The sequence below is a fragment of the Schistocerca piceifrons genome, chromosome 7 (genome assembly GCF_021461385.2).
Source record: "Schistocerca piceifrons isolate TAMUIC-IGC-003096 chromosome 7, iqSchPice1.1, whole genome shotgun sequence".
Taxonomy (NCBI): domain Eukaryota; kingdom Metazoa; phylum Arthropoda; class Insecta; order Orthoptera; family Acrididae; genus Schistocerca; species Schistocerca piceifrons.
Window position 1 is genome coordinate 142,232,669 of NC_060144.1, and position 144,179 is coordinate 142,376,847.

A 144,179-nucleotide genomic window follows, 5' to 3' on the forward strand; every position below is an offset into this window, starting at 1 on the left:
GTAAGATGGTCATTGTATCTCCAGCAATTTGACCTTGACGTTAGATATATTCAAGGGAAAGACAATCTGGCAGCTGATGGTTTATCTAGAAGTGCGGAGCTCTGTGATGACGCGGGAATTACAGCTACAGACCTAAGTGAAGTACGAATGTTTGCACTGCACGAAGTGAAGGAAGAAAGTGCATTAAAGAGAGTGATTAAGAACTTGAGACGTGAGCAGAATGCAGATGACCAGCTGAAATTAGTGAAGAGCTATTTAGGAAATGCGAACTATCCTAAGGTTTCGCAATACTATTGTCTGCATAAAGGCATCCTGTTTGGGAGGAAAAAGGTAGGTGTTTCTGAGTGGAAGCTGTGCTTTCCCTCACAACATGTAGACTTACTAATCGACTATGTACACCTGAGGTATGGGCACTACGGTGCAAAGAAGTGCATTGCAAAATTAAAAGAGAAGGTTGTGTTTGACAACATGTACCGCCGTGTTGCCAAGCGTCTAGCATCTTGTGTAGTGTGCCAGAAAGTCCGTGCTGCTAACACCAGAATACAAGGCGATATGCATTCAGTAGAGCCAACTGAAACCCTAGAATTACTGGCTTGTGATTTGTTTGGCCCTCTTCCTGTTTCGAGAGGTGGTTGCACCCATGTTTTTGTTGTTGTGGATGGATTTAGTAAATATGTTAAGCTATACTCAATTAAGAGAGCAAATGCAAAAACGTTGGTAGAAAAGTTGGAAAAACATTTCTTCGTGAACGTTGGCGTTCCGAAGAATTTGCTGTCAGACAATTTACTTCTGACAGATTTAAGGAATGTCTAGATAAGGCCGGAGTGAAACATCTGAAAATATCTGCGTATTTCCCCCAAGGAAATATGAGTGAATGTATTATGAGAGAATTGAATAGGCTTTGCAGGACTTATTGTGCTCGGAAACACTCAAGTTGGGCAGAGCACATTAAGTATTTCGAGAATGTAATTAACAACTTAAGACATGATGCAACTGGTTTTGCGCCTTGGGAATTGATGTTAGGCCAAGGACCGCACAATGTGATTCCAGATATGGTAGAATTCCCTATTCTAACGCAAATATCCACAGACGAGAAGAAGTTCAAGGCTAGGGCAAATATAAGAAAAAGAGCATTGGAAAGGAAGAAGCGTTATGACGCAAAAGCTGTACCCACTAGTTTTGAAATAGGTCAGTTAGTCCCTGTCAAAACCAAGGAAAAATCAAAGAAAATAAATGCAGAAACAAAGAAGTTCATGTTCATATACCAAGGACCTTTCAGGATCATAGGAAAACCACATGCCAATGCATACAGGTTAGAGTACCCTATGAGTAAAAAGCTATTAGGTGTCAGGAATGTGATCGACCTAAAGAAGTTCATAGGTAGTGAATGAATTCTGTAGGGAGGAGGTTGTTCCGTAACCTCTACACAGTGTGGCAGCTGTGCAGTCCCAGCTGTGTGAGATCTTCTTTCCTTTTCAGGTCTTACTCATTCTTCATCTTTCCTGTCTACAAAAATTTCGACCCCTTCTTTCCAATACGAAAACTTTCTGAAACCAATGATTTCTGTAGGAAGAAGGTTGTTCTGTAACCTCTACACAGTGTGGCAGCTGTGCCGTCCCAGCTGTGTGTGATCTTCTTTCCATTTCAGATCTCACTCATTTTTCATCTTTCCTATCCACCAAAGTTTCCACTCCTTCTTTGCAATACAAAAATGTTCCGTCAGGGCTATCACGCCATCAGTTCTATAACCATTCAATCCACCGATTAGTGAAGTAAATACCTAATGTGACAAACATAACAGTGACGTAAACAACAGAGAAGTATTGAAACGTCCCCTTTGAACAATTATACAAGACTGTGCTTAACCTGACACACAATATTTTTAGCGCAACGCAATCTGACTTTCAAAATTCCCTACTAAAGAATGGCCCTGACAAACATTAAACTATACCTTTCACAAATCACTTACCTCACAAAAATCTTCGCTACTCAAGCTACTGCAGTACAGCGAGCGCCACTACTGCCAGCTAAATAGAAGATTCAAACTACTGAAGGCACTAACTACTGATAGGGATAGTTAGCAAATGAAAGATATTAATAGAGAGCAAACAATGTATTTACCTTAATATCATCACAAGTCATAATATATATATCAGTTCATGACAAATTAGAAACCTCCGCCATCTCTTTCCCCACATCCACCACTGCTGGCGGCTCACCTCCAACTGCGCAACGCTACGCGCTGTTCACAGCCAGCTGCCTAACACTACAATGGCGAGTATTACAACAATGCAAAGCAGACACAGACTGCCCACAGCACAGCCAGTGATTGTCATACAGAGGTGGCGTTACCAATAAAAAAAACCTAAACAGCCTACTTACATAGCCCCCATGCTCCCCACAAAAATTTTTACAAATGGTGTTGGGCACTGGCCAATACAGATTTGACAAAAATTTTTCACAATTACAGTAACAAAGATATAAAATGCACACACTTATTAATATTATGTTGGTCAAAAGATCAAAATTTCTCACAGTCCATAAAGACAGTCCACATTGTTCATCACAGTAAAAATGCAGAGTTTTTCTCAAAGTCCAAGCAGTAAAAGAAAATGCACACAGAAGTAGTGGATTTCCATGCAGTCTTGAAGAAGTAGTGTTGGCCTTCCAGCGGAAAGACAGTGCTGACTCTTGACATGCTGACAGGTAATGGGCCACAATGGAGCAAACCCACTTCAGAGTCAGTCGAAGTTTGGAAGAATATTGGTAGGTAGGTCATCACAGAGCAGACCCACTGTAGTCCTGGTAGAGATTGTGGTATTGGTGGGCCACCAGAGGTGCAGACCCACTGCAGTCCTTGTAGAAATGGCCAGCAGCCATCTGTTGCGATTGTGCAGGTGCACATTCACCATCGAAGAGTCTTGCGGAGAATATAGCAAGTCCATAAACCACCACTTGTGCACTCACAAAGTTTCTGGAATTGTCCTTAGATCCAGCAATGCTGTTATCCAGTCCCTTGCTGAATTATTAACACACTTGCAAACACTAACAGTCCCTACTTCTCACATATTGTCCATATACTATGACCAACAGAAACGTGTGCAGTGAAATGTAACTTACAAGTTAATAATGTCATGAACTGGTGACAATTACAATTTTATAACATAAGAATACAATTACAAAGGTACAAAATACATCATTAAAAACATAATAATACAGATAACATTTGTAGTACAGGCTTTACAAAAGAATAGAAATAAACATATACATCAGTGTTACAAAAATAGTGACATAAGTACATACATAAAATAATGAGAATAGTTTTCGAAACATTAATTTCACACATGAACATTGAAACAGAATAGAATTGTAAACAACTTTACAAAGAAAATAACATATTATTAATGCAACTTATATTTGAGGATAACAGTATTCCTCCTCATAGTGAATATAGCTTAGTATTAGAAGAGAAAAAAATTCTATGAAACAGTACACAGAGACAGGATGAAAACAAATACTCAAGGGTACACAAACACATAGTGGGATAACACCAATAGGAAAGGACAGGGTTCGTTTTCAGTGTAACATTTGGTACTGCAGTCCAACCCAAAACTTCATATATCTTTCCTCTTATTTCATCCTTTGTTTCCACAAAAAAAATTCTAACTAAGCATGCTTTCTGTGTTTATATGTTCACACATTTTGTACCTCATTTTTATTTTCCATTATCTTACCTCATCATTTATTTCCAAGAAAATCCTACCTAAACCTGTTTTCTCAATGCATTTCTTCCAATTCATCGCAACTCATTCTCTTAGAGGCTACCCCCTCTTAAGCTAACTTAAATCTACTGAGCTCAGATGCTAAACTAAGGGACGAGGCAATGCAGCATCACATAACAAATTATCACAAACAGCAATGACAAAAAAATGCCAATTTGCAAAGCAAGCAGCAGCAAATCTAAATTAACAGATAAAATGCAAAATTACAACTAATATGAGCCAATGTGCAGCAACAATAAAAATAAATCAATAGTAAAACTAGCTTAACAGAGTAATACAAAGTGAAATTTAGTAGCACTACGCCTGGCAAACAGCAGTAACTTGTACCTAAACATGACATAGCTCAAGCAGAAAAAATATTACACAAAACAACAATGCAGATAAGGGAAATGTATATTCACATCTTAATGTCTAAGTAATTAAAGTGGTGCACCACAAGAAGTTATTCTACCAAAAAGTTACCAATTACTTGAAAAGAAAATTATGAATGCAGTTACTAGTTCCTTCTTATTGTTCTTTCCTTTCCAAGTGCTCCTTTTTTAAAGAATGTGGATCATAAAATAATTATTTAATAGATCTGTTGACAGAAAGTGTTCACATTAGCAAATGCATTTTATTTTATAAAAGCAATGCTGCAACACAGCTGGAAAACAGATGTCAAATGAAATAAGCAACTATGAAAAGCAAAGCATAAAAATATCATTCAATAGTCATGTGGCATTTCGTAAGTTAGTAGAAATTCTCTCAACTCTCATAGAAAGACGCTTGTCATAATCAGGTGTGCAGATGTAAAAATATTTCTTGTCATTTTATTAGGCATTTCAGTAAATATCGTAAATTAAGAGCTAGTGTAATCATATGTTTTCAAGTTCGACCGTGTCGTTTTTGCGATGCTTTCTCTAAAGGAATGATAATGGCCAGGATAATGGCCTTCCCTTTCTTTTTTGTGCTACCTGTGCCGCTGAAAAGGGCTCGCAATAATGGCTTTTTCTCCAGGCGTCTGACACAGCTGGGTGCCCGCGACGCATTACGTGCAGGTGGTCACTTAACTTTCGTACGGAAATATTTACGACAGGAGATTCTGCTACCGTGGTAGTCTCATATAAAAATATTTCACAGGTCAAGAATTAGCGTTGCAAATCTGTAGAAACAAAACCCTATAAATATAACAGTGTCCAAAAAAATTTTCAGTGGCATTGTAATACATTCATGCATATACACACACATTTCATAACTCTTAAAGTACGATTCTTGGTTTCCAACAACCTTTTCATAAATCAGAGTCCCTAACCCCTACTCCTTATTCCTTACCTTATTACACATATACATATTCATATTCATCAACACGTCTTCAATATTTCATCATAATAGCTACATAGCATAATCAGATTCCTCATATAGCATCAGCTTATTTATCATAAACATACCTCAACAGCATAGTACACATCGTCGTCGTAATAATAACATCATAACACTTCAGTCAAATCTTAAAATCGTCGTAACTTCCTCCAATAATTTCAAAACGTAAAAAAAATTCTCTGCTCATTTCAATAGTGTCATCTACCTCAAACGTACTTTAAAATCATGCTCCCTTACCAAATACATCTTTCAAAGCTCTCATAGTATCACAATGATTCCGAAAAAATATGAACAGTTTACAAAGTACAGACAAAATACAGTTTCATAAGTGTGAAGTTATCCAACTGTATAATTGCGTAAACATGTGTCACTGATGTAGTAAAATAAATGTTTGTCTCTCTCAGTTAAATAATCAGATAGCTGTGTAATTTGTGTGTTAGAGAAATAAGGTACCGATGTGTAAAGTTGTATAAGCAAATACCATATTAGCTAGGGTTCCTTGTGGTTGCCACACACATGGTACACAAAGTAAGCGTGTACCCCCCTGAGGATTAATGTAATTATACCCTCAGGTGTTACAGATTACAGCAATGCAATGAAATGTATCACGGAAAACTTTCTTTGTAATTCAAAAATCTTTAAAATTAAATGTTTTAAGTATAAAATTGATCACTGAAATGCGTGTCCTGTAGCGCTAAATGTGCATCTTGTTGTAAGATAATCTCTGTGGAAGTGTCGTAGTTATTTTCCTCCGAAAGCTAAGTTCTGCAGAAACCAATGTACTTACCTCATGATAAACAAAAGTGAAATGCTTTGCGTATAGATATCATACTTATTACGCTTATTGCCGTGATGAAGAAAGTACTGTGCTGTAACGTATTGTTGTGCTACAGAAAAGGCTGTCTCCTTGTAGCTATACCATAAAAGTTACTACTAAAACATGTTTTTCTTTCCAGAAGAATTCAGAAAACTGTGCAGATATAAAACAGATACACCGCAAAAGTAACATTGTAAATTGTCACTCATTAGTAGCATCGTGATAAAAATCGTGTAGCTGTCACATAAACTAACCTCTGTGTCATCTGGTATCTCTCAGAAAGCACTTTAAATACAGAATGTATTTTCAGGTAACCAAAATGGTGCATTAAAATCTCATTAGCAGTACTGGTAAATGTTCTAAGTATGTGAGCCTTATAGTCATTACGTAATCGTACAACTAACAAGCAAGAATGTACACACACAATAACACTGTGACGTCTGTTCACTATAACAATGCATTCGTCATTTCTGTTTAAATAAGTTCTCTTGGTTCTGGATTGGATATTTAACTTCAAACATTGTTGAATGTTAACAGATTCTAAGTCTGACAAAGCATATTAGTAATGTGAAGCGAAAAATTTTATGACAAAGACTAAGTTAAAAAGCAGATTATCTTTCAATAAACGGTTTTACATGTGAAATGTGGTGTAAACCTTTACTCTTCCTAGTACGCAGAGTTTCAACTTCAACGCAATTATCATGTGGTATACGTCGGATTCTGTAAGGTCCATTGTAAACTAGAAAGAATTTGTGACTCAAGTGTTTCTTCTTATGTGACAATGAATGAGCTTTAATGAGAACTTTCTGACCAATATACAACTTCTTTGCATTTGCTTTACCGTGTAGTTTTCTCCTTTTGTCTGCTGCAGATTTTATATTTTTAAGAGCCAAATCAATTATGTCTTTGTGTCGAAGTTTACGTGTATTCGGGAAAGGTACAAGCTCTCTGATTCTGTTCGGTGGTTCTTCATTCTTCAGTACAAGAGTAGGTGGTAAAGCAGTGGAGTCGTGAGGCATTTCATTCAGCACGTTTTGAAATAAGTGTAAATATCTGTCCCAATGCTGATGCTTTCTGTGACAATAAAGTCTACAAAGCTTATTGATTTCTTTCATAATCCGTTCGGAGGGGTTACAATGTGGTGAGTACAATGAAATAAAAACAGGTTTGATTTTATGGTTGCGAAGCATACGTGACCAAACAGCAGATCTGAATTGCGGTCCGTTATCTGAAATGACTTTACTAACGTGTCCAACTTCACGTAAGAAATTTTTAACAAAGGCGTTGGATACAGACCGTCCAGTGGCTTTACGTAACGGTGTGAAAGAAACAAATTTTGAAGTAAGTTCAACAGCGACTAGAACGTACGAAAATCCATTAGATGTTCTGACAAGCGGTCCCAAGAGATCAACACCCGCAAATTCTTTTAATTTAGAAGGAATAATAGGAAACAACGGAGCACGATGTGAGACAGTGGATGGTTTCGCCTTTTGACAAAGTTTACAAATAGACAAGACTCTTCGAATTCGCTTTTCCATATTGTTAAAATAACAAGTCGTTCGAAGAATATGATAACATTTTCGTGGGCCAAAATGTGCGTAGCTGAAATGAATGTACCAAATGAGCTTATTAACAAAATCGTCAGGAATGCAAAGTACCCATAGCTTGTCATCAACAGTGCAGCGTTTGAAGAGTATGTTGTTTCTAACCAGGTAATAATGCCGAATCTGTGTGTGTGTCTTTTCATGCCATTTGCTCTTGATGTCTTTCCAAATCGGATCTTTATCTTGTTCATGAGCAATGTCCTTTAAAGATGTGGTGATGAAGTTTTCAAAGGCGACTTTCTGAATGTAAAGAATACTGAAATTTTTCTCGAGGTTGCCTTCTGTGTTACTTTTCTCAAGCCCAGCCGGTGCGCGTGACAGTGCGTCCGCAACAATGTTCTCCTTACCGGGAATGTAGATTATTGTGAAGCGGAATTCTTGCAGAAACAATGCCCAACGTTTTAACCTATCATGATTTAATTTTGAAGACATAAGAAATTGTAATGCACGATGATCACTGTATACTTTTACGTGCTTACCAGAAAGAAAGAAACGGAATTTGTTAAATGCCCAAACGATAGCTAAAGCTTCTAATTCAGTAATGGAATAATTTTTTTCAGATTTTGTTAGCACTCGGCTAGCAAAAGCAATGGTTTTCTGAATGGTAGTGTCATTTTCTGTGGCTTCTTGAAATAAATGGGCACCAAGACCGACTTTAGAAGAATCCGTGCTAAGGCAGAAATCTTGTGACAGATCTGGATGAGCTAAGATTGGCGCGTGAAGTAACGCTTCTTTCAAAGAATTGAATTCCAACTGTGCTTGTTCGTCCCAGTTCCAAATAGTATTTTTTCCAGTGAGAGAACAAAGTTTTGGTGTAACAAGAATTTGCATATTCAGAAAACGACGGTAAAAATTTACGAGACCTAGCAAACTGCGGACTTGTCTTTTTGTGGATGGAACTGGAATGGCTCTGATTGCTTCTAACTTTTCAGGATCCGGCTGAATCCCTTCAGAAGAAATAATATGTCCCAAAAACTTCACCTTTGTCCTACCGAATTCAGACTTTTCCAAGTTAACTGTAATTCCAGATTCTGCAAAAATACGTAACAAACTGTTGAGGATGCGATTATGTTGTTCCCATGAAGCTTCTGCTATCAGAATATCGTCCACATATAAGGTGATGTGACGTTTTAAGAACTCAGGTAATATGGAATTTAACCCACGAATGAATGCTGCCGAAGAAATGTTCAAACCAAAAGGAAGTTTCCGAAACTGATAACAAACGCCGAAACAAAGGAAAGCTGTGTATTTTCTACATTCTGGATGAAGTTCGATCTGATAAAAGCTGGATCTGAGATCAATGGAAGACAACACTTTTACACCATTAAAATTTTGAAGAAGTTCTTCCATCGTCTGCGGCCTGTCTGTTTCAGGAATAATGATCGTATTGATTTGTCTCGAATCTAAGACAAGCCTGATCGATCCATTTTTCTTCTCAACAACATGTAATGGATTGTTGTATGAGCTTACTGCAGGCTCAATAATGCCCTCGTCGAGCATAGATTGTATTTCTGTTCTAACACCGTCCCTATAATGTGCTGGAATTACATATGGTCTAACACAAAATTTAGTATGCTCAAGAACACGAAATTGGTATTGAAATCCCTTGATTGTTCCTGTTTTATGAGTAAAAACTGTGGAATGTGCTTGTAAAATCTCAAAAAGGTCCTGCCTATCAGTGTCATTACAATTCTCAATTGTTTGAATTTTATTCTGAATTAACTCATTAATTTCAAATATGCCGTCGATGTCATCCCTGTCAGTACTTGCAGAGTGATTGTTAGTGTCTAGTTCCGTAGAAAATTCCGAACTGTTGTCTAACAGAACGTAAAGCCGATTAATTTCCTCATCATGGTTTGAGAGCCAATCTTCAAATTTCAAAGCTATTGACTTACCTTCTTTTTCTAAAGTTATTTCAGCATCGTGAAAGTTTAAGATTGCTTTGAATTCATTCAAAAAGTCTACTCCCAGTATAATTTCCGTCGACAATAATGGAACAATAAGGAAGTTCGTAGAGAAGCTGTGGCTTTGACAAAAGAATTCTAGGTTGGTTTGTTGGCGTACATCTACACTTTTTCCAAAGATTGCACCTTGTAATTTAATCTTACGTAACGGAAGTGTGGGGCAATCGTTCGATTTGTTGCATTTGCTAAAGGCTGTTTCACTGATTACTGAAATGGGACTGCCAGAGTCAAGTACTGCCGTAAATTTTACGTCATTTACTGTAATGCAAATCACAGGATATGCAACGCTGTTATGTTTTATGTCGTGTTCCTGGAGTAAGATGTCCCTAATGTCTTCCATTTTTACGTAATTACTAGCTACGGCAGCTGCGTCGTCAGTTTCATAAGTATGTTTTGTGGCTGCCAGCGGTGTGAGTCATTGCCTATTGTCTCTTTGTTGGCGCGCGTCGTTATTGGGATTTGGAGACCTAACTTCTACAAATTCACCGTGACGAGAGGGCCCTGCTCTGTTTGAATCCCGCCAGTTCTGATGCAATTCAGGTCTGTCGTTACGATCATATCGTCTGTCGTCATGTCGGTAGATTCCATAGTTTCTTTCTTGTCGGTCACATGGTGGGGAATTTCTCCCTGAATCGTAACTGCGCGCTGGTCCGTTGCGTCTAAAGTTATTCTGTCTCCCTTGATAGTATTTATTTTGGTTCCCGTATTGTCTGTTTATCTTATTGTCTCTGTGATAGTCATTACCACGGAGAGGTGATCTTTCCCTGTAGTTATTACTACTCTGCCAACGGTTGTCATACGGTTGGTGTCTGTTTTGGTCACGATTTGTGTTGTGAGAATAGCCTTGTCGTGTAAAGTTATTACTTCTTTCATCGCGGAATTGCGACGGATGTGACCTGTAATTGCTGTGTTCCTGGTTTCGCGTTCCGCGATTGTCAGTGTCAATTTCTAATTCTTGTAAGAGTCCCTGAAATGCTTCAATGTCGTCTTTGCAACGTCCTGCCAAAATAATATGTCGTAAATGTTCAGGCAGTTTGATTAAGCAAATGCGGATGAGTTCTGAGGGGCTGTATGGGTTTGAAAGATACTGATTCTTATGCAACATGTCTTCAAAATATTTCATAAGACTGGAAAATTCAGATTGTTCGAAACGTTTCATCATTATGATGCTATGTTTTACACGGTCTTGTGTGGCTTGAGACCAATATGCTGAGAGGAAGGCATGGTAAAACTCTCCTTCACTGTGGCAATCGTGAATTACCGATCGCATTCTTACAGCTGGTTCATTCTCCAAGTAGCCACACATAAATTCCAATCTGTGTTCCAACGACCAGTTGGGAGGAAAACAATGAGAGAATTGATGGAGCCATGCTTGTGGATGAATGTCGTTGCCAGAATTCTTAAATGTTTTGAATTTACGTGTAGTAATGAACAGCTTATAATCAAAATCATCGTGTCGGCGAGTAGCATATCGGTCATTGTTACGTCGTGTCGGCAGTTCCATCTCAAAATTCGGTGTACCTTGCCAATTTCTTTCATAATTACCGAAATGCCCTGTGTTATTATTTTGCGGCTTTTCCGTATTTCTATGTCCCTCTTCCCGTATTGGGGCGCGAGTGTCCTCTGAAATACGTAATTCTTGTACTACTTGTGCCAACTGATCTTGCACTTCCCGGATTTCTCTTTTGTACTGTGTATTGATTTGATTTTGATTTTGTTTGAGTTTTCTAATTTGTTCATACTCTTCTGTGTCAGTGAAGGCTACAGGTGTTGTGTCATTCAGATCATCATCTACCTTTGTAGATAAGTTATTTAGCTGATCCGAAAGTTCAACTACTTTCTCTGATAATGAACTAATTTCCTCCATGTGTCTTTCTACTGTGTCCTTTAAGTTTTCCTGAGTTTTTGCAAGTTGCGTAACCGAATCGGTAGATGCAACTGAGTCAATTTTAGCTTGCAAGGTGTTGTGATTTTCATGAAAAATAGTTTGCAGTTCTTTTATGGCTGCTTCGTGATTCTGTAATGCATTTTCATGACGCGAAAAAATAGGTTGAAAATGCTCACAAATTTGAGTTTTTACGTCATTACAGACTTTTTGACATTTCGATTCAATGTTATGTAACTCACTAGTTAAATCTTCACGTGTTTGTTCAAGTGTGGTGTCTAACTTTTTGAGATTTTGTTCCATTGTGTCTAACTTTTCAAGCTTTTGCTGTGTTTGTCTCTGATTTTGTTCCATTTGTTGCATTAATTGCAATAATAATGTATTAGTGTCTGGAATTTGTTTCTCTACGCTTTTCGGCAGTGCATTTGCACCGACAACATTCACATTTTGACAAGCAGAAAATGTGTCTTGACTTATTTGAGAAAACGGTGATGACCCAAAACCTGAATCTACAGTATTTGCGAAATTGTGTCCTGTCATTTCGGATTCCTGAGGCGAGCTGTTGCCGACCGATCGATCGATAATGCTTCCCTCTTCACTAATTGTTTCACTGTCCACGCCATTGTTTGCCGCCCGCTCCATTTCCCTATGCACAATTACCAAATTACTACTTTGAACATCAGTTAATTCATTACTCGGTGGCGCTAACACACTGCTCTCATTTTCACTGTCATTTCTCAGTTTACTTTGGAGCCTAGTATTACGTTTTTCACACGCCATTATTGTCACAGTATTTCACACAACAACACAGAAAAACACAATTTGAAGAGCAAAAATAAGAGAACACATTAACATAACACTGAAAATAATATCTAGTTAATTACAGCTGCGAAATACTTGGTGCAAATCTATATACATGCCACAACTGTTTTACTGTACAACAATGAAAGGCTACAACTACAAAGGAGATTCTCTCTACAATTACGCGCTAGCAATAAACAAAAGCTACACTAAATACACAAACTACAAGAAAAATCAGAAGATTCCAGTGAGGTATCCTAGGCTAAGGGTCGACATATGAAACGTCCCCTTTGAACAATTATACAAGACTGTGCTTAACCTGACACACAATATTTTTAGCGCAACGCAATCTGACTTTCAAAATTCCCTACTAAAGAATGGCCCTGACAAACATTAAACTATACCTTTCACAAATCACTTACCTCACAAAAATCTTCGCTACTCAAGCTACTGCAGTACAGCGAGCGCCACTACTGCCAGCTAAATAGAAGATTCAAACTACTGAAGGCACTAACTACTGATAGGGATAGTTAGCAAATGAAAGATATTAATAGAGAGCAAACAATGTATTTACCTTAATATCATCACAAGTCATAATATATATATCAGTTCATGACAAATTAGAAACCTCCGCCATCTCTTTCCCCACATCCACCACTGCTGGCGGCTCACCTCCAACTGCGCAACGCTACGCGCTGTTCACAGCCAGCTGCCTAACACTACAATGGCGAGTATTACAACAATGCAAAGCAGACACAGACTGCCCACAGCACAGCCAGTGATTGTCATACAGAGGTGGCGTTACCAATAAAAAAAACCTAAACAGCCTACTTACAGTATGATGTAATTAAGATACAAAGGTATTTGAGTAACAAGTATGTATAGAACCCTGGTAATATTATAAGTACAAAGTTGTTGTTTTATTGGAAATGGTCCCACAATAATATTTTAAAAAGATGTACAAATTCGCGTTCAAGCAGGATCTGAAGTGGCAGTGAAACCTATTGTATGCTGTAGAGCTAACTAATTAATAGTAAAAGAGATTGCTTAGTGTTATGAAAAATATGCAGACAAGTTGCAAGAATAAACTCACCTTGTGTAGCAAGAAATGGCAGTGTAATAGAACTGAACAGTTTTTGTGGTTGAGACGTGAAGGACACGTCCCTGAAGTATTTATAAGGTTGGAGCTGGCCTTTATTTTGGTGTAGTGTGTGACAGGACACACCTACACGTATTGAGGTTATGAGTTGGAGGCGTGAATGCGACCATAGGTACCCTTATGTTAGATGAGACAGAGCAGCTCATGGTGTCCTATAGGTTTAAGGAATTTAGCATTACGCTCGTCCATAATTACTTAATACACTTTAGTGGTAGGTCGAGAGGGACTACCTGAGGTTTCAGCGTCCGATCGAGTGGAAGTGGATTGGTTCAAAAGGGTCAAATGGCTCTGAGCACTAAGGGATTCAACTGCTGTGGTCATAAGTCCCCTAGAACTTAGAACTACTTAAACCTAACTAACCTAAGGACATCACACACATCCATGCCCGAGGCAGGATTCGAACTTGCGACCGTAGCAGTCGTGCAGTTCCAGACTGTAGCGCCTTTAACCGCTCGGCCACTCCGGCCGGCAAATGGATTGCCACGTGAGCAAACTGATCACCTGCAATACACTATAGATATGAAATAAATGTGCTATCCTGTGCCTTAAATGTTAATGGAGTGAGTATTACTTAAGTTCATACACTAGCAAAGTAAATAAGTAACGTAATAATAGACGTGAAACATTATTTATAGCTCAGCATAAATACACTTCGATGAAGTAAGTACATAATTGCAGATGTGGAACTGATACAGCAGCAGAGGACCAATAAGTGGCTTTAGTAGTCAACTAAACGTAGTGTGTTTTGAACACTCAGAACTGTACTATTACCACAAGTTACTCACATGTACAAAGAAGCTGAGAATACAACTACTAATCATATATACTCATACTATCTCTAAGAATAAGGTAATCGAAGATGAGTCAGCTAAGTAAATAAAATACAGATTTGTCAGGAATGTACCGAGCATTGGTTCAGTGTTCCGGCCCAGAAATAATAAATTGAAATTAAATAGGATTTATGATTGTATGCCTTGAGCATAAATTTTCTCTAGTACGTGACTAACGACGTTTTGAGCCATTTCTTTATCGATTTTGACAGTTAAGTAACCGCGAGAGTAAAATTGAAAAAGTTCTGTTAACTTTGTTCCAGTAACATATTGGAAGATAAAATGTATATATCCCAATTTCATTGTGACACACCCTTAGATATTAAGTGAACAGAGTCTGAGGCACTCTTTTTGTTTCTTCTACAGGACAAACCAGATAATGGCAGCCTGGTAGCTGCGTGAAAGCGTGGAGTGACTTGCACACAAATCACAGTGACCCCTCCCCTTTCCCCATGTAATTTAGAGTGAACGTGAAGGACGCACACCATAGCAACTTCCCCTCCTCTACCCTCGTGAATGGAAGTGTAGAACGCCAGCCAAAGCGGCTACAGCCACGTGTGTAAAAAAGATTTGTGAAATTTTCTTTCAGGTTTAGAAAAGACTGCTAAGATATAATCATCTGTTTATGTATCTTGAATAACTGTGTTATTTTCTTTGAATTTGTGTGTGTAAAAATGTATTTAATGGATTTAAGATTTTCATGATTTTTCATATTTTTAATTGTTTGTTTGTCTAAGGCAATATGTATGCCAAAGTGTTTCATTGGTTTTTCTTAAATTTTGAGGGATAATATTGCTTAAGAGGCAGTGAACATGCCAACAGTTTAAATAATTAAAGTAGGTAATCAGTTTTCTTTTAATATTTTTATATGTTTACAATTCAATTTTAATTTTTCATAGGGAGTTAAGCTGTACTCTTGCTTACCTTTTTCTAATTAAATTTTTTTTCTCGTTCATTAACATTCAAAAACAAAAATTTTAAGTAGAGGGTGATGTAGGGACCAGCCTACTCACGCCGTAGTAAATTCACATCAGTCTTTCCATTGTTTACCAGCCTAGTCCGCTGTAACTAGCTCTGACGTCACAAATGTTGCGCAATACCTTAAAAATCAAGTAAATAACCTAAAACGTTTCTAGCATGTCAGGAGTAATACTAAATTAATATGTGTTGAATATCAGTTCGATAACTTTAACCATTTTCGAAATTTGGACATTTTTCAGTAAAAATCATTGGCGCAACAGAAAAGAGCTAGAGACTTAAAAATTTATATTTAGATTCCTTTTTCATAATAATTTAATAGAAACAGTACTTTGGATCTCACAAATTAAAATTTTTGTGGAAATTCATGATTCTCTGGTTTTTGTCTTACAAATTAAGGAAGCAAGATAGATTAAGTAGGCTAATAAATAAGGCTAGGATATTTAAATTTAAGTAGAATGGAGATTCGCTATAATCATAAAGATGTGAGAAGTTTCATTTGGTAAAACTATAGTGATAGCGTATCTCCAAAGGGCAAGTTCAGAGCTCGTCTACTGCGTGAAGTGTAATTAAATTAATTCTGTCGCCCAAAATATTTAACTTAGCTACGTCAAACTTTTATTATGATTACTTACCTGTGTGCTGAATGCACATTTAATTTGAGAGCTTCATCGGCCATCAGCAAAAGAAGCTATGATTTATTCAATAACTTAATGTGGTGCATTACTAGCCCTGCGGCTAGTCGGGAGAGCCGATTTGATCAGGCGTTCCCTTAGCCGTCCGCACTGCGGCTTTATATATAAGAATGCTGCGCGAGGAAAAGGCCCCAGTTCTCTCCAGACGCTGAATAGCACACCATCTGTGTCAGGAGTCGCGTTGCGTCGGTATCATTGCTATAAACAGCCTCGGATGCCGTAATTAGTTACTCGGGATACGCGTAACCATGAAATCATTTTCGAGTGAAGTGTTAATTCTGGGATGACTTTAATGATCTATCTTCAGTTTGCGTATGTCGTATTTTCACGTGCCGCCGCGGGACAGACATTCTACCATTATTTAGCGTGGTGTTTGATGAAGATTATCATCAAATTATGGCGAGGATTCACTTAAACATTTAATTTGGACAGTTATAGTTGCATCAGCACATTACACTCTGAACTGTTCTGTTAGTCAGATTGTATGGATTCTTTTTTTTTATCTGTGACTTTCAGAATATAGAGAACGTTTTATCCACGATCGTTTTTGATTATGAATCCCAGACAATCTCCTAACTCCTCAGAGCTATAAGCTGTAGGTATAAGTGTATTTCTCAGATGAAGTGGGCACTAGGAGTTCTAATTACAGGCTTCACGTTTTGCTAATCACTTTCTGGTTGCCAAAATTGTAGTTAGAGAGCCAGTGTTGAGAACGGCAAAAGTCAGCATAAATAATACAAAACATTTTAAATAATAACATAATTTTCACCAGCCGCCCCACATATGGTGCATCGGCTGGGAACACTGCAATAATTTCTACATTCTACAATTCTATATTACATAACAAATAATTTCCACCAGCCGCCCCATAAGAGGGTGGATCTTGCGGTCGAGCTGCAAGGCTTCCCTATGTGCCATGAGTCAGTCGGTGGCTAGCGGCATCTTATGAACTGAAGGAGGAGAGATGAAGCGACTTCCTCTGATGTGGAAGTAAGACGGCTTATTATTCACGTTATACTCTTGTTACCTCGCTACTAAGAAAATCCAATGGTAAGAGGAGGATTCCCTGAGGTTGTTGCACAGAAAGAGCCATGGATACTTTCGCCACCGTTTCTGGATAGCACAAGAAGTCGACGCTGCTACCACCTTCATCTCAGTTTATCAGCTGATACTGTGTAGTTGAATGGAACAGTTACATGGTTTCTTTTCCAATAATAATTTTGTGGTCTGTAAACTTTGTGCTGAGTCACCGTATTTGGGCCTTAGTCATTTACTTGACCGGATCCTGTTCCAAATGCTACGATGAATCGAGCATCCTGTTTTACTGAACTGAAAAGCAATTTTTCCCCTAACGTAAGTTAACAGACTTTGTAGAGTTGTAAAGCACATAATTATTTAGTAACTGTATGTTTTGAAATAATCCACGTAGTTTTTATGAAAGGACCAATAAAACATTGAGTTTTATGATTCTTTATTTGAAATAATAGAGATTACAGCTGTAAATGTAATGTAGTTAACAGTGTTTCCTATTTTGTGTTGTAACTAATGTTTTCAGTCATGATCAGCATTCATTGATCAATTACTTTCGGTGTCCCCATGCTAGTTCTTGAGCAAAATGTCATACTACAATAACAGCCATAAAAAGTAAGCACCTAGATACAATTATTCAAACTATAGTTGATCCAGGTGTCACATATTCCATTTGCCCTAAATAATACTCGTACAAGGTAGTTAATACTCCTTGATAATGCAAATAATAATCTGTATAAAAGATACAGTTACTTCATAAATATTTCAATAGTAGCACTTACCTGTAATTAAACCGACAAAAGAACCTCTCACCATGTAATTAGTGCTCCACCATTAGTAATCATTTACGTCTGATTCTCATCAACTTCATACTGTAATGTCCAGATAGTAAGTGTTACAGAGAGCCACTTGTTGCCTAAACATACTAATTCTTCTCCTGAGTAGTTCAGGTCAATTCACTGACCTGTGTCTTATCATCAAAACAGATGTTTGGCATCAAGTAAAGTCTACTTATATGGCTAACTTTCTTTATGAATCATGCTAGTACTGAGTACAACTTTGGCTATCTAGGCTGGCGACCGTTTCTTTTTATGTAATCACAGTAGGCTTCATTCCAAATTTTGTTTTGCTATTGTTCTCCTTTCAATAACAATCTTTCCAGAATCTAAAAACAGCCCCATTACCTTCCCATCACATCCAGTCACGGTCGCAAAAATCCTTTTGCAGCAGTAACATTATCGTCATACACTGAAGAGCCAAAGAAACTCGTACAGTCTGCCCAAAATTGTGTAGGGCCCCCCGGGAGAATGCAGAAGTGCCCAACACGAAGTGACATGGTCTCGACCAATGCAAGACATCCCAGATACACTCAATAATGTTCATGTCTTGGATGTTCGGTGGTCAGCGGAAGTGTTTAAACTCAGAAGAGTGTTCCTGGAGCCACTCTGTAGCAATTCTGGACATGTGTGGTGTCGCATTGTCCTGATAGAATTGCCCAGTTCTGTCGGAATACAGAAGGGAGATGAATGGATGAAGGTGATCAGACAGGATTATTACATACGTGCCGGTCGCTGTGGTCGAGCGGTTCTAGGCGCTTCAGTCCGGACCCACGCAGCTGCTAAGGTCGCTAGTTTCAATCCTGCCTCGGGCATGGATGTGTGTGATGTCCTTAGGTTAGTTAGGTTTAAGTAGTTCTAAGTCTATGGCACTGATAACGTCAGATGTTAAGTCTCATAGTGCTTACAGCGATTTGAACCATTTGACTACATACGTGTCACCCGTCAGAGGCGTATCTAGACATATCAGGGGTCACATATCACTCCAAATACACGCGTTTCGCATCATAACAGAGGATCCACCAGCTTGAACAGTACCCTGCTGACATGCAGGGACTATGGAGCCAAACGTTGTCTCCATACTCGTACACGTCTATCCGCTCAATACCATTTGTAGCGAGACTCGTCCAATCAGCCAACACGTTTCCAGTCATCAATAGTCAAATGTTGGTGTTGACGGGCCCAGGCGAGGAGTAAAGTTTCGTGTCGTGCAGTCATCAAGGGAACATGAGTGGGCCTTCGGCTCTGAAAGCCGGTATCGACGTTGTTACCTCATTATGGCACTTGTTGATGGCCCAGCACTGAAATCTGCAGCAACTAGCGGAAGGGTTGCACTTCTGTCACGTTGAACGATTCTCTCCAGTCGTTGTTGGTCCCGTTGTTTTTATGGCCGCATCGTTGTCGGAGATTTGATGTTTTACCGGATTCCTAATAATCGCGATACACTAGTGAAATGGTCGTACGGGAAAATTCCCACTTCATCCCTACCTCGGAGATGCTGTGTCCCACCGCTCTTGCTCCAAATATAACACCACGTTCAAACTCACTTAAATCTTGATAACCTGCCATTGTATCAGTAGTAACCGACCTAACATCTGCGCCAGACACTTGTTGTCTTATGTTGGCGTTGCCGACCAGAGCGCCGTATTCTGCCTGTTTAAATATCTCTGTATTTGAATACGCAGGCCTCTACCAGTTTCTTTGGCGGTTTAGTGTATTATGTAATAATGTTACATGTATGAAACACGTTAGTATGAGTAAAACAGTTCAGTAAGTTTTTACCATTATCTTCACGTCAGTCTTAATAAGCACTAAATTTCTTTCTCATTTCATTTTAGACTGCAGTTAATCTGTTACAGTGAAACCTGATTTTCAGTTCGTTGTCGCTGTTTCGAGTATCTTGATTCAGTTACATTTAAGTTTCAGTGGCAAGTACTTTTAAGTTCCTTCAACTCAAACAGTATATCTTTTAAATAATTGTCACTCGGAAGTAATTCTGATAGGAAATTGATAGTTGATGACCTTGATAAATCATTAACACCAAATGCTAATAAACAGATTGCCATGATTGATTATAATTTTCGAAGTAAAAGACTCTGGGAAGTCTTGTACAAAACTGCATTGTTAAGTGAGACAGTCTTACTTTGCCATGCATTGAAGATGGTGCTGTTTAATGCATTCTGTGTCAACGATAATTAGCAACAGCCTCTTCCTTCAGTAATCAGCCACACTTCATTCTTCTTCCATTACTACGTTTGCCAACTGTTCTTGATTAAACCATGTAATATGACCCAGATATACGCTCGCTCATTAAACATTTACAGTCCATGATACACTTTGCGTACCGCACCGACAATGAATTTAATAACGCACGCCAGCACAGTCACTTTCCGTTCACGCTCGACCACTGTTCACGTGCAACCCTATCTGCCCCTCTGAGCAGACCAGCGTTCAACGCTATTAGGGACATATTCTTAATATTGTCTTTTTCTTACACATTTTGCAAGGTCCTTGACTTTGCAGCGTTTCTACAACATGTATTTATAATATTTCTTTTCAATATCTTGTCACAAATATACCTTACATCTATTCAATTAACGATCATTACTTAGCAAATAATAAGATATACGCATTTATATTCAGAAAATAAGTTCTAAATTATTAAGGGAAAGCAGAAAGGTGGAAGGAGTATATACATGGTCTATACAAGGGCGATGTTCTTGAGGACATTATAGAAATGGAAGATAATATAGATGAAGATGAAATAGGAGATATGATACTGCGTGAAGAGTTTGACACAGAACTGAAAGACCTAAGTCGAAACAAGGCCCTGGGAGTAGACAATATTCGATTAGAACTTCCGACAGCCTTGAGAGAGCCAGGCATAACAAAACTCTACCATCTGGTGAGCAAGATGTATGAGACAGGCGAAATACCTTCAGACTTCAAGAAGAATATAATAATTCCTATCCCAAAGAAAGCAGGTGTTGACAGATGTGAAAATTACCGAAATATCAGTTTAATAAGCCGCAGCTGCAAAACGCTAACACGAATTCTCTACAGACGAATGGAAAAACTGGTAGAAGCCGACCTAGGGGAAGATCAGTTTGGATTCCGTATAAATGTTGGAACACGTGAAGCAATACTGACCATACGACTTATCTTAGAAGAAAGATTAACGAAAGGCAAACCTACGTTTCTCGCGTTTGTAGACTTAGAGAAAGCTTTTGACAATGTTGACAGGAATACTCTCTTTCAAATTCTGAAAGTGGCAGGGGTAAAATACAAGGAGCGAAAGGTTATTTACAATTTGTGCAGAAACCAGATGGCTGTTATAAGAGTCGAGGGGCATGAAAGGGAAGCAGTGGTTGGGAAAGGAGTGAGACAGTGTTGTAACCTATCCAATGTTATTCGATCTGTATATTGAGCAAGCAGTAATGGAAACCAAAGAAAAATTTGGAGTAGGTATTAAAATCCATGGAAAAGAAATAAAAACTTTAAGGTTTGCCGATAACATTGTAATTCTGTCAGAGACCGCATAGGACTAGCAAGAGAAGTTGAATGGAATGGACTGTGTCTTGAAAGGAGAATATAAGATGAACAACTGCAAGAGCAAAACGAGGATAATGGAATTTATTCTAATTAAATCAGCTGATGCTGAGGGAATCAGTTAAGAAATGAGACACTTAAAGTAGTGGATGGGTTTAGCTGTTTGGAGAACAAAGACACTGATGATGGTCAAAGTAGAGACGATATAAAATGTAGACTGGCAGTGGTAAGGAAAGCGTTTCTGAAGAACAGAAACTTGTTAACATCGAGTATAGATTTAAGTGTCAGGAAGTCTTTTCTGAAAGTATTTGTATGGACTGTAGCCATGTACGGAAGTGAAACGTGGATGATACATAGTTTAGACAAGAAGACAATAAAAGCTTTCAAAATGTGGTGCTACAAAAAAATGCTGAAGATTATATGGGTAGATCACATAACTAATGAGGAAGTATTGAATAGAATTGGAGAGAAGAGAAATTTGTGGCGCATCTTGACTAGGAGAAGGGATCGGTTGGTAAGGAATATTCTGAGGCATCAAGGAATCACGAATTTAGTATTGGAGGGTAGCGTGGAGGGTAAAAATCGTAGAGGGAGACCAAGAGACGAATACACTAAACAGATTCAGAAGGATGTAGGTCACAGTAGGTACTGGGAGATGAAGAAGCTTGCACAGGATAGGGTAGCATGGAGAGCTGCATCAAACCAGTCTCAGGACTGAAGACCACAACAACATTCAGAAAATTAATATAAAGATTGCAAAATAAATAAAGAGACAATTACAAGTTACTTTGCTCTAGTTTTATTAGGCCGGCAATGATATTCTCAACAGTCTTCAAATTAATTGGTTTCGTACTTTGATACAACTGGATGTCATGAGCATATATATGGTATTTATAGTAGAACGAAACTAATGACACATCATCAACATGCAATGAAAAGAGTATAGGACCTAATACCAGACTCTGAGGGACGCCTGATACTGCCTGTCTCCATTGTGACATCATCGTGTGTAACTTGACGCACTGCTAGCGAAACGTTAGGTATGAGCGCAATCATTGCAATGCGTTTGGAGAGAAACTTAGATTGCAAAATTTGGCAAATAAAATGTTTAAGTCAACAGTGTCAAGGGATTTGCTACAGTCTAAGAAACATGATAATCGTCTCTTGTCTATCCATGGCAAGTTACAGGTTGTCAAAATTTATTAAACCAGATATTTACCGAAACCTGATTGGTATTCTTCTAGTACGTTGTTTAAGTACTTCCTTATGTGGTTGTGAACTATATAATCTAGGACCCTGAACAGTTCAGCGAGAAGAATCCAAATAGAGAGGTAATCAGAGAATGCTGTGTCAATGTCCGCTTTAGGTAATGGCTTAACAAGTCCTTGTTTCGAGGGCTCCATAAAATACGTGTAGTTAAGGAGTGGTAGAAGATACCTGATATAGCAAGCAGTACTAAGATATTTTTCTGCGATGCCATTGTATCCAGTTGATGCTGGTTTCAAATGCATGATGAATAGTTGGTGGTATTGCCATTAACATGCTTAAGACACAATTTTTCGGGGTTACTGTCGCTTATCCTAATGAAGTAATCAATACCTGTATTTTCGTATGTAGTACAATTGTGGTTACAGGCAATGTGATTTACCGGTCCAGCAACAGCTTTTACTTTGCCAGTCCCAAGATCAAACAGGTTTCTCCATATGACACCTGGTCTGCGTGCGTTGTTAGCTAATGTATGAGTATGCGTCAGTTTAGCGTTCTTCACGGTTTGAATAATCCTATTCCACTGCAGCTTGTAAACTATCTTATTTTCATGTGTGAGGCTTCATTTGTATGCCCGATGTGGAGTGTATCTGAGGTTGTTGATTTGTCTTAGTTCTTCATTTGGCCAACGTGTATGTTGTCTTGTAATTTTTGGGTCCTTAGGGGAGCATTTTTGCCATATAGTTGAGTGACTTTATTAATAAAACAATGCGGATTTTTGTTTAAGTCCTGGAAAGGATGGAAGTCGTTTCCCTAATTGTTTCTTGCGTTTCAACTGCAAGTTCAGATACGCTGAGGCGTTTAAAGTCCCTATATGTAGTCAGTCGCGTTTTCTTTCTCGAACATTCTAGAGAGTACGTCACCAAAATTAAGTCGTCGGCAGATATGTCATGTGCAGATGTTTGAGAGGTACGAATGATTGATGATTTCGTTTCATGCATATCTGAGAGAGCGTGTTAGGTAGGCACAAGCTGAAGTAGCCTGCTCTCATGTAGTATATTGTGACAATTAGCTGAGTTACTGGCGTTGCCTGGGTTTGTGTTTTATTCCAGTCTTGTATCAGTCCATTTCCTACTCCCCTCCCTCCCCGTCCATCTCCTCCTTCACAATCTGTCCATCCATCTCCTCAGTTTCTCTGTCCACCTCCTCCAGCTTCCCCTCCCAGTGTCTGTCCACTGATAATGGTTTGCTGGGAATTTTCAGGTCACGTTCCCTTTTGCAGATTTTTGACCTCAACTCAAATAATTTCGTAGCTGCAATAGCTACGACAAATTTCTACAATTCCCAAGATATATCATCGCCTGTTCCTGATTTACTGACACTTAGATCAGTCAACGCTCTGTCAGGCTGTTTCCATTACTGAATTTTTTTCACTTCAACTACTTCCTCGTCTTTCATTGGAAATCTGGATAGTTCCCCTCAGTCAAACAGAAATTCTATGTGCTTATGCCAATCTCTACTCATTCATTTGCATTTAATACGTGTTCACTAGCTATGCGTCGTAAGATACCATCTGTACAATCTACATCTCTAAACTTACATTTAATTTTTCTGTACAACGTGTCCAATTCCTTTCAATAATATCTTAATCATTATCTTCACATTCTGATTTCGTTCATTCTGATACCCTGTTTTCAAAATTGACATACTTCCAAACGTAAATTTCCTTCCTTTTAAATTTTATATAATATTCATAGGTCCAAGATTTCTTAAAATTATAATGTTTCCATTTCGATATCAGAACTTGATTGCCATCTTCAGAAGTGATTATTTGGCTAACGGGTTCATCAAGATGTATAACAATTCTAGTTAGGCATTCTGAACAGCGTGAAGTCTTATAACAATCTCAACGAATTATACGTCATATGGTCACATACTGAAAGAAAATCTCTTATTTCGCTTTGTTCGTTCCATTTAAGAAGAATTTAAGAAGTCGTCGATTCGTTTCTAATCAAGGAAGAGGTGCATAGGTGCACTACTGTTTAACCGAAAAACTTTTTTCAGAAGACATCGGATAGACAAGTGCTTTCGCTGTGCTAAAAAATATAGCCAATGTCAAATTTTTATTGTTTTTATAATAAATTAGAAAAATGTTCTTTTCGTCTTAATCTCGTAAGAAACAGAAAACAGCGAGCGCATAATTATATACTCTATTGCATTAGCTATTTCATTTATGTATCGGTTAATTTACTTTTATTCCAACGAACACCTACGTCTGTGACACATGGCTGATCGAAATATCTCTACGTTTCCGGAACTGTTAAGGAAACTTCTCGCCCGTGTTGACTAGAATTTCAAAGTGCGTTCAGCACAAAAATTCGTCTAAACCTCGTAAAAAACAGAAAAAAGCGAGCCCACAATTATATACTCTATTGCATTACTATTTCATTTATGTATCGGTTCATTTACTTTTATTCCAACGAACTTCTGCGTCTGTGACACATGGCTGTGCGAAATATCTCTACGTTTCCAGAACTGTTAAGGAAACTTCTTGGCCGTGTTGACTAGAATTTCAAAGTGCGTTCACCACAATGAGTGGACGACCATTAGTAAAAGACTCACACTTGATTCATACCTTTCACATACTCTACAAACTTAAGTTTCTAGTGCAGGCGAGAGGCAAAGTGACTATTAACGAGGACTGCTCATTTTCCGGGCTGTCCTTCCATGTAATATTCAAGACGCAGCATCTACAGAGTTTAAGAATCCACTCGTTGACACTCGTAGATTTTCAACAGGAAATTACATGTAGTGGATCAAATACGGATGTGACAAACTGTTTAACGGATGAAGACCAGTATTTGCAGTACGTGGACAGTTACTTCAACCGTTAATTTTTTTCAGTTGCGATTATATCGTATCAATAACCTCTCAAAACTGGGAATGTTTTTAAACTAAATAATATTTAAAAGTATCTCGATGCTAGATTTGACTCCACAACTAAATATTTGATCAGAAGAGCATTCCCAACTTGGGAACATTTTAATGAATTACAATATGCTTCAGTTGTCAGTAACCAGTCTTTTTATTGTACGGTCTGTCTGAGAACTATAAAGCTCCATCATCAGGTGCCACCCACTGTGAACAAGGGGAGGAGAAACTAGCTTACAAGAACTAAGGGACTGACTTGGAAAAACAAGGTAAGGCTATGAAAAATCATATTATGCGTTTGAAAATAGGGTCTGGCCCGTCAGACAAGCGGAATCAAAGCATGCCAGACGACGCTTGGAACTGAAACAAAGGCGGTAACGTAGGGAGAGGAATTCAAGTTGTCTGGCTTGGGTCTGAGGCCCCGTCTCTGACTGGCCTCACCGTCACATACTTATGATAGTTTTTATTTTTTTTTAAATTATGTGGGTAATTCGTGTTTTCAAGGCTTTATCTTGTTTTTTGAAAGTCATCTGCTTAGTTCTCGTAAGCTAGTTCCTCCTCCCCTTGTTCGCTGTTTGTAGCATCTGACGATGGATCTTTAGGTTTTCGACAAGAGAAGGGTATTTTAGGCTCCAGAAAGTAAATGATTATTTTACATATTCACTAAGCTGCCGTTATACCGATTGGTTATAGAAACTTTCCTATTTTCAGTTGTATTAAGCAGAAAACAGTAATCTTCCATCATATATATATATATATATATATATATATATATATATATATATATATATATATATATATGTTAAAACATTCAGCCACACTTTTACGTCTGTAATTGAAGGCTAATGTCAGGAACCACTGTGGGGACTACGATACGACTTGTACAAACAGATAAAGTGGTTCACGAGGAATGTTCGTGTATATACATTATTATCTCTACGCCGGAAAAGCCATATGACTGTAGATAGTGCTAGCTGTACGAAGTCGGGGCGGGTCGATAGTTTTGAATTATATCTGAGCAATTTTAATAGATACTTTTCACATTTAATATAAAGGGTGGTCCATTGACCGTGACCGGGCCCAATATCTCACATAATAAACATCCAACCAAAAAACCACAAAGGACGAAACTTGTCTAGCTTCAAGGAGGAAACCAGATGGCGCTATGGTTAGCCCGCTAGATCGTGCTGCCATAGGTCAATCGGATATCAACTGCGTTTTTTTTAAGTAGGAACCCCCATTTTTATTACATATTCGTGTAGTACGCAAAGAAATATGAATGTTTTAGTTGGACCACTTTTTTCGCTTTGTGATAGATGGCGCTGTAATGGTCACAAACGTGTAAGTTCGTGGTATTACGTAACAATCCTCCAGTGTGGACGGTATTTGATTCGTGGTACATTATCCGAGTATATATATATATATATATATATATATATATATATATATATATATATATATATATATATATATTCGTAAAAACGAGAGAATGTCACTTTGGTGGAATCTAATAAATTGTCAGCAAGAAATTATGAGAAAACAATGATACAAATAGTAAATATATTTAAAATGACTATCTGAAAGTAAACAGCATGACAGCATGTTGTTTCTGTTGACGTGAGAATCTAGAATGTCTGTGGTCCAGAACTATTGTGGCTCTAAGGAGATGAGGGTTTCATGGATTTTAATATAAAACGCCAATGGTTTTCTATCTCCTAATACGCTATAGTAAATGCTTTTGTGTATGTGACATTTAATTATGTACAGATTTTGGTTAAAACTTACATTATTTAAAAGGATTCCGACAGTTGAACTTTATAGTGATCTTTCTGTGTTGTTTCATTTGATGTACAGGGATATGATGATAGTCTGTGGACCGAAACTGGCTTTTTAATAAACATACTTTATCATTAGTGGCCGTAATTTTGACGACATTCAGATATCTACGAGCTGTGGGGCACCACTTTCTGAAAACATAGTCATGCGTATATTGAAACCTCTCGTAAAATCGGCTTTATGGGGTGAGAATGTGTTTCTTATCAGCACACTTACACATTCTAGATTGGAAGATGTCCAAGTCCAAGAAATCAGCTGGGAATGTTAATAACGCATGTGCTGGTATTTATCGCGAGTCGGAAATGGTTGCTTTGCCAGTAACAAAAAGTTCTAGCTCAATACCTTTGGATAAAATGTGTGAGAATTCATATAATCGTTACTGTATGGCTTCTGATGCAGGCAGACGTTTTAGTAATGGAGTTCACGGCCTTGCAGGATACGTTGGTCACTTATACCACTCATGGCGGAGCTACAAAAGTCGCGAAATGCTAGAACATTAATTCCCTGATTTCTTCCCGACACGTTCTGATACGTCTGGGATCTCTTATATATTGTTTATCAAGTAGTTGACTACAGATATTTGTTGCTGTCTCTCTAGATAACTCTCGACGTATGTAATGTATCCAGTCGCGGCATGCTGTCTTCTTGTCCTAAGATCTTCTTCAGCCATCGAAAGAATCATGCTCTTCGTCTTGTTGCTAACAGTGTAATATCTCAAACTGATGAACGTGCAGAATGAGTTCAGTCTGCACACGGGACCACCCGACGTCATTACCAAAGGTATCACTTTCTTAACGCATTTGTAGGGACTCTGTTCATCCTAAGTATCAAAAGGAGGTAAACATATGTAGTCCTCCGCCTTAGTCTAGTGTCATTCAAGTCTCCTTTACGCGGAACGTATATCACGCCAGGTGAGCACAGTCGTATACGTTTAATACGGTACGTTTGAGTTGCAGTCGCGCTGTTGCCACATCGCCTTACTGGCGCATTTAACCTGCAGCAGCACTGCACTGTTCTCCGCTGGGATCCGCGACGGACGAATATTAAGCACCATTAGCGTATACTAAATGTGCAACGACTAAACGTCAATATCCGTGCACATGTGAATGTAAGAATTACAGACAGCTTGCCAACAGTGTAATTTTAAATTCACTTTAATACAGTTTATAAGGTCCAACGTGTGAGCGTACAAGCTGTGGCGGGACGCTAGACAGGGAGTTTTCTGCCGCAGAGCACGTGGCTGGCGGTTGCTACATAGCCGTGACGAGCGGCTAGCGATTACGTCGCCTTGGAAAAACCCGAGCCGAAGCTTGAGGCCCTGTCTGCACTCTTGGAAAAATTTATTTGCCACAGAAAAGTTGATAAAAACAAAACTAAGAGTGACACGGATGTGTCACAGAAAAATGGACAAAAATTTGTAAAGCTAAATTATCTAGACGCGCCACAAAAATATATAATACTTTAAGAGTTACTGGTGTCTTAAAAATTGGAATTTTATGAGAGTTCAAAAGATAATATTTCGGCAATGTTCTGACCAATTAATATGAACAAAGCGTTTACGGAAGCAGCTAGTAGAGTAATCATAGCCGGTTTAACAGAATATGTACCGGTTTTCAATGAGAGGTCGCTGCAGGGGATTCGACTGAGAGAAACAGTGTTTCTGGTAATAAATAAATTTAAAGAGACGAAACTAGTAGCAGCATTCTAAAGTTTAAACAGTTAGATGAGTAATTAAGTATGTATTTTTTATTTATGTTTAGTATCAAGAACAATATTTGTGAAAAAACGGTGGCAGCTAAAAAAAAATTGAGCTTTAGATTGATATTTCCTGGAAAACTTCCATATTTTTCAATGCATCAGTGTTTAAGTTTACAATATGCGTATTTTTTTTGTCAAACATTGTTTTTGAGTTTGGCAGTTGTTTCGACGGTGCCTAGGGCGGGTATCTTTGAGAGAATTGGTTTTGAGCGACACTAAGAGCCGGACGTGCTGCGCATCTGGGGGTAGTAGTGGGTTGGTAGCCCGTCTGGGGACAAGTATGTACGTAGCGACGCTCGAAAACGATCAAGCTCAGCGCAATATAGTATTTAGGACAGCAGACAACAGTGAATTTTGTGAAGTACGAACAGACTCTCGATTGCCGTGATCGCGACATATAAATTTTATATTGAAGTGTTGTCGCATCAGTTATTAATGGCCGCCCTTACGTTAAAGCCCCTCAGACTGCATTTTATTTATTTAGTCAGTATACTGAAGACTATTCGTGGAAAAATAGAAATAAGCTACTTGTTCAAATTGTAAATCAACGTAAGTGACTCAATATTTTTAAATTTCACCACTATAGCTTCCTGCATTGTTTTTTTTTTTTTTAAAATATTTTATTTCAGCTTGAGTACAGAGGTTACGACAGGTGTGAGCTGGCACCCCATGACGAAAATTGTGACCAAACATCGACAACAGCCACATCTCTGGTCCGCTGAATTAAGGTGAGTTTTGAGTGTCACCAATATACATGTATTTTCGTGCCACATCACATGGGGGCTCGAGCGAAACTATTCAAAAAAATGTTTCAAATGGCTCTAAGCACTAGGGAACGTAACATCTGAGGTCATCAGTCCCCTAGACTTAAAACTACTTAAACCTAACTAACCTAAGGACATTACACACATCCATGTCCGAGGCAGGATTAGAACCTGCTTGCGTAACAGCAACGCGGTTTCAGACTGAAACGCCTAGAACCGCTCGGTCACAGCGGCCGGCCAAAATATTCAACCTACAGTATCTAGTGCCCAGAACCGTCGTAAACGACAGAAGCGAAAATTAATTGACCGAACGAGCAGAATATAAATCTGTCATTTCCGGTTGAAATATGTGAAATATAAAATCATACTGTCGAATTTCTCATTACAGTCACATTCTGAAGCCACAGAATCGTCTAGTAATCACACAAGTTCTTTCTTATCAGAATCTGAGAAAGTCAGTTAACAACAGACTGAAACACTTGCCAAAAAAAAAAATCACTTTATAAAGAGGGAAAGAGAGATGATGTCAACGACTATAAGTCAGTGTGTCTGCTACCAGTATTTTAGAAAGTTTTTGGAAAGCAATTTGTTAGAAAGTAGCGGCACATCTAAGCACACAGCAATGTAGTATCCACGTAAATGCAGTTTATTCTTTTATTTAAATAATACATCTAAACGTGCATTTGAGTACACTAGGTATTTTATTTGATTTTCCTAAAGCAGTTCACTGTGTGGACCATCGTACACTTTTGCGGAAGTTGGAACATTATGGGGCTCGGAAAAATTCTTCACATTGGCTCATTTCTTGTCTGGAAAGTAGGTAGAAGAACCTTGTTCTCCAGTGTCAGCAAACAGGAAAGAGGTTTGAATCTGACTGAGGGTCATGTTACGTCGAGGACAACATGAGAATATGTTCTGTGTCTATTAACTTTCTTGTTATATAACAATGAGTCAAAATTTTTTCTCTTTGCAGATGACACAAGTATTATTCCGTAAGACTCGCACATCATGTAAATTATGAGACAACAGTTGAGCATTTATCTGGGACGCTCACGTACTATGATCTGCTATCCTATACAGTGGACAGAGCGTTCTCCATATCACATGAAATATCAACAAAAAGTAGCGCAACTGCAACTAATGAATTTATGGATTTAAACAGGGGTGACCCAATTATTATGAAACTTTTGTACCATAACTCACATAGATATAACGAGGAAAGGATTTCATCGAACTACGAAATGAAACCAATGGTCACAATACAAACCTGTTTATTACTAACATTCAGTAACTCGTTTCAAATCGCATGAATAAACAAAACAAATAATTACAATATACAAAAAGTTTCAAATGAATTACAAAAGAATTGTAAAAGAGGCGTGATAAGATTTTGGTACAGTTGAGTAGAATTAGAAAGAAAACGACACACTTGGCTATGTCCACCTAAGCAACCAGTGGTTCTTTAATTAATCAATATATTAATCAAGGGACCAAGAAAAATACATATAACCACTAGTTCCCTTCCCTAAGCGCATGTTGAGTTCGAGTAGTTGTTTCCCTCACTTAATTTAGATAAACTAAACTCTAATCTTGGCCAAACAAATTCGACGTCCATTCATGACGACAAAAGAAAATGCTGCTCATGCTTACACACAGTCGGTGGCAGTAACAGGTAGCTGAGATAACTTTATCCCAGGCGTCTATGTCCAATCCTAGGATGAAGTCCGCCCTTTCTGCAGCTTTATGGCGAAGGCTTCTCTCTCTCTCTCTCTCTCTCTCTCTCTCTCTCTCCGTCTCTCTCTCTCTCTCTCTCTCTCTCTCTGAGGGTTTGGAGATTTAATACGAAGTGTGTATCTGCTCTCCTTCTCAAAATCTTACTGGATCTACCAGCACCGGTTTCTCGTTGGCAAATTGCTGTAAACATTCTAATTTCTGACCAACGAAATATGTACAACAATAGCAACAATCTCTTTACTTCAGAATAATCTGCTGTGATTAATCAGCAATATATATTTCTCTTTTAGGGTGGGACAGAATGAGAATGGTTTCACGTTTCGACAAAAGAGAGGCGCTGCACGTAGCACTCGTGAGTCTTAGCCCCTTCCTACTGAAATAATTTTGGCGAAGCACTCCGGAACTCCTTTACAAAATTTAAACATCTACTGCTGCTGACTACCTACAAGTCCAATAGATTATTCTCGCTCTTAGTGCTCTTAGTGCATCCCAGTCACTAGTAGATTTCAATCTTTAGAAACCATTCTTTACGCTACTTCTCCAGAATTCAAGTTAACAGCCTGCTGACTGCCGAGTTCGGCGAGGTTCTTATCGGAATATGACCATCGTCTCCAACAGCCCCTGTCCGTCTAGTGAGCACTTCCTTGCGAATCGGACCTTCAGCGAGGGAAAGTTTTATGACTCCTTCAACGTTGCACTCCTGTTGTCTTCACTCTCCCACAGTCAGCCAGTGGATCCAAATTACAGCTGCCAAGATCGCTAAAAATCATTTATTCACATAGATTAGCGATTTCGGCAGTTCTCTGCTGCAATCTTCAGATTTAGAAAAAGATGAGACCGAAATTGCTAAGCTAAAGCAACTACTACTATAACATCACCTTTGTATACATTATTACACAATCTTCTCCTTCAGTATAGTAAGCGGTGTTATACACTCTATGTCCATCTCGGTATCCTGAGCTATACTAGAAGTCGACATGACAATTTCAAAATAACAGCTAAGTGCACAGCTCTTATTGAGCAAATTACAAGTGCTCATATTCATCAGCACTTTACAACTGACAGATCCGAGCGTACAAATTCTTTGTGTGTATGCAAGTACATCAACTGGCTCGTTGGTAGTTCGAGTCGGTATTGTCATCTAACATTAGATGAAGGTATGGATTTACTAATCCATATAATTACCCGTGACTAAACTACACTCCTGGAAATGGAAAAAAGAACACATTGACACCGGTGTGTCAGACCCACCATACTTGCTCCGGACACTGCGAGAGGGCTGTACAAGCAATGATCACACGCACGGCACAGCGGACACACCAGGAACCGCGGTGTTGGCCGTCGAATGGCGCTAGCTGCGCAGCATTTGTGCACCGCCGCCGTCAGTGTCAGATAGTTGGCCGTGGCATACGGAGCTCCATCGCAGTCTTTAACACTGGTAGCATGCCGCGACAGCGTGGACGTGAACCGTATGTGCAGTTGACGCACTTTGAGCGAGGGCGTATAGTGGGCATGCGGGAGGCCGGGTGGACGTACCGCCGAATTGCTCAACACGTGGGGCGTGAGGTCTCCACAGGACGTCGATGTTGTCGCCAGTGGTCGGCGGAAGGTGCACGTGCCCGTCGACCTGGGACCGGACCGCAGCGATGCACGGATGCACGCCAAGACCGTAGGATCCTACGCAGTGCCGTAGGGGACCGCACCGCCACTTCCCAGCAAATTAGGGACACTGTTGCTCTTGGGGTATAGGCGAGGATCATTCGCAACCGTCTCCATGAAGCTGGGCTACGGTCCCGCACACCGTTAGGCCGTCTTCCGCTCACGCCCCAACATCGTGCAGCCCGCCTCCAGTGGTGTCGCGACAGGCGTGAATGGAGGGACGAATGGAGACGTGTCGTCTTCAGCGATGAGAGTCGCTTCTGCCTTGGTGCCAATGATAATCGTATGCGTGTTTGGCGCCGTGCAGGTGAGCGCCACAATCAGGACTGCATACGACCGAGGCACACAGGGCCAACACCCGGCATCATGGTGTGGGGAGCGATCTCCTACACTGGCCGTAGACCACTGGTGATCGTCGAGGGGACACTGAATAGTGCACGGTACATCCAAACAGTCATCGAACCCATCGTTCTACCATTCCTAGACCGGCAAGGGAACTTGCTGTTCCAACAGGACAATGCACGTCCGCATGTATCCCGTGCCACCCAACGTGCTCTAGAAGGTGTAAGTCAACCACCCTGGCCAGCAAGATCTCCGGATCTGTCCCCCATTGAGCATGTTTGGGACTGGATGAAACGTCGTCTCACGCGGTCTGCACGTCCAACACGAACGCTGGTCCAACTGAGGCGCCAGGTGGAAATGGCATGGCAAGCCGTTCCACAGGACTACATCCAGCATCTCTATGATCGTCTCCATGGGAGAATAGCAGCCTGCATTGCTGCGAAAGGTGGATATACACTGTACTAGTGCCGACATTGTGCATGCTCTGTTGCCTGTGTCTACGTACCTGTTGTTCTGTCAGTGTGATCATGTGATGTATCTGACCCCAGGAATGTGTCAATAAAGTTTCCCCTTCCTGGGACAATGAATTCACGGTGTTCTTATTTCAATTTCCAGGAGTGTATTACCATAGCATGTAAGACAATTCAGTCTTCTACAGTTTTAAGAAAGACTGTGTGTAAAATCATGTTCAGGATTCATAAATCCTAATTTATTCATATATATATTTTTAAATCATTTTCGAAAAGTTCGTAGAAACATTTTTTGTACAGATTCATATAAATTCTTTAGCCAAATTCATCTTTATAGAAACTCACAAACAATACGAGAACCTTTTACCTTTTAAAAGCTGTCTACTTACATATGATGGTATCATATGTAGCTAGATTTTAATATTTCCAGGAAGAGTTCGATATCTGTTGGAACACATATGATATTTCACCAAAAAAACGTTCAAAGCATATATTCTACAAAGTATATATTACAGAAAAAGCATTACACACATGTTTCACTGAATATAAATTAAATTGAGAAGTACTTACTAGATTCACAATCACTGGTGTTTTTTTCATTTACTTATGCACTTTCATGCGTTGGTATAATTTGTATTTATTTGGTAGTCTAATTTGAATAGTGGATTTTTCATTAGGTTACGGACCAGTTTTGGGGAAACTGTCCCGCAAAAATATGCTGTAGTTGTTAACACCAGAATGAGGTTGTCAGAGAACATAACAATGCTTAGCACCAAACATAGGCAATGCATACAGATTCTGACATGAAACGCTTGCACAAGCAAAGTTATAATATTCAACGGTGTTCAAACGGTAATTGAAGTTGACCATTTCAAATTCTAGGGACTGAATATAGTTGTAATGCTTTCTTGATCATGTTCAGGATATTGCGCAGCAACTGAATGCTACCGTCTACAGTGGAGAATGATCTCCACTGCACCAGACAGAGAAACGCGGTGACTTGTTTACCTTGCTTACTTTGGCTCTGTTACCTTCCATGGTGTTACTACCGGTATCGGTGAAAAGTCTAGAAACTATGTAAAGATGTATAAGGACAGAACACTCTTTTCTACACAGTTATCTTCCTGTACGTTACTTAAAAATAAACAGTTTTCACTAGAATTTAGAAATTATAGTTCAGTTGTAGATCTATAGCGTCAAACAAAGGAATGCTGTAGCACAAATAAAAAAACAATACAGGTTTAAGATACTGCCCTAGAAAATGCAATTACCTAAGAAAAGGTAAAGTTAAAGATAAAACCGTAAAACACAAAACGTGTCGGACATATCTTCAGTATTTCGTGGGGTCTATATAACACATCTTTCTGTTATTCGTAAATAAGTTCGCACTTACCAGTAATAACACGCAAGTCATGCCTTTACTGATGGTGAAGAACTTCCTACAGGGTTCAAATAAGAACAGTAATACTGTACACTACTGGCCATTATAATTGCTACACCAAGAAGAAATGCAGATGATAAACGAGTATTCATTGAACTAATATATTATACTAGAACTGGCATGTGATTACATTTTCATGCAATTTTGGTGCATAGATCCTGAGAAATTAGTACCGAGAACAACCTCCTTTGGCATTAATAACTGACCTGATACGCCAGGGCATTGAGTCAAACAGAGCTTGGATGGCGCGTACAGTTACAGCTGTTCATGCAACTTCAACACGATACCACAGTTAATCAAGAGTAGTGACTGGCGTATTGTGACGAGCCAGTTCCTCGGCCACCATTGACCAGACGTTTCCATTTGCTGAGAGATCTGGAGAATGTGCTGGCCAGGGCAGCAGTCGAACATTTTCTGTATCCAGAAGGGGCGGTACAGGACCTGTAACATGCGGTCGTACATTATCCTGCTGAAATGTACGGTTTCGCAGGGATCGAATGTAGGGTAGAGCCACGGGTCGTAACACATCGGGAATGTAACGTCCACTGTTCAAAGTGCCGTCAATGCCAGCAAGAGATGACCGAGACGTGTAACCAATGGCACCCCATACCATCACGCTGCGAGAGGCGCCAGTATGGCGATGACGGATACACGCTTCCAATTTGCATTCACCGCGATGTCGCGAAACACGGATGTGACCATCATTATGATGTAAACAGAACCTGGATTCATCCGAAAAAATTACGTTCACCTAGGTTCGTCGTTGAGTACACCATTGCTGGCGCTCCTGTCTGTGATGCAGTGTCAGGGGTAAACGCAGCCATGGTGTCCTAGCTGATAGTCCATGCTGCTGCAAACGTCGTCGAACTGTTCGTGCAGATGGTTGTTGTCTTGCAAACGTCCCCATCTGTTGACTCAGGGATCCAGACGTGGCTGCACGATCCGTTACAGCCATGCGGATAAGGTGCCTGTCATCTCGACTGTTAGTGATACGAGACCGTTGGGATCCAGCACGGTGTTCCGTATTACCCTCCTGAACCCACCGCATCCATATTCTGCTAACAGTCGTTGGATCTGGACCAACGCGAGCAGCCATGTCACGATACGCTAAGCCGCATTCGCGATAGGCTACAATCCGACCTTTATCAAAGTCGGAAACGTGATGGTACGCATTTCTCCTCGTTACACGAGGCATCACAACAACGTTTCACCAGGCAACACCGGTCAACTGCTGTTTGTGTATGAGAAATCGGTTGGAAACTTTCATCATGTCAGCATGTTGTAGGTGTCGCCACCGGCGCCAATCTTCTGTGAATGCTCCGAAAAGCTAATCATTTGCATATCCCGGCATCTTCGTCCGGTCGGTTAAATTTCGCGTCTGTAGCACGTCATATTCGTGGTGTAGAAATTTTAATGGCCAGTAGTGTAGATTTTTCAGATTTTTGTGTGCTTTGGCTAAATGAAAGCGTAGAAGTTACGTGATCAGATATTTTTTAAGGATATAGAATGCATTATGGTCTAGCACTGATGGATGTTTGACTCTAATTATATTAAAAAAAAAGAAAGAAACATGCTGAAGTCGTCTGCCATCAGTTCCTCTCTCAGAGATTGTTTTTCTTTTCTTGCCAGTACTACCAATGCTATTAGTAACTCTACCACTTACAATTTCATGTTCGTATTATACCAAAACGACCAAGCTGATGTTCTGGAAGAGAATAAATCTAGTTTTTCGCTATGTTAATTCAGTGGAAAGAAATTGCAACTGATTTGTGCTTCTGTCACACAGCCTTAAGCACTGTACAAAACGGTGTGCGCTTTTCAGCAAGTTTAATGTTCAGTAGGCTTCCAGCAGAACTGAAAAAAACATGTAGTGATAAATCCTAAGTATTGAAACGTAAGTTTGAAGTTTCCGTGGCAGAACTCTCCTCTTCTATACCGAAGTTACTCGCGGTAGTTCAGAATAGTTCTCCGTAGCGCGTTATTTACTCGTAAACACTCTCAAATTTCTTTTCTCTTTGTATTGATTCTTCATTATTTTTATTCTAAAGTTTCTAATCAACATTCTTTGAAGTGCGTCCTGATTCATTTCATGATCACTCGCATGGTCGCACCGAACTTAATGAGTAAGTAAATAAATGCACATAAAAGCACCTTATGTCAAAAATTAGAGTGCTTGAGTTATCACTCATTTATGGTTATTGAGAACATAACATGCCCTACTATGCATTCCTGGGGCGCACCACAATCTCTGGTGACCTTCATGTCGACGGGACGTTAAATCCTAGTCTTCAGTCCTTCCCTGAAGCATATCGTCTGTTTGAACATTAACTTCTACAGCAACGGATCAGTCAAATGCTCCAGAATCTTGATGTCGACGGGACGTTAAATCCTAGTCTTCAGTCCTTCCCTGAAGCATATCGTCTGTTTGAACATTAACTTCTACAGCAACGGATCAGTCAAATGCTTCAGAATCTATCCGCGTTTACGCAGGGAGCAAGCTCGTGTGTCCACGTACCGGAGCGGGAGGACGCAGTACATCAAGTTATTTGTCAGCGGGCGCGGCCGGGCTTCGGATGCAGGGGTGACGCTTTGACAGCTCTTGAAAGCCGAGCAGGCGCCGGGGAGTGATAGGCTGACAGCGATGGCCGGTGTCGTCCTCACAGATAGGCGGACCAACGGCTGACTGCTCGCCAAGTGACGTCACGAGGGAGCTGCGGCAGCCACGGAATCGGGGGAAGGAGTTAGCAAGTATAAGCCGCTTAAGTACACTATCTGCCCGCCAGCCGGATAAGGACATCCGCGGGACAGGTAATCCTCGAAACTACCACAATAAATTACCGACTGCTAACCCACCACTCTACGCGCCGCTTAACTCCCAACGTGGGCTATGATTAGCTGATCCGCGGGAGGTGTAATAGCTTGGCGAAGTGATACTCCGCAGTTTAATCATCCATCCAGAAAGCATTGCAGCCTGCAGTCCAACTCAAATAGTTTTTAGTGTGACGTAGATGGAGACATATTAGCTTTCAAATGCGAAGTCCACGGACTTACGTGAACACGTTATTTCTCAACCATATCAACTCTAGGTTCTTACGTAATGTGCTTTAACAGACATTGAACGACGATCTCAACTCCGAGGATTGCTTTTCTGCAGCTCTCCATACTATTCTATCCTGTACAGTTTTGTCTGTCTCTGCATAGTTATGCAATAATTTCCATTTTAATATGCTAGTCATTTACACAGTATTTCAAGGTCTAATGAAGGATATCGATGTAATAGAACCAAAATACATATATTTCTACTGATTAACATTTCATGCTCATAGTTCACAATAAAGTAGTTTTTTTACTTTTTTTTTAAAGCCGCGCGGGATTAGCCGAGTGGTCACAGGCGCTGCAGTCATGGACTGTGCGGCTGGTCCCGGAGGAGGTTCAAGTGCTCCCTCGGGCATGGGTGTTTGTCCTTAGGATAATTTAGGTTAAGTAGTGTGTAGGCTTGGGGACTGATAACCTTGGCAGTCAAGTCCCATAAGATTTCACTCACATTTGAACTTTTTTTTTTTTAAAAAAAAGAACATCATATTTGTCGTTGACTGTAGAAATTATTTATTTCACAGTTGAAGTTTAATCCCTTCGGTCATTTTGAAGTTGTACTGCAACAGATTGTGGGCCATTTTCAAGTAGCACTGCAACAGATTTAACTTCACAGGCCGGCTGCTGTGCCCGAGCGGTTCTAGGCGCTTCAGTCCGGACCCGCACTGCATCTACGGTCCCAGGTTCGAATCTCCTTCCTCGGACATGGATGTGTGTGGTGTCCTTAGGTTAGTTAGGTTTAAGTAGTTCTAAGTCAATGGGACTGATGACCTCAGATGTTAAGTCGCATAGTGCTCAGAGCCATTTGTACCATTTTTTGAACCTCTCAGGTTGAGTCGTGTTGTCCCCGACTTAGGCGTTGGTTTAAGCCTTGACTGTTACTCTGCTTTTGGTATCCCGCGGTTATTGCGGTTTTGCCGTGGTTCTTCTTCTTTCTACGTGTGTCAGCAGCGGTGTGTATCGATATTCGTACCTTTTACTATCTTTGGTCTGGAGCTTATAGTTTCCGGTGTGCGGCAGTCGGTCGGTTGGTGTGGATCAGGGAGGAAATCTCCGCGCGGCGCAGTGGGCCAGACCCGATGGTGGTCTCTACGCACCATCGTAGTGTGTGGGAGCTGTTCCGATTGCTACGAGGTTCGTAGCTCACCGACCTAGGACATCAATGTTGAGTGGTGATTTAATTACCGAATCCTGTCTCCTCACACTGTGCCGTTGGTTTTCACGGTTGGGTGTTGACGGTATTCCCGTGAGCAACAGCGGGTGTTCGAGTTGGCGAAAGTTTGGCCACCATCCCGTGGAGTTTAACTGTATGTTGGTTATTTGAAGTCCAAGTGCACCAGCGTAAATTTCTGCCTTATGGCCGTTACCGTTCCCGTAACCTGCCCTGGCCTCTGACGTAAAATTCAGGCAGTGACCTTTCCTCACCGTGTTGTCGATGTCCAACATGAGTGTGTAGTTTCGACAGCTTACGCATACTTAGTTGTGGGCGACTACGCCATTTACGTTTTGGCATTGAAGTTCCTTGTTTACTGGTCGGATGGAAAGAAAGTCGTCTTGTCGGTGGGTCCATTGACTGTCTCTTGGTTAAGTTGCCGGCGGATCGGATATACGTAGTTTGGCCGACTACCTGTCTTCCCTAGGCGAACGTTAGTATTTCAAGTGCCGACCGAACTCCGGAACCTTCTGAGCGCCGCTGGCGGTACTGTCTTTTCTTATTGGTGTTGGATTGTGTATTTTAATGGCTCATAGCCGATGGCTTGAATTTGTATGCTTTTAGTTGGGTTTTAAATAATGGGCTTTCAGCCATTTGAAAATTGAATGTACCTTACTTATCAACTCTGGCATTATTTGGGCCTTTAGCCTCACTGAAATATTATTTAAGGATAAAAGCTTGCGCTTCCCGCCTTTTGAAAATTTATTGTAGTTTTGTTTTAAATCATGGGTCTTCAGCGGTTTTAAAAATTAAAGAGGTTGTGCTCTTAAGCCATAAGGTTGTGTGACATTCGGTGGATCGTTAAGCTTGGAAATTTTCGCTGTAATGTTTGGGCAACTAAATGAAGTTACATGTGTTCGAGTGTAACTGACAGCCTCTCATTTTCGGCCCCTTTCCACAATTCCAATTACCCGTTCTGTTCTGTGGATTTGACCAGGCGTTTCTCAGGTCTTTGCGGTACCACTTGAAAGTGGCCCAAAGGCCGAAATTTCAACTGTGAACTAAATAACTTCTGCAGTCAACGGCGATGGTGATGACCCTAAAAAATAGGTATTTCATTGTCATGAATAATTAGTATATTACCCTCTGCTAAAAATAATTTTGCTGTTTGAACAATAAATTATTCCTGTTGCTAGAATTCTGTTGAATAGCTGTTCGGTTTTCAAAGTATAGATGTGGAATTTCATTGAAGTGGTCAAAGTTAAGGGGAACTGAATAGTATGCACATACCATTAAAACCACTTTTTTGTATTAAATATTATTTCCGCATTACAGCATTCCAATATCAAACGCTATACAATTTACACTTTCAAATTATGGTACTTTTAAGTCAGTGTTGTAACTTGGCTCTAACCTATCATATTGTAACATTCGTCTGCATTTCGGTGCAGAAATTTGATTGTATAGCGCGTTTGATATTGAAATGACGATCGTGCTGTTTCTGAAAGGGATTTATTCCACCTCCTCGGCTATTACTATCTGTGGTATTACTTATCTCTGAACTGAACTAAATATACGAAACATGAGCCGGCCGGAGTGGCCGTGCGGTTAAAGGCGCTGCAGTCTGGAAGCGCAAGACCGCTACGGTCGCAGGTTCGAATCCTGCCTCGGGCATGGATGTTTGTGATGTCCTTAGGTTAGTTAGGTTTAACTAGTTCTAAGTTCTAGGGGACTAATGACCTCAGCAGTTGAGTCCCATAGTGCTCAGAGCCATTTGAACCAAGTCATACGAAACATGTTTCAGCAAAACGCCTCGAAAATATACCATATTTTTACAAACTTTTGACCCAATAGTATTTTTATCTTTATCTGACAACGGTTCTCTGAACTGTTTAAGAGTACGAAACGCTTTCAGTGTGTACCTGAAAAGAAACAGGAGATGAAAGAAATTTTGAACGAATTTAAGATCACAGTTACTTCTAGCAGTTGCCCACAACGGCTCAAGTGTGTAAATGTTATTGTGCTTCTAGTCAGATCTCGTGCTGTAAGGATGTATAACCTGACAGTGAAACCCTAGTATCTATCCTCAAAAGAACATGAAATATACCTGTCGCGTTGAACACAATCTGGAACAATACGCTGTCCAGAAGTCTCGCCAGCTAGAATTTATTTTACGAGCAGTGAGAGCATGAGAGGAATTGCTGATGGTAGTCATTCAGAGGACATTGCATAGCACATCTTAGAACACGGACACTGCAAAATAGTATTACAAGCCTGGGCAGGACGAGACAATAATAAATAAGTCCATGTCCTGCAGTCACAGAAATAGTGCGAATGCCGGACGTGGACACACGGTGACATATTGGGGCTCGGATGGGTTAGGAAGGCGTGCTCGGATAGCCGAAGTAGTTAACACCACGCTCACGTGAAGCTGAATATTCGAATTTGAGTCCCAGTCCAGCTCTAATTTTCATGTGTCACAAACAAATGTTGCAGCTGAAGTCCACTTGTACACGCTGTTGCGAATACGTTTCTTCTGTTCTTTCACAAGGCAAAGATAGATCATTGTTGTACATAGTGGAGAAAGAAAACCTAATAATATGCACAGGGCATGATAGGAAAGGTCAAATTGAGTAAAATTCTCCACGTACCCGTCGTTCTAAGATGCCTTATTGTCATGCAACGGCCATGAAGCAACAGTCAATCAGCGACATTAGTGCGGAACTTTGTATGGTAAGAAAATATCTTTTGCTAGATTAATTATTCCGTTCACAACGTCAATTTTACAACAATGTCAGAGGCAAGAATTTCGAGCACTTCATATTAAAACAATGATTGAAAACCCGAGTGATTAAAACTTTATTAGTTGCGACAATTACTAATCTACTGTAAATATTACAGTAAACGAGGATTCATGACTATCGACAGGAAGTTTACCTACCATTGACTGTGCATCTGACGACATAATCTTTAGATAATTTAATTTCTAATTAGGCTCTTTAGCGTGACAAGTAATAGCTGGAACATGGTTGTTTAAAGGCACATTCCGTTCCTTTGTTCTTGTCTCTAATGGGCCGTGGTTTTCTCGACATAGCTGGCAAACGATGTATGTATAATCTATGGCGATCAGCAAACGTTTGTTCAATTCAGCCTCTAGTACCTTGCGCTGTCCTTATCAGGTTGTTTTCCAGCACCCTATATTACAACCAGGTTTTTGTAGTGTTATCATGAACAACTAAACTTCAACGGAAGTATGAAATCGATAATATACACGTCGGAGTTAACCTCTGTTAAATGCGGTCACACCAGAGCGCTAGCTAAACCATTTAGATGTAAAAGTTATTACACTGGAAGCAGGAAACAAGATAGAAAGGTAAATTCGTACACGTAGCACAAAAAATGTGATGAAGATGAAGTTCATGACACCTTTGTGTGAAGGAATGAAACGTAGCTGGAATATTGACGGTGGTGATTGCTACTAGGAATGACTGGATGGTGTTATGAGTTACTCGAAGCATTTACTGGACCCTATGTTCTAGCAATACAACTTTCAGTGTCTAAGCAAACGAAAATTCCTTGGTCTGTAAAACTCATATTAAGCACAGTTTATTATGCATAGAATACGTTCGATTGGCACCTCGTCAGGGATTATAGATCTGTATCACTTTCGTGTAGGCCTGAAAAAACGAGGAGTTTGACACAAAGTCAAAAATATTGAAACAAATAATTTTCGTGTTCAGCAGAACCTAGACGCATGTGTTTGTGAGTTGTTACTGCAGAATGTTTCTCTGATAATTGTAACAGATCCACTTGGAAACTTTCAGCTATTTATGAAAATTGTAGATGCATTACCAAATGGTGTAATACTGTAGCTTGCACAGTGGACTTGCATTCGGGAGGACGACGGTTCAAACCCACGTCCGGCCACATTGATTTAGGTTTCCCATGATTTCTCTAAGTCGTATATGGAAAATACCTGGCTGACCGCTTTCCTTCTCCATCCTTCCCTAATCTGAGCTTGTGTTCCGTCTCTAATGACCTCGCTGTCGACGGGACGTTCAACACTTCTCCTCCTCCTCTAGATGCATTATTGTCCTACATGTGAGACGAGAAGAAACAGTTAGTAGTTTGTTGAGACTTCTGTGTAGATTTCTTAAAAGATACAAACAGGAAAATGATCTAGAATTATTGTTTAGTCGTTTGTCTAATTTCAGTAGTCAATTTTCCAACTCGTGTGCATCAAAATAGTAGTACACTGATTGTAACATCTTTATACATAGATAGTGCTCAGATGAAACAAATAATGTGTACTCAATTGGACTATCTGATAATGATGGATAGTTAATGGAAATATGAAGTGTGGAACTTACAACCTGGTGGCAGGTTCATACTAAGCAGTGAAGCTTATTAATGAGAACAGGCTCCAATGTTTCGGGAGTATGCTGAAAGTGCCGGTATGAGATGAAGTATATGTAGAAAGAGATGCTAATTTCAAATTCAGTTCATTCCATTCTAAATTTGTGTCAATACTTGAAAGCTGAAATCCTAGAGATTTATCCATAGGATCCATTAAAAAACAAGTAAGCCGTGGATAACTAAGGGAATTAAAATCTAATGTACGGGAAAGAGGGAGATATGTGCAGCTCAGAGTAATTAAAGATCGGACATTACTTGCAGATTACAAAAAAATGCTGTAGTGTTTTAAGGAAACTCATTAAAGTGTGACCGAGCGAGGTGGCGCAGTGGTTAGCACACTGGACTCGCATTCGGGAGGACGACTGTTCAATCCCGCGTCTGGCCACCCTGATTTAGGTTTTCCGTGATATCCCTAAATCACTTCAGGCAAATGCCGGGATGGTTCCTTTGAAAGGGCGTGGCCGACTTCCTTCCCCGTCCTTCCCTAATCCGATGAGGCCGATGACCTCGCTGTTTGGTCTCTTCCCCCAAACAACCCAACCCAACCCATTAAAGTGTCCGCACGTATTGCATGTCCTGAAGAAATAAATACTGCAGATCTAAAGACTGAAGTCCTATGGGACATTGTCAGACGAGAAAAAGGACAGCCAGTGAATATACAAGATTCCATAACAATTAAAGTAAACGAAAATTTTGTGAATGACGATTCACAAATTGCAAGTTCTCGTAACAATCACGCAACTTGAAGCAACTAGAAGTAGCATAGACAGCCTTCGCTGAAATTAATACAGTCATAAAAATGGTAGAAAAAGTTCCTCGCGTGGTTCATGGAATTTAAAACAGAATTCTGAAAAGTTGTTCCAAGTTAATAAGTAATGTCCGTAGTGATATACGCAATGCGTCACTGGAACAGGGAATTTTTTTCAGACAGTACAAGACATTCAATTATTAAACCAATTAATAAGAAAGATATCAAGACAGATGCAAACAATTATCGTCAATTTCCTTATTGACATCTTTTTCCAAAATATTCGTAATATACTCAATTATGTATTGCCAGTTGGTAGTTTTTGTCATTTCTCTAAGGCATTCGACTGTGCAGATCATGTTACTCTCTCACAAAAATTCGGGTTTTATGGAACTGATGCCTTCGCACACATTTGGTTAGAATCATACTTGACAAACAGAATGCCGAAGGTTGTGCTGAATAATTTAGACAATGTCGAAAGTGTAGATAATTTTTGTGACTGGGATAGAATCACAAAGCGAGTGTTAGATAGTTGAATTTTGTGTCAACTCTTATTCCTTACGTGTGAATGCCCTTCCATTTAACACTGAAGAAGCAAAATTGGTCCTTTTTGCAGACACTATTAGTGTTATAATAAATCTTATTAGAGCAAAAGCAGCAAAAGAAATGGAAAAAGATATTTTCCAAAGAATGATTAAGTGGTCCTCTCCAAATGGACATACTTAGCATACTTCCCCTGGGTAATGTGGTACTGAATAATTTTTTGGGCAACGCATCATTTAGAAATAAAGTATTGGCTGCACAAAAGCGAACAGTAATAACAGGGTGTAGCGTTCATCCACAGACATCATGTGGATACGTCTGCAAGGAGCTAGGCATTATAATTGGATTATCACAATACATATATTCACTGATGAAATTCATCATAAATGATTCATTACAATTTCAGAAGAACAGTGATGTACATACCTACAGGAGGAAAGCTATCAGTGTCTCAGAGGAGTTCAACATGGTAAAAATAAAAATTTCTCATCTTTTGCCCAAAAACATAAAATGTCTGACAGGCAGTGAAGTAAGTTTTAAATCTAATTTAAAATCATTTCTCCTGAACTAATCGTTCTATTCCAGTGAGGAATTTCTACTACAAAACTGGTATCCAGTACAAGAAGAAATTTATTTTTAGTGTAGTTGCATGAGTAGCAATAAAATAGTTTGTTCATTAAGGTTAACACTGATCATGCATACATATTTTGTAAACTACCTCGTTCCGCATCATTTCGATAAAAGAATCATTGACATGATCTGTAGAACATGTAACTAACTAAAAAATCCAAGGCTCAGTACCATTATTCTCCTGAATTTCTTTGAATCACACTGTTCGGCCGGCCGGGGTGGCCGTGCAGTTCTAGGCTCTAAAATCTGGAACCGAGCGACCGCTACGGTCGCAGGTCCGAATCCTGCCTCGGGCATGGATGTGTGTAATGTCCTTAGGTTAGTTAGGTTTAATTAGTTCTAAGTTCTAGGCGACGGATGACCTCAGAATTTAAGTCACATAGTGCTCAGAGCCATTTGAACCATTTGAACCATGTTACATTATACCACAAATCTATATTTTGGACCAATAAGTCAGCATTCAGCGAATTTTGTTATTATTTGGGATTAGATCCTGATATACGTATATTTTCTTCTCACAAAATTTAAGTGTAGAACGAAATTGGAGCCTCTATTCCAGTAGTCGATCCAGAAAAAATTATAAAGTTCTTATTTAAATAATATCTTATTCTCCAGATCTCACTAAATATCTCTGTGGTCTATTACGACACCGACCGTAAATTTGTGAACGAACACTTCTATACTAACCAGTGAAAATTTCTACCAATACCACTTAATTAAGACTACGCGTGTTGGCCAAAGTTGTGGTTCTGATGTCAATTTTCCGCAAACAACTTAAGCTATATCTTACGTTTTTTGAACTGGCAGCATGCTGAGATTCAAGAAGCTCAAAGGTTTTGTCAATGATCGTACATATCAACCGGCTTGAAATATCGATTAACTTATGATATATCTCAATACGTTGCCTAAGAATATGAACTGTGAACGTGCTAGTAAATTAATGTGCTCTCCTGCATTGACAAGAAGGCACCCGACTGACGTTTGTAACATTCATGTGGGAACACCAAAGGAAACTTTAGCGGGCATAAGCCAACTCCATCATCATAGATCATATTTTATCATTGCCTTTACGATTACAGTATGTACTGGCTATTATGAGCTGCTCGTCTAACGTAACGTCCTGCGCGCAACTTAGCAAGACAGGAAGCTGAACTATACTCGGATCGAATGGCTCGACTGATTAACGACAGTGGCCGGTGCACCGAGCAGCATCATTGTGATTTTCAGTCCGGTTCCAACGCTATATAATTAGATTTTCTATCTTCACCTATTTATGAATTTATATTGTATTTTAATCTTTTCTCCAGCTGCTGTGTCAGTAAGGTGCATAATCTTGGGTAGAATTTGTGTGTGCGCGTTTTTCTTGGCCATGTGTAAAGGTATTGTGTTGTGATAAGCTTTTTGAGTTGGTTGATCTGTCTTCTATGAACTGTTTCCATTCTTTGTACAGCTGTTTTTGGGTGCTTTTCTATCTTGTTGACCATATCGGACAAAACTGTCATATTATTAATGACGTGTGCCAGTTGCAGATTTCTCTTATACAACTCGCATTCAGGAGGACGACGGTTAAATCCCGCGTCCCGCCATCCTGATTTAGGTTTTCCGTGATTTCCCTAAATCGCTCTAGGCAACTGCTGAGATGATTCCTTTCAAAGGGCACAGCCAACTTCCTTCCACATCCTTCCCTAATCGGATGAGACCGATGATCTGGTTGTCTGGTCTCTTCCCCCAAACAACCCAACCCTCTTATACAACTCGTAATTTAGCTCTTGTTTCGTAGGGTATAGGGATTTGGTTTCGTATTTTAACCAAATTTTCTGGGCAGCCTCCACAACACCAACACCTGTATCTTTTATCCCACAGCTGGCGTCCCCCAGGGTTCTGTCTTCTCCCCTCTCCTATATCTCTTGTATACAGCTCATATGCCCAAGCCACCCCCACCAGTCCACCTTCTCCAGTATGCTGATGACACCACCTTCCTGGCTCTCTATCGTACCCATCAACGGTCTCAATGTACCTTCCAAACCCACCTTAACCAGTTCACCACTTGGTGTAACCAGTTGTTCCTCCGTCCCAACCCCTCCAAAACCCAGGCAATCATCATAGGCCGCACCACTCTCTCCTTTCACCTCCATGATTTCTACCTCATCCTTTATGGTCGTCCCATCCAGTTAACCCCCACCCTGAAATACCTTGGCCTCACCCTCGACCCACACCTCACCTGCACCCCCCATTTCCAGACAATCCAACAGAAAGCCCATTCCTGCCTCCGCCTTCTGAAACTCCTGTCTGGCTGGACATGGGGATTGCATCCTTCTACCATGCTCCACACCTACAAATCCCTCATTCGTCCTATCCTGTGTTATGCCAGCATTACCCGGATCTCTGCCCCCACCCACTTTTACAAGGCCCTCCAAATCCTTGAACGCCATGTGCTCCGCCTTGCCTTCCGTATCTGCCTTCCTCCCCCCACACAGCTCCTGTGTGAACTGATCCCCTTCCCCCACCTCCTCCTGTTCCTCCAATATCTCCGCATCCTTTACATTGTCTGCAGGTTTGATCCACCCCACCCTCTGGTTTCCTCTTTCCTCTCCACCCCCCGCCCATTGCCGCGCCTCTATCGCTGTATCCCTCCCTCTCTCCACCTCCACACCCTCCATCTCCTTCATCAGGGCAATTTCCAACGCCTCCCTCTCCCGGATGACGAACTTCGCTGTGACATCTACCCTTCCTTCCAACTATAACCTGGCCTTGTTCCCGCCCCCCTCCCCAGGGCCCCCTTTTCCTCTTTCCTCCTTCTCCCAGAGCGGATTTTCCTCCGTCCCCCCCTCCCCTGAGTCCCTGCACCCCTTACTTGCCTCTTTCCTTCCCCACATCCCTTCCTACCTGGCGCTCTTTAGCACGCACCCCGCTCATCTCCCCCATCTTTTCCTCCCTTCTTCCGGTCTCCCTCATCTCCTTGCGCCTGGCAGATCCTCTGTTTTGATCATCGTCAGTGTGCCACATCAGTGTTGTGTTTAGTGCTGTTTCTCCTGTGCATCAAGAGGTGTGATTTTAATTGTGTACTGCCTTGAGGTTCGCCGTCAGTCTTTGTTATGTGCTACGCCATCCGTCGATACCTTTTATGCTCCAGTCATACTGTGCCTTGTGTTCTTTTAGTTTCGCAGTGTGTGGCTTTTTGTGTGTGCTACTTTTGAACAGTTTTTTATCTCTATTTTACAGTCACCCCGTTTTTTGTCTGTTGCCTTCCATGATGTTCCCCCTTTTTTATATCTATGTTCACCATATTCTCTCCTTCGTTATTTTTAAATGTCTTTTATTGTTTGTTCTATGTCTTTCGGCTGAAGAGCAGCGCATATGCTGCTGCCAGCCCACCCCGATGGGGAATTGAAATACAATAAAGAAAAAAAAATCGCGGTTGACACGAGAGCAACAGGAGCGAAACCACGACATCGGGCTGGCCGGCGCGAGTTGCGACGCCGTGAGACGGGAGATCGGCGCGCGTTCCTGCGTCCATTGAAGCGGCTCGCAGCGGACGATTCGAGAGAGCGTTGTGGGTGCTGCGCCAGGTCTTCGCCAGAAATCGCAGTTTATTAGAAGTTAAGTGATTGGAGATATGTTGTTTCATTTACTTGTTAAATTCTACTTGTTTTCTTGGTGAGGTGTCCAGCCGCTTTGTTTGGGCGTCGTCCCACCATTCTTCTCCGTTTGCCTACCCCCAGGAAGGATGGTCCGTCTATCCCTTGTGGAGTTGGGGACGGTTAGAGCAATCTGTGGTTCGGGTTGTTCGGTAATCGCCCTGTCAATTTGCCATACGTTAATAGCTTCCTCTGTCATGTTTGTCGGATTCGGTGTTAACGAATTTATAGAATTAAGGTGTAAAGGCCGAATTCCTGAAATATATTATTATCTTGCCTATCATCTTGCGAGGCGGTGTATGTGTAACGTAGAGCATGTTGTGCAGTTTATGTAAGTCTGAATTTAATGGGTTTTATTTTAATATCATTTTTATGAAGTTGCCACCCTTCCAGCGTAAGAGTCCTTTTAAAAACAAATTCACTTTCGATGACAAATAATTTCTTAGTGTGAGTGTTTGTACCATTTCCATCCCTGTTACGGGGTGCATAGTTAAGGTGTTTGTGTGAGTTGTTAAAATTTTTAGTTTAAAGTAATCTGGTGTGTTGCAGATTTGCACCAGTGTAGTTTTTCAGAGGTTGTTGTGAGCGGTCGTGACTACGGCCGTGTTGAAAGGGAGCGGCAAGCTTCTCAGCCTGAAGGCTCATACTGTCAATATTCTTCTTTCTGCCTCTAAATAAAATTGTAACTTGGTATTTCGAGAGTGCTTTTCTACTTATAAATTTTAAATCTGTTTTGAAAAGGCTTTTATGAATAAAATTCCCATTTGTTAAAGGTAATTTCATTTTCATCAGTTACTCCGTGGCAACTACTTCCACGCTCACCTAGTGTACTAAAATTTGTTAATGTTCTTGATGAATCGCTGGTAAATAAAGTAAATTCTTTAAGAAAAGATTTTGAAAGTAAATTCATGGTTCCAAGCTATTTTTTCATTAGAGTATAATTAGTGTAGCTGCGTATTTCAATGTTGCAGTTACAGTGTGATTGGTCCAAAAGTAGGTATATGAGTCAATGCTGGGCCATATCGATAGCTCTGCCATAGTCTACGTGACAGGCAAAGGACGCGTCGAGGGGCCTATAGCCCAGGTCATACCTCTTTCGTCTGGCTGTTCCTCACAATGCTTCCATAGCAGGATGGCTCTATAGCTCATTTAACCAGCCAGGGAGATTAAACTCAGTATATGATATGAGTCATTACTGTTATAGCTTAATGAGACGGGAAATGTAAAATTCGTGTTGTGGGCTGTACGACTGTAGAGTAATTTCACACTAATAAATGTCATATTGCTCTTCTAAAATTATTTGTCCATAACACGGTGTTTGAGAACACTGTTTAAGAACATATTTGTAACTACAGTTTCAGTACTACAAGGACTATGAACGAGTGGAGTCGCCGGCTTATGCTTAAGTGATCTCTCAAACCGATCTAGACGAAGAAACGCACTGAAATCTGTGTTCCTTGATATGACTTACTAACTCTAATCTTCACTTGATTATGACGGTGTGCGTGGCATAGTAATGGGAGTTCACTTATTATGAATCAGTTTCTCATAAACAGTGTAAAAGAGCTTGTTGGGCTACTGAAAATTAATAAATTTTTTTAATAATCAGTATTCCACTTTACTGTACAATCAATCCGCCCCACTTCCCCATTCTGCCCTTCTTAAAGAGCTAATTACAAGTGTAGACCGAACACAATGATCCTGAGACTACACAGAATCTCTGTCATTGGGTTACACGTGTAAGAGGGAGGAAACGTTGGGAGTCCAAGTGTTCACTATCAGCTTCTTCAAATACGGTCGATGATTCTTTCTGAGTGGCTTCTCCATCTATGACCTAACTATCCACAAAATCTCTTTGTTTTTTCTAGTGGTTATGAAGTACTTGCAATGCAAGTACCATACCTTTCAGGGGGTGCTTTCTTGATGACGGACTATTGATAGGTGTGACAAGGTTCAGCAAACATAGCAGAGCGTTTCGTGTGTCGCCGGCCAGCATCGCATCTCTCGCCGCCAGGTGCTCTCTCCGGTTATCGCCGGAGGCCAAACGGCCTCCGCGGGTACTCTTTCCTCTCCACTGTGCCTCACGCTGACGTCATCGGCTCGTCGTCATCGCGGCAGTCAGCGGCAGCTCTGCGCGGCGCGGCTGAACCGGGCTATCGCGACGGCAGCTGTCGGAGATCGCTCATTCTATGGAAATGAAGGGCGTTACGGCGCCTCGCAGGAGACGAGCCTACCCCCGCTCCCATCGCCGCTCCTGCTGCCGCCCCCATCGTGAATGTTTAATGCGATCGCCGTCTGAGCCGGCGCGGCCGCAGGGCTTTAGCCCCACCGTGGAGGGCGGCAGGGAGGTGTCGATGCCTCGTACTTCCACGGCCACTTCCAGATAAGGCGAGCAATGGATTCTCCGGGCGGTTAACCGAAAACTCCTCGCGGATTAAGTATCGGCCACGTTCTGCATTTGCATACACCTGAAGAGAAAAGCGCAGTTTCAGAGCACAGCTGAAAGATCTCTTCTTTGAGTTTTGCCGAATGATCGGGTCTTACCGGGCTCCAAAGTACTGTAATTGCAACATCACTGTCCTATAGGACGTGTTTTTTGTGAGAAATATTTTTCATTCACGAAATTTACATAATAAAGTATTATTCTTAACTAAAATAATAGCAACAGTGTTTTGAGAAGGAAACTTTTGTATTTAATTTCGTTTTTTCTTCAATTTACATTATTTATTTTATATGAAATATGTAAATTTTATTTTTTGATTTAACTACTATACCCACAGAAATTAAGATCAATTTAAAATCACATGGATATAGTTGGAACACGTAACGTTGTTTGTTGGACTGGTGAGTGTCACGAGCGCATGAGAGGCACTGAACTCTAGAGTCAAAGACATTAGTAATTGGTTATCTGTTCTGAATATAATGTAAAGTGAGCGCAGACAGATGAAGCCGTGAAGTGTTGCACGTGAGAAGGATAATGGTGTTCGCCAGACTGGTTGGTGATACGCTGAGTAAGGAACACGTAACGTTACCGTTGCAGACGTTGAAAATTAGCCATATGTGTGAAAAGAGGTTTAAAACGAGCGTCGACAATCGTAGTTCGTAGAATAACGCTTAAAAGACACTGCTGTAGAACGTGTTTACTGCTGTTTAATAAGAAATGAATCCTCGTGTAATGTCACTTATACAGAGAGCGGTGTGGAAGAAGGTAGGTCATATGAAAGTGATGAGAATGTGAGACCATAGCATGATGAATCTCATATGATTTATAATCAATATGATTCATAATCATATTCTGGATAAAAGAGTGCAGCGGTTGTGGCTGAGTGGTTCTAGGCGCTTCAGTCCGGAACCGCGGTGCTACTACGGTCGCAGGTTCGAATCCTGCCTCGGGCATGGATGTGTGTGATGTCCTTAGGTTAGTCAGGTTTAAGTAGTTCTAAGTGTAGGGGACTGATGACCTCAGATGTTAAGTCCCATAGTACTCAGAGCCATTTGAACCATTTTTTTGAACAAGATTCCAGAGTTGGGAAATTTCATGTGGGGATACTGTAATGCGTCGTTCCATTTGGACATGACGGGTTGCTTAAGCAACTATATAGATCGGAAGACAAATACTGATTGCAATAAATGTGCAACTGTCTGCCTCCATAGCTGAGTGGCAGTCTGCCTTCGGTATTGATGAAGCTAGAACGCCTGTTGTACTGCTTGCGAGCGCGCTCGTATTTGTTTACATCCGTGTGCCGGCTAGTCTCCGTGTCCGAATTCATCGACCATCAGCCATTTCCTACAGCCAAGCCAAGATTAAATTAAAGCGAACGAAGCAGAACGGTTTATGCAGAACAAAATGGCTCTCCCGCCGCAAAATGTTACGATACTCTGACGGCCTTGTAGGGAGTGCTGTAGTTGAACACGCCGGTTTTTATCCTCCGAACGTTGCGGATTTTCGAACTCCCTTTCAGGTGCTGTCGGACGTTGTTGTGGCCGCCTTTGAATCTTATGAAAACGTTGTCAGCCACATTGGTAAAACGTGCAGGATGTTATAAACCTACCGCGTCCTCAATGGTGTCCGTGAGATGAAAATTTAATTGAGTAAACACTGCTTTCTTAAATGGTAATTGTCAGCTGCAGGGCTGTCGCCGTGTTCGACGACCAACCGCTCTTTTTCAGGTAGTGATGAGGAAGGCCACAACCGTTCTGAACGTCGTGGTCAGAATCTCACGCGTCCGCGGTGGGGCTGCCTGCTGTGCCCGCTCTGAATCAATCGGCATCGGCCTCGACGCGTCTCGACAACGGAGTGGACTTTATGACCGTCTCTCCTACACTGCCGGCAGTGGCATTACCAACGGACGACGGCCGTCAGCAGACGAAGTTATCTGTCCCAGCACCACCTTAGTTAATCGTGGAGCCCTACCGACCTCCGCCTTTCTGCCGTCTGGCCGCATGTCAGGTGACAGCCGTTCGCCATCCGACGCGGAACAACATGTTAGGAAGCAACGGCCGCATAGGAGATGGTAGCGACAGACACACTTCCCTTCTGATGACTACCTCCATCGGATGTGTGCACAGGATGACGAACCGCCTACTGGTGATTCGCTGTCCTCCCACCCCTGCAACCGGACGATGCGATGTGTCTCCTTGCCCCCGCCTCCAGTCAGCATCCACCTCTGGATACCGAACTTCCCCCGCCTGCGTTTGAGGCGGCTGCCCCCCTTTATGTGTCTAAAGCTGCATGTAGGCGCACCTCTGAAAGTGTTCCACTGCATCGGGCCAGTGAGACATCTCCTGGGCAGACAACGTCGCAGCTGAGGATGGACGTTCTGGAGGTGTACAGAGCGATGGAACTCCATTGGTGAGGTCACAGTGATGTTTCATTTAACGAGGACCTATCGGGGAGCACCCCGTGCTTCCTCTGTGTTTTTATCGCCCTCCCTCGTGCCGAGGTAGCTTTTCAAATTTATCGCACAGTCAAAGCCAATGTCAATACCGGTCGTGTGCGCCAGTAACTGTGCGACGGCACCTAACGGTTACTGCTGCTGAGTTGTTGGTCCAAACAGCAACCCCGAAGAGCCAACCAGTTGCGTGTTTTTCTACGATTGCTCGTACTTTAGATACTGGGGTTTGAACGGCTGTGATTAAAAAGAATAGCTCCATGTAGTCATATGGTCAAGCCACGCACGTCTGATTTCAGGCCCCGCCGTTAATTCGCTGCAAATAGTGACAGCTGTGATCCTGCAGTGAAATAGTCTGTGCGTTTGCGGCCGGTGTGGCCGAGCGGTTCTAGGCGCTTCAGTCAGGAATCCCGCGACCGCTACGGTCGCAAGATCGAATCCTGTCTCGGGCATGGATGTGTGTGATGTCCTTGGGTTAGTTAGGTTTAAGTAGTTCTAAGTTCTATGGGACTGATGACCTCAGATGTTAAGTCCCATAGTGCTCAGAGCCATTTGAATTTGAAGTTACGCGTTGGCTAGAATTGCGAGTTAATAAGGTACATAGAAACACAAAATTAAAGTTAAATGAATAATTTAATAACAATGGTTATATTCCGAAAGCTGTAATATATATAGATGACAGAGAATTATGTTGAATAATGTTTATTCAAGAAAGAGCATCAAGTAAACGGGAAGTGATCATCCTCTATTCATTTGAAATACAGGCAGAAAATACCCATATCCAATGCTGTAAAGTTACGCTGGAAGTGTTACGAGAATGCTAACAAAATTCCCAAACTAAAAAGTCATCACACACTTGCGATAACTAAGTCTATTTCGTGATCACCATACACGAAATATTGACCAGCTCAAAATAGTTCCGAATTAAAACATGATGATTGACAAACTGAAATACGTGATACGAAGAATAACAATTCATACGCTGTGTGTTCCCTTTTCAGTAAGACAAGAGGAAAAAATTAGTATCCTATACTGCAGCATATTCAGCCCTCTCGAAATGTAATCCCCTCAAAGTTGTATTGTAGCAGCCGTTCACCACCCAGAATCACTCCCCAATACGACTGAAACACGAACGTTACGACAGGCAGGTCTGACTTCTTCATGCACTCAAGACAAAGTGTCTGAATTGCTTCCTTGAGCTCTTCACTGGAAAAGTCCCAGTCTCTACTGCCATTAAAATGGATGAAGGCCATCCACACCAAAAATACTTCGTCGTTACGCTCTACAGACATCAGTTGACTCAACATTACCACTTCCTGGACTAAAGCAATATGTTACAACAATATGAACGAAAGGTATGTCATAACATTATGTTACACTCAGGTCATTTACATGAAATATAAGCAATAGTTGGTTCATAAATAAATAAGCCAGCATTCTTGTGCTACTGTGCTGACGATAAATAATAACAGACTGTTGTTAAATATTATTTGAACAAATATTTATCCCGTCTTGACAGAAGCATCTTTTGGTTCTCTTTTCAACTGTGGTTTCCTGTAACTTATGCGATTAACCACTTTTAAATTAGCACAGCTATTTAATAGCATTTACAGGATACTTCTGATTAAAGTTACTAGCAAAATAGTAAACCTTTCATTAAATAGCTAGACCAGTGTGACTATATGAGGTATTCACACTGTGCTCTTTTGCTGTGTAATTGTCATAGACAAGATGTTCCGACAAGCATTTATATTATGAAACCGTTATAAAGGACGCCGTAAATCAATAAATAAAATAGATACATACACGTAGCTTTCATGATGATTGCTGTACTACAATACTGCCATCTGAGAGACCGTTTGTTGAAACAACATGAGGCGATTGAAAGTTATTAATTTAGACGATCACTGTGAAAATGTTTATCCGCGGTGAAATATTAACTTCCGTAGTTTTAAAGATATTGTATCGTTATGTCACTGGATGCTCCTCATGTATCGGAGAAAGCTATGTACTTAGATTTACGTTAGTGTTTAAGGGTAAAGTATTACAGACTCTCCGAGAACTGTTAGAAGCCACCTTTCTGTTTGTCTCAAAGTCCGCCAATGCTGGGAGCATAGCCGGCCCTCTTAAGCGATCGACACGTCGTCCACATACCCCACACTAGGATTTTCTCCACATCTGGTCCTCTGCTGACACCTTGCACAGCCTCGCCTGGTGCAGCCGTGTGACGTCCTCGTCTAGTCGACTCGCACCCAGCCAGCAAGCAGCTTCACCTTACCTTGTACCAATTGTAGGTGGTCGATTAGCTCGCCTACGGACGCGTAATGTTATACGTGCGTTGCAGACATCGACGTTGCCCTCTTTCAGGCGGTGAAAGTTGCAACATTTTGTGCTCCCCCATGGCTTTTCGGCACTCGCGTCCGATTCTTTCCCCACTGGTAGTGGGGTGGTGATCCTGACTGCATCCTCGCTGATACAGCCTACCTCCTGTTGCCGCAGATTTGGCTTTTGTATTTAGTGGCGACAAGATCATAAATTTCACAAGCTGCGACATCGTCGCGAAAAAACTCAGTGACCCATATATGTAATAAGTTTCCTTTAATTTACGTCTGTGGTGACAATCTTTTCTGTTTAACAGATTACCGGTTTCGGTCTTTAATGACCACCATCAGATCTGTCTCATAAAAACAAAGTCCTAATGCACTGCAACCATAGTGGCATAGTCAACTGTTAGGACTTTGTTTTTATTAGACAGATCTCATGATGGTCATTAAAGACCGAAACCGGTAATCTGTTAAACAGAAAATATTGTGACCATAGACGTAAATTAAAGGAAACTTAAGATCATAAATGTCTATGCGCCATCTGATTCCGATCGCCTCCACGAACGTTTCATTTCCTTCTTTAGGCGGTCACGCCTCTCTTCCTGGGTGGGCAGGATGCCTCGATCATGGGAGACAACTCCACCCAGACGCACTAAGACCAACTGCCGTGTCACTCTCCGCGTGCGGGGCCAGTGGCAATTGCTAAATACCTAAGACATGTGGGTTGTTGGGAGCGTGTTCATAGTTATCGTCCGGGATTTACGCATTTTACTAGCCATTCTTCCAGGCGCCTCGATGGTGTTTATATCCATCGCAGTATTGTCAGTGGAGTGCAGGCTCCTGAAGTCTGGTCCGTTGCGTTCTCTGAGCATGACGCATATATCCGTGCCGTCAGTCTCTGCCACCAAAGGGTAGAACGCGGCAGGGGACCTTGGAAACTGAAGACGATCAACCGTAGTCCACCCGACTGCTGGCAACTCATCGAGACTTGTTTTCGAAGCCGATTCATATCATTCTCCCCAGTCATGGTGGGTCCTCTGTGCAAAGACTCTCCTCCCCAGGGCCTTTATTGGCTGTGGAAAGGAGATAGCGCCATGGCGGCGACGAACTCAAGATTTCTACTTCACCATTCTCCGGATATGTACTATGTGCCATATTTCCCAGAGCGTCAGGCGATGCTAAATCCTGCCAAGACACAGCTCACTGCCCTTTCTCAGCGTCACCTGGAAGGAGCTATGGTATGGACGGGCACGCACGACGGGTTCGAGCAGGAGTGCCTGTGATTTCGGAACGGTGCCACCGTCGGAGAACTACTACTACTGATGATGGGCGGCGCTTAGATATCCAACGCGATGTAGAGCCTGCCATCCATATGCATTTCGTTGTCCTATTCTCTGCACAACGTCACCACCGTGCCAACATTGCGGCGGTCTCCCAACCCTTCTTTGGTTCGGTTCCTGGGGATGCAACGATCGGTCTGCTTGCCGACGTCACGTAATGCTATCCAGGTGGGTACTACGAACAAATCGCGCAGCCCTGAAGGACTCGGACTAGAGTTTTATCCGAGATTTCACCGCCTACTGATGCCGGTGGAACGGAAATTTGTCGAGGCTGTATGTCGCCTATCGCGCAGTTCCCAGACGATTTCCTCGACGGTCTCATCATCCCCACGCACAAGACTCGGGGTACGTCACGGCGATGCGACACCAACAGCGGCACGAATATCTTTATCCTGCTTTGGGCACATGGCTTAAACGGAAGGCCGGGTACATGGTTTACCCTGATCAAACTTGGCCTCTTCCGCTGTCGACAAATAATCACTCTTGCTCGCGCTCGTTGCGTGCGCGGTTTTTGGCCGCTCTTGACCAGAGAGGCTCTCGATTCGGTCGATCACGACTACCTGGATGGGGTGCTCCGCCATATGGGATACCGTCGACGTCGTGTAGCGTCACCTTCGCAGTGCCAATGGCCGTCTCACTCCTCCCATCTTGATCCGCCGTTCGGTGCGTCAAGGCTACCTGCTCTCTGCTCTGTTGTATGCTTTCACTACGGAGCTTTTGCTCTGTGGCCACCGCCAGCGCCTGCCTTGGATGTCTCTCAGCGGCCATGTATTCAGCTGCCCTGCTTATGTGGACGATCTCGTCCTCGTTCTTCGCAATGGTGCTGAGTTTGAGGAGTCATTGCCATGGGTTACCATATACAGTGAACCTTCTGATAGTTGCCTTAACGTCCCAAAATCGAGCGCTGTTGCTCTAGGTGATGGGCTACCTGCGGATAGCGCAGCTCCTTTCTGTGTGGCTAATATCCCATGCCTAGAATTCAATTTCGCAAGTGATTTGAGGCGCACGATCCCCGTTAACTGCCGGTCCCAGTTGTCCAAGATATGAGCTGGGCTCCTAGATTATTGTTTATGAACACAATATGTAAATGTGTGTTTGGCGTCACATACCCCCGACGTGGCACAAACACTCCCCACGCTATCGCTCATGGTGCGCCGCTTGATAGCAGCCACTGCTGTTGAAGGTACAGTATGAGAACCTCACCCTCCCGCGGTGCAGGACTGGTTTAGACCTGTGTCCAGTCCCTGAGCGATAGCCCTTTCCGTCAGCTCTCAAATTGTGCTGTGACGCCATTGTCTCACGCGCCTTACCAGCCTGTTGCCGGAGGCCCTTCCACCACGCTCTCTCTCAGCTCCTATCCAGCTTTCGGACGTCCCTCCACCCTTCTTTTCTTCCGATACATTTTACTCAAACCGGGCTATGTCCGTACTGCGATACTTCCAATGTGCTTGATATCCACGAATATGATCTACGGCTTCCTTCCGCAAAACAGGTCACCGTATGTGGTTGAGGGATAGCATCCCCTCGACGACTGGAGCGTCTGGCGATCGGTGTATGCTCCTTACCTTGCCACTGATGTCAAGTCTGCATTATGTCTTACGGTCAGTGGGTATCAAGTATGCCGCTCACGCCTTCACGGGATTCAGATTGCAGACACCAAGTTGTGTGTCGTCTGTGACGTCCTGGACAGGGACGAGCATCGCCTGGTGTGCGGATCGGGGTCTGGTTCTTCGCGCGACAGATGCTGGGCTTAATTACCCGTCCGACTTCTCATCAGATACCTCCTCTCCTGCTCCTCTTTCCGGACACGGGCTACTTGCCACAAACGAAGACAAACTCGCCAAAGTGGATTTGCGGACAAGCAGTTCACTACCTCTTGGGCGATGGCGAGGATAATGTCCTTGATATTTGGTTTTTCACAATTAAAGACAATGTGGAATTATCTGCAATCCCAAATACAGACAATTTATCTCCAATTTTTTTTGTAGTGTCTGTCTTAATACAACACAGGGCTGGGGTGCTACTGTACTGAGACTGTGATCAACCTATTTTCCACTATTAGTACCGGTTCTTCTCTGGTCATTGGAGTGCTCAACCCCGAAAAGCTTTGAATCGATAGCCTTACCGAGTGTGGCGACTTATCGCTCGCTCTCCTCGTGACGTCGGTTTCCTGCTGTGCTCTCTGGTATTAAAGAAAAAGAATAAATAAATTTAAGACATCATTGGTGTTCCTTGCATCTCTACTCTGCGTTCCCTACGGTTTCCTTGGTTCCTGGGGAAGGGAACAGGCCATGGTGGCCAGCCCTCGGCTTGAAACCCCCGCCCACTTTTCCCCTCCTCTCTCTTTGCGCATCAGGAACGTTCATTTAACAAATTCGCAAAAAAAAGCTGTCAAGATATTAAACTCCAAAATCAGATGTGATAGGATTCTGAAAAGCAGACTGCATTTTTCGATCTGAACAAAAATTGGTCAGCGCTTCAGAAAACCATTGAAGGCCCGAGTTTGATCCCTGGCAGGGTCGGAGAATTTCTAATCGCAAGGGTTGAGTATTGTGTTTTCTTCATCATTATCTAATCGTCATCGATACAAAATTCGCAGAAGTCGAATCAAATAAATGACTTGCACCTGACGACCGACCTTCCCGACAAGAGGCCGCAGCTACACGACGTTTGGTTATTTTTTAATATCCTACGGTAACGGTGAAATGAAAGACAAATCTGTATTTCAGCGCCATTTATAACTGCTGTATCTCACTTCCGTTCTACTCTTCTCCTGCAATTTACCTTTAATTCTCTTATTTAACTGCATTCAAAACATGCATGCAAACATCTACACTCATAACACTCACACGTGCACAGTTATCATAATTCTGAAATTCCAGTTAGTGGAAATGATGTACAGCACGCCGCAAAAGAGTTTATTGAGGACTAAAAAAATATGATCTTTAACATACTCGCAGTTTTTGACGCCTGTGGATTGCTATCTTCAACAACTGTTCAATTAGCTCCGCCGGTGCCAATGCTTCTAAAATGTTACGTTGCATTATATATGAGAAGGAAGTCTATCTGTATATTGGTTAAAAATATGAATTCATTGTTACAATCTCAACGCAAAAGTAACTCAGTTTAGCTTTACTTCCCTTCGACTGTTTAGATTTCTTGTTGCCAAAGATATATCCAAGTAAGCTGCACCTACTCCGTGGCGTACGAAGACGGTGAGTAGTGCAGCAGTCTCTGCAACTGTATCCTATATGGCGACTACTTTCTCACGAATATTACATAACTCACCAGAAACATGATTGATGAAGGTAAATGGCTGATGGATAGCCGTAATATACGAGGCGTATTCGGAAAATAAGGTCCAATTAGTCGCGAAACAGAAACCACTGTGAAAATCCGATGGACCTTTGCACGGAAGTGTTGGGCAGTGTATTTAGTATGCCTGTCGATCGCTTCACGTTGCGTTCTTCAGTTCAGAGAGCAAAGTGATCACGTAGAAATGCCTAAAACAAACTTTGGCCCATATAAATAGATACTCGTCAGCATTTCTTCTTCCTTCTACTAGACAAAGTAAACGGCTTGTCTGGCACCAAAGTACCGTAGGGAACCTTCGCAAGTAGACCTGTACTCTCAGCTGTACTCCATGTCTTCCAAGCCAAGGTGTTTGCATAATGAAAGCTTCAAGGCGACCGTAGTCAGCATGAGTGCCCCATACTACAGCCAAGGTCAACCATGTACTGCCTCCAAACACAGCAGAAACATCACACGTGAAATTCATTCTTAAAAAATGTTCAAATGTGTGTGAAATCTTATGGGACTTAACTGCTAAGGTCATTAGTCCCTAAGCTTACACACTACTTAACCTAAATTATCCTAAGGACAAACACACACACTCATGTCCGAGGGAGGACTCGAACCTCCGCCGGAACCTGCCTCACAGTCCATGGCTGCAGCGCTTTGACCGCTCGGCTAATCCCGTGAAAATGCATTCTTACTCCACGAAAAACATTGGGGTCACTCATTAGTTACTGCTTATTGAATTGGTCAGCCAAGTCAATCTCTATTGTTCTCAATGAATTGTACACAGGAACACTGCGCCGCCAACGGCGACGATAGCGACGACGCAGAGGCACGTCCGAAAGAACAGATACCACCGGTGACCATGCAGCGATCTAGAATGAAATGATAATTAAATCAAGACCCTACACTGCCAACAGGCGTTGATATAGATCAACAGTGACAGTTGAAAATATGTGGCCCGACCGGGACTCGAACCTGGAATCCCCTCCTTACATGGGAGACGCTCCAACTAGCTGAGCCATAGAGAGGACATAGGATACTGCGACTGCGGGGACTTGTCCAGCACGCACCCCATGAGACCCACATTCCCAACTTAATGTCCACACACTACATTCTTAGTGCCCCTGTCCACTACACACATTACTCACGGCAGACAAGCTTATCGAGTCCCTTAAGAGCTCGGGCAATAAGTGTGCATCCGCACTGAAGAAGAACGTCAATGGCCGGATGCACAGGTATTGCCCAAGCTCTAACGGGACTCGGTAAGATTGCCTGCAGCGAGTAAAGAGTGTACTGGTCAGGGGAATTACGAATGTAGTGCGTGGATATTAAATTGGGAACGTGGGCTCACGGGCTGTGTGCGAGGGATAAGTCCCTGCAGTCGCCCTATCCTCTGTGCCCTCGGTGGGTCAGATGGATGGAGCGTCTGCCATGCAAGCAGGAGATCCCGGTCGGGGCACATATTTTCAACTATCCCCGCTCATGTATATCAACGAATGTCGGCAGTGTAGGGTCTTGGATTAGTTATCATTTAAAACAACAGTGTCTCCCGCCAAGTAGGTGGGTCTGCTGAGAATTTTCGTTCAGAGCTATGCAGCCCACACAACATAAATCTCATGCGTTTCTTTTTTCAAGACAATTTTCAGCCGCATTCTGCAGGGGCAATGAAGGCGCTCCTGCAGCGTTTCCGATGGTGAGTGTTTGATCACCCACTATACAGCCCTTGATTGGCTCCCTCCGTTGTTCATCTCTGCTCACATGAACTTCTAGCTACGACGACAACATTGTGACACAAACAATGAAAAACAGACGAGCATAGAGAACTGGCGGAAAGCAGAGGCGCCATCTCTCTGTGACGAAGGCATTGGAAAGTTCGTACAACGCCACGACAAGTGCTTAAGTGGGAGCGGTGACTATTTAGCGAGTTACCTGGAAGGTGTGGCTAACAGTTGTGAATAAAAGAATTTTTGATTTTCGCTGTGGTTCTCATTTCAGGACCGGTCGGACCTTACTTTCCAAACAGCGCTCGTATTTGCTCATGGAAATTCAGTGTATACAGAACATTTTATGGTGAAATGCTCGCAGACAATGGTTTACTTCATGTAGGATGGCACACTCAGTTTATATTCAATTAAATGTTCAAAATGATAAATTAAATACAATAAATATGACGTAGTGAACCATTACAGAATAATGGAATATAGTCGAATTAAATCAGGTGATGATAAAGGATTTACATTCCTGGAAATGGAAAAAGAACACATTGACATCGGTGTGTCAGACCCACCATACTTGCTCCGGACACTGCGAGAGGGCTGTACAAGCGATGATCACACGCACGGCACAGCGGACACACCAGGAACCGCGGTGTTGGCCGTCGAATGGCGCTAGCTGCGCAGCATTTGTGCACCGCCGCCGTCAGTGTCAGCCAGTTTGCCGTGGCATACGGAGCTCCATCGCCGTCTTTAACACTGGTAGTATGCCGCGACAGCGTGGACGTGAACCGTATGTGCAGTTGACGGACTTTGAGCGAGGGCGTATAGTGGGCATGCGGGAGGCCGGGTGGACGTACCGCCGAATTGCTCAACACGTGGGGCGTGAGGTCTCCACAGTACATCGATGTTGTCGCCAGTGGTCGGCGGAAGGTGCACGTGCCCGTCGACCTGGGACCGGACCGCAGCGACGCACGGATGCACGCCAAGACCGTAGGATCCTACGCAGTGCCGTAGGGGACCGCACCGCCACTTCCCAGCAAATTAGGGACACTGTTGCTCCTGGGGTATCGGCGAGGACCATTCGCAACCGTCTCCATGAAGCTGGGCTACGGTCCCGCACACCATTAGGCCGTCTTCAGCTCACGCCCCAACATCGTGCAGCCCGCCTCCAGTGGTGTTGCGACAGGCGTGAATGGAGGGACGAATGGAGACGTGTCGTCTTCAGCGATGAGAGTCGATTCTGCCTTGGTGCCAATGATGGTCGTATGCGTGTTTGGCGCCGTGCAGGTGAGCGCCACAATCAGGGCTGCAAACGACCGAGGCACACAGGGCCAACACCCGGCATCATGGTGTGGGGAGCGATCTCCTACACTGGCCGTACACCACTGGTGATCGTCGAGGGGACACTGAATAGTGCACGGTACATCCAAACCATCATCGAACCCATCGTTCTACCTTTTCTAGACCGTCAAGGGAACTTGCTGTTCCAACAGGACAATGCACGTCCGCATGTATCCCGTGCCACCCAACGTGCTCTAGAAGGTGTAAGTCAACTACCCTGGCCAGCAAGATCTCCGGATCTGTCCCCCATTGAGCATGTTTGGGACTGGATGAAGCGTCGTCTCACTCGGTCTGCACGTCCAGCACGAACGCTGGTCCACCTGAGGCGCCAGGTGGAAATGGCATGGCAAGCCGTTCCACAGGACTACATCCAGCATCTCTACGATCGTCTCCATGGGAGAATAGCAGCCTGCATTGCTGCGAAAGGTGGATATACACTGTACTAGTGCCGACATTGAGCATGCTCTGTTGCCTGTGTCTATGTGCCTGTGGATCTGTCAGTGTGATCATGTGATGTATCTGACCCCAGGAATGTGTCAATAAAGTTTCCCCTTCCTGGGACAATGAATTCACGGTGTTCTTATTTCAATTTCCAGGAGTGTATATTAAGAAGTTTGGGAGCAAAATAACTGATGATCGATGAAGTAGAGAGGGTATAAAATGCAATCTAGATACGGCACGGAAACCATTCAGAGAATGAGAAAGTTTTATGATGGAATATAAAGTTTTTTGCAAGTCTTTTCTATAAGTATTTGTCTGGAGTGACTTACAATAAGCGGAAGAGAACACTGGCTTTTGAAATGTGTTGCTAGAGAGGAATGCCGAAGATTAGCTGAATCGAGTTGGGGAAAGGAATAATTTATTGGATAACTTGACTAACAGAAGAAATCGATTGACAGGACACATCTTGAGGAACGAAAGAATCGTCAACGTGGTAATGGAGGGGCGTATAGGGGTAAAATTTTGTAGAGGGGTGGGAAACCAGGGGATGAATTCAGGAGACAGGTTCAAAAGGATGTGGACTGTACTAGATATTCTGAGATGAGGGGTATGAGGCGTCATGGAGAGCTGAATCAATCCATCCTTCGGATATAAGATCACAAAAATCCGAGCGAGGTGGCGTAGTGGCTGGCGTACTGCACTCACATTTGGCAGCACGACGGTTCATATCCCCATGCGGCCATCCAGATTTGGGTTCCCGTGAGTTCCCAGATCGCTCCAGATGACTGCTTAGATGTCACTCTTTTTTCGTAATGTTCGCTTGTGCTCCGTCTTCAATGACCACGCCATCGACCTGACAGACTTTAATTATCCTTCCTTGGAAGACCATAACAACAACTACTATTTATAGAAAAGACTTTGAAAACTGTAAATTTTTCTTTCTGGATAATTGCAGCACACCACAGTTACACTCTGTAGCTTTTACCTCAATTTTTTTCAATCCTATCTCCAACAGGTGGCATTGATTGTACACATCTTTTGACAACGATAACTGATTATTAACATCGTATGCTTTCACCAACCAGGCCAACAGCTGACATTAGTCCTGCCTATTTCCTCAACTGTTCTTCAACCTTCTGCGTTCCCAGTTCCTTCAATTTTACGTTCATTTTAATATTTTAGGGCACACTACCGATACAACACAAACTAAACATGTGTAATATTCTATACACATTTATATATGTCACGTAACATAGACAGCATTAATCAATAGAACCGGACAAGTACTAGTTGGACTCGCTTTCTGAGGATTCCGTACAAACTTATTTATGCATATAGATAATAATAATATTTTCGTGTGGTTCAGTGGCACCGTGCAGGAAACGGAACATACAACTGAACGTGGAATCCGAGCCACGTGTGGTTTGTGGCGACTCCGTCATTGAGAGCTGGAGACTGAAAAATGTGCCATCCGATTGAAATTCGATCCCGTGACCTACCAGTTTCCAGGCACTACGTGTACCCAGACAGTTTATCCACAGATTCTGATGAGTGAATTTGCGAATAATAAAATATTTCACATACAGGACCGTATCTTTTGATTCCATTGACGTAAAAGTTTAAACTAATTCCACAGCCAAGTGACTGCAGACTGTAGTATTCGACATAAATTTCAAGGTGGTACTTCTATCCGTTGTTTAGAAAAACGCGTTTTTACAGACGACAGTATCTTTTGATGCGGTGACTTAGAAGTTTAAAATTCTTACTCTGACAAGGGACCGTAAACCTTAGTATCCGACATAAATTTCGACTTGATACCTCTAGCCTTCCCGGAAAAAAAAAAGTGTCTCAACAGGTGGACAGAGAGACAGATGGGTCACAAATGGCCAAAAACGGAATAATATATTTATTTTTTTTTTAAATTGTACTATAGAACCTAGCTTCTCGTCAAATTTCAGGACTTTAGACCAACGCGATTTATCTTACAGTCTTTGCGAATATGTGACATGAATGTCGGTACGTTTCGATTGCATTGACTTAGAAACCTAAATTTGCCACTCACCGCAGTAGGTGTTAGTATATGACATAAATTTCAACTTGATACATCTACTCATTCCTGAGAAAAAGGGATCTCAACAACTGGGCGAACAGATACGGTGCCCTTGAAAAATAAAAAAAAAGAAAGAAAGAAATGAAAAACAGAACGATAACTAATTTACCAAAGAAAAGTCCGTGAGGAGTTGCGCAATCTTTCTTTACGAATATCTCGGTAAGAGGAAAGAAATTTAAGGAACACGTGAAGCAGTTCACATTATTTTAGTCACATCCACCAGGAGTAACACGACATTAGCCAGGCCGATGCAAATCGCGAGGCAGGTGAGCATAGCGCCAGAGTTACAGTCGCTGAGGGGAGCTTCCTTCTTGCGGAGAAGAAACAGAACGGGCGTTGCTAGCGGTGGCGGTGGCGGTGGCGGTGGTGGTGGTAGTGGTGGCGTAGGGCCAGGGTAGGGGACGCGAGACAAAGTGCGGCGCCACTTAACGAACCGGGCGAGTCCCGCTGCAGTTAATAACGGCAACACGCCGCACCCCGCGGCAGCTGCGAAAGTCTGCAACACTCGCGCGCTGTGAGGGTTGCCGGAGGATAAGGAGGAATACGCGAGACGACGAGGAGCGTCGGAGGGAGCAGGGAGCGCGAGTCGGGGGCTCGAGGCGGGGGCCCGGGCTGGCGGCGGCGACGACGACTCCTGGCGGCGACGTCACGTAATGACTGGTGCGCGCCATCAGGCGGTCGCATTAGGCCGTAACGAGCGCTGCCGCTGACACCTGCTTGTCGCGCGCTGATTCACCGGCGCCAGTGCGCTTGTTCGCCGGCGCCAAGCGCCGTGTCGCCTCACCCTGACACTCGCCCACTTTTCCGGGCGAGGCGTCCAGGAGTGCGTGAATCGCGCTGCGTACGTCGCTTCCATCACACTCTGTCTCCGACGACCAAAAAGTGTTCTGCGCTACAATACCCGCAACACAGGGCGATCCTCAGGTGTGGAGCTTGTCTTCTAAAAGCAACACATGCGGATAAACAGGAATTCAGAGCCAATTAGCGATGCTCTAGTATTTTTTCTAGTTGACCCTGTGCTGAGATACGTCTCGAAATCTATCAGAATACCCAAAGATATTTTAGTCGTATGTAAAGTACACCATATGCAAGACGCATTCAGTACCCCTAATGCGCAGTAACAGTAGTGATGTTATTGATCATAGTGCCACAAAAGCAGTGTTAAACGCTGTTTTCCGGAATTCTTTCATGACACAAGACGAAGTACATATTCGAGAATCCGAATCAAGAACAACTACCAACAAGAATAACTTAGATCTGTGTCGAAAGCAGACAAGGCTTTCGGTCCAGATTATACACCAGTCAGGTTCCTTTCAGAGTATATAGATACAATAGCACCATACTTAGCATTCATATACAACCGCTCGCTTGTAGGAAATCCGTGCCCGAATACCAAGAAACCAAATGGCAGTAATCCGCTGAATTAGAGACCCGTATCACTGACGACGATCCACAGTAGGATTCTGGAATGTATACCGCCCTCGGACATTACGAATCACCTGGAGGAAAATGGTTTATGGACAAACAGCCAACACGGATTAAGAAACCATCTTCGATTTGAGACGCAACAAGCTCTTTATTCTCACGAAGTAAGGGTGCTATCGACAAGGGACGTCAAATTGATTCCACATTTTTAGATTTCCAGAAGGCTTTTGACATCGTTCCTCACAATATACTTCAAATTGATTGCCTATGGAATATTGATTCAGTTGAGCGACTGGAGTCGTTAGATTCTGTCAAAAAGTTCCCAGTTCACTCTAACTGACGAGAAGCCATCGACTAAAATATAAGTAATATATGCCGTTCCCAAGGAACTGTTATAGTCCCTCTATTGTTACTAATCTAGATAAACGACGTAGACGATTTGAGCAGACCTCTTAGATTGTATGCAAACGTGGCTGTAATTTACCGTCTTGTTAAGTCATCAAATGATAAAAATCAATTGAAAAATGATTTAGAACAGATACCAGTATTGCGTGAATTGTGGCAGTTGACTCTAATTAATGAAAAGTCAGAATTCATCCACATGAGTGCAAAAAAAAAAAAAAAAAAAAAAAAAAATCACACAAATCTGAAGCCTGTAAATTAAATTAATTACGAGCAAACCATAGACTGCCATTTGTTGGCAGGATACTGAGAAAATGCATTACGTCTACTAAAGAAACTGCACTTGTACATCTCCTTCTGGTATATAGCTGTGCGGTGTGGCTCCTGTATTGGATAGAATTGGCGGAGGACATCGAATGTGTTCAAAGAACGAAAACTCGTTTTGCACTCTCGCAAAGTAGGGGAGAATGACACGGATATGATATGCGAATTGAGGTGAGAGCCATAAAAAAAAGGAGTTTTTCGCTAATGCAGGACTTTCTCATGAAATTTCAATCGCCAATGTTCTCCTCTGGGAGTAAAAATATTTTGCTGGCGGCCATCTGAATAGGCAGACATGATCGTCATATTAAAATAAGAGAAATCAAAGCCCGCACGGAATGATTTAAGCGTTCGTTTTCCCTGCTGGCTGTTCGTGAGTGGAACGATAGGTAGAGAAGTACCTTAAAGGTGGTGCTGTGAACTCTCTGCCTGGTACTTAATTATTATGAATTGCTGAGTAATATTATTAATACGAGAGGTATTTATTATAATATTACTGCTTAAAAGAAGAAATTTATGTTTCAAGCTTATAATATTGAACTCGTTGTTACTGAATTGGTGTACGTAGTGTCTGTGTTTGTATGTCTGTGAACGACAATATCTCGATCGGCGTCGACTTCTCCCACAGCACACGTAATTTGGTACACGTAGACAAGTTACTCTCGTGGTGTAGAAGAAGCATCTGCGGACTCCGACGGTTGCCTGTAAATTTCTTGAAATGTAAGAGAAACAAAAATCTATAGGATTTTCTCAAATTGGAACACTGCCATTCGCATTTGGTCATTCGATGATTGTCTGCGAGTTAGGTGAGTTCTTTTTTAGCAAATAAAAGTTTCTCTATGCTTTTGAGCGTGTTATTGAAGCAGGTCCTACAACAAACATCGACCACCAAATGTTAGAAGTCCTATACAAGCTTGTAGTACATAACAGTTAAATACGCGCAATTACCTTTGAAATGCAACAGACTGTATTATGACCGTTACTAAACTCCGCATTAACATTAAATATCGCTTGTGAATCTCAAAAAACACAAATTATACAATATGGCGGCTAACAATATCTGTTTCATTGCACACCCTTCATACAGGTCCTTTCGTTATCTAGTCTCGTAACAAGGTCCAGTCACATGCCGATTTTCTTACTTTTATTCGCTCGGCAAGGAGCAATGCGAAGGAATAAATATTTCGCACGCGCAACACCTTGCAATATATATTAACTTTAAACCTGTAACACCGGCAACGTAGTCAAATTGATCTAAAAAGCTAATCGGTTTACGAATTGTACTATGCGCCGTTCGGAGCATGTCCCTATTTACAAGCGTCGCATCTTCTGGCTTGTAGTTGGATGGAAAACAGCTGATCGATTTACGAATTATACTATGCGCCGTCCGGAGCATGTCCCTATTTACAAGCGTGGCAGTTTCTGGTATGCTGTTGGATGGAGAACGTGTGCTCGATTTACGACTCTTACCCGGTAGCACGGGCCAAGGGATATTGCATTATCCGCTGTCCACAGCGTGCCCGTATTGCATATAGCGTCGCATTTTCAGGTCTGTGGTTGGATGGAGAACAGTGACTACACAATACTCTGACATGTAGGATCAGCTTCAGTCTGATGATTGAGGTGTGGGGGAAAGACTTGCGTGCGACGGCCTAAGAGCTGCAACTGCGTAATTTGATCAGTAATGAATCATATGGTGATCCGGACATCCATTAGTGGATGTTAATATAGGCTGTGTCCACCCCTTCCCGATATGACGACTTGAACATTCTCAAGGACACTTTCAAAGACGTGTTTGTTTGTGGGGGAATGTCATCCTAGTCCTCATCAATAAGCGAAACCACAGAAAATGATAATGTTGTACATTGGAGTCTTCAACGAATTCGACGTTCTAACTGATCTCAAACGTACTCCACTGGGTTCTGGTCAAACCAGAGAAGGTGATAATGTTGTACATTGGAGTCTTGAACGAATTCGACGTTCTAACTCATCTCAAAGGAAATCCATATGTTCTGGTCTAGACAGAACAGAACAGCCCATTTCAAGAATGTTATTGTCCACAACTCATTGCCTCATTGAAACTGCTTTACGACAGGACACATTGCCATGCTGATACAATCATCGTCTCTGAACTGTTCCTCTACTGCGAGCACTACACGTTGCTGTAAAATGTGTTCATTTTCTTCCGCATTTACTGTTTCTTTAAGCGTAAGGAAACCACGTCCTAACCACAAAAACCACCTCCTCCGTACTTCACTGTTGACTCTCACATGATGGCAGATATCTTTTTCCAGGCATACCCTAAACCCAAACACGTCCACCGGATTGTCACAGGGTATAGTGTGATTCTTCACCTAAAATCACTCGTTTCCAGCCATCCAGTATCCAGTGACATCAGTGTTTACCCCATCCCAAGCGTCTCTTAACGTTGAAAGAAACATGTGCTTCATGAGCTGCTCGACGACTGTACCCACTTCCTTCAACTCCCTACATGCAGTCATTGTGTTAGCTGGGTTGCTGGTAGCACTTTGGAACTTGAGAATGATCATTCCGCAGAATACATGGGATTTTTAAACCACCATCCACAAAGCTCGACACGACAGCATACGATGTCTGCCTTGTATCGGTTTAGTTGTGGTTGTTCCTTCGTTTTCACCTCTCATCAACCAACAATCGGTGTCCCTGATGTATTTGTTGCTCAGATGACATCCAGTGACTAGCCCAATTTTGAAGTCACTCATCTCTCCTGAGCAACCCATTCTGACGTTACTGCCAAACACAATGAGATCGTCCACACACCAGGAAAGGAGCACCTGTTTTATAGCAGAGAATTTCAATCAACATCGTCCAGATAGATCAACCATAACCGACCGTACGGTAATAAAACTTACCGCAAAATTCCGTGAAGCTAGCTCTATTGTAAACAAATCGAAAGGTGGCTGCCCAAAAACGGCTACGGATGAAGTATCATGAACTGCTGTGATGAGAGTCCAGGGAAAACATCACCTCATCTATTAGGAAGCTAGGGTTGGTAGAACAACACCACCGCATGGAACAGATTGCTGATGCTTGAGTGCACATTCCGGTACATCGTTGGTTAATGTCCATGAGAGAAGTGTGGTGCGGATATTAACAACTTTACAACGTGCTGGACAACACACGGAGCAGATGGTGTAGCCATCATATCATCAGCAGCAATCCGCCTTTTCTGAACGACATGATTCTAGAATGAATAAAGCTCTGCATACATGGAAGGTTCCATTGACTTTTAAAAGTAACTCTCTGTACAGTGTGCCTCTGTGGTACAAACCTTCAAGGATGATGGAGAAGGTAAATGCATCAATTTTACGCATGGAATTCGGGTCCGGGAACGACCGATTCACAAGCAATAGTCTAAAATCATGACACGTCTGACGGGCGACCTCTTCTGCTGTAAGTCCTTTGTTTCTGTATTTTTGGAGCAGGTAGTGTGGACCAAAACAAGAAAAAATATCATTCTACTGGCATTCGCGTTATCAACGATGAACAAATGCTCATAGTTCATAACTTACGCACTTTAGAGCCCAGGTTTACCAGACAGATTTTTTTGTTTTGTTCCACGCTCCCTGTTTCCGAAGTATGGATAACAAAGAACTCTCATTAGAAGAGGACCACTGTCAGAGCTATCACAACGACTGTAGCTTACAACTATCGACTCTGTGTTTCCTGACATCAAATGCATGCATTCACGCTTTTCCAACATCCCTGAAAGTTTGTGACATCGTCAAGGAATCACCTTGTACTTTCTATATGTCAAATGCATCCCTTTGTGTTTGAAAATTACGGTTCCGAAATGGCGGCTTCGAAACTGGCTGCCTCTTGGTAACATATAGTAGTAGGTCTTACCCTTTACTTATCTGCAACTACTTGGCTTTAAATTTCTGTTTATCGACATGTTTTAGGTTAAGAAGTATAGTTCCACAACTATGGCCTATCCTGTATAATAAGGAGTGTTCACTCGTTGCATATGAACATGTCGTCGCGGAAGAAACAGCACCACATATTTGACTCATACCCATTTGTCTTGTAAATGCTGAAATGTGCGAAGATGAAGCAGCAGATTGCTATTTTGATTATCGTTGCTAGATACCTCTTCTGTGTTGGAAAAATGTTCTTTAGCAAATATTTCGATTGAAGTAAATGGACGGCCTCTCTAAAGGAAGCAGTCACTGCTCACTAGAAAGTAACGTATAAAAGTAAAGATTTGCTTTTGACAATGATTTAGATGATCCGTTACATTCTATCTTTGTCACCTCTCTACACATATTAACTTAGTCTGCGAGCAGCCTCACGAATCTTCCTACGATTCATTTGCACATTATTAAATTCTTTATGAGTTACGCTGATTTACCCATTACTTTACACGTGTTTGGCTTATGCGATGTCCTTTTAATTTCATTTTTTCTATAAGGACTTTCAAAATTTGTGTAAAGTCATTTCAAGTGTTTGGATGCGCAATTATGAGCCACTAAGACAGGGCTTCACAACATACGTGCTCGCGGAGCAAGCTGTGAGCAGCAAGACGCGAGCACGGAGCAGTGCGAGCACGCTACCCCCACCACCGGACCAGAGCGGAGAGTGCGGAGAGTCACGTGGGGCACACAACAGCTGCCGCCAGTCAATGTAAATCCGCGGCCGCCTGCAGGGATATCACTCACGAATTATTACTGCGACAAATGAAACAAATAAAAGAGAATGTACACGTGCCACATAATTTTATTAGCTTAGTGTAGGCCTCTACATTCGTATTAATTTGTGAACTGTTACACAATAAAAGGTGTCACTGAAGTGTGGGGTTCTCGGTTATCTTGTACTTTTTGCCCTTTACAATTGCGTCTATGTTCGGGGTAATTGTTCTTGTGCATTGTAGGCGCAGCGTGCAGTTTAAATTGATATTATTGTAGCCGCCAGTTTGTGCAAACGAGGAAATCTATCCTGAGGGAAGCCTCTGTGGAATTCCAAATTGTTTTTCTTGTTCTGAAATTTGTCTCTGTATTCTATCACACTGCAGGTCAATAATTTCTAGTTACAGCTCAGGACGAATCTCTTCAATATTCGCTGAATATGGAGAGGAGAACAGATCAAAATCACTGTCTAATGCTGGCAGATCTTGAAAGTGTTGATCAAATTCTTCCTTAAGGGCATGTGAATAACGTTCACAGTCTTCGTGAACATCTTGCATGGATGATAATGTAGGAAAATGAGCTAGATTTCCTGTTTCCGGCTGACTCACCCAAAGTGTCAATTTCATTTTAAAAGCTCGTATTCGATCTATGAAATGAGTAATTAGCAGATCTTTACCTTGTAGTAAAATGTTCAAAGCATTCAGATGGCTAATTAAATCTGCTAAGAACGCGAGATCACATTTCCATGAAGGCTCTTTCAATTCAGGAACACGCATATTATTTATTTCCATGAACATATTTATCTCATCTAATAGGCCAAAAAATCGATTTAATAATTCGCCACGACTAAGCCAGCGGACCTCGCTGTAATAAGGCAGGCTACCACACTGGCTTTCTACATGCTCAAGAAAGCTTTTAAATTGCCTGAGTTGTAACCCATGCTTCCTTATATAATTGGTTGTACGAAAAACAATACTCATCACATTTTTTAGAGTGATCCTCTTTGCACATAAATTTTCCTGGTCGATCAGCCAGTGAACGCCCCTTGTTTCATTCGGCACGGTCAGTTTTTGCATTTTATCCTTCAACAGCGCGACGAAACCTGAATTTTTCCCTGTCATCGCTGGTGCACCGTCTGTAGACACTGAAACTAAAGAATTCCACGACAATCCTATATTTTCAACACTTTCTTCAACACTACTTAAAATATCACCTCTGGTTGTAGTGTTCTTCATGTCTACTACATCGAGAAGCTCCTCCCTCACCTGAAGATCTCTATTAACACCTCTAATAAATACGGTAAGCTGCGCTGTTCCTGTGATATTAACACTTTCGTCCAGAGATAGAGAATACGCCATAAAATCTTTAAGGATATTTACAAGCTGGTTCTGGACGTCGTCTGCCATGTCCTGTATGCGACGCATAATGGTTGTGTTGGATAATGGCACAATCCGAAACTCTTCAACTTGAGATGGACACAAATGTTCCGCGGCAACTACCAAACATTCTTTCATTAAATCGCCATCAGTAATGGGGAGCAGGGATTTTGCAAAAAGCAAAACAATTTTCTAACTCACTCTGAGAGCTGCCTCAGTTGATTTTTCTTCGTCGTCCAGATGTTCTTCGGATAGCTTCCTTTTAAATTTAATAGCTTCCTGTGCATGATGTGGTCCATCACATTTTCCACTTCCGTAGTCTTTCGCGTGGTACGACATATAATGTCGCTGCAAATTAAATTTCCTAAAAGAATTCAGCGTTTTGTGACATACTAAACACTTTGCAACACCATCTTTTTCTGTAAACACATACAATTCCTCCCAATGGGGGTTGAACTGCGAAAGCATGGTTGGGGTTACACAACGGCGTCTTGACATGATTCTTAAACAGCGAAGTGACTGTTAGAGCTGATCGTAGTACTTTAAACGTTACACAGTCGGCGCGAACTCAATAGGTACGCTGCCACCTATCCAAACGTGCGCGCGCATTTCCCCTCCCTCCCCTCCCTCCCTACTCAGCGACCTTGCACCTGCTCGCGAGCACCTGCCTGAGCAGACGCGAGTACTCGCGCTCAAAACCGGCCAGTTGTTAAGCCCTGCACTAAGACAATGAAACCATCGACGTTTTGATCACCTTCGCTGTTTTCTTCCTCAGGGCAGCTACCTGCTAGATTCTGTGAATTGTCTCCCCTGAATACCTCCGCATTTTCGTTGTCAGGCAGAGTTGCAAAACTGCCATAGGCTACAGTAGATTATATCAAGTAAGCGTAGATAACGGTAGGTTTCCTAGTAGCCTTGGTCAATTAAGATCACAACCGCATTACTTGTACGTTAATTGTGTCGCATATTTATCGGAAGTTACCTCATTACGGTTGCTTTGTTCACGAACACGATCAGAGTCTTACTAGTTTCCAGTAGAAACCGGAAGCGGCTTACCGTCTAGAAACTGAGTGAGGATTTATAAAGCGCAAGCGTAACCTACGAACCATTTTTGTTCTACGTAGCTATCCTCCTGTCTGTTACTTATAAACAAACGGTATTTGTAGTAAAATTGACATTGTCAGTCTTTAACTCAGGCTATGTTCGAAAATTGTTAATATGAAATGTGAAACCGAGGGAAGTTGTAGAGAAAATAAAAAAAATGGTTTTTATATAGAGCTGGAAAACACAGTTTCCTCAAAAGAAAAGTACAGTTTACATAAATGCAAAACAAAGACGCCTCAGACACAATTTCGATACTTCATCGAACTTGCATAAAACATGTTTCTGTTATTGGTGATCAACTTTCGAGCTAACCACTAACAAAAGAAATTCTAGCATTTAGTCATGATGAAGAGCGTTCTGTTGAGTGCAAAATAACAATAACATTTATTATTTTTTCATGTTTGTGCATGTAAACTGTACTTGCATCAAAAGTAGTTGCTTTGGATACATAAGATCGCAAAAGCTACGCCATCATCTAATTCTTGTTACTTATAAAGTATAAATCATATATAATAAGGATATAAAATACACAACATATTAACGCTGAACGCTGTGTGGTTCAAATTATTTGTAAAACAAGGTAAAAACAAAGAGAAATCTTCGGCTATAATGTTCTCTCTCATGCTTTCAATTTTCTTTTCATACCAAGTTCAGCAACACTACAGTGATCCTACCACTTACTGCGTCATTTATGGACTGTGCTAAACTACCGAATCGTTGTTTTCGTAGAGCTCAACTCTGCTGTATGGTGACTACGTAGGTCATATTTCGGGATGCCATTGGACTGCTGGAAGTAAAGATTACTATGAAGGGGTGGCTGTATAGTAGTCTATCGCGCGTGCTATTCTGGCAGGTGAATGGTAGGTAAGAGTGAATCTGCAGTTTGTAAACAGAGCTTGCGTTTTCCTGCAGCGAGATACTGATGCCCCACTGAAGTTCTTTTGTGGCCGCTTGCTTGTACTATTGAGCTTGTACTATTGAGCCCGGGTCTTGAGGAGTTGCAGACTGGCGCATAGTCGGAAACTGTTATTCCTGCGTCAAGACCAGAAGCACCGAGTAAAGTATGACAAATAGCCGAAATACGGAAAATCGTAAAATCCGGGCAATCGGTGTTGTTTCTACAACGACGGTATGTGCAAATGTCACCGATAATAGCAGGACAGACAAAGAATGACCCAAATTTATCAAAACGCAGAGGATGTGGAAAAAATTTCCCATCTATAAAAGTTGTTGGGCAGTGATACCGGAGCCGTAAGTACCACAGAAGTGAAACTATGATGGTGGGTTTTGATTGGTTCCTGGGAAGCCAAGCCTGGTGTACGATTCCAGCGAAGCCTGATGTCCGGAGCTGAGTCTCTCTCCAGCACAGTGTTTCAAACTGCCACGGAGTTTCAGAAACAGCGTATACTCTATTGTGGGTTGAATGATGAATTCCAGGAACAAAACCCTTAACTTTGGGCCACGCTCTTAATTCGCTATCTCCTCTCTTTGAGGTATACTGGTCTAGTAAAACGTACAGTAGAGCTCCTTTGAAGTCAGCAGCTGTCACGATGGGTAGTGAGATTGAAAGTTGTGTAGCACCCATCGCAGGTTACTGTACTGACTTTTCTGTCGTGCATGCTAACTCGCAGACACTCTGCAAAGATATTTTTTATATCCAGAAATCGACTTCCGGAAGCTTAACTGTCTTTGACACGTCAGGGGGAGAATGTGAAGGGGCTACGGCAGCCCCAAATCAAGAATGAACGCTCCGTGTGGACTTTTATCAACATTTACGCTTGAATGCAGAAAGGGAGTCCAGTTAGAGGCTGTTGGTCTTCGTTGACGTGAAGAGCCGTTCTTATGACTGAGCCACATAAGCTGATGGAAAAAATTAAGGACGAATATAACTTTCGCATGAAGTGTCACTGCCAAACGACATGAAACTTGGCGTATACATATACATATACATATACATATACTGGCGTATACATATACTGCTACAAAATAGTGCCTAAGGTAACTGAAAGAAATACCGAATGAAACCATCAGAAATTGTGCTTTTATTCTAAGGAAGTAGTTATACTGAAGTCACCGCGATTATTGATGGTTCCCTGGACATTACAAACGCCGAAAATCGTTCGTAACACTTTACCGCCCGCACGGCTGGTGCAAATTTATTCGCCTAGCCCAAGCAGCACTAATTCGGATTACTTGGTTGGTCGTCGACCGTTCGTGACATTATCGCGACATTATAAATTGTTGCGTTTTACTAATCTCATCGTTAGTTTTCGTAAATTCTCAACCTTGTTCCCCTACTTTCGTGAAATTTCGAAGATGTACATATTTAAACAAATACATAATATATTTGTTTCATGTATTTGTTTATGAGCCGTGCTCGGCTCGTGTTCATGCCATTTATTGTTTGCCATCTTCTATTACGGTACTGCCGCGTTGTTTTCTTATTCCATTTACTGGCGTCAAACTTCCTGCCTTACTTGCCTGTGAGCGGCAGCAGCAGCGCATATCGATAATTGCACTGTCGTACCATCTCTGGAGCGACCGATAGTATTTCCATGTCGTCGTGTGTCTTGCATTCAGCTGGAGATGGACCAGCAGTGCAGTCGGGACGCAGCAGAAGTGAAGTCGGGGACGGAGCGCCGGTAAGACACCGACAGTCAGTGCTCGCTGACTGCTGACGACACACATAAACAGTCCGACGGAGGGAGATTGGAGTCGAACGACCGTTGGTTGGTCATCTCATCGGCCGACGTGTATTTGGTCCTTTCACCGTTTCCGGGGCTGAGCAGTTGGTCGGTTGCCGTGGAGCAGTGAGGAAGTCTCCGTGGCGCGTAGTTTGGCCGGGCCCACTGGCAGCCTCTATGCGGTGTCGGAGTGTGTGGTGGTGTTCCTACTGCTACAGGGTTCGTGGCTCACTGATCCCCTGGACATAAAAGTTGAGTTTTGGCTTAATCTACCAGCAGGTCACGAATGTTCACACTGCATCGTTTAGAGTTCGTTGTCAGCTGTTGGGATATTCCCGCGAGCAACAATGTGTGTGGCAAATTTAGCCACCCTCTGGTGGGGTTTAACCGTACTTGGTTATTTGAATTGAAGTGCACCAGCGGAATCTTCTGCCTTTTGGCCGTTAACGTTCCAGTTACCTGCCCTGGCCTTTGACGTAAATTCAGGTAGTGTATTTTCGTCATCATGTTGTCGCTGTCCAGCACGGCGTGTAGTTTGAGAGCTCATTGTATAATTGACTGGGGGCGCCAGTAACTTCTACGTTGTTCCGTTGAACTCCCTGTTGTGCCCTGGTCGGGTGAAGTAGAAGTTATCTTGTCGGTGGGTCCGTTGACTGTCTGTCAGTTGGGTTTTCGGATCGACAATGATCTCACCTAAAAGAGCGTTAGTGTTTGAATTCCAGGCCGACCCTCCGAACTTCTGAGCAAACTTGGGTGTACTGCTTTTTCTTGTTTGTTCTTGTTGTTTGTACTTGTATGGCTTCTAGCCGATTTTTAGATTAAGGTTGTTTTGCCCTTAAGGCGTTAGCCTAATTTAAGAACAGTTTTACGTGAAGCCTTTGGCATTTTTAAAAATAATGAGTCTTACGTGTTGGGCCTTCAGCCGAGTTTTGAATTTAAAGTCTTTGCACTTAAAGTGTCCGATTCTTGGGGCTTTTAGCCTAATTAAGGAACTGTTTTAAGATAAGGCTTGCCTTTTATATTTCTGATTTTAGTTGAGCTTTAAGTTAGTGGCTTTCAGCCGTTTTTAAATTAAAGTGGTCTTGCCTATAAGGCATGATATTGTAGGGCACTTTCAGCCACTAATTAAGTTCCAAAAACTAGAGCTGTGTGTTTTTTTTAAATTTTTCTTAGCCCTTGTAATGCTTCATCAAATAAAAGTTTGTATGTTCGAGTGTAACTGACAGCCGCTGATTTTGGCCCCTTTCCACAACTTAACCTGTCCTGTCCTGCGGGCTTAGCAGGGCGTCTCAGTGTATTTGCATTGTGTTTGGTACTTAGTATTTCTCGTTCATATGATATGCAGCAAAGCAGTCTTTAAGATGTAACGCAACTGCACAAGACTTGCACATTAAGTTTGTTGTTCTTTTTTTCTTTTGTTTCTGGAACATACAAGGCAATTTCTTCATTTTGTTTTATTGGTTTCGCAAATACGTAGGCTTATTAGTTCGTGTTGCTTTATATGACCGGAAAATCTGTCAACCGGATCATGAGGAAACGTACCCGATGTGGTGGTAACGTCCAACATTTGCTCCGCGCATTCATCATAAATAATCGTATCGTCTCTTTCGTCTGCCATGATGAAAGGGCACAAGTACTTACAAAAACAAAATCTTCATTTATATGAATGACAATGCTCGTCAGCGTCGAAACAGCGCAGATGGAGGAGCTCTTGGAACGAGTGAATATTCGGCGAATGGACTGTCCTGCACGTTTCCCCGACTTAAATCCCATCAAGCAAGTGTGGGATGTGTTGGGGAGACGTGCTCCCACACCTCGACCTTCTCATGCTCCAACCACCTACGGCAGTTGTCAAATGCGCTGGCGCCGGCCGCGGTGGTCTAGCGGTTCTGGGCGCACAGTCCGGAACCGCGCGACTGCTACGGTCGCAGGTTCGAATCCTGCCTCGGGCATGGATGTGTGTGATGTCCTTAGGTTAGTTAGGTTTAAGTAGTTCTGAGTTCTAGGGGACTAATGACCACAGTAGTTAAGTCCCATAGTGCTCAGAGCTATTTGAACCATTTTTGAAATGCGCTGGTGGGTGAATGGAACGTCCTAAGACACGAACTCCATATCAACCTTGAGTCCAGAATGGGCCACGTTGCAGAGCATACATTGCCATTCGGGGTGAACAAACACCGCCGGTCAGAGTGGCCGAGCGGTTCTAGGCGCTACAGTCTGGAACCGCGCCACCCCTACGGTCGCAGGTTCGAATCCTGCCTCGGGCATGGATGTGTGTGATGTCCTTAGGTTAGTTAGGTTTAATTAGTTCTAAGTTCCAGGGCACTGATGACCTCAGAAGTTAAGTCCCATAGTGCCCAGAGCCATTTGAGCAAACACCCATGTCCCGTCATTTGTAATAGCCAATGGGCGACCATGAATCGCAATGGCTTCCAAGTAATAATTGTCCTTGAACAACTGTATCGTTTCTGTTCGTCTTAATGTGTATTTCTTTCCGTTATCTTCTGTACTGTAATGTAGCAGTTATTTCTATTTATTGTCCAAGTTTCATCCAGCTATGATACTTGGCAGTGAAACATCTTGCGAAAGGAGCTTCCGTTCATTAGTGTTTCACATCAGTGTTTTAATTAAAATTGAAGTCTGTTTCCATTCTTCATTCTCTGATCTCATACTAGAAATGCCTAACTATTTCTGGTTCTTATTTTAAAGTTTGGTATAACTGTATTTCCAGCATTTTCGGATCTCTAACGAGGACTTACCTGTGTTAAAATGATTCGTTCATTACTCGGTAAGGTATGAAATATCGTACAGAATCGGGTTTACACTAGTTCATCAAATCATTAGGAAATTTGAATTCATCACACGTTCCTCTAGTGAACGTTTTAATAATTCCTAATGCGTATCGTATTCCCTTCGTTTAAATCTTTGACTTATAGTGATTTATTTTAAGAAGTGTTCAATGCACAGATGCTGTGCGTGTCATGGTGGCCATTTTTATACTTTAAATGCAATTGTTTTTCCTTGATCAAAGTTTGCATCGTATATTCGTGATAACTTGCCATTGCTGGAAAATTCTGGTTTCTCTTTAACTAAGTATACACGTCTTCCGCCCTCAGCTGAGGTACCAGTCTTAGTGGATCGACGTCCCAGTCAGTATACAGAGCTCTGAAAGCTGCAATTTGTAGCACACGTCGAATACTTCCTTGCATGATATTTGCAGATCATCAATTAAGTCAGCGGTGAAACTATAGAGAGGGCGCGCGCTAGAGAGGGAGACAGAGAGACAACTGGCAGTTCTTCACGTTGCATATGACGTGGTTATTCTGTCTCTCAATTTCATATTTCTACACTGAGAAATCAGGTTGAAAGATTGAACCAAGCATGCTTATTGTACGTAACTTAGGTATTAGTTGCCTTTTATAATTTTTTTTTTTTTTTACACACACACAGCTGAAGCAAGACCGGGAGTTTGCTAGAAGCTAGTACGATCATTGCGTGCAATGAAATGTTCATTTAATGCCAATTACGTATTGCTTTGTAATAAGTTAGCTACTCATGCTACTTACAGGAATGTATTCGGGTGAATTCTTTAATAATTCTGATATATCGACTGGTGAGCAACTTATCACTTTAAAGGAACACATGAAACGAGAGACAGCTGGCCATGACTATTATACACTGGGCCTCGACTGTCCTAAAGGTCTGGTCGATGTATGAAACGTACAAGCGCAAAAAACGTCTGTAATACCTGAGCAAATCTGCGATTCCAGGACTTTGCCTTGATATAGGTCATCCGTTGAAATACAACAACACAGGGAATAAGGCGTAAGCTTCCAGTTACTGGGGTAGTACATTATTATTATACAAACTGTTGAGATTAAACTAGCCGGCCGCTGTGGTCAAGCGGTTCTAGGCGCTTCAGTCCGGAAACACGCTGCTGTTGCGGTTGTGGGTTCGAATCCTAGCTCGGGCATGGATGTGTGTGATGTCCTTAGGTTAGTTGAGTTTAAGTAGTTCTAAGTGTAGGGGACTGGTGGCCTCAGATGATAAGTTCCTTAGCGCTTAGAGCCACTTGAACATTTTTTTGAAATTAAACTAGTAAATGATTTTATAAATTCTAACTGGAGTCCCGATCACTCCCTGGTCAGACAATAAAACAAAAGAGGAACTTGCTCACAACTTGTTAATTAATACTTTTGTGTTGGCAACAGCTAATGTCAGTTATGCAGTGAAGCTAGTTGTTTCTAGAGCATGCAGTCTTTTAGGAAACGCCATTCTTGGTAATTTTATGTTGCTATGCCTACCACTGAAGGTTGTAAGTTGCTATGCACTGCGATCTACCATTCTATTTGGGCCTTCGAAATGATGGGATACTCATCTGTAGAACACTCGATAGACTTGGCGAGGCTCAATTGAGAAAAGGATTTTTCTACATATTGTAGAAATGCTATGAACACATAGTTGTTTTTATTGAATCTATGATGTGTCGTAGGGCAATTCTAGAGAGGGCGACTCAACTGCCTCTACCTATGGTTTTATGCAACCCCCAACGCCTTCAAAAACCACGCCTAAGGTTTTTACATTCTCTCACTCGCTACACACAAACTATTAGCCCTATAAGAAAAATGTCCAGGATTTATTTGTAGGAAATGTAATTCAGCTACGTTTTGTAATGAGATAAATTTCGCTAGTCGTCAAGTAATTCAAGAAAAACGTACAAAACTTACCTTCAAACGCGTTTCTCTTTAATAACTCAAAAACTGTGGCCTCCAGCGAAATCATATCCCAGGACGAAATTTAACTACAATAAATTTTCTACAAAAAGCTCCAGTTAATTTTTTTTTTGTTGAAGTAATAGTTTACGTGTATGGAGCGAGAGAATACAAAAATATAGCGCCTGATTTTTGGAGGCACAGTGGGCTGCATAGAACCCATAGATAGGGGCAGTATACTTCTCGTATTAACACAGTGCACGTATTCACGAGTAAAGGAGCGGGACGAAGTCTCAACGCTATATTCAGGGCAGCGATTTAAAGTGATCACGTAAGTGTGATGATATTTGAATGCGCTCGAGGGAAGCTAGTGCGCAGTAGCTCATACGGCGCGGTTTATTTGGACGACGCCTGCTGCATATGCAACACACCGATGCTTGCAGCGAGGCGGGCGGTCGCCCAGGCAGGCGACACTTATTTTGCACCGCGTGCAGAGGCGGGCAGGGAGCGGCTTTGTGAATTACGGTCCCGTGCGCAGACCGCGGACCACTGCACCGCAAAGTACGCGGGCGGCGCTGCGGCGAGCGCGGCTAGGCGGGCGCAGCCACGCCGGACTCCTCGCCGGATTCCACCGGCCAAACGCCGCCTGCGCTGGTGACGCGGCATTCCAGGTGGGATTTCCAGCTCAGGCAGGACTTTGCGAGGACTGTATGCACAGTGCAAAATGCAGTGCATCCTCTATCACTTAAGGGAATTTCCGTGCCTCTTGATTAGAAACTTAACACGAACTGACTAGTTCTCCGCCGCGAGAAGTTAGTGAGGAATGCGATGCACTTACAGGGAACTGGGTAAGAGAACGTTGTTGTTTCGGAAGCAGAGTGCTCCTGTCGGCAAGATGAACGGAATAGTTCTGTGAGTCACGTGATGAGTAAGTTACTGCATCAGTTCTCGTATTACGTCAGTCATAGTCTCCATTCCTTCCAATCTATGTGAGTATAGGCCAGATGTCCTTCAAAGAAATAGAATCGACGGTAATGAGCAATATATAGGGAATAAATTAATACGAGACGATTCGGATCCCCTGTGGTACACAAAACAGGTCAGAACACTGTTGCAGAAGCAACGAAAAAGGCATGCCAAATTTCTCACAGAAGCTCAAAATCAAGCACGAATTTCAATGTGAGACCCTCATAATAATTTTCACAACGGAACTCTGTCTTGAAGTCTGGCAGAAAACCGAAAGAGATTCTCGTCATATGTGAAGTATACCAGCGACAAGACGCAATCAATACCTTGACTGTGCAATAACATAAGTTTCGTTACTGGTGACAGTATAACTACAACAGAGTTACTGAAAATAGTTTACTGAAATTCCTTCGCCAAAGAAGACGAAGGAAAGATTCCAGAATTCAAATCAAGGACAACTGGAAACATGAGTAACTTAAAAGTAGATATCCTTGGAGTAACGAAGCAGCTTAAATCACTTAAGAAAAGCAAGGCCTCCGGTCCTGTTTGTATTGCGGTCACGTTCTTCTCACACTAGGCTGATACAACAGCTACATAATTATCTGCCATAGGCAACCGCTCGCGCGTCGAAAGATCTGTATCTGCGCTGATAAATTAGGTGTATAATTAGCTATCATACACTACCGTTCGCTCGTCGAAATATCCGTATCTAATGACTGGAAAGTTGTATAAGTCACACAAATACCCAAGAAAGAAAGAAGAAGCTATCCGCAGAATGGGAGACCCATATCAATAACATCGATTTGAAGTAGGAATTTGGAACACGTACTATCCTCGAACTTTATGCATCACCTCCAAGAAAACGATTTGTTAACAGGCAGCCAACACGGATTTAGAAAATATCGTCATTGAGAAACGCAACTAGCTCCTTATTCTGACGAAGTAATGCGTGCTATCGACACGGGATGTCAAATTGATTCCATTTTTTTAGATATCCAGAAGGTATTTGACACAGCTAATCACTATCGAATTTTAATCAAATTGCATGCCTGAGGAGTAACACTTAAGTTGTTCGACTGGTTTCTTGATTTCCTGTCAGAAAGGTTAGCGTTCGTAGTAACTGATGGTAAGTCATCGAGCAAAATAAGGAAGTAATATCTTGCGTTTCCCAGGGAAGCGTTGTAGGCTCTCTGTTGTTCCTTGATCTACATAAACAACTTATTAGATAGTCTGAGCAACCCACGTAGATTGTTTGCAGATGATGTTGTCATTTATCATCGTGTAAAACCATGAAATGATGAAAACCAACTACAAACTGGTTTAACCAAGATATCTGTATGGTGTGAAAAGTGGCAGTTAACTCTAAATAATGAAAAGTGTAAAGTCATCCTCATGAGCACTAAAAGCAGTCGGCTAAATTTCAGTTAGACAATAAATCATACAAATCTAAAGGCTCTCAAGTCAACTAAATACTTTGAACACTTAGAAAACTGAACATGGCTAGTAAAGAGAAGGCTTACACTACACTTGTCCACCCTCTTCTCGGGTGTTTTTGTGCGGTGTGAGATCTGCGTCAGCAAAGAAGTGCTGCTCGTTTTGTATTGTCGCGAAATACTGGCAGAGCGTGTCACGGATATGGTACGCGAATTTTTGTGGTAATCATCAAAACAAAGGCGTTATCTGTTGCAGCAGGGTCTTCTCAGGCAATTTTAGTCACTAACTTTCTTCTCATAGTCTGAAAACGTAGGACAAATTATCATCATAATAAAATAGGACAAAGAGGACGTATGGAAAGATTTACGTTTTCGTTTCTCCGGCGCTCTTTTCGAGAGTGGAACGATAAAAATATAGCTTGTAAGTGCCAGGCATTAAACTTTAAATTGCAGAGTGATCACGTAGATGCAGATGTTGATGTTGCATCGATCATGAAAAGGGGGCGTAATCACGGGAGACCACGGATACATATCAACGGAGAGACGGCAAAACGGCAAAACTGTAAAACGAATTTTCTTTGTCTAAATGAATTGGTCAGTTTCGAGATGCGTCATGCAACGGGAACTGTTTATAAATGACACAAACAGCTTACTCTATACTCCATATTCCCGGGGCGGGGGGTGGGGAGGGGTGGGAGGGGGGGAGCGAAGAGAAGGGGAAGGGCGCTCTCTGTTGCACTGTCCCATTACGATTGGCTGTGGGTGTAATATACACTATGTCATAAAAAATATCTGGACAGCCCCAAAAACATACGTTTTCCATATTAGGTGCATTGTGCTGCCAACCTACTGCCAGGTACTCCATATCAACGACATCACTAGTCATTAGACATCGTGAGAGCGCAGAACGGGGAGCTCCGTGGAATTCACGGACTTCGAACGTGGTCAGGTGATTGGGTGTCACTTGTGTCATACGTCTGTACGCGAGATTTCAACACTTCTGAACATCCCGAGGTCCACTGTTTCCGAAGTAATAGCGAAGTGGAAAGGTAAAGTGACACGTACAGCACAAAAGCGTACAGGCCGACCTCGTCTGTTGACTGGTAGAGACCGCCGACAGTTGAAGAGGGTCGTAATGTGTAATAGGCAGACATCTATCCAGACCATCACATAGCAATTCGAGACTGCGTCAGGATCCACTGCAAGTACTATGACAGTTAGGTGGGAGGTGAGAAAACTTGGATTTCATGGTCGAGCGGCTGCTCATAAGCCACACATCATGCCTGTAAATGCCAAACGATGCCTCGCTTGGTGTAAGGCGCGTAAACATTGGACGATTGAACAGTGTAAAACCGTTGTTTGGAGAGACGAATCACGGTACACAATGTGGCGATCCGGGTTGTGGGTTTGGCGAATGCCCGGTGAACATCATCTGCCAGTGTGTGTAATGCCATCAGCAAAATTCGTAGGTGGTGGTTTTATGGTGTTTCCGTGTGTTATATGTAGGGGGCTTGCACCCATTGTTGTTTTGCGTGGCACTATCACAGCACAGGCCTACATTGATGTTTTAAGCACCTTCTTGCTTCCCACTGTTAAAGAGCAATTCCGGGATGGCGATTGCATCTTTCAACACGATCGAGCGTCTGTTCATAATTCATGGCTCTTGATGCTGCCCGCCACGAATTCCTTTCCTGTGCTAATCTCTTCATCTCAGAGTAGCACTAGCAACCTACGTCCTCAATTATTTGCTTGACGTATTCCAGTCTCTGTCTTCCTCTACAGTTTTTGCCCTCTATAGCTCCCTCTAGTACCATGGAAGTCATTCCCTCATGTTATGGCAGATGTCCTATCATCCTGTCCCTTATCCTTATCAGTGTTTTCCACATATTCCTTTCCTCTCCGATTCTGCGTAGAACCTCCTCATTCCTAACCTTATCAGTCCACCTAATTTTCAACATTCGTCTGTAGCACCACATCTCAAATGCTTCGATTCTCTTCTGTTCTGGTTTTCCCACAGTCCATGTTTCACTACCATGCTGTACTCCAGACGTACATCCTCAGAAATTTCTTCCTCAAAATAAGGCTGGTGTTTGATATTAGTAGACTTCTCTTGACCAGAAATGCCTTTTTTGCCATAGCGAGTCTGCTTTTGATGTCCTCCTTGCTCCGTCCGTCATTGGTTATTTTACTGCCTAGGTAGCAGAATTCCTTAACTTCATTGACTTCGTGACCATCAATCCTGATGTTAACTTTCTCGCTGTTCTCATTTCTACTACTTCCCATTACCTTCGTCTTTCTCCGATTTACTCTCAAACCATAGTGTGTACTCATTAGACTGTTCATTCCGTTCAGCAGATCATTTAATTCTTCTTCACTTTCACTCAGGATAGCAATGTCATCAACGAATCGTATCATTGATATCCTTTCACCTTGTATTTTAATTCCACTCCTCAACCTTTCTTTTATTTCCATCATTGCTTCCTCGATGTACAGATTGAAGAGTAGGGGCGAAAGGCTACAGCCTTGTCTTACACCGTTCTTAACACGAGCACTTCGTTCTTGATCGTCCATTCCTATTATTCCCTCTTGGTTGTTGTACATATTGTAAATGACCCGTCTCTCCCTATAACTTACCCCTACATTTTTCAGAATCTCGAACAGCTTACACCATTTTATATTGTCGATCGCTTTTTCCAGGTCGACAAATCCTATGAAAGTGTCTTGATTTTTCTTTAGCCTTCCTTCCATTATTTGCCGTAACGTCAGAATTGCCTCTCTCGTCCCTTTACTTTTCCTAAAGCCAAACTGATCGTCACCTAGCGGATTCTCAATTTTCTTTTCCATTCTTCTGTATATTATTCTTGTAAGCAGCTTCGATGAATGAGCTGTTAAGCCGATTGTGCGATAATTCTCGCACTTGTCAGCTCTTGCCGTCTTCGGAATTGTGTGGATGATGCTTTTCCGAAAGTCAGATGGTATGTCGTCAGACTCATATATTCTGCACTCCAACGTGAATAGTCGTTTTGTTGCCACTTACCCCATTGATTTTCGAAATTCTTATGGAATGTTATCAATCCCTTCTGCCTTATTTGACCGTAAGTCCTCCAAAGCTCTTTTAAATTCAGATGCTAATACTGGTTCCCCTATCTCTTCTAAATCGACTCCTGTTCCTTCTTCTACAACATCAGACTAATCTTCACCCTCATAAAGGCTTTCAGTGTATTCTTTCCACCTATCTGCTCTCTCCTCTGCATTTAACAGTGGAATTCCCGTTGCACTCTTAATGTTACCACTGTTGCTTTTAATGTCACCAAAGGTTGCATTGACTTTCCTGTATGCTGAGTCTGTCCTTCCGACAATTATATCTTTTTCGATGTCTTCACATTTTTCCTGCAGCCATTTCGTCTTAGCTTCCCTGCACTTCCTATTTATTTCATTCCTCAGCGACTTGTATTTCTGTATTCCTGATTTTCCCAGAACATGTTTGCACTTCCTCCTTCCATCAATCAACTGAAGTATTTCTTCTGTTACCCATGGTTTCTTCGTAGCTACCTTCTTTGTACCTATGTTTTCCTTCCCAACTGCTGTAATGGCCCTTTTTAGAGATGTCCATTCCTCTTCAACTGTACTGCCTACTGCGCTATTCCTTATTGCAGTACCTATAGCGTTAGAGAACTTCAAACACATCTCGTCATTCCTTAGTACTTCCGTATCCAACTTCTTTGCGTATTGATTCTTCCTGACTAATGTCTTAAACTTCAGCCTACTCTTCATCACTACTATATTATGAACTAAGTCTATATCTGCTCCTGGGTACGCCTTACAGTCCAGTATCTGATTTCGGAATCTCTGTCTGACCATGATGTAATCTAATTGAAATCTTCCCGTATCTACCGGCCTTTTCCAAGTATACCTCCTCCTCTTGTAATTCTTGAACAGGGTATTCGCTATTACTAGCCGAAACTTGTTACAGAACTCAATTAGTCTTTCTCCTCTTTCATTCCTTGTCCCAAGCCCATATTCTCCTGTAACCATTTCTTCTACTCCTTCCCCTACAACTGCATTCCAGTCGCCCATGACTATTAGATTTTCGTCCCCCTTTATATACTGCATTACCCTTTCAATATCCTCATACACTTTCTCTATCTGTTCATCTTCAGCTTGCGACGTCGGCATGTATACCTGAACTATCGTTGTCGGTGTTGGTCTATTGTCGATTCTGATTAGAACAACCCGGTCACTGAACTGTTCACAGTAACACACCCTCTGCCCTACCTTCCTATTCATAACGAATCCTACACCTGTTATACCATTTTCTGCTGCTGTTGATATTACCTGATAATCATCTGCCGAGAAATCGTGGTCTTCCTTCCTTTAATGGACTGTTCTGCACGGAGTCCTGACCTCAATCCTATAGTTCACCTTTGGGATGATTTGCAATGCCGACTTTGTACCAGGCCTCACCGACTGACATTGATACCTCTCCTCATAGTAGGACTCCGTGAAGAATGGGCTGCCATTCTTCAAGAAACCTTCCAGTACCTGATAGAACGTATGCTTGCGAGAGTGGAAGTTGTCATCATGGCTAAGGGTGGGCCTAAACCATAAAGAATTCCAACATTACCGGTGGAGCGCGCCATGAACTTGTAGGTCATTTTCAGCCAGGTGTCCGGATACTTTTGATCACATACTGTATAATAACTAGCCACTCACATGGGCACGTATTTTGAGTACTGTGTATGCAGTACTTGTATACTCTTGTTTCAGTGGATTTCATGAAGGTTGCTGTACAGCACTCATAGACCGTCGCAGCTACAACTAATAATTGTTCTTGTTTTTACTTTTTTACATTTCCGATGCTGATATGAGTTGTTATTTTATATCATATTAGGTTTAGTTACAAGTGATTTTCATGTATCTGGGCGTTAATGCTAAATCCGTCCATTACAGTTGGATACTACTTTACATGGTACGTCGCCGTATTTTCTACAGACTTGAGTCCCTGCCCACTTGGGGTAACTTAATTTAATCTCAAAAATAAGTCCATTATGTTGTATTTTGGGACTGTACAGGACGATACAGCTGCCCATACCGATCGTCTTTTCGCAACCCACTACGGCTTTAAAAGCCACGTCTGTATATAGTTTTCATATATTCTGTTTCTCGCTATATGAAAAGTATTAGACCAACGGAAAAAATGAAGTTTTTGTAGGAAATGTAATGCAGTTATACCATGTTCTGGGATACATTTTCGCTGAAAGCCTTGGTTTTTGAGTCATTAAAAAATGATTTGGAGATGTCTTTTGTGCATTTTCTTGAATAATTCCAAAACTGCAGCCACTAACGACAATGTATACTATTACCAAATTTAACTATATTACATTTCCTACAAAAACATCCAGTTAATTTTTTCTGTAGGGCTAATAGTTCGGGTGCAGTGAGAAAGAGAATATGAAAATCTTAGGTGTGGTATTTGAAGGTGTTGCACATTGTGTAGAGATGTTAAATCACCCTAAACAAAGCATTGTTCAGACCAAACGCAAATTGCTTTATTTAAAAGTATCGTCACTGGTCAGTGTTTGTCTTTATAAAACCTCAAAAAGAAAATTGAAAAAAAAGAAAAAAAGAAAAGAAAAATCCGGCCGGAGTGGCCGTACGATTCTAGGCGCTACAGTCTGGAGCCGGGCGACCGCTACGGTCGCAGGTTCGAATCTTGCCTCGGGCATGGATGTGTGTGATGTCCTTAGGTTAGTTAGGTTTAATTAGTTCTAAGTTCTAGGCGACTGATGACCTCGGAAGTTAAGTCGCTTAGTGCTCAGAGCCATTTTTTTAAAAGAAAAACGTATAATAGCAATCTCTCATCCCAGACAACAATAGCTGCTCAACAGCTATTTACTTCATACTGTTGTTGTGTGTCACGGATTCGCTAGTTGTTCGTAACGAGGCAGAGTGTGTCCCATTACTCCCTAAGACTAGGTTCTTAAATTGGAAATTTACTACTGTAACTAACTTGTGAAACTAATGGCATTGTCTCTGTCTGTACAAAAGCTCAAAGAAAGTTGATCAGAAAAACTGCAAATGCATGAATACTTTAGATGTAGGGCACCACTATAGATGCCTACAACGATGTTAGGTGACCCATGGATTGTCACCCGTATAAAATGAAATGAGACCACAGGATGATAGCGTATTTGTTCAGTTGACTTCTTTACTCTCTCCCTTGGTCGTAGTACATCAAGAATACATTGGTGGAAGTGCCCAGTAGCCTCTCATACGAAACTATACACTTCCAGTCTTGCTGGTACCGTATAGAGCGAGGGCATGTGTGGCATCGCTCGAATGCCATTGTCAGTGATGTTTCCGGCTGCGACTGTGATGACAGCATCGTGGTGGAGCTGATGATGACCTTGACCTCCCTCCAGTGGATGGGCAGTCCCTTGCTCCAGCGACGTACTGCACTTCGGGCGGTCGCTCCTGGTGTACAGACTCGTGGATCGGTTGTGATACTGAGCCGAGAATAATTTAATACATGAATGGCTGAGTATTTATATGCCCACGACAATGCTCATCTAGGGCTTAAGGCATGTACTCTACACACCTCCATGGTCGCAAGTGACGGAAGACCTCCATCTTTCCGCTAGAATATTGCAGCATCGGCTGTTACTGTACCATGCCCAGCCGGCTCTGGTGCGCAAAGCCTGTTAGCTGTGTTTTGTTTCGCAATGTATAACACTCATGCCTGCCTGTGCTGACTCTGTTGCAACTCACTTCCATCCTGGAGTATTTTTTGGCCTCATAAGGTCGATATGCTAGATTGCCCTCCTTTTTACAGAGACTCAGTCTCTCGGGCTGACCAACCTAGATTATCCTCAACACTAGAGTTTCTGGCAGCCGACCTTTCTTGCCCCGTTTTGCCTCTCACGAAATATTCTAACAATTGCTTTCCTTAACTCTAGCACTTTATCTCACTCATTTCTACACAGTCCCTTGTTCTACTCTTTAATTCAAACACCATATAACTTATTTCATTACTAGGCTTCTTGCACAATAACTCCTAGCTCTCTGTTCTAAAATGAGTCAATTATTTTTAATTCTACCTCCTTGTGCGTTCATCTTCCTTTTGCTACTTCTACGCTCAGGACATCTAATCCACTGAAATCCGAAAGATGGCTGGATACAAACTCAGTTTTGTGCTTTGTCATCTACATACCGGAAAAGGACTATGCGCAGCAAAACGAGTGCTGCTCCTGTGGTTGATATGACACTAGTTGATGTCGTAACTTTCCGATACTGATTTTCCGGATGTAAATTTACATGCTATAATAAAGTTTCCAGGGAGACTCGTCCCACCTTCTGATTCAGAAGTGTGTTTATAGCCTGCATTGATTCTAGACCTAGACTTTGGTTGAAGCCGGCTATTTCTGCGTAAAGTAGCACTTCCGTAGGCTCCTCTGGCCAGTTCAAACGATGCTGCGAAATATTTAGTTGAGGTATCACTGACATCGCAGCGGGTAGATGAAAAGTAGGCCCCTTTGATCTCGTACACTGTTCCATATAACAACAAAGCACTCCCGTTGAATTCTAGTATCTTTGCTCATGTTAGCTTCCCCTGCTCGAAACAACTACCTACTGCTTCTATCCTGTTAAAAGTAAATTACAACCAATCCGCCTCAACTTGCTAAAATTATAATTCCGGCTCGATCATTTTTTATTGCTTTCCTTTTATTCCTTTTGTCCCATTAGCAATTTCACTCCCCAGGAATACCGCCCCTGTCTTATCAATGTACTTGGACAGAGTGTGATTTCACCTCAGTAAAATTTTTTTAAATTTGCTTAATCCACTTCTACTATCTCCCGTTGTCTTTTGCAATTAATAATATTTGGTGTGTTTTTACTCCTACAGACTTCTTAAGTATCCACTACTTGACAGGATATGCAGGAACTATGAGCTGGCTGGTAATGCTTCCATCCCGACAAAAATTTTTAGTCCATCTATAAACCTCAACATCTCGCCTTCTTTACAACTCACCTAAGGGTGGTAATACCTGTTACTTTGGTCACCCTTCAATTAATTTCTGCTCCTAAGCTGCTAAAACTAATTACATTAAATCTATACCTAACTTTAAAAAACAATGTTAAGTGACTTATCCATATGGGTTCCTTGTCACCATTTCATTCAGAACCTCTTCCTTATCTTCCGTTGCCTTTTTCATCACTCTCCCTTTGGAAAGTTGGAAAGGTCTGAAGCCCCCTACATGCACAATTGTCGTTCCCGTCGGCAACTGACTCTTCACATTCAGTGGCGACCCAGTCCACACCACTTCCCAAAATCTTCTATGTCTTTCCCTTCGGCGCATACGAAGTTGATAGCATCGCTCACTGACCAACATTATACTGTGGCATTCTTGCCGTACGGCCCACTGCTTTTTCCTATTTCTTCGGCGCTCTTGTATTTACCCTCTGTACTCTAATTCAGATTTCCCTAATCACTCTGGCAAACAGCTTAAGAGACTCTCCAGTCTTCCCTTCCTTTCGCGACAGACCCCTCACGATATCACTACACTGGCAATGGCATCACCTAACTAAAACATTTTCCGGGAAGTTCCACCTAATGTTACCAAAGATGACACAATGTTGATAAAAGAAATCTAATCCTAGAATCACGTCGTAACCTTCACTCACGGTGGAAAAGTCTCTGCACATTTTTCAAATTGAACCGTATCCAGGCAAAAGTCTACGTCCACCGATCCTAACGGTATGACACCTTAACCGCACATTCCACGCAGTCTGTACAGTGATGGATCCCACTGCTGACGTTTCACGAGGTCAGTACTGGCGACCGACATATGGGCCCCCGTGTCCAGTAATATCCAGCAATATTTTTTTCCACTTTAAATCTTATCGTACAATTCACTCTGCATACGATTTCGTAACATCCAGTCTTACTGGGAATGACCGTAGGTAAATCAGGGGTTCCATTTGGCATTTAATACCTTATTCTGGCCGGTTCTCTACCTTTAAAATTGTTACTTCCTCTTACTTTATTCACATCACCCTGAGGCTGACGACACTGTCTCCTTACATATCCCGTTTGTCCACACCTGAAACATTTTATACTAGCTGCAATTAGAGTCCCTTTACCCTGCAAACACAAGTCGATCGCTTCACATTCTATTGCTAACCACAGAGCTGTGCGCAAATCCCTTCGACCCCCTGCCGGAAAAGTTTTGACATTTCCGCGTCCAATCCTCTTAAAAAAGCGTCGAGCGCCCGCTGTTCAGCTTATTGTAAGATAATTTCATTGACTGCATCATTCTCTCCTAATACATACATAGATCCATCAATTCTCCTTATTCTACCCACCAAATGATCCACAGTTTCTGTACTTGTCTTAATTACTACCCTTAGTCGTTCCCTACAGTGTCTAGCACTATTTCGGTTCGTATATCTCTGACAGAGAGCAAAGAGGGAATAATAAGATAGGACGGCCAAGAACGAAATGTCCGGATTAAAAAGGGGTGTAAGACAAGTATATAGTCTTTCGCCCCCACTGTTCATTCTGTACATCGAAGAAGCAATGATGGAAATAAAAGAAAGTTTCACGAGTGGAATTAAAATTCAAGCTGAAAGCACATCAATATACGATTCGCTGATGACATTATTATCCTCAGCGAAAGTGAAGAAGAATCACATGATCCGTTGAATGAAATGAAAGGTCTAATGAGTACAGAATATGTGTTAAGAGTAAATCGAAGAAAGACGAAAGTAATGAGAAGTAGCAGAAATGAGACCAGTGAGAAACTTAACCTCAGAATTGATGGTCACGAAGTAGATGAAGTTAAGGCCTTGCTAGCAAAATAACCAGTGACGGACGGAGAATGGATGATACCAAAAGCAAACTAGCAATGTCAATAGGCCCAGTCCTGGCCAAGAGAAGTACACTAGTATCAAACATAGGCCATAAATTGAGGAAGGAATTTCTGAGATTGTACGTTTGGAGTACACCATTGTATTGTAGTCAAACATGGACTGTGGAAAAGTACGTGGACTAATAATGTAAGGAATCAGGAGGTTCTGCGCAGAATCGTAGGGGAAAGAAATGTGCGGAAAACACTGACAAGGAGAAGGCTCTATGCAATGTGAGACTTAACATCTGAGGTCATCGGTACCCTAGACTTAGAACTATTTAAACCTAACTAACCCAAGGACATTACACACATCCATGCCCGGAGCAGGGTTCGAACCTGCGACCGTAGCAGCAGTGCGGTTCCGGACTGAAGCGCCTAGAACCGCTCGGCCACTACGGCCGGTACAAGGAGATGGGACAGGATGATAGGACATCTGTTAAGACATAATGGAATATTTGCATCTGTGGATGAAAAAACCTTTAGAGGAAGACAGAGACTGAATACATCCAGCAAATAATTGAGATTGTAGGTTGCATGTGGTAGTCTGAGATGAAGAGGCTGGCTCAGGTGAGTAATTTGTGACGGGCCACATAAAACCAGTCAGAAAACTGATGACTCAAGCAGAAAACTCCTGTATTAAACCTTCTTCAAATTCTTCGAATGTTAAGGCGTTCTGTGTACCCTACAAAAGATTAAGCCTCCCTGTTAGTCTCTGTTTTGAAACACTCATAAATTCCTTATCAGACCAACCTTCCATCTCAGCCAGATTTCCTAGATGTCCCACAAAGGCCCTACATCCTCGGTTGGCTTTCAAGAAAAAGGAGCAGTGAAACTTCTGATTGAAATTTGGTACTGACAAATGTACACTCCACTGTGATGATCGCAATTCTACCGACCCACCTAGTTCTTAATTATCTGCTGTTAATTGTGCTACCTTCTCTAATATTTTGCATACTGCTTCCAGCTCTGACACACCTTGCATCTCTGGCTTTTATGAACCTTTGACCTTAACAACACTCATTTTGAGAACTGTCACTCAAAAGACAAGAAAAAAAATACATTAACTTAATTCCTACGTCTAATCATGAGCCATCTCGACTCCTGCCACTGTCTAACATCTACATCTACATCTACATTTACATCTGGATGGATACTCTGCAAATCACATTTAAGTGCCTGGCAGAGGGTTCATCGAACCATCATCACAATTCTCTATTATTTTAATCTCGCATAGCGCACGGAAAGAACGAACACCTATATCTTTCCGTACGAGCTCTGATTTCCCTTATTTTATCGTGGTGATCTTTTCTTCGTATGTACGTCGGTGTCAACAAAATATTTTAGCATTCGAAGGAGAAAGTTGGTGATTGAAGTTTCGTGAAAAGATTCCGTAGCAACGAATAACTCCTTTCTTTTAATGATGTCCAGCCCAAATCCTGTATCATTTCCGTGACTCTCTCTCCCATATTTCGGGATAATACAAAGCGTGCTGCCCTTCTTTGAACTTTTTGATGTACTCCGTCAGTCCTATCTCGTAAGGATCCAACACCGCGCTGCAGTATTCTAAAAGAGGACCGACAAGCGTAGTGTAGGCAGTCTCCTTAGTAGATCTCTTACATTTTATGCCAATAAAACACATTCTTTGGTTAGCCTTCACCACCACATTTTCTATGTGTTCCTTCCGATTTAAGTTGTTCGTAATTGTAATTCCTAGGTATTTAGTTGAATTTACGGCTTTTAGATTATACTGATTTATCGTGTAACCAAAGTTTAACGAGTTCCTTTTAGCACTCATGTGGATGACCCCACACTTTTCGTTCTTCAGGGTCAACTGCCACTTTTCGCACCATTCAGATATTTTTGTAAATCGTTTGGCAGTGTCTTTTGATCTTCTGATGACTTTATTAGTCGATAAACGACAGCGTCTTCTGAAAAAAACCCTAAGACGGCTGCTGAGATTGTCTCTCATATCGTTTATATAGATGAGGAAGAGCAAAGGGCCCGTAACACTACCTTGGGGAATACAAGAAATCACCTCTGTTTTACTCGATGACTTTCCGTCAGTTACTACGAACTGTGACTTCTCTGACAGGAAATCACAAATCCAGTCACATAAGTGAGACTGTATTCCATAAGCACGCTACCATATGTACCCAACATTTTACCGGAACTGGTTCCGTATGTGGCGCTGACTGGCCCACCAGGTTACACTGCGCATATCTAACAGGCACTAACCAGTCATAACTTCCATTACCTACAAAACAGGACTAAACCATTGGTTCTCCACACCCAATGAAATCTACTTTACAAAACGCATCATTGTCAAACCTTTTCTCCACGACCAAAATTTTTTGGACTCACTGTACCATAGGCTGTAGGCTGAAACTTCGCTCTAAGAAGGCGACATCAATAATCTGACACCAGTGTTAGATGGCCCGTGGATTGTGACCTGTGGAGTGTGAAATGACACGACCGGACGACAGTGGGTGTGTTCCGTTAACTTCTTTATTCTGGTCCTTGGTCGTAGTACATCAGGTACTGCTTGGTGGAGGTGTCCAGTTGCCTCTCAGTTGAAACAATATGTCTGGCATTGCTGACAGTCCAAAGAGCGGGGTTCAGTGTGGCATCACTCGAATGGAACTTTCAGTTACGCCTCCGGCTGCAAGCGTGAAGATAGCGTGGCGGCTCAGCTGATGATGGCTATGACCCCCTCCAGCGGGCGGGCATCTCCCTGCTCCAGCGGCGTCTCTCTTGTGACTTCAGGCAGGCCACTCTATCATGTGGTCGAACAACAGACTCTGTGCTGCATTCCGGGATGTTGGTCTGGGTGTCATAGGTTCGTGGTTTTGGCTGTGATACTGAGATGAGTGAAATTTAGTACACGAATGGCTGAGTACTTAAACGCGTCAGACTTTGTTCGTTGAGGGCTTAAGGCACGTCTCTGAACACTTCCATGGCGACGAGTGAGGAAGGCTTTCGTCTCTCCATTAGAGCACTGCAGCGTCGGCTGTGCTATACTGCACCCAGGTGGCTCTGGTGCGCAATACCTGTCACCCACGTTTTGCTTCCCAACACATAATACTGTAGCCTCCCTGTCACTGACTCTGCAGCATCTCCTGCTCTGTCGTATTTTTTGACTGAACATGGTCGATACTCTACAACGATATGTCATGCAACAACACCTGTTGTTTACATCTTGATATTCCATAAAATTGTCTGTAGTTATTTAGAGAGCAATAACCATGCAATACGGAACATTTGTGTCGAAAAGCCATCATGGATACGCTTAATTGCTATTGCAGTAGAGGAGAAGTCGTCGCGGTTGGCCGTTAAAAATTTGACAAGGGAAGTCATTGTACTTACAGACGTTCTTGTGAGGTGGTGGTCTTTCCAAATGTGTGTGAAATCTTACGAGACTTAACTGTTACGGTCATCAGTCTCGAAGCTTACACACTACTCAACATAAATTATCCTAAGGACAAACACACACAACCATGCCCGAGGGAGGACTCGAACCTCCGCCGGGACCAGCCGCACAGTCCACGACTGCAGCGCCTTAGAGGTCGCGGTCTGCATCACGGACGCACTATCTGCAAGAACCGTAGAAAGTCGTTTGCACATCAGAACTGTCTGTCGATAATTTAGTCCTGTCTGATTTTTGTGAGCTGATGATGAACTGTTCACCTCTAGACAGCATCCAACGGCCACGGAGGAAGTACATTTTCACTGGACGCAACATAATGAGTTACATGGGCAAATTCAGTGTACTGCAAGTGTTGCAGTCTCGTCACCTTGTTCCATTCTTAATATATTTTGACTAATAAAACGATCTTATATGTTCATTTTTAATTAGTCACATTAAACAAGAGACTTTCTAGCTTTCTCCCTTGGTCCCAAGCTTTTTTATGGGGGACTTCGAGAAGAAGTCAAAACTTGCATGAGATCAACTGAATTTTTCTCACCTTTTCTTTGAGGTTTGCTGATGATATTTTACTAGAGCGGCTACATGAATAAGACAAATTAGTAGGCATTTTCAGTGTATAACCTCTTCTTGAAAAAGTCCACTTTATATTGGTAATATACGGCTGTTTGCCATTCCTGGATGCTCTGATCGCAATGAAGAATGAAGGCTATTACATTCTGTATATTGTAATCCAAATAACACTAATTTGTAGTATCAGTGCTCAAATTTTTGTCACAACTGCATTGAAAGATGATCGCGGGAACTGTATCAACGTACTCAGCGGACTACCCGAACGTATAAATTCACAACACTTGTCTCCTAGTGAAGCTACCCTGAGCTTTTGGTTCTTCCTCGTGATTTTAACAATTTATCGTGTGTATGCATGATGTAATTTTCTGGTTTTCCTCTGAACTAAATTAATTCCCATAGTTGCTAGCCCCTGTACATGATGACATCTTGAATGTGATTATCGACACTGTTAGATCACTGATGCTGAGCTAAGAGAAAACGCTATCATCTTTCTTTACCGATTTCCCCACAATTCACTTCCATACAAAATTGTCCTTAAGAAATTTCGGAAACAACTTTATACTTCAATGATTTTGTTTGTTTATATAGTTTGGCTAAGATTCCTATTGAGCTGATATCCAATAGGTCCAAGCACAATGTATAAGCGCACAAAGAGTGTGAATCAGTTTGCCGAATAATAACCAAAAATACAGCGGTGGAAAATTTTTTTTAAGTGCCTTTGAATGTGAAAACTCTATATTTATTGTCCATTGTGCCTGGCTGCTACTGGATTTCCTTAGCTATAAATTTGTGTCTGCCGCCAATTCGCGATACAATATTCCATACAGTTTGCTGAAGCGTAGGTCCATCTTGTAGCAAGCCAAGGTTTCCACAACATTCGCGTGGAGAATGTGTAGTAGGAGGGCTGGTACTGAACATTGTTGGACTTCGATAATATTATTTCTCATCGAGCTATAAATCTTGTCACATCTCACACAGAATTGCCTCCACACCACTTCCACAATAGTCTCTCAGGTATTGTGTGTTGGAATCACATGTAAAAGCAAAATACAGGCAGTTTTGTTTCCTATTTCACACTAATCATAACAACAGTTGTCTAAAGTGCTGCTTCTCCGTGAGGTTAATTCAAAATTTTATTTCCACCGTCTGCTCGAAGACACCTGCTGTACGTTATATCACACCTCTACTAACTGCAATACAAAGCAGTTCGTATAGTTCCGTGGTTTCAGCAAAGCGTTATTTTTTCCAGTTTCCTCATTAATGCATCTTCACTAGCGATTAGACGTTAACGGGAGCAAAAGCCGTATCTGCTGACGCATCATTTTAACCTATCTCGTGCTAGATGATGGTTCGGTTTTTAACTTAAAATTGTGAAAAAGAGAGACTCGGGTTCTTGCTTTTTCATTCCCTATGTCATTTTTAATTGGCCGGACATTCTGAGCACCAACCAGTTAAAAGATGCCTGACGAGAAACTGCTCTCCTTTCTGTCTCTGATTTCAGGTGGTTAACCAGTGAAACGTTTTCTAACATTTGGTGCTGAAAATCAGCGTTCAGCTCCCTCTCTGTCTTTCTATGTGGCCAGTGAGTCGATTGCTCATCAGCACAACGCTGTTTCTCTTTATAATTGCTAATTTGGCTTCAAATGGCTCTGAGCACTATGGGACTTAACATCTATGGTCATCAGCCCCCTAGAACTTAGAACTGCTTAAACCTAACTAAGGACAGCACACGGCACCCAGCCATCACGAGGCAGAGAAAATCCCTGAACCCGCCGGGAATCGAACCCGGGAACCCGGGCGTGGGAAGCGAGAACGCTACCGCACGACCACGAGATGCGGGCAATTGCTAATTTACTTCCGTTAGCCAATCCTGGTGCCTCTTACATTGTGTTAACATTCCGCTTTTGAGGTGTCTGTGTGCAATGGCGTGTAAAAACTCACTAAAATGACCTGACTGTGGGTTCACTCTTCGCCTTTCGATCTTTGTCACTTAGTGTTATTTCGAAGAAAGCCCTGTTTTCTACGTTTTTCTGGAAAAAGCATCTTTCACGACCTTTCAAAGAACGGCATTTCTCCTCCTTTCACAGCTGAGTTGCGAACCGGTTTATGCTGGTGTCGCTATAGGGGATGCTAGTGTTACATCAGTGACCGGCATCCAGCGGTGTCTCCTGAAAGGAAATCTGGTCAGCCAAGTGGCACTGACCTATGCAGCTCACCTCTGTTCCCTTCCAGGAACTCACTCGGGGTTGAAACTCTCGTGTCAGCCTGCGTAGCCTTGTAAGTAGGCTGTTTAGGTTTTTATGTAACGCCACGTAGCGCTCTATATGAAAATCACTGACTGTGCTGTGTGAAGGCTGTGATTGGTTTGCATTGTTGGAGTGTATGCTATTGTACTGTTGGGCAGTTAGCTGTTAACAGCGCGTAGCGTTGCGCAGTTGGAGGTGAGCCGCCAGCAGTGGTGGATGTGGGGAGAGAATGGCGGAGTTTTGAGCGGATGATCTGGACGTGTGTCCATCAGAGACAGTAAATTTGTAAGACTGGATGTCATGAACTGCTATATATATTATGACTTTTGAACACTATTAAGGTAAACACTTTGTTTGTTCTCTATCAAAATCTTTCATTTGATAACTATGCCTACCAGTAGTTAGTGCCTTCAGTAGCTTGAATCTTTTACTTAGCTGGCAGTAGTTGCGCTCGCTGTATTGCAGTAGTTCGAGTAACGAAGATTTTTGTGAGGTAAGTGATTTGTGAAAGGTATAGACTAATGTTAGTCATGGTCATTCTTTTGTAGGGTTTATTGAAAGTTAGATTGCGTTTCGCTAAAAATATTGTGTGTCAGTTTAGTGTTGATCAGAATAGGAAAAGAGCGAAATGTCTGAGCACGTTCAGTTCTGCTCAGCTGTTTGAAAATCAAATAATGTAAGAGGTTTATCAGCACAGTAATTTATTAATTTTTCTAAGGGGACGTTTCATAATCTAACCATACCTCCTCGCTTGCAGCTCCACTGAATACGTGACCTTTTATTTAGACTGAACCATACAATACGGCAGATTATGTTAACTACACTGGTTTGCTACAGGCAATCACCAATACTGCTATGTATCTAATTAGCCTGTGGGTTTTTAATGTTTTTAAATAATAAGTCTTTTTAACTGGGATGTCCGCCCCGATAGCTTGATGGTAAGCGTGGTGGGCTGCCATTTTAAAGAGCCCGAGTTCGATTGCCAGCTGGGTCAGGGATTTTATCCGCTTAGGGACTGGGTGTTGTCTTCATCATCATTTCATCCCCATCCGGCGCGCAGGTCTCCCAATGTGGCATCGATTGTAATAAGACCTACACCAAGGCGGCAGGACCTGCCCCGTAAGGGGCCTCCCGGCCAATGACGCCAAACGCTAATTTCCACTACTGCGATTTTATATAACTTATGGAGCATTTTTGGAAAAAAACGACCACATAATACTCAAAACTAAAAGAGTTTGAGACTGTGTTTTTCCTCTGTGATAATCGATGTATAGGGGATTCTAAAAATAAGGTTACCTGTTTTATTTCCAAATCGTGCTTTAACGCTATCTCTTTCAGAAGAACTTAGCGACAACCATCTCAGTAGCCAATAAAGTGAAGAAAAGGGAAGGAGGAAGGTCCTTTTGTATTGTGAATAATGGGAATGCCACAAGTCCCTGAAAGCTGCTTAATAGACCCCAACCACAATCCACTAGGACGTATTACAGAATGTCGAACCAATTTCCTCCATATTTGACAAATATTTCCGTCAATAAGTAATACACTACTACGTGTATGTGGCAAACTTCATACTTTCATGTACTAGGGGTATTAAATAGGTAATACAACACACATCATTCTGAAATCAGATTAGCCACAGGGGGTAGCAGTGCGGTCTTAGGCGTCTTGTCACCGTTCGCGCGACTCTCCCTGTCGGAAGTTCGAATCCTCCCTCTGTCATGGGTGTGTGTGTTGTCCTTAGCGTAAGCCTAGGGACTGATGACCTCACCAATTTGGTTCCATAGTTCTTACCACAAGTTTCCAAAACCGAAATCAGATTGGTTCTAAAATGAAATGGCCCTGAGCACTATGGGACTTAACATCTGAGGTCATCAGTCCCCCAGAACGTAGAAAAACTTGATCCTAACTAACCTGCAGGAGCAGTTCCGTCAGTTACTCATTCCGCCGCGCAGTCTAACGAGATTTGAGGTACGCTCAGCGCCCGCCTGACACGGAGTTGGTACGCAACCAGCCGCATAGAGGGGTTCGATAAGCTGCCTGCCACGGCACCGCCAGGGGGTCAAAAGACGGCGCTCTGCCGCAGTCTTGTACGTGGGTACTTCGCGATGCTGCAGTCCCCACGTATACTACTCACCATTAACAAAGCAACACCATGAAAACAGCACATCTGCTAGAAGTGTTCTGCACACTTGCAAGTGCAGATCATACGCATTATTGCACGACAACACCAACTACTAACGCGATCATAGTTTATAAGCAGAATGACTCAGCTGACCCTATCTATCGCTTTTATGCAACCAGGTAAGCCTTCAAATAACAAGCGCAAGATTCCAGACTGAAACGCCCAGAACCGCTCGGCTAGATTGGTTCTAGTCAGGATTCCAATACAGCATATCATTTCCCACTCTGTTGTCTACGAAATCCCGTTTTTCAAAATAAGCCCCGTTCAGAGCGACGGTCGTACGTCACCTTACTGAGAGGGCATGCAGGACTACATGGTGCCTCTCAACTGGTCAACGTCGGAGACAATATCTTGCTGCATCAATAACGTCCTCATCATCCACGTATTGTTTCCCTTGGTGTGCTTCCTTCATTGGGCCAAAGAGGTGGAAGTTGGAAGGTGGGAGATCCGTCATGTAGGGTGCGTGAGGAAGAAGAGACCAGTTAACTTCCGTGAGTTCCTGTCGGGTTCACAAACTTATGTAGGGCCTTGCACTGGCGTGGAGAAGGGGACGTTCGTTTGCATGTTATGGCGACGTACACGCTGAAGTTATTTCTTCAGTTTCCTGAGGGTAGCGCAGTACACTTCAGAGTTGATCATTGCACAGTGATGGAGGGAATTTAACAGAACTTCCCTTCAGAGTTTCAGAGTACCGTCGCCTTGACTTTACCGGCTGACGGTATGGATTTGACCTTTTTATTTGGAGGAGAAGTGGTGCGACGCCACATCATGGATTTCCGATTTGTTTCCCGTTCGAAGTGACGGAGCTACGTTTCATCGCCTCATGTCCGACACAAAAATTGTTACGGCCAACCTCGTAACGCGCAAATAATTCCGCACAGATGGTCCTTAGTTGCTCTTGATGGTCTTCCGTTAGGAGGCAAGAAACGTAGCGGACACACACCTTTCAGTACCCCAACTCGTGGAAAAGTGTGCCATCGGTATCGACAGAGACGTCCAGTTGAGCAACGAGGCTTTTTATTGTGTCAATCACCTTGAGTGAGAGTGGCCACACGTTCCAACACTGAAGGAGTCACAGCTGTGTGCAGACAGGTTTGCTCGAACTTTGTTGTCATGATGACAAACGCCTCGGTCTACGGCTCACAGTGCTTTTGTTCACTGCCGGGTCTCCATAGACATTCTGCAAGCGCCTATGAATGTCTGCGGTTCTCTGGTTTTGCACCGAAGGGAATTTAGTGTCAGCTCTCTGCTCTCTGCTACAGATGCCATTTTCAAGTCAATGTATAGCGCCGCAACTTAAAGGAACTTCATGAAACTATAGGTGCTGAAGCGGCAATATTCCAAGATGACACACAACAAATTCTCCATTTTTTTCATCCGAAATTGACCGATGAAAATATGTGTAACATTACTCATTGAACGCACCTTGTATTTAAGAAACAATTGTAATTGCATAATTACAAAGTCACAGTCGCGCATTATGCCATTATTGTCACCTGTCAGTCCCCTCCATCTCACAGCCTTTTGTTCCTCCATCAACCATTGTTCCACAGTCATTTGGTAAGTACTTAGAAAATTACACTCTCTTTTCCCAATCCATCTTAATTCAACAATTTTCACTAGGTAGTCGTGTGGGCGAACACGGGGAGTAGGTGGTAGAGCCTAATGTTATCCAGCTATTCCGGGCACCTAAGTTACATGTTTCGAGTAGTGCATATTAAGTTCAGTATTTTCACGCAGCACATCAACCACCGACAAAATGAGTCTTTACAGATTGAGTAATCTAATTTTACGTAGATGCGATTGTCAGGGATAATGAACTTAATAGCTTAAAACCTGTGAATCATGTTTTTACAAAAGGAGTGATCGGCGTAACGACGTGAGTCTTTTACAGCAATTTCTCACCAGATAGTTAATTTTGTTTGGCACAGCTCTGTCACTCACCAATACCACTGACATCGTGTCATTTCCTGTGTCTCAGCAGCCGCAGGGACACTGTCCCTAATATATTTCTGTACTACTAACAGATTGCTACTATCTTACTGTTTTGTCGCAGCATAATGGTACAGTGAATCTACTGCTATTGGCACAATACTTCTCTTAAAAACTTTCTCCCTGTGTCGAGCCAGAATTACGTTTCTCTCAACGCCTCGAGGCAAGGCATCATCATATTTTAGTACCAAATTTATTACCATATTACTGCTCTTCATCAGCTGCAAGCTTTGCTAGATTTCAAACCATCTCGTATGGTGACAAATTGCTTCACCCATGGGGTTTATTAGGATTAGGCTTGAAGCTTTTTTTTCTATCTAAGCAGGGATAAATATGGTTGAAAGACTGATAATATCATGACAAAATGTTCTGATGCGCATTATAATCCTAGATTACTTTCGGCTCTGTTACTATTGTCTCTTTCTGCAAAAGCTGCATGTTCGTTTATCAGTGTAGGCACATCGCGCTTCCTCATCAAATATTTTGCACTTGGTAAAAATTGTAGTATCATTGTTTTGTACATTTTTGCAAGTTGAAATGTAAGTTTTCATCGCAACAGTATGTTCTGGTCAATCCTGGAATACTTTCCAATAGCAGATTTTCGACTAACCCAGAACTCTCTAAGTGTAAATCCAGCTCTGGAGGGTCTAGTTTCCGCTCATCACTCGTTTTCACATATTTATTCACTTTATCTGAATCAGTAGGACACTTCTCTTTTACATTTTTAAGATGGTCCTTCTTCAAACTATGTAATTCCATTACTCCACGTTCCTCAATTGTGCATGAATCATCTATGCTAGACATCTCGGATAATGTCATTACTATTTGGAAAAAAAGATCAATTGATTAATTAGGTGATATAAAACCTTCAAATGAATTTATTTTACGAAACTAGTAAATAAATTTAATTTGCTTCATATTTAGTCGAGGATTTCGCCAAACTCATCACGCTACAACTGCTTCTACTGTTACATAAAACGATAAATTAATTGCATTACTGGTATCTTGAAAAACATAGGTCAAACAGTACGTATTTCTGTCACAGAGTGTTCGTCGCAGCATCTACTCAGTTACAGAGTGGGTGAACGGCATTAACCTCGTAATTAATTCCATAAGTGTTGAATTGGAAACGAGTAGAGATATGCTATTTTTAACATCCACATACAAAAAAATATATGTGATTTGTTACACGTAAAATGTGATACGACTAGTCTAATGTCACAGTCAAGTACGCTTCAGTACAGTTACGATTTAGGAAGCGCACAGCAAACCTTAAGTCAGTAAAGGAAGGGAGCCATACTGTTTTCGGCAGTTGCTTGTTCCGCGAGAAGGTGGCAGACGATATCAACAACTGTTATTCTGTGACGACCACGCGTTCGCTTTGTTCTCACGTCAAATGGAAAGTAACGGCCACCTTGGCTGCGTCATCGCTAACAGCTCAAGTGTTATCATCGTTTCCGGGAAACCAGTAGTGAATCGCAGACTTGATCGATTGTGCCGCACTTCAAGGATGACAGGGCAGATGCCGCCGGTGAAAGGAATATGCTGCTGTTCTGTACTCTTTTCAACTGGCCACTCCTGCATTTCATCACAAATAATTTACTGTGGTAATGTTGAATGGGTCGCCAATTATTGTTAATCATTTCAAACACATCGAATGCAACAAATATGAAATATTTTCTGGATAACGTTTCGAGTACCGGGCAACAGACGCCATATGTTGACCAGCTCGAACGATCCCAACGATCACATCGTGTTGAGTGTATGATCGTTTCCTTCATCACTCGCTTAGTGCATGAAATTTCTTCTAAAGGTAAAAGATTATAATTTACGAAATTCTGATATCATCCGATACATGTTTATTTCACGAAATTCATCCCAAACATATAACTTATTTCATTGATGAGTATTTCTTAAAAATGAATGCATTTAATTTTAGCTGTTCGGGTAAGATTTCACAGCCGGCCGCTGTGGCCGAGCGGTTCTAGGCTCTTCAGTCGGGAACCACATTATCGCTACGGTCGCAGGTTCGAATCCTGCCTCGGGAATGGATGTGTGTGATGTCCGTAGGTTAGTTAGGTTTAAGTAGTTCTAAATTCTAGGGGACTGATGACCTCACATGTTAAGTCCCATAGTGCTCAGAGCCATTTGAACCACTTTAACATTGCACAGCAATATATCGTTGGTTTTGTCGATTCTGTTGAGTTGGACTCAACAGAATCTTCGGTCAGGGAAACATAACAAAAAGCAAATCTTACTTCGGTAAGTTCATAACCGACGTCTCTCCCTAAAATGGTAGACAATCTGAGGCTGTATCTAAACATATGCAATCATAACTCTCAAATTGCTGTGTTCTCTTCTTGCTGACTAACATTATAGTTAAAAACAAATATGTGTAAGGGGCAATCAAAAGAAAAAGGGACAAATGGAAAAACAGTAAGTAATTTGTTTATCATTCAAAAGCAGTAGCCGTAATGTTTAATACATTTCTCCGACTGTGAGACAAGACGATCAGTGCCTTCATGGAAAAATGTTTGCCTCTGCCTATGGATCAATTGCTGTACCCAGGTGTGGCACCTCTTCGTACGAAGCAAATCGTCGGCCACCAAGAACTCTCTTCAGGGCTCCAAAAGTATGGAAATCGCCTGGGGAAGGATTGAGATTTGTGCCGGGTATGTAAGGGCTTCCCAGCGAAACGGATGCATCGTAGGTACATAATCATGCGACATAATGGCGCCGTCCATCAACATCCTTGGGAACGTGGACCTGATGACATGCTTCGATTTTTGCAGTGTTTCCACATACCACTGTACCTTAATTGTGGCGCTGTGTTTCAAAAAGCCATCGAGTGGCTGGTTGGCGGATGGCACCAGTCCGCTGCAGGATCAGGGTTTTTTTCGACTACATTGCAGAAGCTTCTTTGGGAATCCCATACATATCCACATTGCAGCCCGATCTTTCCGCATGCAATTTCAATGTTTTGGTGCTCTGAAGAAAGACATTCATGGCAGCCAATTTGCTTCGAAGAGGTGCAGTCCTGGGTAAAACCGTGGTTCCGTAGACAACCGCAAACATTTTTCGTTGAAGCATTGGTTGGTCTGTCTCACAGTAGGTTAATATATTAACAGTTACGGCTATACCCTTAAAACACGCACATCAATAAAAGTTGTGCCTCACCTCGGTTACGAGACTTCCGGAACCTATACAGAAAACTGGAATAGAGATCAATATAAATATCATTTCTTCCCTTTGTATTGCTCATGAAAAACACACATTGCTTGTTGTACCACCTTACAGCGATACCTTCAGAATGGAGGTCCAGATTGCTGTACACACCGGTAACTCTAATACCCATTAGCACGCCCTCTTGCATGGCTGCATGCCTGTATTCCTCGTGGCGTACTATCGACAAGTTCATCAAGGCACTGTTGGTCCAGATTGTCCCACTCCTCAACTGCGATTCGGTGTAGATCCCTCAGAGTGATTGGTGGGTCACATCGTCTATAAATAGCCCTTTTCAATCTATCCCAGGCATGTTCGATAGGGTACATGTCTGGAGAACTTACTGGCCTCTCTAATCAAGCGATGTCGTTCTGCTGATTGAAGTCATTCACAAGATGTGAACGATGAGGGCGCGAATTGTCGTCCATGAAGATGAATGCCTCGCCAATATGCTGCCGATATGGCTGCATAATCAGTCGTAGGATGGCATTCATGTATCGTACAGCCGTTACGGCACCTTTCATGGCCACCAGCGGCGTACGTCGGTCCCACATAATGCCACCCCAAAACAGCAGAGAACCTCCACTTTGCTGCACTAGCTGGACAGTGTGTCTACGGCGTTCAGCCTGACCGGGTTGCCTCCAAACACGTCTCCGACGATTGTCTGGTTGAAGGCATATGCGACACTCATTGTTGAAGAGAACGTGGTGCCAGTCCTGAGTGGTCCATTCGTCATGTTGTTGGGCCCATCTGTACAGCGCTGCATAGTGTCGTGGTTGCAAAGGTGTACCTCGGCATGGAAGTCAGGAATGAAGTTGCGCATCTCGCAGCCTACTTCGCACAGGTTGAGTCGTAACACTACGTCGTGTGGCTGCACAAAAAGCATTATACAATATGGTGACATAGGTTTCATGGTTCCTCCGAGTCATAATCCGTAGGTAGAGGTCATCCACCGCAGTAGTAGCGCTTGGGCGGCCTGAGCGAAGACTGCAATCGACAGTTCCTGTCTCTCTTTATCTCCTCCATGTCCAAACAATATCGCTTTGGTACACTTTTGGTTCACTCCGAGACGCCAAAAAAAAAAAAAAAAATTTCAAATGTATGTGAAATCTTATGGGACTTAACTGCTAAGGTCATCAGTCCCTAAGCTTACACACCCATGCCCGAGGGAGGACTCGAACCTCCACCGGGAACAGCCGCACAGTCCAACTGGACTCTTCCCTTGTTGAGAGCCCATCTTGGTACAAAGTAAAAATCCGGACGCGATCGATAAGCGGTATTTACCGTCTATGCATCGTTGAAGTACAGACAACACGAGCCGTGTATCTCCTTCCTGGTGGAATGAGTGAAACTGATCAGCTGTCGGACCCCCACCGTATAATAGGCGCCGCGCATGCATGATTGGTTCAAATGGCTCTGAGCACTATGGATTTAACAACTGAGGTCATCAGTCCCCTAGAACTTAGAACTACTGAAACCTAACTAACCTAAGGACATCACACATATGCCAAGCACATCACACATATGCCCGAGGCCGGATTCGAACTTGCGACCGTAGCAGTCACATGATTCCGGACTGTAGCGCCTAGAACCGCTCGGTGACAGCGGCCGGCCATGTATGGTTGTGTAGATTTTTGGCAGGGTTTAGTGATATCTCTGAACAGTCAAAGGGACTGTGTCTGTCATACAATATCCGCAGTCAGCGTCTACATCTTCAGGAGTTCTGGGAACTGGGGTGATATATGTAGTATACACTTACCTTTTTCCCATCTGTTTCGTTTCAGTTTGACTGCCAATTATATGTGTCTTATGAGATCCACGTTGATTTGAATCGTTTCTAAATGTCTAGATGTTTAACTGAGAAAATGCTGCCATCTTTGTTTAAGGATATTTCAGTAACTCGACAACCTAGAGATAGTGGTCAAGTTTTTCATCCTCAGTCGGGTGTCATTAATATAAATGCTACTGATTGGACATACTGATCCTGACAGGAAAAAAAGCAGAACTGTTGCTATGCTTCACGGGTGACGTATTCCTAGATACCACCCCCAGTTTCTTCGTGCTGGTGTGTCATTCGAAATACTTATCTCTAGGTTTGATTACTATCAAATTCAAAATAAGGCTTTCTCACTATTCTGTTTTTTGTAGATGTACTCTCTTTCCTGTGTCAAGTTGTGTGTTCCGATAGCCTTATGCGGCAGTTCCGCATAAAGAAACGAACTTCCACATAAGACAGGCAAAATTGTTTCATGTTCAAACCGATAAATCGTAATTTTTAGTCACTGCATTTAGTCTGAAACTAGTAATTTTATACCAAGGAGTAAAATGCCGTTGTATTTGCCTCTTTTATCAGTACGATATTAGCAGCAGAAATAATTATAGTTCCACTACAAAAAGTCAGCTTGATTCCGTTTTGTCTGTAACTGGTATAGACATGAAATGAAACTGTAAGTCGTTTAGTGAAGATTTTCTAACTATTCACTTGGGTCAAAGCAGTACTGCATCTTCTTAAACAGTTCTGGAAATACTGGGTTGTTATAATCAATCTGCAGCGTAGCACAGAACTCCAATATGGGCTGGAATTATCGTACGCCAGTGAAACTTGGTAGATAAGCTAATGCGTTAACGAAGAGCCGACTTACGGTGGAAAAATTAGATCCAAATTTGGCCACCAAGTGTAAATATGACGCTATGAATGGAAGAACCCGTATAGAAATATTTGCATATGTAATTTACTGAAGAGCCAAAGAAACTGGTACACTTCCCTAATGTCGTGAGCCCCCGCGAGCACGCAGAAGTGCCGCAACACGACGTTGCATGTACTCGAATACTGTCTGAAGTAGTACTAGAGGGAACTGACACCATGAATCCTGCAGGGTTGTCCATAAATCCGTAATAGTACGACGGAGTTGAGATCTCTTTGGAACACCTCGTTGCAAGGCATCCCAGCCATGCTCAGTTATGTTCATGTCTGGGGACTTTAGTGGCCAGCGGAGGTGTTTAAACTCAGAAGAATTTTCCTGGAGCCTCTCTGTACCAATAATGAACCTGTGGGATGTCGCATTGTCCTGGTGTAATTGCCCAAGCCCGTCGTTATGCACAACGGATAGATGATCAGACAATATGATCACGTACGTGTCACCTGTCGGAGTCGTATCTAGGCGTATCGGGGATCCTGTATCACTCCAACTGCACACGCGCCGCACCATTAAAGAACCTCCACCAACTTGAACAGCCCCTGCTTTCATGCAGTGTCTGTGGATTCATGCGGTTGTCTCAATACCCGCGCATTCCATCACCTCGATACAGTCTGAAACGAGACTCGTACGACCTGGCAAGATGTTTCCAACCATCAACAGTCCAATGTCGGTGCTGGTGAGCCCAGGCAAGGCGTAAAGCTTTGTGTCGCGCATTAAACTCCGAAATCCCATATCGATCATGTTTCTTTGAATGATTCACATGCTGACACTCGCTGATAGCCCAGCACTGAAATCTGCAGCAATTTCCAGAGGTTGCACTTCTGTCACGTTGACCGATTCTCTTCCGTCGTCGTTGGTTCCGTTCCTACTGGATCTTTGTCCGGCCGCAGCGATGTCGGACATTTGATGTTTCACCGGATTTCTGATATTCACGATACACTCGTGTAGTAGTCGTAGGGGAAAATCCTCACTTCGTCATTAACTTGGAGATGCTGTATCCCATTACTCCTGCGCCGACTACAACACCACGTTCAAACTCACATAAATCTCGATAACCTGCCATTATATCAGCAGTAACAGATGTAACAACTACCCCAGACTCTTGTTGTCTTATATAGTTGTTGCCAACTGCAGCGCCGTACTCTGCCTGATTACATACCTCTGTATTTGAATACGCGTGCGTATATCAGTTCCTTTGAAGCTTTAGCGTAGACTAGTAACATGACGTGGCCATAAAAGGTCGAAAAAGAGAGAAACACATACTGTCGATTTTATTATTAACCCCTGCGTACACAATTTGTTTACAGAGATGTAGGGATGCTGTACAGTGCCAAATTTCCGCCTGCTAGACAAAATTGGAACTAAATTTTTCCAGCTGAAATCGGTTCTGCATTAACACATTAGCATATCTACCAAGTTTCGCTGCCATAGCCTAACTACAGCCCACAATGGACGTCAGTGAGTACTGCTTGTTCACAAAAAGAAGAGCCAGGCCTCCCTAGTTCGGAGTCGTTAAAATTCGGTCCTCTTCGGTTCACTTCGGTTCAATCGTGTTTAGCGTCCGGCGGCTGCCAACCTCAGTGATGTAATAATGAACTACGCTCCTTAGTGAAGTTTCACACTGCATTATGAGTGACGAAGAGATTCCTGGCCCATTGCGGGCAACGCCAAATGGTTCATCCACTCCTCAGAGAAGAGCAAGGGGTAGCACACTACGGAGTCGAGAAAGAAAAATAATTACTAATCTCGCTTAATGCTGCGAAGAAGAGAGCAAAAATAAATAATTGCTCCACCCTCCTTTCGCAGCCAATAATACGAACAGTTACTTATACAGGGGTGAGCGTCAGTTCCGTGAAAAGAATACGTAGATTTTCTAAAGACAACCCTGGAAAATCACCAGAAACTCCCGGCAAAAAAAAAAAAAAAGGTAAATTTCAGTTCAAATTTTTCAGTTCGACATTGCTTTGAATGTGCCTTACCGTTTGTCTGAATTACTGTAGTCGTTTCGTTTGTATGGTGTGAAAGAATTTCTTGTCCTGCAATAGGCATATAAAATTGAAAGCTGTAATGTAGTCATATCTACGCAATTCGCTCCGTAGCGTAGCGCTTCTGGTGCTTCACTGCTGTACCGAAGATAACGGGCACGATTCTTGTTACACCGCAGTTTTTTTAATATTAATAGCAAGGACTCTTATAATCATTTTCACTCAATTCAGTTAAATGTGGCTGCGTAGTGCGACACCAGGGACCATAACCTGCTACACCAAGTAAGACTACTCTATAAGTGTTTTAAAAAAGTAGATTCTTGACCTGGAAACGTCTCCTTGTTACTTCTAACTACACATTCTTACAGTCTGACCCTCAAAGCCTTTTTTTAAAATTCTCTTTTATTTAGGCCAAGATCTACTGGATAAATCCAGTTGGATAATTTCGACAGGACTGTCGTAAAACAAACAATCGAAGATTTTTATATGGTACAGAAGATTGCTCCCAGTGTGAGAACACTTCGTCCTGTACTATACGAAAGATCGGCTGGACGTGGGGTATTACTACACTGCGGAATATTTTGTTATCCATGGAATTCACATGGCAAAAAGTACAAAATAAGCTGTCTTTACTGCTAGAGCGCGGAGACATTGTTGATTGGCGGTCGCGTTTCATTGTGCAAACGAAACATCTGAGGGAAGAAGCCACAGAAATATTCTATTTAGCTGAAACGTGGATCGACAGCAATATGACAGTAGGTAAATGTTGGCAGAAGAGTGTCGGCGTTGTGGGATAGGGAACGTCCTCCAAAAGACTGATTATTGGAAGCGTTGGATCAAGGAAGGCATTTGTCAGGGAAGCCGAACTAAATTTTTGGCTAAATCAACTAAAGGTGACTACCATGGCCACATGAATTCAGGAAATTCTGAAAGGTGGTTTTCAAGCATGGTGTTCCCGAAACTTCCTCCGAAGTCGGTAATTGTGATGGACAACGCTCCATGCCATAACAGACAGGTTGAGAAAACACCCGCACGGTATGACACCAAAGTGAGGATGCTGGAATGGCTTCAAATTGGCGTGTCGCCTGTAATGAGAGCATTAGAAAGCAGGTTCTGTTCGCTTTAATACAAGAGCATAGACCTGCTAAAAACATATATTATTGACGAAATGGCGAAAGAGAAAGGCCACATGGTTGTACGCTTGCCTCCCTACAATTGTGATTTGAGTGCGGTAGAACTAGCATGGGCGAAATTAAAACGGTTGTTCAGGGAGCGAAACATTTCAGGGGACATGTAGAAAGTTAATCGCTTTGCAACAGCAAGTGAATCTCTTTTGTCTGTATCTGCCGGTGACTGGGAAGGGTACTGCAGGAAGGTCCAACAACTAGAAGAAGAATATTGGAGGCGTGATGGAGTTGTTGAACTAGCAATAGACGATATTATTAACACTGCCGAAACGGACAGTAGCGACGAACATGAAGCACACACAGAAGAAGAGTACAATGAAAGTGATTCTGAGTGATGTATTTGAGGGTACAATACAGCGTAACAATTGTCAATAAATTTTCCAAATATATTCCTTCTCTTTTTATTGCCACAATGTAAGTTTTCCTAATAGTTCTGTATAATGCCAAACTGTCCAAGAGAATTGTTACGAAATTAGTAGCAATAGACAGTATCATTCAATATGAAACTTTCGATTTCACTTCATAAGGGCTACCGTCGAAATTGCAATATTGGGTTTTACACATAAATAATTTCACGTATCCTGCAATCTTTTATTATGGCGCTGTCCACTTTTGCGCTAGTATATGCGCAACATTAACATCTGCTGCTGCGGCTAATAGACGGCATTGTGTGTACCGCTTGGAGCACAACTTTTATGTGGACGTCAGAGTGTTGCCAGCACTGCGTAACGTTAGCGCGAGTTATTACCCCGCCAATATGCTGTTTGCCGGTGGGCGAAGCTTACCTCCTCTGTACCCTGCACCCCCCCCCCCCCTTAGAATTAGCTCTTCTCTTTGTGAACAAGTAGTAGCTGCACTTAAATTATAACCATCCTGCACATGAGATGAACGGCTTAGCTGTATCGCCATGTACAATTCATCTGGACCCATCAGATGTCTCCACGCCACCTACACGTACACAGCCTTCTTTCATGACGATTAAACCAAATTTTAGCAAAGGGTAATTTATTCTTAGCAAAATTATACCACGCAGCTTCGCTTTATCCCGATATCCCAGTTCAGTCTCCTAGGGGCTACTGCTTCTCCTTCTCTTCCTTGTCCTACTATCGAATTCCAGTCCCTCATCACAATTAAATATCTGAGTAATTTTCTGGTACCTCGTCATTGTTTCCATCTTTTTACCATCTGTGGATATTGTTGGCAAATGAGCTTTTACTACTGTGCTGGTTGTTACTTTGTGTATGTCAAGGTTACGATAATGCATTCTCTATGTTATTCATAATAGCTTGTCAACATTCTTTTTTGTTACTGAATACAAGACCTATTCCAGCAATAGCCCCATTTGATTTTGGGTTGATAAGCCTGAACCCACATGACCAGGCGTTCTCTTCTTCCTACCGCTACTACGCTAATTCCCACTATGTCTTTCTCTTTCCAACTTCTACAACACCTACCAACTAAGATCGTCAGCATAACACGCATGACCCATAGAACGCCATATTTGGTTTTTCTGATGCAAAGTTCTCTTGCACTAATTCCCAATATATTTAACATTAATTTATCAAGCTCCCTTTTCAAATTTGCCAACACCTACCCTATTAAGGGATCCATTGTTTCCAAAGATCCCTCTCAGTAGCCTCCTCCCAGAGACCCGAATGGGAGATTAATTTACCTTTTAAATACTTTACCCAAGAGGATTACATCACAATTAGACCATACAATAGAGCTGCATGTAGACAGGCAGTATAATGACTCCAATTTCCACATGCTTTAGATGTTCATAGTAGAAACAAATTAAGGCTTTCTTGGGTGGATTTAGAAGGGCATATCAGTTATTTATCCTGGCTGCAACTACTGAAGAAGCTGTAGCTCCTTTTCCCCGAATGTTAACCCCAGCATTACCAACACATTTTTCATAACTCTCATCATCAAGGGAGGGGGATGGCGGCGGGGGCGGGAAGTCTTAGTGCCCACCGTAAAAAATTTCGTAAATTGTTTTGTAGATCTACATTAAAAATGTTCATTTTAAAGAGATACTGATGTCTAAGTGGGGTCCAGAACCCGAAAATATCTTTGAACACACTCTTAGTAATATCAGCACACTTTCAACAAAGTGTGGTACCAAAGGGGGGCTACTTTACGCCCAACGTAAGAAAAAAATTAAAAAAATGGAAAATTCGTTAATTGTTGTCGACGTTTTAAAGAGACATTGATATGTAAGTAAGTTTGTGAACTTAAAAGGACTGAATGAGACATTCTCTGAGGAAAGCCACATTTACTACTGAGAGTTAAATTGTTGAATTACGTCCGACTGAAAAATTCAAAATGTTAAGGGGGATGTGGTAGAAGAATTCATTAAAAACAATAAATACTTTTTCAGAATTTTAAAATATAAAGCTGTTAACAAGATTACTATACTTTTGAAAGGTGGACACAAGGTAAATACCCCCTGATATCTTTATTTACAACGTGCTCCATTGCAGGATTTTTAATACATTTGTGTACGTTGCGTGCATGGAGTGCATTGAAATGTTTTTGTTACGTGATGATGATGGTGATGATGAGGAGAGAAGGCAGAAAGTGAAGCGACCCTCCGACGGACGGATCACCGTCAACAGTGTCACTTAGTCTCACTCCGTGAGACAGTGCGGGGAGCTTTGGTATTTCACCCAGGACGTTGGCGCAAAATCTGGTGACCAGGAACTTTGCGTCACCTCTCTGCTTGCCGATCAAATACTGGCAATGAAAATTTTTTGCACGAGCAGGAATCGAACCCCCCTACCCCTGGGCCGTACGCCACCATACGAACATCCCCGTCGTCCCGCCCCTTTGTATTGTTAGGATTAATCTGGCCCTCCACTTACACCCTTCCGACGTCGTTCCATCCACATTACGCCCATGAACCACATCTCGTAAGGTATATGGTCTGTGGGAGTGTAGTACATAATGTCTGCCTATGATGTACCTCAGTTTTACATTATATTTATTTAAAACAACCTATAAATAGTACCCAGAGTAGTCGAGCATATTGTTCTACAAGTTTCCTATTAAATATTGTATTGGTGATCAGCTTCATAGATAGAAATTGGTGAGTTCTACGGTGAAACACACTGATAAATAAATAAATCTAAGTAAATAATCTGGTTCCATTTTATTTTCATCTCAGATGCTATTAGTTATAGGAACAAATTCTGACGCTTCTTAGGCCGTTATAGATGCATAAATTATTCAATTTATGGCCCAGAGAACCCTGCGACAGGCGTTTCTCCACAGCCGACTAATCTATGCTTTTTCCTTACCCGATCCGCCAATCGAAATCCGATAAGATCACGAACGCCCGACTCCTCGCACTACGCCGCGGCTGAGGTCCGATGCGTGCTCGAATGTGTTTAGTACGCCTATTGACAGAAAGCCGATACGGACTGGCCGTGATAGGAGCTTAATAACACGGCTATCAGTAATATTTATGGACACGCATTTTTTAGCCGCGATGAAATAGCGCCGACATTTTTTACCGCTAACCTTTGCGCCGCTGGGAAACATCGGCCCGTCGTATATTTAGGGCGCGCTGTGGCTGCGATCGCATCAGGAATCGGAACGCCGACGTCCCGCCTTTGTTACTCGCGTCGGTATATCGGTCGCACGTGTAAATATCGGCGCACTAGCGATAGCGGCTAGCGCTCGCGTGCGGCAGTCCTGCGGAGGAACTTGCTATTCCGAGACCTTGGGTAACATTGGTATTCATTGGGACACAGGTCGCAAATCAGTCCGCTGAAAAAGAATGTCTGTCCGAGAATTTACGTCTCAGCACGTGGCATAGGGCACCGTTTGTCATTCAGACCTCTTTCTCTTACAAAATATATGCCGGTTGATAAGAAGTATGTCCAATATTAAAATTTACTACAGTGTTCAAAATCCAAAATTATAGAAACAAATAAATCATATTTGTCTAGGTTTTGATACTCCACGTATACTAGGGCTTCGAATGGGTGATATTTCGATGCTTCTTTATATCGCGAAAAAATTCCGTTGCTAGAATATAAACTCTAAACAGTCTAAACCTGTTCCACAAGTACATTGAACACACGAAACAGTTACTGAGTTGATGTACACCACTAACGCTAAAATACACAGGAAGACTCCAATATCAGTTTCTTTCTCTGAAGTTTTGCTTACTAGATTGTAGATTATTGTCCTGTTAACTTAGTTAATTGAGATAAAATGTTATCAGACATTCGAAAACTTTAAAATTACAGAAAAATTATATTAAATTTTATCTTAGTAACATTACATGACATATTAAGCGTCACAGATTAATTTTTTATTGTTGTATGGTAAAAGAACGAGTTTCAAATAGGACATTTTACATCTGCCATTCTTGAACGATGTTCACCAAGAATTTTATATGAATGCCTGACGTCTGTTCTTTCGGACAAATCCCGAGGCAAGTGACATCAGTAGTTCCTTCCCTTTCTCTTCCTTTCTCCCTCCTCCACCTTCAGTTTATGGCTCTGAGCACTATGGGACTTAACATGTGACGTCATGAGTCTCCTAGAACTCTAGAACTTAGAACTACTTAAACCTAACTAACCTAAGGACATCACACACATCCATGCCAGAGGCAAGATTCGAACCTGCGACCGTAGCGGTCGCGCGGTTCCAGACTAAAGCGCCTAGAACCGCTCGGTCACACCGCCGGCCCTTAAGTTTACATGACTATGAATTTTGATCAGCTCTTTTTGTGAAGCAGCCATTTTTGGCCTGTGCGTAGAATACTTGTATCTTTTGAAGAATGCAGCTAGTGGTTCAGTTGTTTTTAGCGTAGTTCTCCTGTTCGTTCATTTTTGGATCTCCTTTGATGGTATCTTCTCTTTCAGTGTTACTGAACATCAGAGCTGCAGCAGTATCTATTTCTAATAAATAATTTCATATTATCTGTTTCCTTCTCCTTTTCTCCTCAGTTGTAGCATTCATACTTAGTGAATGATTCAGCACATGTCTATGGACGCCTAATACTGTCTTTGAAACGTTCAACAACTTCAGCTTTCTGAAACTTACCTACATCCAATCTACTTAATGTCGTATGTTTCTGCAAATAATTCGGTTTTAATCCGCAGTTTCCAACCATTAAACTCTGTTCAGAATACTGAAAATGTTTTGCAATGAAATATCTGTCTTACCATTATGTCACCTATCTCAAACCTTTTGACGCATAGTGGTATCTTACACGTATACATGCGTATTTCATGATTTTAAACTATTTGTTAGGAACGACTGAATTGCGTTATGTCCATAGACCACCTCGCGGATTACCTCTTCACCTCAGAACTACTATTTTTCCTTATTCCTACATTCGAATTCGAGTCCATCACCACAGCAGAATTTTTCCACCTCTTAACGTACTGAATAATGTACTTTATCTCATCACACTCGTATATTCCGTCTCATGATCTTGTGAGCTAACGGATAGAGTAGCTTCCGGTGGGTGTTGGATTTTTGCCTATGTTGATTACGACAGTGATTTTACGATACGGTTCGTAATAGCTCATCTACATTCCTATTTTTTATCTAATCTCTCACGTAAATCTACATTACCTCTACTAGATTTTGTGTTGATAACACTGTAATCGCCTGACTAGACTTCCTGCTCGGCTTGCAACCGTACATCACCAGTTATTATTATTCCATTTCTCTTTTAAATTCTATAACCTACCTACCCACTTAAAGGAGGTATCATTCCGCCCTCTGATCTGCAGGACACAAAATATGTTCTTCTTCACAAAAAATGAAACTGATGTTGACAATACTACGGATATCGACAGCTTGCATTATAAGTTACAGTAAATGACAATTATATTCCTTGGTTCAGTTTCTCTGTTTTGAAGTAGAATCGGATTTTCAGTATGAGTACTGCATAAGGTAAAAACTTCCTCTAGGTGTGAAGAAATATCTAGACTGCACAAAGCCAAGATTCTCTTCTGGAACCGAGGTAACTATTAAAATTTTTGTACGTCAATTAAGGTACATTTAACAAAAAAGTTATTTATGAATTCACTATCATAGCAATTGCCATATTACTGTTAAGCGTATCTTCCTGTTACCAGCGATGTTTGCGCTTTGGCATCAGTTATCGTTGGACAGCTTGTAATGCGGATGGAGAAACACAAGCAGTAGAGTCACAAGTGTTTAATACCTTCTCTATATAGATATTAATATTTACAACTAGAGTAACTGAAGTCTTCATGCTGCAAGTAAATAGTCTCATTAATGTAACCGACCAGTGGAATTACTTTCTCGAACACTGATATTATTGAATAAAGTTTTTACGATAAAATCAGATTATCAGTTGTAGATACCCACGTGCGTTTGTGATCGCTGTCACTATCTATCCAAATTTTTTCCTTTCACTGGTTTAAAAGTCGCAATAAACGTATAAAAGTTAGTGATTCTCAGCAATATTAGAAACTTTAAAAATTTTGAAAATAAAAACGTCAATGCGTTTCATCTATTACAATATTAGTCACTCAGTTAAAAGAGTACAATGGTCGCTTTGAAGCGACGTAGGTAGTGTAGAAGTGGTACAGGCGGTCATCTGGCCCTTTATGTATCGGACGTTTCTACAGGATCAGCGCGGTAAGACAGGTGGACGTGGAGACGTCATCATGGAAGAAAGGAGCTATCGGGTTTGGAGGAGCTAACGACTAAGCTGCGAACGGAGTTGCTCGATTTCTTCGTGTATCACCACGAACTGTTCATGTGTACGAGGAGTGGACAACCATCCGTAATACGGTGTAGGAAACCGTTCGCATTAAGTAAGCTTCCCGTCGTCCCTGAATCGATGAATACAGGTCCTTTATGGTTTTCAATAAAATCTTACACCGTTGTTTCTGCTACACGGTGAAAAACTCAGATCATTAAGATGGAGACAGCGATCACGCACCCTTCTGACGAAAGTAGACCATAAAAGCTCAATAATAATGATATATAGTGACTACGGTAGCCAGGGGAGATGTGACGATTAATTCCGGTGCTCACAAAACCAGTCCTGGACGATACGAGCTATGTGAACAGGGGCCTGACCGCCTTGGAACACGGCGAAACCATTGGCCAACGAACAATGTACCGTAGGATGGAGCTGATCAGCCAAAATGGTGACATAAACCTTGGCAGCACAGCGACCTCCCGGAGTAACCATGGGGACCATGGAATACAACGATATGGTTGTCCAAATCATCACCGAACCGTCATCATGTTTCACTATTGGGGCGTAAACTCCGACGGAAATTGTAAACAGCGTCAAACGAGACTAATCTGACTTAACGGCTTTCTTCCATTGCTTCATAGTCACACTGCTCTACAATGACCATCTCACATTGTCACTCAACACATACCGTCGTCTGCCACGTGACTCAGTGTACGATGTTCTTTCGTTTTCTATATAAGCGGTGGAAATCTTCGATCTTCGAGTCCCTTCGTTACGGATGCACCCACAACATGAGTACCAACAATTTACGTTCGAATTCACTTTACTCAGACGTAATATATTCGCAACTACACGGAACAAATCCTGACGACGACTGACGTTTTCAATGTACTCAGGACATTGTGCAGGTGCTGTTCGTCCCGGTCTCTGTGGCCGTGCGGTTCTAGGCGCTTCAGTCCGGAACCACGCTGCTGCTACAGTCGCAGGTTCGAATCCTACCTCGGGCATGGATGTGTGTGTTGTCCTTAGGTTAGTTAGGTTTAAGTAGTTCTAAGTCTAGGGGACTGATGACCTCAGAAATTAAGTCCCATAGTGCTTAGAGCCCCTTTTGGTGTTCGTGGTCAAATACAACAGCGCAATCTGAAGGTTTGGCTACTATCTGGGTTTACGGGCAAGCATAATTTCTCATGGTGTTTCGATATTTTTGTCCAACCCCATAGACAGGAGTTGGGGACGAATGTCACTCCTTGTCAGACACAAAATCGTTATCAGATCCGACAGGAATTTCTGCTGTCAGTACACGAAGATCACTCACAAAAAGTTTGCGAGCGAACATTGCGAATGGAACTGCATACATTGGACATTCAGTGTCAGGTACCTCGTGAGAGACCACTGTTCACAGCAGCACTACACTTCTTCGGTTAGACAAAAAACCCGGGAATGGACATTAGTTGACTGGTGGCGTGTAGTACGGTCAGAAGAGTAGCAGTTTCGGCCGTTTCCATATGGTGCAAGCTTTCGAGTACACCCACGTCCCTATGAGGCTTTCATCGCGTGTAACCATTATGAGGATGGTGCAGTTTAAGTGGGAAATGATTGTATGCTGCTTTAGGGGTGTTCTTGGCAATGACAGTTGGGCTCACTTATCATCAATGAGATGCTTCATGTGTCTATGTCATGTGTGAAGTAACATTTTGTGCCTCTTCCTCACCGGAATGCGACCACTTTCGAAGCCAGAGGTTACATATTATTAGCGTGATTTCTCCTGGGGTTGTGAGGGGGGGGGGGGGGGGGGGAAGAATTAATTTTTTATGCGGTTGTTGCACATAATACTTGTCGACTCACATTATCCAGTGCCAGTAGCTTAATAGGTTTGTTTTTATTCTACAAAATTCGGCTAATGAGGAGAAGCTTGGTTCTTTGTGTGTGTGTGTGTGTGTGTGCGTGTGTGTGTTCGTAGCGAGCGTGACCATAAACGTACATGAAGCATTTAATTTCTTTCCTACCTTAACTCCTTATTATTTGCACAAGTTCTAAACATTCAGCGTCCACCATTAATAGGGTGCCTGCTGCATTACCGTTACCTCTCGTAATTGTCGTACATAAAAAGACGACTCCATTTTCAGATAGTGGACACAAAGTTGAGCTTAACGAGCCGTCAAACTACACTCGAGATGAGTTTTTGCACAACAACTCTAAAACAGGATAGCTGCAGAAACAATGCAGCGTCAGCATTTGAATACAGAAAAAATCTCTTTAATGTCTGAATAAATGTTTCAATCAAGTTCCTAATATAAACTGTCTGTTTCTCTCATTATTTCAGTCTTTTTTTAAGAAGTCTTGTTTTATATATATTTATGTATACTTCACATAAAAAATAGAAAATGAGTTATCCGTTTCGAATATCTACGTATAACATGTGTCGCTATTGCTGCTGTTTGTCTACTAGGGTGTATATCGTTGGAGGACCCAAATTCGTCAATTCTGTGAGACTGTTACATACCGTAACTGAAATAGCTGGCAGATGGTATTACTGGATAAATCGCTGTGTCATATAAATGAAAAAAATGTCTGAATGAGAAATTTGTCAATGTTCCTGTCGTACACAAAGTAAGCAAAATACTGTAATTAGCGTATTAATGTGCCCTCTAAATGTTTTACAATGATGTCACTGTGTACTTAAAATTATGTTATTATATCATTAGCATAATATTTTACTGCTTTGCTTTCATCACAGACACATGTACTAGAACTTGTGAGTGGGCTGCACTATTTTTTTCATCAGTCTCATTTCGGAGGGTGGGACTATTCCAAGATAGAATGAAACAACTAGGCAGATGGCAGCGAAAACATTGTATACTTAAAATATATAAAAAACACATAGTTGTATATATAAAAATCGATGCACTGTTGTTATCTAGCAAAATGGTAGACTAGCGACACTAGCAAAAATGGTAATGCGACTACTAGACATTTGATCTTCTTAATTTCTTCAGATAATTAATCGAAAATTATTGTTGATTTATACACGATACGTTTCTGATACGTGGCACTGCTATGGACTGGTCTTACAAGATCATTGCTCTTTTCAGTTTCATAACCTCAACTCTTTATTGCTGAAGATTCCTTTTATAGTACACATTGATCAACCCATAGCAACAGCAGAAATTTTGATTTCCTTAAAAATGTTTATCCATGGCTCACTAATGATAACCTCGCTGGGTTACTATTGTTTGTTTCTTGAATTTTAAATATTTGTTTTTTTTTTTTAAATCTTCTTTCTCAGAAAAGTAAACATCGCATTTCGTAATGCAGATCTGAACAGCAAGAATATTGTACAGTTTTAATTCTACATCAGTTAGTGAAGCTTTATTAAAGCATTATGAGATGTAATTAGCATTATGATCAATTTTGCGACAAAGTTTTTAAGAAGTCGTCTTCTTGAACATAGTCAACGCACTTAGTTCGGAAACGTATGTTCCATCAGCAACAAGACTCCACGGTGACCGACGATATTGGACAAAAGGTCAAAGTGTATTGTAGCACACCACATGAATTCAAGCCACATAAAAAATCTATACTTTCAAGATCAATAAACGATATAACAATCATTGAAAGTTAATGCCGGCTGGTGTGGCCATGCGGTTCTAGGCGCTTGAGTCCGGAACCGCACGACCGGTACGGTTGGAGGTTCGAATCCTGCCTCGGGCATAGGTGTGTGTGATGTCCTTAGGTTGGTTAGGTTTGAGTAGTTCTAGGTTCTAGGGGACTAATGGCCTCAGATGTTAAGTCCCATAGTGTTCACAGCCATTTGAACCATTTGAAAGTTAATTTTGTAATGAACGTTCACCATTAAATTTTACAGACACAAAAATGTCCAGATTAAAATGGTACGCTGTGCAGTGAAAAATTGTCTGAAGAAAAGAAGGAATACCGAAGGAAACGTCTGAAGGAGGAAAACGTCTTGTTGAGGTATTTAATTGTGTAGTTAGTAACGAAATATAGCGTAAATCTAAGTATTTTCATCGTTTTCCGTCTGTATTTTATGAGTTAAAATCTACTGACGGTGGAAATATCTTACAAAATTGTTTGCGTAATACAAGTACTTCCTACTTCAAGTGCAAATGAAGTTGACAGCCTAGTTTGAAACATGAGTTCAATAAAATTCTTCTTTGTTGTAGATCGAGTTGTACAGTTAAACATACAAATATTTCATTAACTATGGCGGGTGTTCTCCAGTATGCGAGATCCTATGAAGAGAAAGTGCAGTTGTGACTGAAACAGAGTTTTGTTTTACAGCATAACGTGGTCTGCAAAGGTGATGAATTTCGTGTAAACTGATTCCAGCCAAGAACGCCCCAAGAACGCCCACGTACGTAAATGTGCAGAGATTGTTTCAAAACCGTTGGAACGTAGTGTGTAGATATGGTCGAGTGAAATACTTTGATATTCTTTCAATTAACTTTAAATGAAAGGGCGATGAGAAAGGGACTGTGCGTATGTTATTTGTTTATTTATTTATTCCAGTTCACTGTCTTGATTAGTGAACCATTACATATTTAATTATGTTTATGGGTATCTTTATGATAACTTGTTTACTTTTCTTTGTTTCCATTTGAAGATACAACTTAGGTTACAGTGCTTATCATATTATTTTACGGTGTGTTTATTTGTTTCTTTTACTATCATTCTAACATTTAGATGGCTACCTGTATACTGTTTTACATATAGCTTTAATGTGGCACTTTTTCCCACATTCACTCTTGTGTCCATTTAACACGATAGAAAAATAGTCATTGCCTTTCCTTATTTAAAACTTTTTGACTGATCTCACAATTATCTTCATCATCTACAGCTGATAAAACTCTTAACAACAGCATGTAGGCTACTATTCCATCAATTACAATCAGCGTAGTTACTACAGGTATAAAAAGCTCAATTAGTTCCCCCAACACCTGTATAATAAGCTCCTTCCTACCACCAACACAATGACTGTTCTACACAAAGCACTGCTTCCACTAATACTACACTACTGAAACGTACGTTACTAATGCTAAGCCCAGTTACCCACATGGCTGTCAATTTATCTTCGCAGTCCATTCAACAGCAGTACACTGAAGTGCGTTACATACACACCAAAAAAATTTTGTGTCTACCCGGTTCCCAGAATTCCTGAAGTCAGACGTTGACTGTGAATATTTTATCACAGTCACCGGCCCTTTGCCTGTTCAGAAGTGTCATGCATCATCAGTGCCTATTAGACGGAGGGGTACCGACAGCCGATCAGTTCCACTCTTTCCACCAGGAAGGAGGTACACTGCGCGTGTTGTCTGTAGTACAACCATGGCTATACGGCCAATACCGCGGTTCGATTTCGTCTGCATTGTTACTTTGTATCAGGAAGGGCTCTCAACGAGGGAAGTGTCCAGGCATCTCGGAGTGGATCAAAGCGATGTAGTTCGGAGATGGAGGGGATACAGAGAGACAGGAACTGTCGATGACATGCCTCGCTCAGGGCGCCGAAGGGCTACTACTGCAGTAGATGACCGCTACCTACGGATTATGGGTCGCAGGAATCGTGAAAGTAATGTTACCACGTTGAATAATACCTTTCGTGCAGCCACCAAACGTTGTGTTACGACTCAAACTGTACGATAGGCTGTATGATGTGCTACTTCATTCCCGACGTCCATGGCGGGATACACCTTTGCAACCACGGCACTATTTAGCGCGGTACAGATGGGCCTAAAAACATGCCGAATGGACAGCTCAGGAATGGAATCACGTTCCCTTCACCGATGAGGGTCGCATATGCCTTTAACCAGACAATCTTCGGAGCCGAGTTTGGAGGCAACCCGGTCAGACGAAACGCCTTAGACACACTGTCCAGCGAGTACAGCAAGATGGATGTTCCCTGCTGTTTAGGGGTGGTATTATGTGGGGCCGACGTACGCCGCTGGTGGTCATGGAAGGCGCCGTAACCGCTGTACGATACGTGAATGCCATCCTCAGACCGATAGTGCAACCATATCGGCAGCATATTGCCGAGGCATTCGCGCCCCCATCGTGCGCGTCTTGTGAATGACTTTCATCAGTATAACGACATTGCATCACTAGAGTGGCCAGATTGAGAAGTGCTGTTTATGGACGACACCAACCGCTCTGGGGGATCTAAGCCGAATCGCCGTTGAGGAGTACCAGTGCCTTGGTGAACTTACGGATAGCATATAGCATGTCACGACGAGTAAAGCATGAATCAGTGCAAGAGGACGTGCTACTCGTTATTAGAGGTTCCGGTATGTACAGCAATCTGGATCAGCATCTCTGAAGTTCTCGCCGTATGCTTGAACAACAAGCAATGTGTGGCTTTCATGAGCAATAAAAAGGATGGAAATGATGTTTATGTTGATCTCTATTACAATTTTCTGTACAGATCCCGAACTCTCGGAACCAAAGTGATACAAAGTTTTTTTGATGTGTGTAGCTTGCACATTGAGCGAAAAATAAACAAGTGGAAAATTTGCCCTCCGCGGTAGCTGCGCGACCGTCGGCTACCACTGACGCTGACAATACTTTAACTGTCTCTTTATGTGTAAATGAACTTATGCCCCGAAACTAGAATAATTTATGTAAACCTACGTAAGAAATGCTATATTTTTGTATTAATTCCGTGTATTGTCTTTAAATTGTCTAATAATATAAAACTGTAATAAATTCTTAAATGTGAGAGAGCTCACAGGTGTTGAAACTAGAAAAAGAACTGGATGAGACTGAGGAAAAATGTCAGTGAAGCTGCCTTAAGTTTTGTAAGTTGTGTATAAACACGAGCGGTGTCTGGCTTGCTCTCTCTCGACGTCCCTCTCTCTCTCCTGAGGCCCGCTCTCTATTGATGGCTCGGCTGTTGTCCATCGCTCTCTCTCAGTTATCGCTCTCTCGGTTGATTTTGTTACAGGCAGTTATACTTGAAAGATATTTTCAAGGTGTGTAAAGTATCATCAACATATGAGTAATTGTTAATGTTTACCAATGTTTCATTCCAATAACACTAACCTTACCTGCCAACTTTTCTATGTTTCACCTAGGAGAACTGCGAAATTGTCGCCATATCGTTTGCTGCCTGCTGCCGTACGTCATTGATGTTCGAATTTGTAGCAGCCACTCTTACGTCCCTGAGATCTGTTAAGCCGATCTGTAAATACACTGTCCGTGCAGCACTCCTGTGCATAACACGTAATATTAATGACCGGCATACGGCCAACAAACGATGTGCGCAGTCAGTCCATTCAATGGTATCAAAGCAGGTTGGACAAAATCTTGAATTATTAATTTTCTCTCTCTTGGTGGTGAATTTATCTGTGCTTAACGGCGTACGTTACCAGATGCGCGTTTGCACACATAGTGGTTTTTCTGTTATGGAAAGCTGTTCTGTACAGTGTGAGTTGAGCCTTCGTGAGTGCACACAGTTGTTTAAAATTTTTTTTCTTTTTTTTACAAACATAAGTAATCCAGATATAGGTAATGAAATTTTAATTTCGTTAAAGCTGCGAAGGCATGTTTTGTGGGATAAAGCCCTCGAGATAGTCAAGGACCGAGACGCTACCAGACACGTTTGGGTGAAGTTTGCCTGGGAATTCGTAGCGGCATTGGTGTGGACGAAAGGGAGAGAAATGATTTCGTAAGTCCATACTTCTTCCACATTCATGTGCTAGAAAAAATTCGAAATGGTAGTGTTCACACTCTTTAACGGGACAGTATCGTTACGTTCCGGGCGTTGACTGATGTCGTTATTTATGTGATTTCTAACTATCGTGTCAACTATGGTGGGCTGTTACGAATGTTTTATTAGCAGAAATATAAACATTACTGGAAAATCAATAACAATGGCCCGCTCTTCAAAAAGTTTTGTTTCGCTTGCAACTTGCTTTATTGTTACAATGATAGAAGACTACTGTATTGCTCAGTACGAAAGAAGCCCATTTGACAGATACCTGTTGTCGACGCCATGAAATTAGAAATGCCCTTATATCTTGGTCATCTGCCACGAAACGCTTCCTGCGCTTGAAATAAGATATTTACATAGAATATTTTTCACTGAGTGTTTGCTTTGAGACCTGCTCTTGTAATATTCTGTCTTTGATTGTTTTCCAGCCGAGTAAGTGTCATGTATCATCGAGCATGTATCGATCTTAATCCCTGACGTATTTACGAATAGTGACACAGGCTTTAACAATGTCGTGAGACACTTGTGGTTGGACATTCAATGGTTGATGGAATCCTCTCCATTTGCTGCTGAGGAGTGGGAATACCAAAACCACATTCTATGCACCTTCTTGCTCGGTACCGAAGGTAGTCGAATATTCGCTTGTCGACTGCTAAATGTGTCCCAAAATAAAGCCTTGCAGATGTATATGTAGTGCAGATGCTGCATCACCATGAAAAAATAATGCATTTTCAGACATTTTTTCGCTGGTAAGCACTTCTCATGAGGTAAATTTTTGGAACTGCTGGCTCTGTGTAAAAATCTTTTACATAGGTACTAATATGAACATTAACAAGGTGAAATAAGGAGAGGACAGGTACTTTACTTCAGTTTCTATCTGCAAGACCTATAAATGCAACTAAGTAGTCTATGGAATTAAAATAAATAGATCCACTTTCCATTGGACTCGCGATGCGGAGATGTTTCCCTTCTAGTGCCTCTAAACAATGGGGAAACTTTGCTGCATGCTGGAATCCATTTGCTAGTGACTGCAACACTTCACTTGTAAGGGGAGGTATTCAATCGCTTTGCTTTGCATAACTTTCTATATTTTTTGATAAATATATCTATCAGCCGGCCGCGGTGGCCGAGCGGTTCTAGGCGCTTCAGTCTGGAACAGCGCGACTGCTACGGTCGCAGGTTCGAATCCTGCCTCGGGCGTAGATGCGGGTGATGTCCTTAGGTTAGTTAGGTTTAAGTAGTTTTTAGTTCTAGGGGACTGATGACCTCCGATGTTTAAGTCTTATAGTCCTCATAGCCATTTGTACCATTTGAAATATATCTATCAGTCCTGCTGTTGAGATTTCTACTCTGAAGAAGTAATGAAGGTGTGTCGAAGTACAACTACTTGCCAGATATCTGAAAAAAGAAAAGAGTTATTTAACAATCGGCTGAATCGTAAGACGGCGACGGTGATTTTAGCGCCGTGTTTGTGAACGCTAGATTTCTGCAAACGGCGACGTTCAATTGACCGCGGCGGAAAAATCCGCCGTGTGTGCAACCAGCCTAACACAAATACCAACGCTTTGGCTACGATTACTTAAGATTAAGGTCACTACCATTCGGAAGACGGTTAAGTAACACATTGTGATTAGTCGCCAACTGTGGGAGTCAGCACGACTCAAACAAGGGAGGGAAGAAATTGCAATGGCCGGTGGCAGGAATCCAAAATGATCTGTACATAACACTAGCAAAGTAAAAGAACTCTTCATTTCTAAAAAAATAAAGAAACGTAACTGAACTTCTTGTTCTGAAGTGACTTTCTGTACCTCCCGTGGCTCCTATATGCAATTATTTATCTCTATTACTACTCGCAGAACGCAAGCTAAATATCGTATTCGTATTAGTCAGTACTCATGGTCACGAAGTCTGCGACCGACCTACGCCCGACCACCGATGGGCGGCTGGTTAAGTCAGAGTTGACAGGTGGCGCTGAACTGTGTCTTCCTGGAAGTCTGGCGCTGACCGCCCTTTCTATTGGGGCGCGGATCAGCTCCATTTCGAAGTTTTAAGATTATTTAGTTTATAAAATAGCTCCTGGCGAATACGTTTTGAAAGAGTCAAGCTCAGTCATGCCTCACCTTAGTTGATAACTGAACTGCAACTAGAATACTTGCGTCTTATTTTGTGAGTGGTACAAGACAATCGTACAGGTTTCTCTTGAGTAACATTTGCCCATCCCTCCTTCCTTGATAAACACTTTACGGACAGGCTGATCGGCAGTCCAGATCAAATCCTTCGGCAACGCTATTTGTCGATGTACTTAATAAGACAGGCCTGCAAATTTATGCTTTTCTACTTTTTAACCGTTTTAGATAATACTAACGTCTTTTTATTTACTAAGTTCAAAAATTTTAAGGGTGTCCCTTTATCAACTAAGGGTTTTTCACAATCTGATGATGATCTAGGAAATTCATACGAAACGCTACGATTAAAAAACAGCTTTGTACACGAAACCACGGTAAAATAAGGCACTTCTAGCTCTGTAATGAAATATCATGTTCGTTAGTATTGATACAATGGCATAAATCTCATATTTTTCCCCACAAAGCTACATAGTCTTATGAAGATCTTTTGTGTACTGCATGGGGACACTTTCCTCGCAGCACTCACAATTCTCCCTGTTAATCATTCATAGCACCTAGATTTTCTGTAAACTATGGCACCAACATTAATAATAATTAATAACAATAATCATTGATAAATATTAATTATTAATAATAAATAATAATATTAAAAATTATTAATGAACCTTGATCGTTGTCATTAGTAGTAATTATTTTTTGCAAGCAAGACTGTATTCTTTTTGGAAAAAAAACCTCAGATTGTATGCTCAGAATTCTAAGCGTGATGCTGCACTATTAATTCACGAGGAGAAGGGTACCCTCCAGATAGGTGTTTCCGCACAGCCAGTGTCGCGTGGTATGCTTCCGGTGCGTCGGCTGCGGGCCTCGACCCGGTGCAGCGCAGGGGCGACTGTTCGCCATGTGGCGTCCCGGCCTGCTTAATATACAAGTCGAGCGCGCGTCGTTGCTCTAGCCTGGCCTCTTAATTAAGCCGCTGGCGGGCTGCGGCTGCGGCTCCAGCTCCAGCTCCGGATTGTGTCCGACCCGGCCCACACCTACAGGCGACGCGGCGACCACCAGCAGTTACACCAGCGCGCCGGCGGTCCGCGACCTCGGCTAAACATCTGTATCTCTTGCAATTTCACCACCATTCCACACAATACATGTCCTCCAACATCGCACATTATTCGAAGAATAGTTATTTTTAATGTTAAAAATATATCAGCTCAACCACTTGTTTATAGTGTAAAACATTAACATTGACGCGTTTCGGAAGTCAAGCTTCCATCATCAGAAAGTTTGGCTGGCAGCGGAAATAAAATTCCTCCATAAGAAAAAAGATGTAATTAACGAACAGCTACTTAGGGCCCTCTTAGAAGCGGCGAATGCTGTATCCAATGCGACATGGGACAATGTTAAAGCCGAAATAGGCGAGGGGTTACAGAACGAATTCCTAAAAATCACGAGGATAAGTTTTCAATCACTAATAATTCACCTTTGATAAATGAAATTAAGGATAAGCCTATCGTTGACACGGCCCGCCTAGTCTCTCTAGACATTAAAAACCTTTATGCGAATGTGCCGGTAAATGAGGCCGTTAAGGTCATCAAAGAAAATTTGCTTAAGTACAAAACACTGTCTCAGCAAGTAATAGTCGAATTCATCGGTTAGAATTCATTCTGAAATATAATTATTCTTATATGCAAAAATATGGATTGGCTATGGGTTCCAGTATATCTGGAACCATAGCAGACATCTTTATAAATCATTTGGAAAAAAGACTCCTCGTTAACCCGCAACATCCCGTGGATAAAGTTGTATATTACAAACGCTATGTAGATGTTACGCTGCTTCTTATTGATGGACAAGAAAAAGAAGTTGCAGAAATAGTAAATAAATTTAACGAGTTACACGGTAAAATTGAATTCACTGTGGAAGAAAATAAAAGTGGTGAACTGCAATTTCTCTACCTAAGTATTAGGAAACAAAATGGTACGCATGTTTCTAAAATATTTAGGAAACCAACCACAACTGATGTGTTGATACAAAATAATTCCTGCCATCGTAATAGCCAGAATCTTTCTGCTTTTAGATCTTCGATAGATGGTGTGGTGTCACCGCCAGACACCACACTTGCTAGGTGGTAGCCTTTTAAATCGGCCGCGGTCCGCTAGTATACGATGGACCCGCGTGTCGCCACTGTCAGTAATTGCAGACCGAGCGCCGCCACACGGCAGGTCTAGAGAGACGTACTGGCACTCGCCCCAGTTGTACAGCCGACGTTGCTAGCCATGGTTCACTGAGAACTACGCTCTCAATTGCCGAGACGATAGTTAGCATAGCCTTCAGCTAAGTCAATTGCTACGACCTAGCAAGGCGCCATTTATCCTTTGCTATGTATCTAATGAAGCATGTACAGTAACAAGACCAATGTTCACCAATTGTGGATTAAAGTTAAGTATTCCAGCAGTTACGTACTTTTCTTTATAGCATTCACTACGTATCCTGTTTCAGACCTCACGCCAGCCTGCGTGAGTTTAATCGCGTGCCTTTCGGTTACCCGTCACTGTGGACTGGCTGTCTTGTCAGTCCACAACAGATGGAGCCTTTAGAGTCCCTATGAATGAAGAAGACAGAATGACTGAGCTGAACATCTTGAAACAACTAGCCATAGCTAACGGATATCACCAAAACGTTGTCAATTAATTAATACTGCAGAAACAGTGCGTGAATGCAAGGCAGAATACCGCAAATAATATTACGAGAGTCACAATCCCATTCTTTAGTGATATTTCGTAAAAAGTGGCTAACATTTCCAAACCTTGATACCGCTTATCAGACCAATAATACGCTGCGATTTAAACTAAGAAATAACTTACAGCAGCAAGCGATAAATATGAGAGAGCTGGGGTCTATAAAATTCAGCGTAACACGTGCAAGGCAAGCTATGTAGGCCAGACTGGTAGGTGCTTTAAAGTACGTCCCAGAGAACATAGCGATGCTTTCCGGCTTAATAATTTCGAAAAGTCAGCTGTAGCCGCGCATATTTGGGAAACGGGACACCCCATGTTGGGAACAGATCAGGATCTGGTTATTTTACGTCGACAGGACAAAGGCAAAAAGCTGGATCTACTTGAACAGCTGGAAATTACGATACATAGCGTGGATAATCAGAACACACTGAATGAACAGCTAACTGGTGATACAGATAACTTTTTCAAACATTTCACTGGTTTCTTTTAGTAACTACATTTTCAGCAATTGGCGGATACCATCATTTCATGAGGTCCTTGGAACATGTATACGTTATCTGTTTGTATAGACATCTCTGTGACTTCCTTGTTTACTTGCGCGTGAGCTCACTCGAGTTTCAGTGTCGTGTTTGGCTACGTGGTTTGTGGTATCAACGAAGACGCACGGGCGTTTTACGACAATAGAGGAGAGAGCCATGTGGTTAGATGTTGAACACCATAGGCGACACCATTTTAGAGTTTTTTATATTTTGACGACTATGTGGAGATGCAACTTGGAAGACACGGCTGCAACAAGGGAAGTAGCCACGATGATTTAATTTTATTTTCAATGTTATTGTGCCTGGTGCATGTTCCATTTCAGCGAGTTTTAACAGGTTTAACAGGTAACTTTTTATTATTGTGAAGATGGAAGCTTGACTTCCGAAACACGTCAATCTTTGTGTTTTACACTATAAACAAGTGGTTGAGCCGTTATATTTTTTAACATTGACATTCACAACCACGACCTATCATCCAGTATGGATAAAATCATAGTTATTTATAATGCTCGAACAACGCTCGTAAATCAGCGAATTTGATGATCAGCTATTTTACCATATTATTATGCGCGGTTGTGAAAATATTCATCTCGTCTAGAATTGGATTGACATTAGAATTTTACTGTCCCAGGACGTACGAGAGGCGTTCAATATGTAATGCAGCACATTTTTTTTCTGGGGCAATTGCTCTTGAAGAAAAATGCAGAATCTGTTGTTGGACATGGTGGAATATTCCCGCTTCAGCTCCTATAGTAGCATGAAGTTTCGATGGGTGGCTGTATGTAGCCTTTAAAATGGCGTCTGTAACGGAGGTCATTCCAAAGCAGAGAGCTGTCCCTGAGTTTCTTTTGGTGGAGAACCAGTGCCTCGCAGACATTCATAGGCGCTTGCAGCATGCCTAAGGGACTTGGCCATGAACAAAAGAAAGGCGAGTCGTTGAACGAGGCGTCTGATATCGTCGCAACGATGCCGCGCAAACCTATCTGTCTCCCGCATATCAGCCGGCCGCACGCGCGTGCGTCTCCTGCAGTGTTGGCACCTGCGGACACTCTTATTCTAGGACCTTCTGAGTGGAACTGCTTGCGCGTCACGAGGTTGATTGTGATAACTTTCCGTTGAATATCGTCACTGGCGGTAAGGCATGTGTTCTTAACTTCTATCCGGAAATAAAACGGCAGCCCTCGGAGTGACGTCAAAATTCTCCCCCAGAGAAAGTTTCGAAACCGCACCCTTTGTAACATCCACGTGATAATTTTTACACACAGTGCGACGAAAGGAAATTATGCCTCTAACAGTTATAAACATTATCTGTCCGACATATGAAAAATCATTGAAATAAATGATGATAAATATAAATTATTTATATAGTATTTTATGACGTAATTCGACATATCGTTGTGTATCATACAAAGACAATGATAATTGTAAATTCCTTTTATGATCTGCGTTTGGCTTCCTTTGTTTTTACCTTTTGTTGGTTGGCTTTTGTAGGTTGCGGACGCAAGACGCATATCAAACTGAGGTCTGTTAAGAAATTGTAATTATTTGTTAATTATTACTTGAGCATAGAGTTTATTATTATCATAAACATGAATGAATAATTATTTGTAACTTTAATTCCTCTCTCAATAAGCATTATCTGTGTCAATTTTTCTTTCCGCTGCAAGGAGCGCAGCCATTGATGATAGCGATTTGTATCGCGTTTTTATCTGTTTTTCTTACGAAAATGTCAAAGGTTTGCTTGATGAAAATTAGTTTAAATAGTGCACAATATGAAAGTAAAGTTTAGTAACTATTACAAATACTTATCCTATTTGCTCTAACAATAGAAATTCTCTATCAATTATCTGCCGATATCTTAACAATTATCTCAGCGGCAAATTCAAAATACGCAACTCTGCAGACGTAAATACCGAAGGTAATAAAAATGTGTAAAAATAAATGTGCTCCGGTGATCCCGAACTCATTTTAATGAAAATAATTCGAATCAGATTGGTTCTTTAAAAGCAGTGCTCATAGCACGATCCGTATAACGAACTTTTCTGGCTGATGTATGGAAACGAAATTAATTACGCACTAGTCGCGAAGAATATTGTTTCAGGTAACATACGTCGGTGTTGTGCGCGGCTGATATTCGGTAGTTTCAACGATCATTTTGCTAAAGATAACTGTTTCCATCAAAATCAGTAGTTGTGTAGAATCTGTTGTATGAACTGTGATTTATCGACACTTACACAACTTACAGACAACACTTTAACACAACGTTAACTTGGAGTTCTTTAGCAACTTGACCAAATCTTTAGCCGGGAGAAAAATTATTTAGTAATTACTCACTCTAATAAAATAAGATTATCATTATCATTTACAAATTAGTTAAATACCAAACCACGGAGTAACACAGCGAACGCCACACCTTACCCGGTAAAGTCATGGCGACGGTGTTATGAGTCTCTGAATTAGTTATTCTGTTTTAAGTTCTCTCTCAGGGGAGGACGGTCAGCTCTGAAGTGTACTGCGCCACCCTCAGGAAACGATTTGAGTGTGTTCGTCGCCACAAAAATGCAAACGAACTTCTCCGTGACAGCGCCAGGCCTCACACAAGTTTGCGTACACCAAAGGAAAGGAGCTCCCGGAACTTCCTCATCCACCCTACAGCCCGGATCTCGCACCTTCCAACTTTCACGTATTTGGCCCGAGCAGTAAATGGATCATGTGGAGGTTGCTGACGCAGCAAGACGATCGCCTCGACGTCGAGCAGTAGCGAAGTATCATGCGAGCGTACAGGTCCTGCCAGTAAGGTGGCATAAGGCCGTAGCATTGAATGGGGATTATGCTAATAGGATTCCGTAGCCAAAAGGTGTGAAATAATATGGTGTACTGATTAAAAACAAACTGCTTTCAGGGAAAAAAAAGTGTAGCATCACTTACTAAATCCTCCTCGTACAATTGATTTCATAAGGAAATGTAACACATAATTAAATCTAACATGTTTAAAGAGACTGTTGCAGCAAATATTTATATAATACATACTATACACTTAAATAGTAGAAAGAAAGGGGTTAGTAAAAATCTTAGGTTTGCGAAAAATTAAAAAATTGAACAATCGTCATTCCACAGTATACATTCAGAGTGTAATGTGCGTGCATATTTGTCAAAAGAGAGGCTGACATTGGTCTATAATAATAATAATAGGTATTAATGATAATTACTCATAGTTTGATCATTCTGTAGAACGATATAGACAAATCACTTCTAAAGGGGTACACAGTACATGCTGTTGTTGTTGTGGTCTTCAGTCCTGAGAGTGGTTTGCTGCAGCTCTCCATGCTACTCTATCCTGTGCAAGCTTCTTCGTCTCCCAGTACCTACTGCAGCCTACATCCTTCTGAATCTGCATAGTGTATTTATCTCTTCGTCTTCCTCTACGATTTTTACCCTCCACGCTGTCCTCCAGTACTAAATTGGTGATCCCTTGATGCCTCAGAACACGTCCTACGAACCGATCCCTTCTTCTAGTCAACTTGTGCCACAAACTCCTCCCCAATTCTATTCAATACCTCGTCATTAGTTATATGATCTACCCATCTAATCTTCAGCATTCTTCTGTAGCACCACATTTCGAAAGCTTCTATTCTCTTCTTTTCCAAACTATTTATAGTCCATGTTTCAGTTCCATACATGGCTACACACCATACAAATACTTTCAGAAACGACTTTCTGACACTTAAATCTATACTCGATGTTAACAAATTTCTCTTCTTCGGAAACGGTTTCCTTGCCATTGCCAGTTTCTACTTCGACATCATCAGTTATTTTTCTCCCCAAGTATCAAAACTCCTTTACTACTTTAAGTGTCTCATTTCCTAATCTAATTCCCTCAGCATCACCGGACTTAATTCGACTACATTCCATTATCCTCGTTTTGCTTTTGTTGATGTACATCTTATATCCTCCTTTCAAGACAATGTCCATTCCGTTCAACTGCTCTTCCAAGTCCTTTGCTGTCTCTGACAGAATTACAATGTCATCGGCGAACCTGAAAGTTTTTATTTCTTCTCCATGGATTTTAATACCTATTCCGAACTTTTCTTTTGTTTCCTTTACTGCTTGCTCAATACACAGATTGAATAGCATCGGGAAGAGGCTACAAACCTGTCTCATTCCCTTCCCAACCACTGCTTCCCTTTCATGTCCCTCGACTCTTATAACTGCCATCTGGTTTCTGTAGAAATTGTAAATAGCCTTTCGCTCCCTGTATTTTACCCCTGCCACCTTCAGAATTTGAAAGAGAGTATTCAAGTCAAACACAGTATATATAATACAAATAGTATAAAATGGAAACAAATTTGTTCCTTAATTGTATGCAAAATAGTGCAAATAAAATATTCTAATACTTCCTCACCCATAATCACCTCTAGAGTATCTCTTTCTCCCTCCCTGCCTCCCCCTCCCCTCCCCACCGCCACCCAATCTCTCTCTCTCTCTCTCTCTCTCTCTCTCTCTCTCTCTCCTGTCACACGCACACACACACACACACACACACACACACACACACACACACATACATACATACATACATACATACACACACACGTACATACACATACACGCCCAAACACACACACGCATGCAATGACACCACAGCACAGACATCACTACACAGCCATGCCTGGAGTACTGATTACGAGTTCTGCCTACAGAAAATGTCCCACTCAGCTTTCGGTGATATCATCTTCTTTTGCAGCCATGCCTAGCCCGTCACGAAACGAAAAACGTTCCTCGGCTGGTCAATCTGTAGCAGAAACTGTAACACTGCACATCTGTAAAGGGTGCAGTATATGTTTTTCTAGTATCAGGTTTAACTAGCTGTTGAATGAGAGACAGTTGTTAAATGAAAAATATGATATGTCGTCACTTCTTATGAACTAATCCGCCATATTCCTACCAGCCTGAAATTACATTTTCGTCACTTACACGCAATAACAGTCACTCTCAATAGCCAGAGTATGGTATGTTCTTTAACCTATTACCAAAAATATTGCAAACGGATTGTCTGCGAATGGAATGCTTGCCTTATATTACAAAAATCGGTCGAGTTGGACGCATAGTTCTCGGCGGGGCCTCGTATAGCACACGAAGCGGATTTCAGATCAAAAATATCACAGGTCACACAGAAAAATCGGAATTCGTGCGTTCGGTTTAATTGAACGCCCGGTAACCCTTTGCGACACTCCACGATCTCCATAAAGGCACAATTTCGCAAAATTAAAACAGCTTTTAAGAGACCCTGTAAACGCGTCCAATCGTGATGTTGGCTTAGCCCCACGTCTACTTCTACACGTTATAATCAATTCTCTAGCCAAAAAATTACGTGTGGGTGTCCCGTATCCAGTTAGCTTGCAATGTTGCACTGCGCAATCCCGTGTCTTTTACTTCGGATCAACAGGAACAATTTTTGGAATGCACAAATAGCAAAATAACGCTCCCTTTACCTAAGTCAGTTATTGCCAAACGTTTTTCGTTTCCCAGTACCGTACATTGGCAAAGAACAATTTCCCACGAGCATATGAATCACTCTGACCTGCTACAACATTCTCATACTACCATTTAATTACCTATTAGACCTGCCAGTATTCAGATATTACTTCACTCATGATTCTCACCATCATTCACTCTGATTAAACACATTAAATCGGAAGTAATTATCAAAAATATATTTAATGAGGGATAAAAACCACTAACAAAATTGCATTGTTTTGACTGCTCATGATTTCATTGCCGTACGATAGCGACATCTCTGGGTTGGTGCTGTAACTACTCATGTTAGCATCTACTGATCGTAAGAACACATGGGTCACAAAAGCAGCCGTGACTAATCGTAACCTTCATGGAGTTATTTGCTATCGTCAGACGTCTATACTAGCAATGCATGATGCTATGTTGTAACGTCAACAGCATTGTGAGTGCCAGTCTGCCTGAAACAACGGTAACATGTGAGCAGCAACGGAGATATTCTTTATGTGACGGACGTAGTTAGCTTACCACACACATTCTTGAACAAAGTGGCAGCTTTTTGTGAATGTGAATAATTAACGTATTCCTCAGTGGTATGTAGCGCATCAAATAGTATCATTTTCTTCAACTCTTTCTGAAATATTTCTAATTTCGTCATATTAATTTTTCAGCAGGCAGTGATTTGAAGTTTAATTTTAGGTTTGCACCGTAAACTTTTGTGATATACGCTATTCATGTGTTCTTCTCTACGAAAATCCTTCCTGCTTCTACTTTGTGGACACTTAAGGCAGCAAAGATCTCTCACAGTGTGAAGCCTAACCTTTCAATATTGTTTTAACGTCTAGTTTGCATGCGAGCAATAGTTTTGGGATAGGAGAACCTATTTGTTTCTTAAATTTCTTATTCTCTTATATCTCCAGAGTTTTCTTGCTCTAATTTATATGTACTTCAGAAGCAAATACCTATATTGTATACTTTGACATCACAACAAGTTCCAAGGACATTGTCTGCATGTTATAAGAACAATTTGTAAATTTGTTGTAAGGTCTTATAGGACCAAACTGCTGAGATCATCGGTCCCTACTTAATCTAACTTAAACTAGCTTACGCTAAGGACAACACACACACCCTTGCCTGAGGGAGGACTCGAACCTCCGACGGGGGGAGACATTATTAGAACAATTACAGGCTTTATTCAGCTGCTGAAAGTAATTTTTAGATCCATTTTATTACCGGTTCCATAACAGTGTACGTCGACACATTGTGACAGTACAAAAATAATCTCATGGTTATAGTCAAACATTATTGAAGTAGAGATGTATCCTATTTCACCGGACCCTTTGTGTAATCGTCTTAACAGCTAAATTGGAACCTAACGCTTTACAGGCATTTTCCATCGTAGAGAAAGAGAGAAAACACTCTGCTGAACGTAAGCACTACCTCACCGATAGGAGTTTATTTAGTTTCATTGCCTATGTCCGTTAGTACAGTCGCAGTTGATCAAGACGCCCATGTACGGGTAAGATAAGAACCACAAGATAGCTACACTACCGGCAATTCTGTGGAGAGACATTTCACAACGTGACGTTTTCAGGGACCTTGCGAGTGATGGACGATTGCTTTGTTTGTGTGCCTTTAAAGGTACTATCGGCTGAATCTTCAGCTCATTTCTCACCGGCAATCGATATTTCACCGCCTGGACAGTATCAGCACAAGACAGTAAACTATGAAGAAAAAAATAATACATGAAGCAATAATTTATATCCAGTTCTTGTTACAGTTAATCCCAATGAAAACTTCTTGGTTCCTTAAGTTCGCGTCTGTGAATCAAAAATTTCTGTTGTTTTCACCACCACTCGGACCTTAATGTAGTAGTATGAAAGCCACCCACACCTACTGCGTTTTTACATCCTAGTTCTGCAACTAGTTCGCAGTGAAGAGCAGCTGTCATGCGATATTTTACTAACTCTTCCTTGTGTCTTACATGGTAGACATTCGTGAGGTATCTAAAAGTAAAAGTATTTCAGCACATCAAATCGATAAACCACGCAAGTGATAAGTGTTCCATTTATTATCCTAATGCAATAAAGATATCTGCGTTACGTTAAGAAACATTTCTCGTGTGCAGTGGCTATGTAACTCGTTAGTAGCGTCCTAATATGCGAACCGGAACTCTGACAGTGAAATGCTAAACCATTAACATTTTAGAGCGAGCTGACAAGTTGATAAGTATAGGTGAGTGGTATGAGAAATTATTATACATTAAATACATTTAATGTTTACGGAGAAGACATGTTGCCTGTTCGTGAAACGGTGTCCAGATGACCTCTGCACTGGCAAAAGAATACGGATTGGTCCATCATTCGGATCTTTGGGAGGGAATTGCCAAGGTTGACGTAACCACTAGAAAAAGATTGAATAAGCCACGAAAGGGTAACATTCTGTGAGTCAAAGCGTGGAATTTCAGGAGTATGAATGTTAGTTGGTTTGTTGTTTAAAGGGACTAAACTACTAAGGTCATCCGTCTACAGTCTGAATATCCTAGGGAAGGCATAAAATCTTAAAAGGGAAATGTAGCGGCTCTGTTTGGATGTGTTGAGGATCAGTGAAGGAAATGGTGAAAGAAAAACTTTTTAGTCAGACGAATATAAATATCAACAATAGCAGAAATAATGTGTAACAGGAGTAGAATTAGTTAAGAATAGGAAGGTAGGTCAGAGAGATGGCTACTTGGATAATTCAGTAATACGATTATTATCGTCTGACTCGATAGCAAACAAACCCATCAGCAGTAATTCCGGTATACATGCCAACGTCTCGAAGAGAAGCTGAAGATATGGATAGGATGTACAAGGGCACTGAACGTGTAGCTTAGTATGCAAGGGGAGATGATAATCTAATAATCAAGGGGATAAGAACTCTGTGATTGAGAACCAATTGAAAATAGCAGGAGAATAGGGACAAGATTGTAGGAATGAGTGAGGAGAAAGTATAGTAGAGTTTTGTAGTAAACTTCAGCTGTTAACAGCAACCAGGGGCAGGAACAGACTCAGATATCACTGTGCCATAATTTTTAGGTGGAGACTATCAACTGGCGTTGCTGACTGCGAGCGATCTTTCTGAGACGTCTTCAATGCCTTACCTCTGTAGCAGTTCAGTGTCCGAATGACCCAACTGTGGATTATGTAGTTTTGGTTGGGTGTCATAAAATGATAATCTGAGCCCAGTGT